Source organism: Oncorhynchus masou, chromosome 15 (genome assembly GCF_036934945.1).
Source record: "Oncorhynchus masou masou isolate Uvic2021 chromosome 15, UVic_Omas_1.1, whole genome shotgun sequence".
NCBI lineage: Eukaryota > Metazoa > Chordata > Actinopteri > Salmoniformes > Salmonidae > Oncorhynchus > Oncorhynchus masou.
Genome location: NC_088226.1, coordinates 27,592,909 through 27,714,804, shown reverse-complemented (window position 1 = coordinate 27,714,804; position 121,896 = coordinate 27,592,909). Strand labels below are relative to the sequence as shown.

The window sequence follows — 121,896 nt, the reverse complement described above, 5'->3', positions numbered from 1 at the left end:
CTGATTAACAGATTAAATTGGTGTGATTGTTCCTCCAAAGAGCAGTTCCTCCATAGAGTATAACAGATCAAACTTAACCAATGTATACATCTGATATTTTGTCTTTGGCATTCAGTCTTCATGCACAATAGACTTTAAAAGCTATAACAATTTTTTAAAGAATATAGCAGATGCTTTTATACAGAGCGGTTTACAGTAGTAATACCATACTGGTCCCCCATGGGAATCAAACCTACAACCTTGGCATTGCAAGGACCATGCTCTACCAACTGAGCCACACAAGGACTACAAACATTTGGTATTTAATGAAGACAATACCTCTTTTCACCATTCAGACTTTGATTTAATCTTAAATTTCAGCAAATAAATAATGCCTTCATGACAAAATATAATGCAAATAATACTTTTACAATGCAAAAGAGTCCCCTGGACCCCCATATTGGCACAATGAATTAACGTAGATTTACTGTTCAGACAATAAACTGGTAAGAAATTCAAAAAACATATCAGTTAAATACTGCATCACAGCAAGCAGCCAAGTTAGCTTATTTTCTTCAACATTGTGCATATACAACAACTTCAAATTTGCACTGATAACAATGATAATCGTTGATAATCATAATAACATGATTCAGCAGAAGCGGTAAAATATACAATCATTGCGTGCTATAAGCGTGACAACATTCAGGTCCTCACCTTTTTCTCAATGTCATTCAACATCAAGTGGAAATACACTTCAAAAATGGCAAAGAACAATATGAAATGCTGGCTTTGTAATTTTACATTTTACTATGGCAACGAGAGTTGAAACATGAAGATACATTATGCAATGTCATATTTTGCCACTGAATTTTCTGTATATATGAGCCTCAATATTCCACCAAATATTTACATTCAATGTGTGTATGCATCTCTCTCGCTCGCTCTCTCTCTCTCTCTTTCTCTCTCTCTCTCTTTCTCTCTCTCTCGGTGTGTCTGTGTGTGTATACTATGTGCAACTGAGCATGAGAGAGAATGTGTCTGCTTTCCTGTCTTTCACTTTTCATTTTTTACCTCATAAATATATCTCGGGATTCCCTCTTTCTCCCTCTCTGGCTCTCCCTCTTTATGTCTCTCCTTCTATATTATCCACCACTTAACCTCTGTAAGGCACCAATCCTAATTTTAGACAAAAAGTTGGACTGTGGAAAACAGCACACCACTGGGAGACAGTCATCGCTGCACACTATGAACAGATGAAGACAAGGGCCTAGATTCAATCTGGGCCATGGAAAATCCACGTTAAAGTGAGGTTGACATTTAAAGGTAATTTCCAATTGAACCGACATATGCAGCATTTAACGTGAATGCCGTCTCCACTAGCGCTGGAACATTGCCTTTAAATGTGCTTAGCGGCTTGAACACGATCGGATTGAATCTGGCCCAAGGAGACGCAAACCTACAATCACTGACAGAAAGAGCGACTAGGAAATTGGAGAGACGCACAAAAGAAAAGTGAGGTGTAAAGACACAAACTCAAAGATAAAGAGAGAGAATGAAAGAGAGAGGCAGTGAAGAGGAAATAGCGAGATGGAAGATGAGGGGGGAAAGTTGTTCCTCTTCCTCCAGATCTCTCTATCTGTGGGTTTTAATTCTTCTGAAGACATTTCTTCTTCAAATGGACACCTCATACTCCCGTGTGTCCTAGGAACCAGGTAGCAATACAACAGACCCGAATAACAATTAATTTGAAGAAGAAAATAGTTGGTTTTAAATGCTACAGCAAAATATCCTCAGCAGTTTAGGACATGCAACCTCCAGGATTCATAAGCAATGGACTAGAGTGTTCACTTTTCGTTAACCTACAGTCAATAGCATTTCAACTTCCAGACAAATAAAAAGTAAAGTTACAGAGAATATTTCCCTAAATACTAGCCAAAAGGTGAAAAGGTGAACAAATAATTGTCAATTTATTAATGTTGATACAATATACCTGTACATGAGCTCTACATTAAACTCTAGTTTAGTGACATAGATAGAACAATTTTACTTGGTGGTTTAGTTATACCAATAACCTGGGTTTGATTCCCATTTGGTTACACAGACAGGGCTATCCATGATAAAAAATAATGACAGGCTCATGCAGGTTTTCAAGTTAATTTGGATGGGGGGATTTTTAGCCTATCAGTTTAATCGAGTTGTAGACAACAGAACATCACACATTAGAGTGTTTGAACGTGTCATGCGGCTGCATGACTTGTCGGGTATAAAGTTGGGTGTGGTTTCGTTGCATCCAATGGCAGTCTGTGATAGGGTAACGCAAGGAACCACTTGTAGATTTGACAGCTCTAACGGAGTTCCACCTCAAGAGACTTCCAAAACAACCGCTATGCTGGCTAGCGTGGATCTGATAGAATCTAGCCCCAAAGTGAGAGCGCTTGAGCAATACTTAAACATTAGGCAAAAATAGAGAAAATACTCACTCCTGCCTCGTATAGAGGGTTGTTGAAGTCAGACTCCACAGTAATTGGGCTGTATGAGTGGGTGTGAGAGAGAGACTTCCAGAAAAGTGGCTTCCACTGCAGTCTACATACACTGAGGGAGAGGGAAATAAATGTATGAGAGAGAGAGAATAAAGCATAGTCAACTTCTGATATCTGATCTATGCAATAGCTCAGTACTCTTGTATGAATGTATGTGTGTGTGTGTTCGGTCAAACCATGCCAATATTTGGTGAAAGTAAGACGAATGCATTTTAATTGTGACTGCTGAACTGCGCAATACGTACTTTGTGTAATACATGTAGATTCCACCAATCAGAAGGATGACCAGGATGATTGGCAGGATGATTGCCAAGGCAATGTTCTCACTTAGCATTTGGTGGGAGGGCTCCAATGACTGGGATACTAGGGAAATAATCAAAAATAATAAATGAAAGAAGAAGTTAAATCAAGACGATTAAAGGGGAATTCCATCAAATTTCAACCTCATTTTCATTATTTCCAGCACTATCCCACTGAGCACACCACATAATTTCAACGTGGGCAATAGGGAAATATTTGGTTGAAACATTGATCAATGAGATTACAACCTATATTCACCCACTCAAAAAGACAGCCAAAAGTTTGTAGAATTCCCAATGTGTTCCCATGATTGAGCCGGAATCTGGAGCATTTATTGTGAAGCTGATCTCCATGAACGCAGGAACATTGACCTTAAAATCCAAATTTTCCACAACCCGTGATCAGATTGAATCCCTGCATTATTCTTCAACGTTGATTTTTGGTTGAGTTGGAGAAGTGAATCCAACATAACAAGTATTAATTTGTTGGTAAACTGGATTTAAAAATATCTCATAGTGGAGATAAAGTGAAGATATGACATTGTTTCAAAAGTACAAATTCATCATACAAGGTTTGTCTATGTTGAAAATTGGTTACCATGACGTTTCAATGTTCTGTAGTTAGAGATAAGAAGAAATGTCATGACATCATCAAGTTGCATTAAAAGCTTAAAAAAAGTAAAAACAAAATACAAATAAAAGGGGGAGGCATTTTCCTTCTCCCAGTGTCACCATGAATCTCATAGTCTTTGTAAGGAACTGGAGAATGAATATGAGGTTGAAAAGTGTCGAAATTCCCCTATAGAAGATGTAGAGGGAGATGAAAAATCACCTTCTAATTTATGATCATCCAACAGCTCCTCGTATGCCACTGATAGAGAAATGCAGATTATTATTATTATAAGATCATCATTCCTCATTCACTCTTTACAATATGTTCAAGTGTTTCAATTCTCATGCAGAATTTTTTGAAACCCCTCTAACCCCTCATCCTCATTTCCAGCAGTCCAATGTAGATTGTCACCTTTGCAGAAGGGTGGTGGACTGTTCCATTGAGATGGGTGGCCCGGGACACAGTTGATAATAACCTCCCCAATGAGTTCATAGCCCTCATAGCAGAAAAAACGTAGCGCCTCTCCTGCCTGGTAGCTATGCTTGTACAATGTCTGGTAACCATTGTCTGGCACACCTGGGTTTGGGCATGGGTCATACTTCACTGTTTTGGGAAAGGAAATAAAGATAGAGAGAGAGAGAGAAAGAGCAATGCCTTCAGAAAGTATTAACAGCCCCTTTTCCACATTTTGTTGTATAATTTAAGATGGATTAAACTGAGATTATTTTTCCCTGGCCTACACACAATACCGGATAATGTGAAAGTAGAATTATATTTTTCGAAATGTTTGCAAATGAATTACAAATGAAAAGCTAAAATGTATTGAGTCTAAGTATTCAACCCCTTTGTAATGGGAAGCCAAAATACATTCAGGAGTAAAAATGTGCTTAACAAGTCACATAAATTGCATGGACTCACTCTGTGTGCAATAAACGTTTTTAACATGATTTTTTTCAATGACTACCTTGTCTCTGTACCCCACACATACAACTATCTGTAAAGTCACTCAAGCGAGCAGTGATTTTCAAACACAGATTGAACCACAAAGATCTATTGGTAGATGGGTAAAAAATGTAAAAGCAGACATTGAATATTACTTTGAGCAAGGTTAAATTATAAATTACACTTTGGATGGTGTATCAATACACCTAGTCACTACAAAGATACAGGCGTCCTTCCTAACTCACTTGTTGGAGAGGAAGGAAACCACTCAGAGATTTCACTATGAGGCCGAAGGTGACTTCAAAACAGACACTGGGAGATTTATTCACATTTCAGCAGGACAATAACTTAAAACACAAGGCCAAATCTACACTGGAGTTGATTATCAAGACAGTGAATGTGGCCGAGTTAAATCTGCATGAAAATCTATGGCAAGACCTGAAAATAGTTGTCTAGTATTGATCAACAACCAATTTGACTGAGCTTGAAGAATTTTGAAAATAATAAATGGGCAAATGTTGCACAGCCAAGGTGTTGAAAGCTTTTAGAGACTCACCCAGAAAGACTCAGCTGTAATCACTGCCAAAATGTGGAAAAAGTCAAGAGGTGTGAATACTTTCTGAAGGCACTGTATAATCCCATAGGATTACAGTTTGACATCCATCTCAACACACACAGACAAACACCCAGGGGAGTGACTCACAGACACATTTGGGGCTGCGATCACTCCACTTGGGGGTGCCTGTATCCCGTCCATGGCAGGAGATCTGGCCAGGGCCCTCCAGCTGGTAACCTTGGTTACAGGAGAAGCGCACCACTGTTCCAACAGCAAATCCAGACTCTGGGCGTACCGAACGTGCTCCGTTCACCACCTCCCCCGGATCAGGACACTGCTGGACTGTGGACGATAAGGGTATACAAGACATGATCTAATATTTGTATATATTGTTTCATCTACCCTGGTACTACAGATGAAACAGAGCTAAATGAGTGAACTCCTGCACACTTATTTTCTGATATGTAGATGATTGTCCATTGTCCCTGAATAAACCCAGACAGAAAACTAATGCATTATAATATACACTGAGTATAAAAAGCATTAGGAACACCTGCTCTTTCCATGACCAGTTATGATCCCTTACTGATGTCACCAGTTAAAACAACTGAGACATGGATTGTGTATGTGTGCCATTCAGAGGGTGAATGTGCAAGACAAAAGATTTAAGTGCCTTTGAACGGGGTATCAACTAGACGCACCGGTTTGAGTGTATCAAGAACTTCGGCGCTGCTTGGAATAATTGTCCTCCACCCAAAGGACATCCAGCCAACTTGACACAACTGTGGGAAGCACAGGAGGTTGGTGGCACCTTAATTGGGGAGGGCGGACTTGTGGTAACGGCTGAAGCGGAATGAGTGGAATGGTATCAAATACATCAAACACATAGTTTTCATGTGTTTGAAGTTATTCCATTTGCTCCATTCCAGATATTATTATGAGCCGTCCTCCCCTCAGCAGCCTCCTGTGGTGGGAAGCATTGGGGTCAACATGGGCCAGCATCCCTGTAGAACGCGTTCGACACCTTGTAGAGTCCATGCCCCGACGAACTGATGCTCTTCTGAGGGCAAAAAGGGGTGCAACTCAATATTAGGAAGGTGTTCCTAATGTCTTGTACACTCAGTGTATGTACATACAGTATATGAGGGGGAAAATATATATATTTACATATACTGTATTTCCAGAATATATTTATGAAATATATAGCTTGAGCAAATCATAACATAAAAAATAATATGTTAATTAGAATATATTTTGGTGACACATGTATCATGCTGAATTGTAATGTTGAGTCTGTTACCTCTGGTACCTTGGCATTACGTGGCATTACGTTCCCAAAGTGGGGTTTGCATGCAAAAGTTGAAAATAAATTCGGCAGCTATTGAGGCAACCTGCCACTTATGAACCATAGTACGATTAGCTTTGCTTATTTTGAAAAGAGACACATGAAACTCCTGTTGTGACTTTACCTCTATTAATCTGATGACTGTTATTTATTTCATCCACTGACTATGTAATTGTTACTCGATTAAATTAATCATGTAACAACTAACTCATTTAGGAATTTGGGGCACCACAGAAGAGGTTGTTTAAAGAGCTACCATTTCCAGAATTAAACGCTATAAGATATATATCTATTACATCGATAAACAGTAATCTTATTAATCATTACCTCTTATCATATCATCATTCTGAACAGTCGTAACCTTGGATCTGCAAAAAACCCAACCTTACTCATGAGCCCTCTCCTGTACTCCCTTTTCACCCATGACTACGTGGCCATGCACGCCTCCAATTCAATCATCAAGTTTGCGGATGACACTACAGTGGTAGGCTTGATTACCAACAACGACGAGACGGCCTACAGGGAGGAAGTGAGGGCCCTGGTGTCAGGAAAATAACCTCACACTCAACGTCAACAAAACAAAGGAGATGATTGTGGACTTCAGGAAACAGCAGAGGGAGCACTCCCCTATCCACATCGACGGGACAGTAGTGGAGAGGGTAGTAAGTTTTAAGTTCCTCGGCGTACACATCACGGACAAACTGAATTGGTCCACCCACACAGACAGCGTTGTGAAGAAGGCGCACCAGCGCCACTTCAACCTCAGGAGGCTGAAGAAATTCGTCTTGTCACCAAAAACACTCACAAACTTCTACAGATGCACAATCGAGAGCATCCTGTCGGGCTGTATCACCGCCTGGTACGGCAACTGCTCCGCCCACAACCGTAAGGCTCTCTAGAGGGTAGTGAGGTCTGCACAACGCATCACCGGGGGCAAACTATCTGCCCTCCAGGACACCTACACCACCCAATGTCACAGGAAGGCCATAAAGATCATCAAGGATAACAACCACCCGAGCCACTGCCTGTTCAGCCAGCTATCATCTAGAAGGTGAGGTCAGTACAGGTGCATCAAAGCAGGGACCGAGAGACTGAAAAACAGCTTCTATCACAAGGCCATCAGACTGTTAAACAGCCACCACTGACATTGAGTGGCTGCTGCCAACATACTGGCTTCATAACAATTATCAAGTGCAGCTGCTCACCAATTTGAAAACGCCAATGCAGTTCCACCTCCAACACCACCAAAACAGCTATTGCGGGTGTCGGCTATCACCAGTAAACGCTAGATCTGATTGAATCTAAGCCTTACTCAACCTCTAAGATGTATGCTCAGTCGGTGATCTGCAACGGAGCAACATTTATGCTCTCAAACACACCCGAAGAGTTGTTGGAAGTTTGGGTTGTGTTCCCCTGCTCAGGTGTTGCGTTGCATCAACCAATTGTTGCATACCACATTGACTGTGCCGTCGGGCACCAGATTGCTATAACATATGATCTGGCATGAGTCAGCAATGTCGTCGGGCAGGAACGCACTTTAGCTCACCCTTGATGCAGGTGGGTGGGCTGTTGCTCCAGGAAAGATCCCATTGGCAAGTGATGATGTCAGAGCCACTGATGTCATACCCCGGCTGGCACTGATAGGTCAACACACTTCCCCTCACAGGAGAGGTGTGGGAGGAGCTAATCCAGCCAAATTCGATTTGAGGGAGGGCAGGGCAGGTGTCATTAGGCTCTACCTCTGGATGTGAAAGAAGTTGATGTCATTAGATGTAGGATAAACCAAGTGCTTGTTCAGAACATTCAGATTGATAAATAATCGCGTAGAACACACAATTGAGGTAGAATACGTAAATCGTCTTGTCTGTTCATATTATATCTACAAAGTTATTAACATATTGCCTCACTGAATACACGCCAGGAAAATGTAAATATTGTATTTGTGTGATGCTATGTATGGGCAATCAATGTTCTGCATATCATGTCCTTTATGTGAATGTAATGTCCTGTATGTAAAAGTCCTGTATGTGTACGTACCACGGTAGTGAATAAGGAACCCCTGGCTGAGAATAAAGGAGGAATCGTCAGGGTCACTCTGGAACTGAATAGTGACCTCAGAACCACCTGACACGACCTGGAAACGCTCTCGTGACCCCAGGTACTGGCCAATCACATGGGACATGAGGTCGTGACCATCGAATATGGTGAGAACGTCATTGTGGCGGATATTCAAACTTTGAGGGAGACAAAATACATGAAGAGAGGAAAACAACTTTCACAATGTCACTTCAAATGGAATCATAAAATATATATTCTCACAATCATTGTCATTTCTAATCCTTACAATAAAAACTTTTTGACATACATTTTTTAAATGTATGTCAGTCACAGTTGAAGCGCGCCCATTTATAATCAATGAGACTCACTACACCAGCCACAGAAGCAGTCATCAGTGAAGCGACGAAATGCAAGGTTCACATTGTTCAACCTTTGTTTTATGCTTTAAGTATATTCCTTTCAAAACATGCACAAACATACTTATTTTGAGTTCTATCTCCATCATATACCTCCGGTGTAGTGGTAAAAAAACAACTATGCAAAGGGAGCGCACATGTTATGCAGTGAGGTTTCAGAGGCAAAAGAGGCATGGGAAAATTCAAGGAGAACAATTCCCTCTCCCAAATGCTTCAACCACAGCTTCAAAGACCAAAATAATGCCTTTTGGGTGTTGGAGAGGCCAAACTCACATCTGGATGTCCAGTTCGATGCGCTTCTCCTCATTACCATGGATCTGCCACACACAGTCCTGCCCCTTGGAGTAGCTCTGTGGCCAATCAGGGGACAGAACAGTGCTGGAGGGATCGGTCAACTCTCCCCCACACAAAGCTGAGAGAGAGAGAGTGGGAGTTAGGGGCAGAAGATAGAAAGCAAGATAGGGAAGAGGGGGTGAAAAAGTTATTGTAACATTAACTGTATTATTATCTTTTTTGTTTGTTTAGTGAATGAAAGGGGCTTTACAAACACATTATCATAATGAAATGGTAGTATTCAATAGTATTACCTTTACACACAGGCTCACTCTCATTCCAGTGTGGATCACTTGGGTCCACACACTCAATGACCCCGGAGCCCTGCTCCATGACAAAGCCTGGGGAGCAGGAGAAGATGACTGTGGTGCCCAACGGAAAGGTAATGTCACTGCTGCTGAAATTCCCATGGGGCAAGTAGGGCTCATAACAATGTTCCCCGTCAAAGGCTGAGAGAAAGCGAGAGAGAACGAGAGAGAGAGATAAAATAGTGTGCACATGTGAATATGAGTAGAGAAAGAGAGAGAAGTAGGATAAAGCATAATATAAGATGAACTACAGTAGGGCTGACCCCATTTAGTCGACTGGTCGATTGTTTGGTCTATCGATTGTCGGTCGACCGAGATTTATTTTTTTATAGTGCACAAGACACCTGTTTGATTCCCGCCTGTATCATTGGACTAATCCATTGCGGAGGCCACGGCAATGGCACAGTCCATCACTCTAAGACATGTGATACTGAAATTGTATTTATGGTTATATTATGTAAAAAAGAATAGCGTAAAAAAGAATAAAGCTAATATTATTAGTGTATTAAAATATGTGCATAATAGCAAAAGGAACAATGCGGCAGAGGCAGCAGCAGCAGAGACGAGGAAACAGCCCTTGCCCTATTCAGAAGGGGGTGGTTGGGTAATGTAATTATGTGCACAAGCACAAAACACCATATCTGTAATTTTTGTCCCGTCCGAATCTGCAATGTCAGTAACTTGTACATGGCAGGAGAGTAATTTCAGCCAGAATAACCAACTGCTTTTTGGCAAACTCTAGGGTCCTCTGATAATACCAGTCCCTGTGTTTTGAGAGAAACATCTGAGTTTGACAGGTGTTGCTCACGGTTTGAGCAAGAAAACAATGACCGATTCAATAAATTGAATGAAGTGCTGCACATAGCCTAGTATTACCATCAAGAAGTATTCAGACCCCTTGACTTTTTCCACATTTTGTTATGTTACAGCTTTATTCTAAAATTAATTAAAACATTTTATCCCCCCTCATCAATCTACACACAATACCCCATAATGACTAAGCAAAAACATTTTTTTTTGTCCAAATGTATATTTAAGAAAAAGGGAAATATTACATTTACATAAGTATTCAGACCCTTTCCTCAGTACTTTGTTGAAGCACCGTTGGCAGCGATTACAGCCTTGAGTCTTCTTGGGTATAATGCTACAAGATTACCTGTATTTGGGGAGTTTCTCCCATTCTTCTCCGTAGTTCCTCTCAAGCTCTGTCAGGTTGGATGGGGAGCGTCGCTACACAGCTATTTTCTCTCCAGAGATGTTCGATTGGGTTCAAGTCCGGGCTCTCTCAAGGACATTCAGAGACTTATCCCAAAGCCACTCCTGCCTTGTCTTGCTGTGGGATTGGGGTTGTTGTCCTCTTGGAAGGTAAACCTTTGCACCAGTCTGAGGCCCTGAGCACTCTGGAGCAGGTTTTCATCAAGGATGTCTCTGTACTTTGCTCTGCTCATCTTTGCCTCAAACCTGCCTAGTCTCCCCGTCCCTGCCGCTGAAAAACAATAAAACAGCATGATGCTGCCACCACCATGATTCACCGCAGGGATGGAGCCAGGTTTCAGGCCAAAAGCTTGTTTCTCATAGTCTGAGAGTCCTTTAGGTGCCATTTGGCAAACACCAAGCAGGCTGTCACGGGCCTTTTACTGAGGAGTGCCTTCTGTCTGATCACTCTACAATAAAGACTTGATTGGTGGAGTGCTGCAGAGATGGAAAGTTCTCTCATCTCCACAGAGGAACTTTGGAGCTCTGTCAGAGTGACCATCGGTTCTTGGTTACTTCCCTGACCAAGGCCCTTCTCCCTGATTGCTCAGTTTGGCTGGGTGGCCAGCTCTAGGAAAAGTCTTGGTGGTTCCAAACTTCTTCCATTTAATAATGTTGGAGGCCACTGTGTTCTTGGGGAACTTCAATGCTGCAGAAATGTTTTGGTACCCTTCCCCAGACATGTGCCTCAACACAATCCTGTCTCGGAGCTCTACGGACAATTCCTTCGGACTCATGGCTTGGTTTTTGCTCTGACATGCACTGTTAACTGTGAGACCTTATATAGACAGGTGTGTGCCTTTCGAAATCATGTCCAATCAATTGAATTTACTTCAGGTCGATTCCAATCAAGCTGTAGAAACATCTCAAGGATGATCAATGGAAACAGGCAGCATGTGATGTCAAATTCAAGTCTCATAGTAAAGGGTCTGAAAACGTATGTAAATAAGGTACTTAGTTTTTTAAAATATAAATCAGCAAAAATGTCTAAAAACCTGTTTTTGCTTTGTCATTATGGGGTATCGTGTGTAGAGTGATGAGGAAATAAATTATTGTATCCATTTTAAAATAAGGAAAAAGAAAAGGAGTCCGAATAGTTTCTGAATGCACTGTGTGAAGGGCCTACATGCATCAACTTTCAATGAATGCTTTTGTCCATATGCTTTGTGCGTATGAATTGAATATTGCCAAATGCGTCTATAAAAAAAATTATGCCTATTTAATATAACCCTTGCTGTTAATAGATCGTAAAGGAGCATACAACTGACCTAAATGTTTGGAAATGGTAAGTTCACTTTTGCATTTCATAGCCTTAAAACGTATCTCAAGAACAAGTGCACTATTTATCTCACATCTGAAGACCGGGGGGCATTTAAGTCTACTGCGGATCGCTAAAATATTCTATGATTATGATCACACTTCCTTAACTCAAATATTATGGCGATACTATACCAAAGATGGATTTGTATGGTTTAGAAAAATGGGAACCAAGCTTCAGTGTAACCCTGTTATCAGTGTAACCCTGTTATTGCCTGGACTTGTTGAAATATCTTCACGCCTACAAAAAAAACCTCCAGGCTTCTGTCATAACTGTCAATTTACTTGAAAAAAAAAGAAAGAACTACAGGGGGAAGTTTGGACGAAAACTATTCCTGTCCGAATCGTCCTCTGGAATAACGGACATTCTGGGCTAACAATTACATAACCAACGTTCTCTAGTAATACTAGTCCAATGTGAATAGGGTTTGTATTTGTATTTATTATGGATCCCCATTATCTGCTCCTGTCACAAATCCTCCCGGTGGTGCTGCTCATTCCGTTCACCAGCTCCGGAGGTCTACGTTACTGAACTGGATTCATTACCACCAACCCCGGACTGTCTTGTTTCATTATCTACACCTGGTTCCCATTCCCCCTGATTAGTATGTGTATATATGTCACGCCCTGACCATAGAGAGCCTGTTATTCTCTATGTTGGTTAGGTTGGGGTGTGACTAGGGTGGGTCATCTAGGTAATTATCTATCTATGTTGGCCTGGTATGATTCCAAATCAGAGGCAGCTGTTTATCGTTGTCTCTGATTGGGGATCATATTGAGGCAGCCATTTCCCCTTTTGTGCTTTATGGGATCTTGTTTATGTTAAGTTGCCTGTTAGCACTGAATTGTCGTCACGTTTCGTTTATTCTTTAGTATTTGCTTTAGTTTCACTTTATTCATTAAAATATGTGGAACTCTATGTACGCTGCGCCTTGGTCCAACCAATATTACGAACAACGTGACAATATACAGTATGTGCCCTCTGTTCCCATAGTCTGTTCTGGACTTGGGGACTGTGAAGAGACCGCTGGTGGCATGTCTTGTGGGGTATGCATGGGTGTCCGAGCTGTGTGCTAGTATTTTAGACAAACAGCTCTGTTTCTTCAGCATGTCAACACCTCTTAAAATGCAATGAGGAAGTCATTCTCTCTTCAACTTTGAGCCATGAGAGATTGACATGCATGTCAGTCATGTTAGCTCTCAGTGTACTTTTAAGGGCCAGCCTTGCTGCCCTGTTCTGAGTCAACTGCAATTTTCCCAAGTCCCTCTTTGTCGTACCTGACCACACGACTGAACAGTAGTCCAGGTGCTTATTTAATAGCCTACTGATTCCGTGAGCACCAAGTCTCATGCAATGGCACAATGTCGGATAAAGCAGATTTGGCTGTTTTTAATCTTTGCTATGCTGTAATAAAGGCTTTACAATTGTTTTTTTCGTTAGAACAGACTGGCATTACTTATTTTTTTGGGGTTGTTTACAATGTTCCAAACAGGCAGAAAAATAATATTATAATCTAACAGCATCTGTTTGTCACACATAATATGCACACAGCTCTTGCTCCTATACACTCCTTTTTCTTGATCTCCTTTTTATGGTTATTATTACCATTATTATTATGATCATCATTATAATAATAAGTCATGTCGTTATCATTAGTAAGCCTTGTATAACCACCATTGAACTGTAGGCATAAGAGGGCGTCCTGTTTAGTCTTAATACCGTAACTTATTTACGCCAACATTTCAATATATAGGCTACTGAATCAATCATTAATTTGTTCATGCCATCACACTATGCGAGACATTTATGCTTTGAAATGCAATCAAGCATTTTAGTTTTATAATGAAATAACAAAGGGAGCTTAGAATAATTTGTCGACACAACAAATAAACTGCAATTCAAGAATGCATGCAACAATTTTTTTGTCTGCTGTAATAAAGGCTTTGTATGATTTATTTTGTGTTTGAACAGACTCTTTGGTACAGTTATTTATTTAGTGTTGTTTACACAGTTCCAAATGGTCAGAAAAAATTATAATATTGTAATTTAACAGCAGCTGTTTGGCACACATAATTCTCATACGCTTGCTCTTATACCCTCCTTTATCTTGATCTCCAGTAGTTTCCACAGCTAAGTCTTCCACAGATCTGACTTCCCCTTTCCCTCCTGAGCAACCAGTAAACATTCGCCCGTTTCGCATTTTTCACGTCTTCCTCATCCATTTTGCTGTCAACCTTACTGTGTTTGGAGTTTGTTATAACAAATGTATTGATGTGATTTTGATAAGCTATAGGTCAGGCCCTATTGGTTATATGCATGCGATGAGAGCGAGACAATGTGCGCCAGTCACACAGGCACTTGCTGTCATGTTTTTAACACAGTCTGACCTTTGTGTCATTTGTGTGTCTTAATTATTTAATCAAACAGTATGCTTAAACCATCAGACAAGCTCGGTGCATATGTAGTTGGTTTTATTCAAACACATATTGAAAAATACGTTTAAAAGTTTCAACCAATCGATTGGTCTTAAGAACAAGACGACTCTCGGTCAACCGAGATTTTATTTTGACGGGGACAGCCCTAAACTAAAGCAAGCAGCAGTGACTGTACTGCACAGTCAAGTAACAATTAAGAGTGAGAAAGAGACAAGAGAAACTGTGTACTGATGCTGGGAGCATTTTAAGGTCTCACCTTCATAGCGCAGCGCTAGCAGTAGCGGGATGAAAGAGGAGTCGGCCGTGAGCTCCAGGTAGAGTATGAAGCCCTCACTCACGATGCCACGCTCTGGAACATCGTCCAGGTCTGAGTCAAAGAGCAACGGAGCCATGGAGTTGTTTCCGCTTCGCACAATCAGCCTGACAAAGACGGAGAATAAAGGATGGAGGGGAAGAAAGAAGAGTAGAGGATGAAATCAAATCAAACTTCATTTGTCACATGCGCAGAATACAACAAGTGTAGACTTCACCGAGAAATGCTTACTTACAAGCCCTTAACCGACAGTGCTGTTCAAGAAGAGTTAAGAAAATATTTACCAAGTAGACTCAAATAAAAAGTAATAATAAAAAAGTAACACAATAAGAATAACAATAATGGGGTTATATACAGGGGGCACCGGTACTGATTCAGTGTGCAGGGGTACAGGTTATTTGAGGTCATTTGAACATGTAGGTGGGGGTGAAGTGACTATGCATAGATAATAAACAGCGAGTAGCAGCAGTGTACAAAAGGGAGGGGGAGGGTCAATGTAAATTGTCCGGTGGTGATTTTACTAATTGTTCAGCAGTCTTATGGCTTGGGTGTAGGAGCTGTTGAGGAGACTCTTGGTACTAGACTTGGCGCTCCGGTCCCGCTTGCCATGCGGTAGCAGAGAAAACAGTCTATAAATGGGGTGACTGGAGTCTCTGACAATTTTATGGGCTTTCCTCTGACACCGCCTATTATATAGGACCTGGATGGCAGAAAGCTTGGCCCCAGTGATGTACTGGGCCATTTGCACTACCCTCTTTAGAGCCTTTACGGTCAGATGCCAAGCAGTTGCCATACTAGGCGGTGATGCAACTGGTCAGGATGCTTTTGATGGTGCAGCTGTAGAACCTTTTGAGGTTCTGGGGACCCATGCCAAATCTTTTCAGTCTCCTGATGGGAAAAGGTGTTGTCTTGCCCTCTTCACAACGGTCTTGGTATGTTTGGACCATGATAGTTCCTTGTTGATGTGGACAGCAAGGAACTTGAATCTCTCGAACCCCCTCCAATACAGCCACGTCAATGGTAATGGGGGCCTGTTCGGCCCACCTTTTCCTGTAGTCCACGATCAGCTCCTTTGTCTTTCTCACATTGAGGGAGAGTTTCTTGTCCTGGCACCACACTGCCAGTTCTCTGACCTCCTCCCTCTAGGCCGTCTCATCGTTGTCGGTGATCAGGCCTACCACTGTTGTGTCATCAGCAAACTTAATGATGGTGTTGGAATCGTGTTTGGCCACGCAGTTGTGGGTGAACAGGGAGTACAGGAGGGGACTAAGCACACACGCCTGAGGTGCACCAGTGTTAAGGATCACCGTGGCAGATATGTTGTTGCCTACTCTTACCACCTTGGGGTGGCATGTCAGGAAGTCCATGATCCAGTTGCAGAGGGAGGTGTTTAGTCCCAGAGTCCTTAGCTTAGTGATGAGCTTCATGGGCATTACGGTGTTGAACGCTGAGCTGTAGTCAATGAACAGTATTCTCACTTCAGTGTTGCTTGCCTTGAAGCGAGCATAAAAGGCACTTAGCTTGTCTGGTAGGCTCACATCACTGGGCAGCTCGCATCTGGGTTTCCCTTTGTAGTCCGTAATAGTTTTCAAGCTCTGTCACATCCGACAAGCATCAGATCCGGTGTGGTAGGATTCAATCTTAATCCTGTAATGACGCTTTGCTTGCTTAATGGTTCGTCTGAGGGCATAGCGGGATTTCTTATAAATGTCTGGATTAGTCTCCTGCTCCTTGAAAGTGGCAGCTCTAGCCTTTAGCTCAATGTGAATGTTGCCTGTCTCCTTGGCTTCTGGTTGGGATTTGTATGTACAGTCACTGTGGGGACGATGACTGAGGTGGTGTACTCCTCAATGCCATTGCATGAATCCCATAACATATTCCAGTCTGTAATAAGAAAACAGTCCTGTAAGTGTAGTATTCCCGCCACTGACCACTTCCGTATTGAGCAAGTCACTGGTGCTTTAGTTTTCGCTTGTAAGCAGGAATCAGGAGGATAGAATTATGGTCAGATTTGCCAAATGGTGGGCGGGGGAGAGCTTGGTATGCAGGTGGGGAGAAAGATGGGTGCAGATGGAGGAAGAATAGTGGAGCGGGTAGGAAGGAAGGATGGTAGAAAGGAAGGAAAGATGAAAGGAAGGAAAGAAGAGTGAAGGGAGAGAGGTTATTCCATCAAGATGTTTAACCATGGTATTTGATTTTATTATGGATTCTCATTAGCTGCTGCCAAGGCCGCTACTCTACTACCACATATCTACAACAGAAAATCCATGTGTACGCGTGTGTGTTGTGCGTATGTTATCATGTGTGTGTGTGAATGCATGTGTCTGTGCTTGCGTGAGTGTCTCTTCACAGTCGCCGCTGTTCCATATATATATCTATCTGTTTTCAAATCAGATTTTACTGCTTGCATGAGTTACTTGATGTGGAATAGAGTTCCATGTGGTCATGGCTCTATGTAGTACTGTGCTCCTCCCATAGTCTCAAATAAAATTGTATTTGTCACATGCTTCGAATTCGAGACTGAAACGCTTATTTATACAAGCCCATCAAAGTAACAAATAATTAATAGCAGCAGTAAAATAACAATAGCGAGGCTATATACTGGTGGTATCGGTACAGAGTCAATGTGAGGGGACACCGGTTAGTCGAGGTAATTGAGGTAATATGTACTTTATAGGTAGGGTTAGCGCATGGTCTATTTTCCTGAATATCCACCTGTCTGACCTGCCCAAAGTAAACAGGCCTGTCAGACTCAGAAGCTTGGATATGCATATAACTGGCAGAATTGGATAAAACACACTCTGAAGGTTCTAAAACTGTTAAAATAATGTCTGTGAGTATAACAGAACTGATATGGCAAGCAAATATCAGAGGAAAATCCATCCAGAATTTTTTGCAGTACCTATGGCTTCCACTAGATGTCAACAGTCTTTATACAAGGTTTCTGGCTTGTTTCTTGAAAAACGAACCGGTAGTTGTAGTGTATCCAAGGTGTCCCTCATTAGGAAAGTATTCTTGTGGCACGCTCTTAGTTATTTATCTTCCCTATTGAACATACTAATCTCTGTATTAAATATTATTGTTAATTTCGATATTAGAGTACCTGAGGATTAATTAGAAACATTGTTTGACTTGTTTGGACAAACATTACCAGTAACTTTTTGGATTCCTTTGTATGCATGTTGAACGAGTGGATTACTGAAATAAATGGTGCCAACTAAACAGACTTTATTGGATATAAAGGACTTTATCAAACAAAACAACCATTCATTGTGTAGCTGGGACCCTTGGGATTGCAAACAGAGGAAGATCTTCAAAGATAAGTGATTTATTTTATCGCCATTTGTGATTTTGTGATGCCTGTGCTGGTTTGAAAAATATGTTGACGTGGGACACTGTTCTCAGATAATCGAATGCTATGCTTTCGACATAAAGCCTTTTTGAAATCTGACAACGCAGTTCGATAACCAAGATTCTAAGCTTTTGAATGATGTAAGACACTTCTATTCCATGAAAGTTTAATATAAAAAAAATTTATTTTGAATTTGGCGCCCTGCAATTTCACCGGATGTGTTGAATTTGTACGGTGGCGTGCGCTAATGTAATCGGTGACTAACTTAATTCTGGCCACATATTCTGAAACCTAGACCGCTGCCCTGGGGAATGCCTGACTAACTGGATTATGTTGGATTGGCTTCCATTAAAGAACACCCTCTGTGTTCTGTTAGACAGGTAACACTCGATCCACAATATAGCAGGGGATGTAAAGCCATAACATATATGTTTTTCCAGCTGCAGATTATGATCGATAATCAAAAGCTACACTGAAGTATAACAAAACAGATCCCACAAACTTTTTATTATCAATTTCTCTCAGCCAATCATCAGTGATTTGTGTAAGTGCCATACATATTGAATGCCCCTCCCCTATAAACATGCTGTTGTTAATTTGTTTACTGTGAAATAGCATTGTATCTGGTCAAACACCATTTGTTCCCCAAAAGTTTACTAAGGGTGATTATTAACAGGCTGATTGGTTGGCTGTTTGAGCCAGTAAAGGATCCTTTGCTATTCTTGGGTAGCGGAATACTAATTCGCATAGTAAAAAAATTGATGTAGCGTCCAAAACTACTTGGCCAACAACCCCGTCTATGGAGAGATGACACTCATGAGACTCTCATGAACATGATATTGTTCTCAGTTTTGCTCTACGACCACCACAAACATCACGGGACTCGTTTGACGTCGGTACAGCCAATCTGCCAATCTGTCTGTAGCGTCCAAACACTAATATGACCTCTCTATGAAAAGGTGAGTCTTTAACACAGACGTACCTGTCGGTTGTTATGCCGAGGGGCGGCAGGGTAGCCTAGTGGTTAGAGCGTTGGACTAGTAACCGGAAGGTTGCAAGCTCAAACCCCCGAGCTGACAAGGTACAAATCTGTCATTCTGCCCCTGAACAGACAGTTAACCCACTGTTCCTAGGCCGTCATTGAAAATAAGAATTTGTTCTTAACTGACTTGCCTGGTTAAATAAAGGTAAAATAAAAATGCTCTAGGATGCCCATAAACCTCACAAGACTAGTCTGAAGGTAGCCGGGACCAGTTTAATGTGGGCTATTTTTAGCACTTTTCTGGAATTCTTGATTGTTTTATTGCTTTACTGGGAGACTTATCAGAGGTAGATATGACGGTGATATGTTTGAGCTGATAATGCACACAGTGGACTTCCTACTAGGGCAAACCTCCTCACTGCTAATAGTATATCTCAGGTTCATAGGCGCATTAATACTGCATAGGATTGACAGAGGGATTGAGGGGAGTTAGAGGGACATAAATCAGGTTACTCTCTTATGACTGCCAACATCCCTGGGACAATGCACATTTGCAGCATCACTACAACAACTAAGCGACACAATGGTAGGGATTATCTGAGCAGGGCTTGGGTCACTGATACGTCATTGTCTCAACGCAGCCTTGAAATGCTTGGACAGGGTCCAGGAGGCAAGATGATTAGGATAGAGTCATTCCTGTAGATCATCTTCTGTTTCCAAAAGGTGTCAAAGTTATCTATAAAAGTTATGGCAACAGATCTACAGTAGTATTTTAGCCAGGTGTGTAAATGCCAGTAGCTTCCTGAATCTTTCACAGCCGTGGCCCAGCGGTGTTACCGGGCTTGGAATAATTGGCCGCTTTTTGGAATCTTTCAGAGCTAGAATCAGTTCTTCAAAATCCATTTTCAGCAGTTCCGAGCTAGCCCTCCTAATGTGTGTCATTTTATCCAACATGGACTACGACAACGTCAGCCACCGACAGCTGTCGGAGAATGGTAGGAAGCAGTCTTGTAATGTCCTGTACTCATGCTCATGCTTGTAATGTCCTGTACTCATGATAGCACAGAGTTTTTGCCCCAGGAACCGAGATGTTTCTCACCATAGAGCTGTCGATGATGACAGCTGGTGAAATATCTGAGGAGGTCTGGACTTTCTTTCACCCAGACACCCTCATGGTCCAACGAAGGGGGGAGCTCTGAAAATCTGAACCTGAGGTAGAAGCCACCAGAGAGGGAGACAGAACACGGGACGAAGACGCAGGTACCTCCAGATCTGATCTCGAAGTGGAAGCCCCCAGGGATGAAGGTGTCGGTATGTATCCGATCCAGGCTTACCACAGCCAAGGGGGCCCTTATTGCCAAAGGCTGCTGCTTTCAACCTCCATGGCGAGTGACATGCCTCCATAGTTGCTTAGTAGGTTGAAGAATAGGAACATCCACTAAGTCATCCAGAAGCATCCTACTAACTCCATTCTCCAGGGAATGTGGAGACCCCTTCAGGGAGGAATCCCTGCAGGGCACCAGCCAGTCGGCTGCGGAGAGACGACAGAGCGGCAACACTCCCACCAACACAGCTCCTGCAGCGTTGAAAACATTTGTTAGCAACCTGCATTTGAAACTACAGGCTAGCTGGGCTTCTGTGTCTCTCTTCTTGAAAATAATTTACTAACAGTTTGCTATGAGCTTCAGTCGGTTCGCAAATACAGCCCTAACCCCGCCTCCCGAAACAAGCACAGCCAGTGAAATGGCAAACACAAAAGCACACACCAGTACGGAAAACAGAGAGAAAGCAGAGGCCTTACTCTCTCTATAGGTCCTGGCTGCACATACACTGTACGAGCGGGATATGACCAACTCGCAAGTTGGTGCTGTAGAAACAAGCAGTAAATTGCAGGCAGTGAGCCAAAACACCAGTCAACAAAGATCACTAAATACACTGTGGCATTCTCATAGTTGCAGTGTTAACTTGAATATAATCTTGGTTATTAACCCAGAACTAAAGTCTTGGTCAGATGCTCGATTAAGTTCTGGTTCCATACATGTTAAGAGAAGAGATAGAGTGAGGTTTGGAACTGGAAAGAAGAGCTCCACCCTCACTCTTTGCAAGTTACAGACATGTCCAAACTACTGTAACTAATGCTGCTCATTATCTCACTCATCTTGTGATATCATGACAGCTCTATGGTACGTAGTTTACGTAGTCTGTCCACGAGACAGCAACTCTAATAGAGCTTATTTACACAGGGTATTTGTACGTATTTTATACATCTTGCACCGATGTATAAAATAACATCCCTGCTGAGAAAAAAACAGCATAGACCAGCACACATTTCAAGCTGGTCCATACTGTTTTTCCATGCTGTTTTATGCTGGTCCATGAAAGTCTATAACTGGTCAGTGCTGTTCAGAGGCTGGTCTAGCTGGTCAAGCTGGTCAAACTCAGCGATGGGCAACTTTGATGTGGGGGCCACAAAACAAAGTGTCGTACCCAGAGCTATACCCACACATGAAGTCAACTGATTTGTGCGATCAATCTATTTGTGCAGATAGACTACTTAACTCTCTTAACTAAATGCATTATAACAGTAGCAAGGGCCGGCCCTAGCTTTTTGGGGGCCCTAAGCAAGAGGGCCCCCATGGCGGATAGAAAATGTACGTTTTAAAGTACATTTCCGGAAGCAGTACACATTTTGCCATGGAGCATAGAGAAATGTTGCCGTTTTAACGCATATTTTCTGCAATTTTACACATTTTGCCACGGGGCAGAGAGAAAATATTTTATAACTAATTTCCTGCAATTCTACAAATTTTTCCATGACTCATGCCATGTTAATATGATATATGATATCTGAATTAGAGTGACTAATACAATCAATGTGGGCCCCCTACAGGTCAGGGCCCATGGGCACGTGTCCTGCTTGCCTGGTCGGTATTCGACATGTTTAGATAGCTGGCTAGACCAACTTACCATTCAAAAAACTGTTATATGACATTGCTAATTGAGTGACTGCAGTGACTGACATAACAAGAGAACAACCAAATTTCAAAATATTTTTCGTTGTGTGGTCTAGCTGGTCAAGCTGGTGACCAGCCTTCACTGTGTTTTGGACACTGGTGACCAACATTCACTGTGTTTTGGACAGTGGTATGGTGGTAACCAAGCTGGTCCATGCTGTTCTATGCAGGTCCAACCTGGTTAAGTTGGTCAAACTGGCCTGACCACACCCATCATTATCATATTTTCCAGCATGCTCTATTGCAGTTGAGTTTTAAAATGGTTTTGTTTCAATATCATTTTAGTTTTGTTTGTTTTCGCATTTGATTAATTCATCTTATTTTACACAAAGATAAATAACATACATTTTTCTAAACTAATCCAATATGTTAGATTGACTTCTTGCACTCTTTACTGAAGTTTAGATGGTTTAGGTAGTCTCATTCAATCTTCTTTTTAATCCTGGCAGTCTTTCTGAATGCAGATTGGGGGTGAAGAAAAGTTCCAATTGTTGGATATCCCCACCCTGGCTGGATTCCACTGTGAATTAAACATCACTTTGCAAGCCAGCATGATATGACTTGATGCTGGTTACCAGTATTGGAGTCTAGCTTGAAATACTTGCTACACTAGAAGTTATTGATAACAGCTGCATCTTCTCATGAAGCGTCGGAGGATCCTTCGGTATCGGCCAACATTTTCATGGGATCGCCGGGGAATAAGGTAGGTTCTGCTTCACTGTAGTGTACTATTCCTATCATTTGTGGGGGGGGCGAGTTAGAGAAGCCCCTGATGGGGCTAGGGTTCTGCCTGAGTGCTCCGGCTCTAAATGGACAACAGCCATCAACTATTATTATGGGAAGCATGAGTGAAATTCTGAAATACCCATACACTTTGTTTTCCTGGAGCTAAGATATTGGATTAATTAGAAATCATGCCACCATCAAGAAAGAGATTCCTGCTCAAACTGTTGTGTTCCATATTGTGTCTAATGATATTATTACTTGTTAAATCTGTAAAGCTAAGAGACAATTTCTTACATCTCTTGGAGAATGCTCAGAAATTAGCAGGACATATAATTGTCTCAGGCCCAATTCCATCTTGCCGTTGTGAGTGTTTTGGCCATCTTTGGTCTCTTCACCAGTGGTTAATATGTCTGACCAAAGACTTGGGCATGTCCTTCTGGAATAGGCCTGGCTACTTTGTGGAAGACGGAATTCACCTGGGTGAAAATGGCTCCCAGGTGTTATCATCAAACATTGGAAAGGTTATTGGCCAACTAAATTGATATGAGGACAATATTAGCATTACATGTTAGTCAGTTTATACCATCTCCACTTTGGTCTCTTTGAGAGTTCCACATGTTGTATCTGAAAGTGGTGACATGCCAAATGGTGCTAACCGGAGAAATGTAATTGCTATTCCTACTTGTTTTTTTCCCCTAATAGGTATATAGGGTGGATATTGATCCAACACCTGCTGCTTATTCAAACCAGCCCACTGGTAGATAGCCGATAGTAATTAGCTGTTTCAGGGGCATGGCAGACGTAAAGGTAATGGCGGACTGAACGAAGTTATGTAGGGCACCTCAAGATAAAACGTAATATTCAATATTGGCAAGTTAGACTAAAATATTAGCACTACATAATCTGGTGGGTGATAACCTTCAACCTGGATAATAATGCATATATGTGAACAACAGCTGATGCACGATATCTAAGAAAGTCTCAAGGATTTTGCTCGTTTAAAGTGTCTCATAATAAGCTGTAGACCACACTATCCACCTAGAGAGTTTTCATCTGTATTTTTCGTAGCTGTCCACATACCACCACAGACCGATGCTGGCACTAAAAACAGCACTCAATGAGCTGTATAACGCCATAAGCAAACAGGAAAATGCTCATTCAGAGGCGGCGCTCCTAGTGGCCAGGGACTTTTATGCAGGGACATTTTAATCAGTTTTACCTCATTTCTATCAGAATGTTAAATGTGCAACCACCTTTACTCCACACACAGAGATGTGTACAAATCTCTCCCTTGCCCTCCATTTGGCAAATCTGACCATAATTCTATCCTCCCGATTCCTGCTTACAAACAACAATTAAAGCAGGAATCACCAGTGACTCAGTCTTTAAAAAAGTGGTCAGATTAAGCAGATGCTAACAAAGCAGTCCTGTAGTTTAGCACAGACTGGAATATGTTCCGGGATTCTTCTGATGGCGTTGAGGAGTACATCACATCAGCCACTGGTTATATCAATAAGTGCATCGAGGACATCATCCCCACAGTGACTGTACTTACATACCCAACCAGAAGCCATAGATTACAGAAAACATTCGCATTGAGCTAAAGGGTAGAGCTGCCACTTTCAAGGAGCGGGTCTTTAATCCGGAAGCATATAAGAAATCCTGCTATGCCCTCCGACGAACCATCAAACAGGCAAAGCGTCAATACAGGATTAAGATTGAATCAAACTACACCGAATCGTACTACACCGGCTCCAACGCTCGTCGAATGTGGAAGGGCTTGCAAACTATTACAGACTGCAAAGGGAAGCACAGCTGAGAGCTGCCCAGTGACACGAGCCTACCAGACGAGCTAAATAACTTCTATGCTCACTTTGAGGCAAGTAACACTGAAACACGCATGAGAGCATCAGCTATTCCGGATGACTGTGTGATCACGCTCTCCGCAGCCGATGTGAGTAAGACCTTCAAACAGGTCAACATTCACACGTCGCAGGGCCAGCGGGATTACCAGGACGTGTGCTCCGAGCTTGCGCTGACCAACTGGCAAGTGTCTTCACTGACATTTTCAACCTCTCCCTGTCTGAGTCTGTAATACCAACATGTTTCAAGCAGACCACCATAGTGCCCAAGAACACTAAGGTAACCTGCCTAAATGACTACAGACCCATAGCACTCACGTCTGTAGCCATGAAGTGCTTTGAAAAGCTTGTCATGGCTCACATCAACACCATTATCCCAGAAACCCTAGACCCACTCCAATTTGCATACCACCCCAACAGATGCACAGATGATGCACTCCACACTGCACTTTCCCACCTGGACAAAAGAAACACCTATGTGAGAATGCTATTCATTGACTACAGCTCAGCATTCAACACCATAGTGCCCTCAAAGCTCATCACTAAGCTTAGGACCCTGGAACACCTCCCTCTGCAACTGAATCCTGGACATCCTGACTGGCCGTCCCAGGTGGTAAGGGTAAGCAACAACACATCTGCTATGCTAATCCTCAACACGGGGACCCCTCAGGGGTGAATGCTTAGACTCCTTCTGTACTCTCTGTTCACCCATGAATGTGTGGCCAAGCCTGACTCCAACACCATCATTAAGTTTGCTGACGACATAACTGTGGTAGGCCTGATCATTGACAACGATGAGACGGCCTATAGGGAGGAAGTGTCAGAGGCCTGTTAGTGTGGTGCCAAGACAACAACCTCTCCCTCCATGTGAGCAAGACAAAGGAGATGATCATGGACTACAGGAAAAGGAGGGCCGAACATGCTCCCATTCACATTGATGGGGCTGTAAGTGAAGCGGTTTGAGAGCTTCAAGTTCCTTGCTGTCCACATCACCAACAAATGTTCATGGTCCAAACACACCAAGAAAGTCATGAAGAGGGCACACCAACGCCTTTTCCCCCTCAGGAGACTGAAAAGATTTGGTATGGGTCCCCAGATCCTAGAAAAGGTTCTACAGCTGCATCATCGAGAGCATCCTGACCGGTTGCATCACTGACTGGTATGGCAACTGCTCGGTATCCGACCGTAAGGCGCTACAGATGGTAGTGCGTATGGCCCAGTACATCACTGCTGCCAAGCTTCCTACCATCCAGGATCTATATACTAGGCGGTGTCAGAGGAACGTCCAAAAAATTGTCAAAGACTCCAGTCACCCCACCCTTGTTTTTACACTGCAGTTTATTATCTATTCATCGTCACTTTATCCCTACCTACATGTCAAGATTACCTTGACTAACCTGTAGCCCCGCACATTGACTCGGTACCGGTACACCCTGTTTATAGCCTCATTATTGGTATTTATTGTGTCACTTTTTTTATATATTTATATATTTTTTTAATTTAGTAAACATGTTCTTAACTCTTTCTTAAAACTGTATTGTTGGTTAATAAGGGCTTGTAGTAAGTAAAAATTTCACAGTAAGGTCTACACCTGTAGAATTTGATTTGCGTAAGATGAGGTGTTAAGAAACCACAATGTAAATATTGTGAATACAAGAATGGGATTCTAAGTCTAAAAGATTTACAGCAGCAAACTAACAAGAAAGAAATGTGGGAGTGGTTAGAACATTGGTGCCAAGTATACACTGAGGGGTTGTGGTATAATACTACCACTGGAAGGCCCATAGCACCAAGCCGGATATGTATTACTGTTTCTGAAAAGTATCATGGACCAACACATCAATCAGCTGTTTTTATTGTATTTAACTAGGCAAGTCAGTTAAAAACAAATTCTTATTTATGTACAATGACAGCCTAGGAACAGTGGGTTAACTGCCTTGTTCAAGAGCAGAATGACAGATTTTTACCTTTTCAGCTTGGGGATTCAATATTAGCAACCTTTTGGTTACAGGCCCAACGCTCTAACCACTAGGCTACCTGACGGCATGGCTGTGAACACGTATTCTCAGTTCAAGACGATGTGGTGGGGAAATGGGGTGTTGGGAACATTTCAGGACTGGGTTAAAAAATGTGAGATTTGTGCCCAAAACAATATTGCACTTACAATGCCAACTCCTGCCCGACAGCAACCCCTGTCGGATGGACAATTTACATCATTACAGACAGACTTTATAGGGCCACTCCATCAAAGCAGGGGAAAGACACATGCATGGTAGTGGTGGACAGATTCTCCAGATGGACAGAAGTATTTGCAACTTCCTAAGCTTCTGCAAACTTTGTAGCACAAACATTGTTAAGGGAAGTGATACCAAGATGGGCCTTATTCCGGACCCTAGACTCCAATCAATGGAGACATTTCACCTCCAAAGTGCTACGAGGGGTGTGTAAGACTTTAGGAATCGAACATGACTTTCATTGTCCATATAGGCCGTAACTGGCGGGGAGTGTGGAGCGTCAGAACCGTTTGATTAAGGACAAATTGGCCAAAATGTTGAGCACCGAAGGGAAAGATTGGGTTTTGAAAGCAGCACATGAGGAGCAGGCGCCTGGAGATAACCGCGAGTACAGGCTGAATCCCGGAGATCGAGTTGTACATCAAGATCCACCAGGCGGGGGTGTTGGGACGACGTTTATCTGGACCACACACGGTACTCCTTACAGTGAAGACCACAGCCTCTCCTCAGTGGGTTCAGACTTCTCACGTGAAACGAGATCCAGTTGCATAATGGGTAAGCTGGAAGACACTATGATAGGGGAAGAGGAACTAAAGAGGAAGAGTTGGAAAAATCCTTAGGATAATAGCGGACAATATTGCCACTCCTATTTGCCATATCTTCAATTTAAGCCTACTAGAAAGTGCGTGCCCTCAGGCTTGGAGGGAAGCAAAAGTAATTTCGCTACCTAAGAATAGTAAAGCGCCCTTTACTGGCTCAAACAGCCAACCAATCAGCCTGTTACTAACCCCTGTGTTTGACCAGATACAAAGCTATTTTACTATAAACAAATTGACAACAGACTTTTAGCATGCTTATAGGGAAGGACATTCAACATGCATAGCATGTACACAAATTATTTATTGGCTGAGATAAATTTATTAAATCATATTTTGGGGGCTGTTTTGTTAGACTTCAATGTGGCATTCAACATTATCAATCATAGTCTGCTGCTGGAAAAACGTATGCGTTATGGCTTTTACACCCCTGCTATATTGTGGATAAAGACTTACCTGTCTAACAGAACAAGCCTCTCAAACATAATCCAGGTAGAATCAGGAATTCCCCAGGGCAGCTGTCTAGGCCCCTTACCTTTTTCAATATCCTCTAATGACATGCCACAGGCTTTGAGTAAAGCCTATGTATGGAAATGACTCAACACTATACACGTCAGCTACTACAGTGACTGAAATAACTGCAATACTTAAAGATTTGCACTAAAGTTTCAGAATGGGTGGCAAGGAATAAGTTAGTCCTAAATATTTCAAAACTAAAAGCATTGTATTTGGGACAAATCATTCACTAAACCTTATACCTCAACTAAATATTGTAATAAATAATGTGGAAATTGAGCGAGTTAAGGTGACTAAAATGCTAGGAGTAACTCTGAACTGTCATGGTCAAAATATATTGATACAACATTAGCGAAAGTAGGGGGTGGCCGGCCATAATAAAGCGATACTATCAACAAGGCAGGTCCTACAGGCTCTTGTTTTGTTTCAACTGGACTGCTTCAGTGGTGTGGTCAGGTGCCACAAAGAGGGACATTGCAATAGGCTCAGAACAGTGCAGCACGGCTGGCCCTTGGATGTACAAAGAGAGCTAACATTATTAATATGCATGTCAATCTCTCCTGGCTCAAAGTTGAGGAGGTTGACTTCATCACTACTTGTATTTGTGAGAGGTTGACATGTTGAAAGCACCATGCTGTCTGTTTAACCTCTTTAGGGTACGTAGGACGGTAGCGTCTCAACTGACCAACATCCAGTGAAACTGCAGAGTGCGAAATTCAAAAATGCTCAATTCAAATATTTAACATTCTTGAAAATATATGTGTTATACATCAAAATGAAGCTTACCTTCTTGTTAATCCAGCCTCTGTGTCAGATTTCAAAAAGGCTTTACGGCGAAAGCAAACCATGTGATTATCTGAGGACTGTGCCCCGCATACAAAAACATGAAAATCGTATTTTAACCAGGCAGGTGCGACACAAAAGTCAGAACTTGAGATATAATAAATGCCTTACCTTTGATGATCTTCTCCTGTTAGCACTCCAAAAGGTCCCAGTTACATCACAAATGGTCCTTTTGTTCGATAATGTCCTTCTTTATATCCATAAAAACTCAGTTTAGCTGGTGCGCTTCAGTCAATAATCCACCCAGTTTCCCTCCATCAACATGCATACAAAATGAATCCCAAATGTTACTGATAAACTTTTCCAACCATGTCAAACAACATTTATAATCAAACCTTAGGTACCCTAATATGTAAATAAATGATAACATTTAAGGCGGAGAATCGTTATTGTCTTTTCCAGAGAAAAATACCAAAGAACGCGCTCTCTTACACATGCTTGGAAACACTACAGCCAAAATGGGAGCCACCCAGAAAAACTACAATTTCTGGCATTTTTTTTCTCACAAACATAATTTTAAAAGTTTTAGAAACTTTAGTGTTTTCTATCCAAATCTACATTACATTCATATCCTAGCTTCTGGGCCTGAGTAACAGGCAGTTTACTTTGGGCACGCTTTTCATCCGGACGTGAAAATACTGCCCCCTACCCAAGAAAGGTTCAAAAGTAACAATATTTTGGAGATTTCGTTTTCATTTAACCTAGAGTGAGCGAGAAAAAGGCATTTGTTGAACATGGGGTGAGACATTTTCACTAACTTGTAAATAAAGCCAGTTTGTCATTTAAAATTATTTATTTCTGGAGAAACCTAACTTGATTATTTAGCAGGCATCACTCACTTGTATTCAGTTAACACATATATCTTAAGAATATCATGGAATATTTGAAAATTTTCGTTTCTCCATGCTTGTCTCAGAGCAGTGCGAAACAGTGCTGAAATAGATGTCCACAGTGGGAAGGCTATATATAACAATATTGGAGATTATTTCATTTTTTTTTTAAATGACAGCGAGTGATTGTAATCTGAATAAAGGCCAAAATAATATTTATAAAGGCCAAAATATAGCCCTGCTAATAGCCATAATGGCGCTGTACAACGTGACCGTCTGTTTGAAAGAGTATTTTCCAAACATTTTGTTTACCTTCATTAGACAACTTTATTCCAATATTTCTGTAATTCAGTGATATTTATTCCCATAGTAATTCATTATGGATCCACAACTAAATAAACATCAGCATTTTGAAAGAGTATTTTTATCATTATTTTATTAACGAAAGCATAAAGATGCTGATGAAGAAATACAGTACTGTGCAGTATATGCTTTAACTTTTTATGGCTGCAGGGGCAGTATTGAGTAGCTTGGATGAAAAGGTGCCCATTGTAAATGGCCAGCTCCTCAGTCTCAGTTGCTAATATATATGCATAGTATTATTTGTATTGGATAGAAAACACTCTGAAGTTTCTAAAACTGTTTGAATTATGTCTGTGAGTATAATAGAACTCATATTGCAGGCAAAAACCTGAGAAATTCCACTTCCTGTTTGTATAATTTCTGGGGGTGGCAGATTTTCAACCAAGCTCTCATTGAAATTACAGCGAGATATGGATTGACCATTCTTTCACCATGCGCGTTCACAGGGGAAGGACCTGCGTTCCACCGGTCATCTGAAATCATTCTAATTCTCCGGTTGGAACGTTATTCAAGATATATGTAAACAACATTCTAAAGATTTATTCAGTACATTGTTTGACATGTTTCTACTGACTGTTACGGTACTTTTGGACATTTCGTCACGTTATAGTGGACGCGCTTTGTGACTTTGGAATTGTTTACCAAACGCACTAACCAAAGTAGCTAATTGGACATAAATAACGGACCTGGGATTCCTAGGACTGCATTCTGATGAAGTTCATCAAAGGTAAGGAAACATTTATCATGTATTTTCTGGTTTCTACTGACTCCAACATGGCGGCTAATTTGGCTTCTGTTCTGAGCGCCGTCTCAGATTATTGCATGTGTTGTTTTTTCCTTAAACTTTTTTTGAAATCTGACACAGCGGTTGCATTGAGGAGAGGTATATCTATAATTCCATGTGGATAACTTGTATTATCATCTACATTTATGATGAGTATTTCTGTTGAAACGATGTGGCTATGCAAAATCACTTGATGTTTTTGGAACTAGTGAATCTAATATCTAAACTCAGATTTGTTTATATAAATATGAACTTTATCAAACAAAACATGCATGTATTGTGTAACATGAAGTCCTATGAGTGTCATCTGATGAAGATAATTCAAGGTTAGTGATTAATTTTATCTCTATTTCTGCTTTTTGTGAATGCTATATTTCGCTGGAAAATGGCTGTGCTTATTGTGGTTTGGTGGAGACCTAACATAATTGCTTGTAGTGCTTCGCTGAAAAGCCTATTTGAAATCGGACACTTTGGTGGGATTAACAACAAGATTAACTTTAAAATGATATAAGACACATGTATGTTTTAGGAATTGTAATTATGAGATTTCTGTGGTTTGAATTTGGCACCCTCTATTTTCACTGGTAGTTGTCATATCGATCCCGTTACCGGGATTGCAGCCATAACAAGTCAAACATTTGGATAATAAATCATTGTGAAGATATAAGACACCAAATAATTTTGCTTATTAGGCACTTTGTGCAGTCTGACTTTCACGTGTGCTCCCTCTCCAGCCAGGCTGCTTTTTTTTACCTTTATTTTACTAGGCAAGTCAGTTAAGAACAAATTCTTATTTTAAATGACAGCCTAGGAACAGTGGGTTAACTGCCTGTTCAGGGGCAGAATGACAGATTTGTACCTTGTCAGCTCGGGGATTTGAACTTGCAACCTTTCGATTACCAGTCCAACGCTCTAACCACTAGGCTATCCTGCCGCCCCAGCTGTTTTGAGTAAGAAATGTAACACTTAAGCATCAAATACATTGCAAGTTGATGGATTTTCACAATAGGAAACATTTGCGTTACGGGCTACACCTCCTACAGTACTACTATATTTGTGAAAAACAAGTGTTTGAAAACCTGTTTTCAAAATGCCTCCAGTTGTCTATCACTACTGTAAATAAACACAGCATCTTGTTTACATTCTTTATTGTAACCACAATGTCCACATAATTTCTACCTACCTTTCCAATTACTTTTAGAGTTTGGGATTTACAAATGTGCACTTTTCATTATTAGTTACATCGTTTTAGTTCGAACGTGCCGACTTTTTTTCTTTAAATTATTGTTTTATGTAGGATGCTACATTTTTTGACCAGTTGCAATTGTAAGTAGGCCTAATTTAAAAAAAATACTACTTCTATAAGGCTGATAAGCCTCATAGCCTACCTCAGCCAGTTAATTTATTTCATATTGGTCTAGGCTCCGAAGAAATAGACTCCAATTAAGCCCTCTTGTTGTTTGTAAAGTCTAATTAAAATGAAGATTATTGTAAAAATTAATTGCTCGACTGGTGAAGGTTTTCTCCATCTGTTGGTGTGCAATACTTGCATAACAAGTTAACTATATTTTCAGCACCAGCCACTGTTTACCTCCTATTGATTGTGCTGCGGTTGCCGCCAGTTGTTTTTTTAAATGTAACCTTTATTTAACTAGACAAGTCGGGTAAAAACTTGGTTTGAGCTTTGACTAGTTGTCTGTTAGGTTATGACAAACAGAGTGAAAACTAACACTAGTTTCCAAAACACAGCGAAGGTAGGTCACCAGCAAAAACACAGTGAAGGCTGGTCACCAGCAAAATCAGCATCTATACTGGATCAGCCTATGATGGTCTATGCTGAACTCACAATACAATGCAGCCAAATTATTGTTGTACTTTTGCAACTTCACTTTTTCAAAGTCCATGAGAAGTAAGTTATTATACAACCAATACACAGTACTGGGTTAGAAAATAGAATTGTACTAAGATCGGTTTTACATTATTCATGTGGAATTGAGCAGCTGAATCTGCAGTTTGAACAATAACACAGCTTTTACCACACCACTGATTTGGTAAATAGCTGAGGGATGGGGCTGGAGACATGTAACCACTCTCAAATTCATAGACTGACCATCCATGTGACTTGAACATGTTTGGAATTTATACAGTGTTTGTTTACAATTAGATAGAAGTAAAAACAAGGTTATATTTTGGGTAATGATGGGGTAAGACAGTTGAACTAAGCTCACGAGGCATTTATAAGTTACATTATTTAAGGATCAAAGGGTATATATATATATAATTTAAAAGTCAAACAATGGATGTAGCAATTGCAGATTGCCCCTTTAACATCTTAACTTACTTATCATTGTCCTCGTCCAGCGCAACCCTCTCAAAGTGGAGGTGAAGCCTGTGTCCCTCCTTGGCCTCCAGTAGCCAATGGCAGCTCAGATTATTGCCGTTGCTATGGTTACTCGTAGATGGAGGAGGCGGTGAGAAGATTCTACCCACGGTCGCGTTTCGGATCCACCCTCCACATGACACAGCTAACAGTTGGGAAGAACAAGTGTCATCAGTTATGTACACTGTGTGTGAACACTAGCGTTGGGGCCAGCCACAGAAACTTCCCTCAACTGTGTGAGATGTGGGGCCTTCCGTGGACAAACAATTTCCAATGAGCTCACAGTACCCATACTTGCAAAAACAAAGCTGCATTGTGTGTTTCAGGAAACACATTTTCTGTGCAGGCCAGACAATTATTGTATCCTATTGACATGGTCAAAGATTCTACAGTCAGAACTTAGCGAACACTAACCCACACACTGAGGTTCAGGAGAGCTCCAATGGGGTTGAGTCATGTTCAAGCAGGTGGCTACCTCGTGGCCCCTGACCTGGAAGCCAGGGTCACAGTGGAAGTGGGCATGGCCTCCGGGGTGGATGTCCGTTACTGTCACACCCCCTCCATCAGGAGAAAGAGGGAACAAGCAGGAGAGGAGGAAGGCTGTTGCATGTAGGACAGATTAAGGGAGTGAGAAAGATAGAAGAAAGAGAGTGCTACAGATCAACTGTACAAAACAAGGCAGGATGACATGTGAACAAACCATCACACTCAAAGCGCTCACTGGGGTGGAATAACTTATTTTATTAAAAAATATATATTTAACCTTTATTTTAACTTGGCAAGTCAGCTAGGAACAAATCCTTATTTACAATAACGGCCCACCCCGGCCAAACCTGGGACTCTAAATCACGGCCGGATGTGATACATCTTGATAATGTATTAATGAGAAATTTGAGTAGTCATTTCACTTTTTTATTTTTATTAAACTAAAATAATCACCTCAAGTTTGGTGTGCTTCCACTCCTTGTTGTGGACAGCACCCTTATAAAACCATTGTATTGACTCAAACATGTTTTCTTGGAAAAAGAAAAGACGCCACTCTGAATTTACCTTGATAGTGTAGGCTGAACACACCATGATCAGTCTGCCGGAGACTGCGGTAGTAAATCTGCACCTGATTGGTTGAGCTTCGAATCACCTGACCCTCACGCATCAGGGTCTCATTGGCTAAGAGTTCTGGTCCCGTCCCGCCATAGCCAAGGATAGTCAGGGACTCGTCCTTGGATAGGTTCACTTTCTTCACCTGGGGAGAGGGGAGATGGTGGACATCTAGTGATTCATTAAGGAATCATTGAGGAGTAAAAATGCCTAACCAACATGTATACATTATTCAAAACTGGTTCTACACAATGTCGAATGGATTTCACATGATGTATACTGCAACTGTTTGCTTGCAGAGGACTACAGGGGTGAAGTAGGTACTCTTAGCAAACAGGTAGCTGGGAAATCCACACCTGCCTACTTTTTCTTTCTCTTCTACCCCAATAGCCGGACACCGCTCTAGCCTGGTGGAAGTGTCTGCTCCCCACAGCTGACTGGCTGGTACTCTGCAGCGATCCCTCTCAGAAGGGGTCTCCCCCTTCCCTGGAGAATGGAGTTGGTGGGATGCTCATGGATGACTTGGTGGATGTTCCTGTTCTCAATCCTACCAACCAGCCATGGAGATATAACACTTGCAGTGGAATTCGAAAGCAGGGTCATCTGGCAACGGGGGCCTCCTTGGAGATGTTAAGCTTGGACCGGACACAGACTAGAAACAGCTTCGCCACCCTGGATCCAGAGGTTTCGGCAACTTCTTCCCTGGGGGCTTCCAATTCGAGATCGGATCCAGAGGTACCTGTGCCTCTGTCTGGTCTCCCTCTCCGGTGGCGTCTACCTCGGGTTCAGATCCACTGTGAGGCTGTCTGAGACTCCAGTCCATTCATCATCCACAATGGATACTACAGCTGGCTGGTCCATCGGGGCCCTTCAGTCCTCGAGGGGTTTGCGAAATCAGTTGTGGCGGAAGAACAGACGTTCCTCCTCAGCTATTGCACCAGCTGTCGTCATTGCCAGTTTTATGGTAAAAAGAAATCATAGTTCCCAGGGCAAAAACTCTGTGCTATCCTGGATTATGAGTACAGGACATTACAAGGCTGCTTTTGACATTTCTACGACAGTTGCCGGGAGCTGCCGCTGTCGTATTCCATGTGGGGTCAAACGACATTAGGAGGGCTAGCTCGGAAATTCTCAAAATGGATTTTAACGAACTGAAAAAGCGCCAAATTATTCAGGTCCGGTACCATCATAAGGTAGCGGGTGTGAAAGATTCAGCAGAATACTGGCATTACACACCTGGCTAAAATAGTGTTGTGCCTCTATAGATAACTTTGAAACCTTCTGGAAACTTTCTACATTTCCTGTAGAAATGATGGAGTCCATCTGAATCATATTTACTCCTGGACTCAATGACCCAAGACCAGCTCAGTTAATCCCTACCATTGTGTCTCTGAGTTATCATAATGCTGCAGCAAATGTACATTATCCCAGGGGCGTTGGCAGACACAATGTAAGTAGCATAATATATGTCCCTCTAACGGCCCTGAATGCCTCTGTTAAGCCTACAGCTATTGTATGCAGTAACGTGAACCAGAGTTAAACTGTTAGCACTGACACGGTGTGCCCTAGTAGGAAGTCCATTGTCCATCAGCTCTAACATAAATAACATGAGCATGTCTATTTCTGCTAAGCCTCCCGGTGAAGCACTGAAAACAATCACGAACCCCAGAAAAATGTGAAAAAATAGCCCATATTAACATATGTAGCCGAAGAAGTTCATGAAATCATGAACTTGCTTGTAACAGACGGCATTCATATTCAGATTCTCTGAAACTCACCTAGATAATAACTTTGATGATACAGTGGCAGCAATACATGGTTATAAAATGAACAGAAAAAACAACTTAAATGTAAATGTAAATGTGGAGGTGTTGCTGTTTATATTCAGAATCACATTCCTGTAAAGCTTAGAGAGGATCTCATGTTAAACACTGTTGCAGTAATATGGCTACAGGTTCATCTGATTCACCTAAAGCCCATTCTTATGGGAAGCTGCTATAGACCACCAAGTGCTAACAGTCAGTATCTGGATAATATGTGTGAAATGCTTGATAATGTATGTGATATCAACAGAGAGTTATATTTTTTGGGTGATTTAAATATGAACTGGCTTTTATCAAGTTGCCCACTCAGGAAAAAGCTTCAAACTGTAACCAGTGCCTGCAACCTGTTTCAGGTTATCAGTCAACATACCAGGGTAGTTACAATCAGCATGGGAATGAAATCATTAACATGTGTTGGTCACATCTTTACTAATGCTGCAGACATTTAAAGCAGTACCCAACAACATTGGATGTAGTGATCACAATATAGTAGGAAAACCAAAGATCCAAAGGCTGGGCCTAAGATAGCTTATAAGAGGTCATACAAGAAGTATGAGTGAGCAACCAGAGGATCAACCAGATGCTGCACTTAACACATTTATGAAATTGCTTATTCCAGTTACTAATAAGCATGCACCCATTAAGAAAATTACTGTATGACTGTTAAATTCCTGTGGATTCATGAGGAATTTAAAAATGTTATGGTTGAGAGGGATGAGGCAAAAGGTATAGAAAATAAGTCTGGATGCACAACCGATTGGCAAACATACTGCAAATTGAGAAATCATGTGACTAAACGGAATAAAAAGGAGAAATTATAGTATGAAACAAAGATAAATTATATAAAGACGTTATGGGAAAAAAGGCAAACTCATCACAACAGCCACTGATATTGCCATTTACTTTAACAATTTTTTTAATTGGCAAGATTAGTAAACTTAGGCATGGCATGATAGCAACAAATGCTGACAAGTATAACTGATCAAATTACAAAAGACAAGCCTTGTAATTTTGAATTCTCTTAAGTTAGTGTGGAAGAGGTGAAAAATTACTGGGTTCTGACAACTTGGATGGCAAATGACCGAGGATAATAGCGGACGATATTGCCACTCATATTTGCCATATCTTCAATCTAAGCCTACTAGAAAGTGGGTTCCCTCAGGCCTGGAGGGAAGCAAAAGTAATTCCGCTACCCAAGAAGAGTAAATCCCCCTTTAATGGCTCAAATAGCTAACCAATCAGCCTGTAACCCATTAGTACAGTTTTGGAGAAAAAAAATATTTGACCAAATACAATGCAATTTTACTGTAAAAAATGTAACAGACTTTCAGCACGCTCATAGGGAAGGACATTCAACAAGCACAGCACTTACACAAATGGCTGATAATAGGCTGAGAGAAATTGATTATAAAAAGATTGTGTGAGCTGTTTTGTTAGACTGCAATGCGGCTTTGACATTATCGATCATAGTCTGTTCATGGAAAAACCTTTGTATAATGGCTTTACACCCACTGCTATCAAATCAAATACAATTGTATTGGTCACATACACATATTTAGCAAATGTTATTGCGGGTGTGGCAAAATTCTTGTCTGGTAGTATCTAACAGTAGAGTAGAATCTAAAAACGAGTCACAACAAAACACACATCTAAAAGTAAAATAATCTAATTAAGAAATATATAAATATTAGATCATGCAATGTTGGAGTGGCATTGACTAAATACAGTAGAATAGAATACAGTATATACATATGACATGAGTCAAGCAGTATGTAAACATTATTAAAGTGACTAGTGTTGCATTATTAAAGTGGCCAGTGATTCCAAGTCTATGTATAAAGTGCAGCAGCCTCTAAGGTGCAGGATTGCTTAACCGGGTGGAAGCTGACAGTCTGATGGCCTTTTAATTTTTTTTTTTACCTTTATTTTACTAGGCAAGTCAGTTAAGAACAAATTCTTATTTTCAATGACGGCCTAGGAACAGGGGTTAACTGCCTGTTCAGGGGCAGAACGACAGACTTGTACCTTGTCAGCTCAGGGATTTGAACTTGCAACCTTTTGGTTACTAGTCCAATGCTCTAACCACTAGGCTACCCTGCCACTTCAAGATAGAAGCTGTTTTTTAATCTTGCTCCCAGCTTTAACCTTTCTTCAACAACATTCCGCTGAAAAGGCAGCGTGCGAAAATCAAAAATATTTTTTTGAAATATGTAACTTTCACACATTAACAAGTCCAATACAGCAAATGAAAGATAAACATCTTGTTAACTTCTTATGGCTGCAGGAGCAGTATTGAGTAGCTTGGATGAAAGGTGCCCATATCAAACGGCCTGCTCCTCAGTCATAGTTGCTAATATTTGCATATTATTATTAGTATTGGGTAGAAAACACTCTGATGTTTCTAAAACTGTTTGAATGATGTCTGTGAGTTTAACAGAACTCATATTGGCAGGCAAAATCCTGAGTTGAATTCAAAACAAGAAGTCAGAAATCTGAGCTTGTATGTATTCACCAGAGTCCCCAATGAAATCCCCTTGAGATATGAATGATGTTGCACTGCCTAGGGTTTCCGCTAGATGTCAACCATCAATAGAAATTATAATGAGGCTTCTATGTTGTTGTGGGAGTGAATGAGAGCAGAATATATCAGATGTCCATCAAGCAGCCATTTTGTGATGCACTTTTTCCTCATGGTAGTCAGTTGCGTTCCATTGCTCACGTAGACAAGAGGGAATACTCCGGTTGGAACTTTATTGAAGCTATATGTTAAAAACATCCTAATGATTGGTTTTGCAATTAGTTTGAAATGTTTCTTCGACCGGTAATATCACTTTTTGAAGTTTTGTCCGATATAACGCTGACCAGAATTAACGTTTGGATATGTAGACCAAACGCCTAACAAAAGAAGGTATTTGGACATAAATAACGTACATTTTCAAACAAAACAAACATTTATTGTGGACCTGGGATTCCTGGAGTGCTTTCTGATGTAGATCATCAAAGGTAAGGGAATATTTATCATGTAATTTCCTGTTTATGTTGATGCAATCTTTGCAGCTGTGGTATTTTTTACTTTTGAGCGCCGTCTCAGATTATTGCATGCTTTTCGTTTTCCGTAAAGTTGAAATCTGACACAGCGGTTGCATTAAGGAGAGGTATATCTATAATTCCATGTGTATAACTTGTATTATCATCTACATTTATGACGAGTATTTCTGTTGAATGATGGGGCTATGCAAAATCACTTGATATTTTTGGAACTAGTGAATCTAACTCGCCAATGTAAATTTTTAAAATATAAATATGAACTTTATCAAACAAAACATGCATGTATTGTGTAACATAACATCCTATGAGTGTCATCTGATGAAGATAATTCAAGGTTAGTGATTCATTTTATCTTTATTTCTGTTTTTTTGTGAAGGCTATATTTTGCTGGAAAATGGCTGTGCTTATTGTGGTTTGGTGGAGACTTAACATAATAGTTTGTAGTGCTTTCGCTGAAAAGCCTATTTGAAATCAGACACTTTGGTGGGATTAACAACGAGAAAAGCTTTAAAATTATGTAAAACACGTATGTTTTAGGAATTGTAATTATGAGATTTCTGTGGTTTGAATTTGGCACCCTCTATTTTTCACTGGTAGGTTAACTAGCACTTCATGATGACAGAAGTGAGTGCTACGGGGCGATAGTCATTTAGCTCAGTGACCTTTGCTTTCTTGGATACAGGAACAATGGTGGACATATTGAAGCAAGTGGGGACAGCAGATTGAGAAAGGGAGAGATCGAATATGTCCATAAATACTCCAGCCAGCTGGTCTGCACGTGCTCTTAAGATGTGGCTAGGGATGCCGTCAGGGCTGGCAGCCTTGCGATGGTTAACACGTTTAAATGTCTTACTCACGTCAGCCACTGAGAAGGAGAGCTACTACAGTCCTTGGTAGCGGCCCACGTCGGTGGCACTGTGTTATCCTCAAAGCTGGCGAAGAAGGTGTTTAGCTTGTTCGGGAGCAAGACATTGGGTCTGCGATGTGGCTGGTTTTCCTTTTGTAGTCCGTGATTGTCTGTAGATCCTGCCACTTACATCTAATGTCTGTGCCGTTGAATTGCGACTCTGCTTTGACTCTGTACTAACGTGTTGCCTGTTTTAATACCTTACGCAGGGAATAACTACACTGTTTGTATTCAGCCATATTGCCAGTCACCTTGCCATGGTTAAATGCGGTGGTTCGCACTTTCCGTTTTGCGTGATTGCTACCATCTATACACAGTTTCTGGTTTGGTTAGGTTTTAATAGTCACAGTGGATAGAACATCTCCTAAACACTTCCTGATGAACTCAGTCACCCTATCCGTGTATTCATCTATGTTATTCTCAGAGGCTACCCATAACATATCCCAGTTCGCGTGATCAAACCATTCTTGAAGCATGGATTCCGATTGGTCAGACCATCTTTGACTAGACCTTATCATGGATACTTCCTGTTTCAGTTACTGCATATAGGAATGTAGTACACGCGCTGGTCAATGTGTTGGTAGAACTTCGGTTGTGTTTTCCTCAAATTTGCTCTGTTAATATCCCCAGCTACAATAAATGTGGCCACAGGATATGCGGTTTCCAGTTTGCATAAAGTCCAGTGTAGTTTCTTGAGGGCAGACGTGCTATCGGCTTGAGGGGGAATATGCACGGCTGTGACTCTAACCGGAGATAATTATCTTGGGAGGTAATAGGGTCGGCATTTGACTGTGAGGTATTCTAGGTCGGGTGAACAAAAGGACTTGAGTTGCTGTATATTATCACAATCACACCATGAGTAGTTAATCATGAAACATACACTTCGCCTTTCTTCTTCCCGGAGAGTTCTTTATTTCTGTCTGCACGATGTACTGAGAAACCAGATGGCTGAACGGACGAGGACAGTATATCCCGAGAGAGCCATGTTTCCAGAAAACAGAGTATGTTACAATCCCTGATGTCTCTCTGGAAGGAGATCCATGCCCTGAGCTCGTCTACTTAATTATCCTGAGACTGAACATTACCGAATAATATACTCAGAAGCGGTGGCTGGTGTCCACGCCTCTTGAGTTGGACTAGAAGTCCACTGCAAATACCTCTTCTGTGATGTTTTGGAGCAGCCTCTGGATAAGTGAAATTGTTGCCCTGGGGGGGGGGGGGGGTACGAACAAAGGATCCAATTCGGGAAAGTTGTATTGTTGGTCGTACGGCCGAAACTGAAACCTGTCAAATGCTGAAACCTGAACTAAAGACCTCGGTTTAAAAGCTGACAGTGTTCTTATATATTTTTTATTTTATTTTGAATCCTGCGGCTCTGTTGGGCTAAATTGCTGTGAGTGCTGCTATCTGTCCCGGGTTCCTGCAAGATTCCATATAGGGGAGAGATGCAAAAGCCTAGCTAGCCTAGCTGGCTCTGTGGACTCAAATGGAGGCCACTATTGAACGTTTCCAACGTGGCAGGAGCTGTGTTTACTTTGCTTTGATCCAGGACAATGTGAACGGTGTTGAATGTCAATGTAGCAACTGCTTGCTTACGGAGGACTACAGGAGCGAAGTAGCTACTTCTAGCAAGCAAGTAGCAAACCTACATAAGCTACTGGGGAACCCACGGCCACCTACTTTTTATTTTTCTTCCATCCCAGTAGCCGGACGCCACTCTGGTCTGGTGGAAGTTTCGCCGCGAGGCAGGGTTCCATCCCCGAAGGGGTCTCCCCCTTCCCTGGAGAACGAAGCTGATCTCAACCCAACCAACCAGCCATGGAGGTACGTCACTGACCTTGGAAGTCGAAGAAGGCATTCTCTGGCAACAAAGGTCTCCATGGAGATGTTGAGCCCGGAACTGACACAGAACTGAATCAGCTTTTATGCCCTGGATCCAGAGGTTCTGGAGACATCGTCCGTGGTGGTTTCCCAATCAAGATCGGATCCGGAGGTACCTGCGTCTTCGTCCTCGGCTCTCTCTCCCTTTCCGGTGGCTTCTACATCAGGTTCAGATCCTCGGAGCTCCCAGTCTCACCAGACTGTGAGGCTGACTGAGAGACCGGCCCATTCAACATCACCGGCTGTCATCATAGGCAGCTCTATGGTGAGAAACATCTCGGTCCCCAAGCCAAAAACCCTCTGCTACCAGAAGCACGAGTAAAGGATATAATAAGACTGCTTCCGACTATTCTACCACAGATGCCGGGAGCTGACACTGTTGTAGTCCATGTGTAGTCAAACAACATCAGGAGGGCTAGCTCGGAACATTTGAAAATTGATTTTAAAGAACTGATTTTAGCATTAAGACTCCAAAAAACAGCCAATAATTTCAGACCCAGTACCATCGTTGGCCGCGGATGTGAAAGATTCAGCAGACTGCTGGCATTTCACATCTTGCTAAAAGACGACTGTAGCTCTGCTGGAGTCACTTTTATTGATAACTTTGACACCTTCTGGAAACAGAAGATACTCTACAGGAATGAGTCCATCCAAATAATCTTGGCTCCTGGACTCAAATGACTGATGATTGGCTGAGAGAAATTGATGACAAAATGATTGTGGGGGCTGTCTTGTTACACTTCAGTGCAGCTTTGGACATTATTGATCACAGCCTGCTGCTGGAAAAACGTATGTGTTATAGCTTTACACCCCCTGCTATTTTTTATTTATTTCACTTTTATTTAACCAAGTAAGCTAGTTGAGAACAAGTTCTCATTTGCAACTGCGACCTGGCCAAGATAAAGCATAGCAGTTCGACACATACAACAACACAGAGTTACACATGGAATGAACAAAACATACAGTCAATAATACAGCGGAAAAAAAGTCTATACACAGTGAGTGCAAATTAAGTCAAATAAGGGAGTTAAGGCAATAAATAGGCCATGGTGGCGAAGTAATTACAATATGGCAATTAAACACTGGAATGGTAGATGTGCAAAAGATGGATGTGCAAGGAGAGATACTGTGGTGCAAAGGGAGCAAAATAAATAAATACAGTATGGGGATGAGGTAGATAGATGGGCTGTATACAGATGGGCTATGAACAGTTGCAGTGATCTGTGAGCTGCTCCGACAGCTGGTTCTTAAAGCTAGTGAGGGAGATGGGAATCTCCAGCTTCAGTGATTTTTGCAGTTCGTTCCAGTCAGTGGCAGCAGAGAACTGGAAGGAAAGGCAACCAAAGAAGGAATTGACTTAGGGGGTGACCAGTGAGATATACCTGCTATAATGTGGATAAAGAGTTACTTGTCTAACAGAACACAGAGGGTGTTCTTTAATGGAAGCCTATAAAATATAATTAATTACCCAGGGTAGCTGTTTAGGCCCCTTGCTTTTTTCAATGTTTACTAACAACATGCCACTGACTTTGAGTAAAGCCAGAGTTTCAACACTATACTCCTCAGCTACTTCAGCGACTGAAATGACTGCGATACAAAGAGCTGCAGTTAGTTTCAGAGTGGGTGGCAAGGAATAAGTTAGCTCTAAATATTTCTATAACTAAAAGCATTGTATTGCATTGCATTTGGAACAAAACACTCACTAAACCCTAAACCTCAACTAAATCTTGTAATAGATCATGTGGAAAATGAGCACGTTGAGATGACTAAACTGCTTGGAGTAACACTAGATTGTAAACTGTCATGGTCAAACCATATTGATGCAGTGGTAGCTAAGATTGGGAGATGTCTGTCTATAATAAAGCGATGCTCTGCCTTCTTAACAACACTATCAAAAAGGCAGGTCCTACAGGCCCTAGTTTTGTTGCACCTTGACGACTGTTTTGTTGTGTGGTCAGGTGCCACAAAAAAGGACTTAGGACAATTGCAATTGGCTCAGAACAGGGCAGAACAGCTGGCCCTTGGATGTACACAGAGAGCTAATATAAATAACATGCATGTTAATCTCTCCTGGCTGAAAGTGGAGGAGAGATTGACTTCATCGCTACTTTTATTTATGAGAGGTATTGACATGTTGAAAGGACCGAGCTGTCTGTCTAAACTACTGGCACACAGCTCGGACACCCATGCATACCCCACAAGACATGCCACAAGAGTCTCTTCAAAGTTCCCCAAGTCCAGAACAGACTATGGGAGAAACACAGTACTACATAGAGCCATGACTACATGGAACTCTATTCCACATCAAGTAACTGACACAAGCAGTACAATTAGATTAAAAAACAGATTAAAAAAACACATTATGGAACAGCAGGACTGTGAAGCAACACAAACATTGGCACACACACACACACACGATAACATAGGCACTATACATACACATGTATTTAGTACTGTAGATATGTGGTAGTGGTGGAGTAAGGGCCTGAGGGCACACACTGTGTTGTGAAATCTGTGAATGTATTGTAATGTTTTAAAATGGTATGAACTGTCTTAATTTTGCTGGGCCCCAGGAAGAGTAGCTGCTGCTTTGGCATGTTATACCCCTTGATATTCAAGAATAGGACTTGGAAATATGTTAAACACCACCTGGATTCGGTCTTATGAAACAACATTTTTTATTTTTTTATTATTATTTACCCCTTTTTCTCCCCAATTTCGAGGTATCCAATTGTTAGTAATTACTATCTTGTCTCATCGCTACAACTCCCGTACGGGCTCAGGAGAGACGAAGGTTGAAAGCCATGCGTCCTCCGAAACACAACCCAACCAAACCGCACTACTTCTTAACACAGCGCACATCCAACCCAGAAGCCAGCTGCACCAATGTGTCGGAGGAAACACCGTGCACCTGGCGACCTGGTTAGCGTGCACTGCGCCCTGCCCGCCACAGGAGTCGCTATTGCGCGATGAGACAAGGATTCCCTACCGGCCAAACCCTCCCTAACCCGGACGACGCTAGGCCAATTGTGTGTCGCCCCACGGACCTCCCGGTCTCTGCCGGCTGCGACAGAGCCTCGGCGCGAACCCAGAGTTTCTGGTGGCACAGCTAGCACTGTGATGCAGTGCCCTAGACCACTGCGCCACCCAGGAGGCCGAAATTATGATTTTTACATTAGATAAAAGTAGAGACTCAGAGCTACAAAATGGTATATCATACACTGCATTTGAGGAACAATAGGAAAGTAATTCTGCTTTGATAGTTGATCAACTTGTAAACTCACTTTTGAGAAAATTGCCTTTGAATGTTTTACTAGCTAGTGAAGAGCTCTTTGTCTACACCCATTCAGCATTGTTCACACCCTCACCCTAAGCTTTAGCCCCACCCATCTCATTTCGCTCTCGAAGCGCATGCTCTGGACAATGATTTGTTTACCTCTGGATAGAATGAAAACACCCTAACCAGCTCTGTGAATTAAGTAGTACACAGTCTTGTACCAGATCTTCAGTTTCTTGGCAATTTCTCGCATGAAATAGCCTTCATTTCTCAGAACAAGAATAGACTGATGAGTTTCAGAAGAAAGTACTTTGTTTCTAGCCTTTTTGAGCCTATAATCGAACACACAAATTAACAATGTCTACACTGTATTCCTGATTCATTTGATGTTACTTTAATGGACAAACAATTTGCTTGTCTTTCAAAAACAAGGACATTTTTAAGTGACTCCAAATTTTGAAAGGTAGTGTGTATATACGGTATATATAATTTATAAATCGAAAAATGGATGTTGCAACTACAGATTGCCCCTTTAAGTCTATCAAAAGTGTGCAAGTTCGAGCATGTGTCCATTATGCCTATGGATTTTTTATTTATTAGCATGAATTAGATTGAGCAATAAAAGCCCCACTTTTATTCGATAGGCTTGGATCCACACTATGCAGCTGTTGCAAGAGCACATTTTTTACTGGCTGCCCACTGGATTCAAAAACAATGATTGATAGGCAGCTTAAACTTCTTGAATTCAACCATTATTGGGTTCAAATACACATTTATATTTGTGAACAGCCATTCACAACAATCACAATCTGTAAGGCGAAAATAGCTAAATGAGAGAGCAGAAGTGTGATTCACATCAATTAACTATGTACAGTAGATATCAATAATAAGTGATATCTGTATCGCCATAGAGTACATCACTGCTGTCATCCTTACCTCCAAGCATTTATTCAAATTGGATAATCTTTGGATAACAGTCACACCATTGGAAGACATAGCTAGGACTTTAGCCTAAAAAAACCTATTCCTGCTCTTTTCCCACAATCCATCAAACACATTGGTGTGTCATCATAGTGGTCTCTGACTTGTGGTCAGACTCGCTCAGGTGGAACAAACTTAAACTTCTTCCTTTTTAAAACGCTGATTTGAATGTACTTGTACTTGAGAAAGCAGAGAAGTGACAAGATTTTTTTCGCAAACATCCGTCTAAATTTATAGGTAATCCTAGGAGTAATCATTTAATTTTTCAACAGTATCTGTAATCAGATTACAATATTTTTGTTGGTAACATAACGGATTACAATTACATTTTTTTTGTAATCCCTTAGTTTCTCCCATTTTTCTCTGCTGATCCTCTCAAGCTCTGTCAGGTTGGATAGGGAGCGTCGTCGCACAGCTTTTTTCAGCTCTCTCCAGAGATGTTTGATTGGGTTCAAGTCCGGGCTCTGGCTGGGCCACTGAAGGACATTCAGAGACTTTTCCCATAGCCACTCCTGTGTTGTTTTAGCTGTGTGTTTAGGGTAAATTTCCTGTAGGAAGGTGAACATTCACCCCAGTCTGAGGCCCGGAGAGCTCTGGAGCAGGTTTTAATCAAGGATCTCTCTGTACTTTGCTCTGTTCATCTGTCCCTCGGTCCTGACTAGAAAGTGGCAGTAATAAAGCCTCTCTTGAAAAAGCCAAACATTGACCCAGAAAATATAAAAAACTATTGGCCTACAGTGCCTTGCGAAAGTATTCGGCCCCCTTGAACTTTGCAACCTTTTGCCACATTTCAGGCTTCAAACATAAAGATATAAAACTGTATTTTTTTGTGAAGAATCAACAACAAGTGGGACACAATCATGAAGTGGAACGACATTTATTGGATATTTCAAACTTTTTAACAAAGCAAAAACTGAAAAATTGGGTGTGCAAAATTATTCAGCCACCTTAAGTTAATACTTTGTAGCGCCACCTTTTGCTGCGATTACAGCTGTAAGTCGCTTGGGGTATGTCTCTATCAGTTTTGCACATCGAGAGACTGAATTTTTTTCCCATTCCTCCTTGCAAAACAGCTCGAGCTCAGTGAGGTTGGATGGAGAGCATTTGTGAACAGCAGTTTTCAGTTCTTTCCACAGATTCTCGATTGGATTCAGGTCTGGACTTTGACTTGGCCATTCTAACACCTGGATATGTTTATTTTTGAACCATTCCATTGTAGATTTTGCTTTATGTTTTGGATCATTGTCTTGTTGGAAGACAAATCTCCGTCCCAGTCTCACGTCTTTTGCAGACTCCATCAGGTTTTCTTCCAGAATGGTCCTGTATTTGGCTCCATCCATCTTCCCATCAATTTTAACCATCTTCCCTGTCCCTGCTGAAGAAAAGCAGGCCCAAACCATGATGCTGCCACCACCATGTTTGACAGTGGTGATGGTGTGTTCAAGGTGATGAGCTGTGTTGCTTTTAAGCCAAACATAACGTTTTGCATTGTTGCCAAAAAGTTCAATTTTGGTTTCATCTGACCAGAGCACATTCTTCCACATGTTTGGTGTGTCTCCCAGGTGGCTTGTGGCAAACTTTAAACAACACTTTTTATGGATATCTTTAAGAAATGGCTTTCTTCTTGCCACTCTTCCATAAAGGCCAGATGTGTGCAATATCCGACTGATTGTTGTCCTATGGACAGAGTCTCCCACCTCAGCTGTAGATCTCTGCAGTTCATCCAGAGTGATCATTGCCTTTGCGTTCCTACGAAACTATGCAGTTTTTTGTTTTTTTACGTGTTATTTCTTACATTGGTACCCCAGGTCATCTTAGGTTTCATTACATACAGTCGAGAAGAACTACTGAATATAAGAGCAGCGTCAACTCACCATCAGTACGACCAAGAATATGACTTTCCCGGAGCGGATCCTGTGTTCTGCCTTCCACCCAGGACAACGGAATGGATCCCAGCCTGCGACCCAAAACAACGACGTCGTAAAAGAGGTAAATGAAGCGGTCTTCTGGTCAGGCTCCAGAGACGGGCACATCGCGCGCCACTCCCTAGCATTCTACTCGCCAATATCCAGTCTCTTGACAACAAGGTTGATGAAATCCGAGCAAGGGTAGCATTCCAGAGGGACATCAGGGACTGTAACGTTCTTTGCTTCACGGAAACATGGCTCACTGGAGAGACGCTAACGGAGTCGGTGCAGCCAGCTGGTTTCTCCACGCATCGCGCGGACAGAAACAAACATCTTTCTGGTAAGAAGAGGGGCAGTGGCGTATGCTTTATGGTTAACGAGACGTGGTGTGGTCACAACAACATACAGGAACTCAAGTCCTTCTGTTTACCTGATTTAGAATTCCTCACAATCAAATGTCGACCGCATTATCTACCAAGGGAAATCTCTTCGATTATAATCACAGCCGTATATATTCCCCCCCAAGCAGACACATCGATGGCTCTGAACGAACTTTATTTGACTCTTTGCAAACTGGAATGCACATATGCTGAGTCTGCATTCATTGTAGCTGGGGATTTTAACAAGGCTAATCTGAAAACAAGACTCCCTAAATTGTATCAGCATATCGATTGCGCAACCAGGGCTGGGCAAAACCTTGGATCATTGCTATTCTAACTTCCGCGATGCATATAAGGCCCTGCCCCGCCCTCCTTTCGGAAAAGCTGACCACGACTCCAGTTTGTTGCTCCCTGCCTACAGACGAAAGCTAAAACAAGAAGCTCCCACGCGGAGGTCTGTTCAACGCTGGTCCGATCAATCTGATTCCACGCTCCAAGACTGCTTCCATCACGTGGACTGGGATATGTTTCGTATTGCGTCAAACAACAACATTGACGAATACGCTGATTCGGTGAGCGAGTTCATTAGAATGTGCGTTGAAGATGTCGTTCCCATAGCAACGATTAAAACATTCCCAAATCAGAAACCGTGGATTGATGGCAGCATTTGCGTGAAACTGAAAGCGCGAACCACTGCTTCTAATCAGGGCAAGTTGACCGAAAACATGACCGAATACAAACAGTGTAGCTATTCCCTCCGCAAGGCAATCAAACAAGCTAAGCGTCAGTATAGAGACAAAGTAGAATCGCAATTCAACGGCTCAGACACGAGGTATGTGGCAGGGTTTACAGTCAATCACGGATTACAAAAATAAAACCAGACTAAATAACTTTTTTGCCCGCTTTGAGGACAATACAGTGCCACTGACACGGCCCGCAACCAAAACATGTGGCCTCTCCTTCACTGCAGCCGAGGTGAGTAAAACATTTAAACGTGTTAACCCTCGCAAGGCTGCAGGTCCAGACGGCATCCCCAGCCGCGCCCTCAGAGCATGCGCAGACCAGCTGGCTGGTGTGTTTACGGACATATTCAATCAATCCCTATCCCAGTCTGCTGTTCCCACATGCTTCAAGAGGGCCACCATTGTTCCTGTTCCCAAGAAAGCTAAGGTAACTGAGCTAAATGACTACCGCGCCGTAGCACTCACTTCCGTCATCATGAAGTGCAAACGTTCTACTTTCAAACTCGGACAAAACAGAGATGCTTGTTCTTGGTCCCAAGAAACAAAGAGATCTTCTGTTGAATCTGACAATTAATCTTAATGATTGTACAGTCATCTCAAATAAAGACATAAAGGACCTCGGCGTTACTCTGGACCCTGATCTCTCTTTTGACGAACATATCAAGACTGTTTCAAGGATAGCTTTTTTCCATCTACGTAACATTGCAAAAATCAGAAACTTTCTGTCCAAAAAATTATGCAGAAAAATTAATCCATGCTTTTGTTATTTCTAGGTTAGACTAGTGCAATGCTCTACTTTCCGGCTACCTGGATAAATCACTAAATAAACTTCAGTTAGTGCTAAATACGGCTGCTAGAATCCTGGGCTTCTTTTTTAGAAATAGATCTTGCCTCTCCTTAAATGGCAGGATCAGATTGTACAGTCAATTTTCCTGCCAGTTCTTGACGAGGGTGACACAATTTACAATAGCGCCCTTCGCTTTATCACAGGTTGCAGTTTTAATACTCATCCTGCATCTTGTACTAAAAGGTTGGCTGGTTCTCATTAAAGTCCCGTAGATCACTTCACTATTCCCTTTTTGTTTACAAAGCTCCACTACACAAGCTTCTGACTTCGTTGTTTAAGAATAAAAACATGCGTTTACCAAACACGTTCACAGGGTTGTTTAACTTGAGGTTCCTCGCTTTTAGTTTTAATGCGCATCACTGCTGGAACAATTTGGAGAACTCATTACAATTAGATGTTCTGGTGTCACTCTGCGGCTTAGGGTGTTAATTGTAGCGGAGTACTGTGACTGTTTTTCATAAATGTTGAGTTTTGTATTGATTGCTGTTATATTGTTGTTATCAGAGCCCTCTTGTGAATGAGACGGTCTCAATGGGTTTTCCCTGAATAAATAAAGAATAGTGGCCAACAATGTCCGAACTTCCGAAGGTTTGTGTAAGCTAGCTACTGTGTGTGTTTGCTTATCCTGGAAGCGGAAGGGCTAAAGCAGTCCTATGTAAAACAATAGATCATGATTCAATTAAAAATCGGGATATCCAACCAGTGTAGGATGCCGCTTTGAAGTCTGAGGGCACAGCCCCTTCATTATGGTCGCTTCTTGCCGACACATCAAAGCAGCTGTTCCAGACTCACGTCAAGGACGTAGAGAGGCTGGTGTTAGCAAGACTAGCTAAATACTATCAAAACTATAGAAACCCTCAGTATCAAAACTCCCCAAAGGCAGCCTGAAAAGTAGCTGAATTTGTTGCTTGAATCTTTTACCAATAAAAGTTGCTGGAGGGGTCTCCAACTTTTTTTTTAGCAACTTAACAAAGTTGTTGTATTTGGCGCATGTGAAACATTTTATTTTATTTGATGACTAACAGTGCCTTACCTGAATTTCCACTCCATAACCCGGATACACTGTGATGCTGTAGATGCACTCCAGAGGAGAGTAAGGGGATGAGGAGAGAGGATTTGGAGACTCCACAATGCCCTCCATCCCAGAGAGACTGGCATTGCACTGCACTAGAGAGAGAAAGTCAGGATACTTGACTGAAAATGCACAAATATCTCAACCCTATGGAAGTAATGCCTATGAAACACTACATTCATCCTAACATTACATAATGTTGGTCATGTAATCCCACCATTCATTTACCCGGCATATGCACTGTGGTGATGGTTGTGGTGGTTATCAAAGTGGTTGTCGTCTCCTCCTCTGTGGGTGATGTTACAGTTTTTCCTGCTCCTGATTGGCTGGCTGGGGGCGATGAGGTCAGGGCTGTGGTTAGCACCCCTGGTAGCATTACAGCGGCTGCAGGCTCAGTCTGCCCGAGCTGTGGTACAGCCTGAATAGGTTTGGTTGTTGTGCCTGCAATCAAGGCAGAGTGTTTAAACCAGGGATGGGCAACTGGCAGCCCATGGGCCCCCTCTTTTGCAGTCGGATCAATTTCCAAAACGTTTTCACACCCCTTGACTTTTTCCATATTATGCTGCGCTACAGTATGAATTTAAAAAGGAATAAATTGAGATTTTCACTGGCCTATACACAATACTCCATAATATCAATGTGGAGGGGGGAAGCTAACATATGGAATTGTTTTAAGATGGTCACACAAAAATCTAAATATTTGTTTTAGTATTTGATAAAATATTGAATTTTGCCATTACTAATATAGCCCATAAGAACACATTGAATAACACATTCATAAATGGCAAAACAGAGAGTCAAAAAATACTTCATAAGGAATAAGGTTTTGAAATGTCTGTCCTATATATAGGACATAAAGTTCAGGGAATATTTTAGTTTTTTGGACTCATATTTAACCCCCGTTTTTTGTTGTCACAAAACTACCTCCATACATCCATAAAATGTTTTAACCGGTAACGGGTTAACTTCAGATTCCTACAGAGTCCTGTGACACTTGTGGGGGCTGTAGAGCAAAACGGAGAACACCATTGTGTTTTTTAAATTGTTGCAACTCGTATTACAATCGGATTCCACGCTTCAAGATTGCTTCGATCACATGGACTGGGATATGTCCGCATAGTTTCGGACAATAACATTGATGAATACGCTGATTCGGTGAGCGAGTTTATTAGCAAGTGCATCGGTGATGTTGTACCCACAGCGTCTATTAAAACCCTCCCCAACCAGAAACCGTGGATTGATGGCAGCATTCATGCAAAACTGAAAGCGTGAACCACTGCTTTTAATCAGGGCAAGGTGACCGGAAACATGACCGACTACAAACCGTGTAGCTATTCCATCTGCAAGTTGATCAAACAAGCTAAGCGTCAGTATACTGTACAGACAAAGTGGAGTCGCAATTCAACGGCACAGACCAGCAAGGTGGTGTGTTTACGGACATATTCAATCAATCCTTATCCCAGTCTGCTGTTCCCACATGCTTCAAGAGGGCAACCATTGTTCCTGTTCCCAAGAAAGCTAAGGTAACTGAGCTAAATGACTATTGCCTCGTAGCACTCACATTCGTCATCATGAAGTGCTTTGAGAGACTAGTCAAGGACCATATCACCTCCACCCTACCTGACACCCTAGACCCACTCCAGTTTGCTTACCGCCCCAATAGGTCCACAGTCGACGCAATCGCTATCACACTGCACACTGCCCTATCCCATCTGGGCAAGAGGAATACCTATGTAAGAATGCTGTTCATCAACGACAGCTCAGCATTTAACACCATAGTACCCTCCAAACTCATCATTAAGATCGAGACCCTGGGTCTTGACCCTTCCCTGTGCAACTGGGTCCTGGACTTCCTGACGGGCCGCACCCAGGTGGTGAGAGTAGGAAACAACATCTCCACCCCTCTGATCCTCAACACTTGTGCCCCACAAGGGTGCGTTCTCAGCCCTCTCCTGTACTCCCTGTTCACCCATGACTGCGTGGCCATGCACGCCTCCAACTCAATCGTCAAAGTTTGCAGACAACACTACAGTGGTAGGCTTGAATACCAACAACAACGAGACCGCCTACGGCGAGGAGGTGAGGGTCCTCATAGAGTGTGGTTTCAGGAAAATAACCTCACACTCAATGTCAACAAAACAAAGGAGATGATCGTGGACTTCAGGAAACAGCAGAGGGAGCAGCCCCCTATCCACATCAACAGGACATTAGTGGAGGAGGTGGAAAGTTTTTAAGTTCCTCGGCGTACACATCATGGACAAACTGAAATGGTCCACCCACATAGACAGCGTGGTGAAGAAGGCACAGCAGCTCCTCTTCAACCTCAGGAGGCTGAAGAAATTTGGCTTGTCACCAAAAACACTCACAAACCTTTACAGATGCACAATCGAGAGCATCATGTCGGGCTGTATCACCGCCTGGTATGGCAACTGGTCCGCCCACAACCGCAAGGCTCTCCAGAGGGAGTAGTGTGGTCTGCACAAATGCATCACAGTTAGCAAACTACCTGCCCTCCAGGACACCTACACCACCCGATGTCACAGGAAGGCCAAAAAGATCATCAAGGACAACAACCACCTGAGCCACTGCCTGTTCATCCCGCTATCATCCAGAAGGCGAGGTCAGTACAGGTGCATCAAAGCGGGGACTGAGAGACTGAAAAACAGAATTTATCTCAAGGCCATCAGACTGTTAAACAGCCATCACTAACATTGAGTGGCTGCTGCCAACATACATACTCATCTCTAGCCACTTTAATAATAAAAAATTGATGTAATAAATGTATCACTATCCACTTTAAACAATACTACTTTATACAATGTTTACATACCCTACATTACTCATCTCATATGAAAATGCTGTACTCTAATACCATCTACTGCATCTTGCCTTTGCCATTTGGCCATCGCTCATTCTTATATCTGTATGTACATATTCTTATTAATTCCTTTACACTTGTGTGTATAAGGTAGTTGTTGTGAAATTGTTAGATTACTTGTTAGATATTACTGCATGGTCGGAACTAGAAGCACAAGCATTTTGCTACACTCACATTAACATCTGCTAACTATGTGTATGTGACAAATAAATCAAATTTGATCTGATTTTACAGATGCAGAACAGTTACTATTGCATTCACGTGGTACCTACTATGAACATGGAGACAGAGCAAGTCATCTGCTGACATTCTGGAGAACTTTGGCTTCTTCTCCGGTTATAAGATAAATCTCCAGAAAAGTGAGTGCTTCCCAATCAGCTCCAGCAGCGCAATCACGGACTATAAGAAGAAATCCAGCTCAGTCACGGACCAGGATGTCTTGCTCTCAGGCAGACTAAATAACTTTTTGCCCACTTTGAGGACAATACAGTGCCACTGACACGGCCTGCAGCGGAAACATGCGGTCTCTCCTTCACTGCAGCCGAGGTGAGTAAAACATTTAAACGTGTTAACCCTCGCAAGGCTGCAGGCCCAGACGGCATCCCCAGCCGCGCCCTCAAAGCATGCGCAGACCAGCTGGCTGGTGTGTTTACGGACATATTCAATCAATCCCTATACCAGTCTGCTGTTCCCACATGCCTCAAGAGCATGTGGGAACACCAAAAGCACTCACAAACTTCTGCAGATGCACAATCGAGAGCATCCTGGCGGGCTGTATCACCGCCTGGTACGGCAACTGCTCCGCCCACAACCGTAAGGCTCTCCAGAGGGTAGTGAGGTCTGCACAACGTATCACCGGGGGCAAACTACCTGCCCTCCAGGACACCTACACCACCCGATGTTACAGGAAGGCCATAAAGATCATCAAGGACAACACCCACCCGAGCCACTGCCTGTTCACCCTGCTATCATCCAGAAGGCGAGGTCAGTACAGGTGCATCAAAGCTGGGACCAAGAGACTGAAAAACAGCTTCTATCTCAAGGCCATCAGACTGTTAAACAGCAACCACTAACATTGAGTGGCTGCTGCCAACACACTGACTCAACTCATTCATCTCATATGTATACGTATATACTGTACTCTATCATCTACTGCATCCTTATGTAGTACATGTATCACTAGCCACTTTAACTATGCCACTTTGTTTACATACTCATCTCATGTGTATATACTGTACTCGATACCATCTACTGTATCTTGCCTATGCTGCTCTGCACCATCACTCATTCATATCTTTATGTACATATTCTTTACCCCCTTACACTGTGTATTAGAAATTAGTTTTGGAATTGTTAGTTAGATTACTTGTTGGTTGTTACTGCATTGTCGGAACTGGAAGCACAAGCATTTCGCTACACTCGCATTAACATCTGCTCTGGTTTCAAATATCTTGGAGTGAACGTAACTCGTTAATTACATTCTCTTTTTTCTGCAAACATTGCTCCCCTCCTTACGCAAATTAAATCAGATTTTCAGAGATGGGGTAACTTACCAATATCACTTATAGGAAGGATTAATGCTGTAAAAATGAACAGTTTACCCAAATTCCATTATCTATTTCAATCTCTCCCATTGTTTTTACCAAGTCAATCATTTGGGCTGTTATCACATTTATCTGGGGAGGAAAGGTACCCGGAGTCAGTAGATCTTTACTTCAGAGATGCACGTTTAGTGGAGGGCTTGCACTACCCAACTTTTTATACTATTACTGGGCAGACAACTTTCAGAAATTGCCATTCTGGTTACATGCTCCAGATACCCCATGGTGCCACCTAGAGGCACATTCTTGTATTTCTGCTTCTCTTCCAACTTTACTCTGCTCTTTTCTCCCAGCATCCCCCACTCGCTATACTGGAAATCCTGTAGTGCTTTCCACACTTAAGATTTGGTATCAGTTTCGACTGCATTTTAATTTCTCCTCTGCATATACTATGGATCCTATTGATAAGAATCACTTATTCTCCGCTTCCCTAATAGATAATGATTTCTCTTACTAGACAAGTAAATGTATTAAGTCCTTCCAAGACTTATATGTAGATGGAATGTTTTCTAGTTTTCTCAACTGGGTCCCTTTGCCTCCTTCTCACATTTTCAGTTACCATCAAATTAGGCATTGTGTCTCCTCACAATGTTCTGGCCTCCCTGCACCACCCCCTTGCTAACCCTGGAATGGCATATTGACTCTATCACTTCGACAGAAAGCAGGAATTTCTCAGATCTGTGTATTATATCATTGGACAAACATTCCACTAACAAAACTAAATCTGCATGGGAACAGGAAATGGGTGTTGAATTTACACAGGAGTGGTGGGATAAGGCGATTTATAGAGTATGCTCCACTACATCTTGTGCTCGTCTTGGTCACATACAATTTAAGGTTTTTATATAGAGAGCATTTTTCCAAATCAAGATTGTCTGAAATATCTGCAAATGTAAATGATGAGTGTGATAGATGTCATGTCTCAACATGTGATCTTAGTTCATTCAATGTTCAAAACTACAAAATGACTGGGATTCTATTATTTTTTTAATTATCTCAGATGCTTGAAATTAACCTGCAGCCATGACCTTTGGTAGCTGTTTTTGGTATTCTGGAAGACTTGTTCTCCTTGGACCCCAAACATGCCAATACTGTTCCTTTTACATCCTTATTGGCTCGACATATGATTATATTCTCTGTTAGAAAATGGCAACCATTTATATCATACTTTAATGGCTTGCAGAGGTTCCCGTATGATGAGATGCTTTAAGGTTTCCAAGTAGTCATTACATTATAGGTGCAGTCATCAATATAATGCTATCCAGTACAAGCAAGTTTGTCTGTTTACTGATCATTTATTTATTTATTTTGGTTGCTCCACTTTTTGTATTTTGAATCTGTATTGAGTTGTTTGTATGTGAGACAATTTAATTTTTCCTGTATTCTTGTTTATTTGTTGTGATATCTCTGTGGAATGTTTTTCTAGGACGGAACTGTGGGGTGGGTTTGGTATATGGTGTGGGTGGTTGGGAGAGGGTTGGGGTGAGTGGTTGTGAGGGAATTGAGGTGGGTAAACTGAGGAAGGGTGTAGAAGTAAGGAAGGGACGGGGGTGGAAGTGTTTTGTGGAGGGAGGAAGGGTGGTTGGGATATGGTAAAATCATTCTACTTACATTGGTGTACATTTTGTAAAACTTGAATAAAATATATACAAACACTTTTTTCCACTCAGCAATCTATACACAATAACCCATAATGACAAAGCAAAAACAGGTTTTTAGAAATACCATATTTACATAAGTATGCCATGAGACTCGAAATTGAGCTCAGGTGCATCCTGTTTCCATTGATCATCCTTGAGAAGTTTCTACAACTTGATTGGAGTCCACCTGTGGTCAATTCAAATGATTGGACATAATTTGGAAAGGCACACACCTGTCTATATAAGGTCCCACAGTTGACAGTGCATATCAGAGCAAAAACCAAGCCATGGGCTCAAAGAAATTGTCCGTAGAGTGCGGGGACAGAATTGTATTGAACCACAGATCTGGGGAAGGGTACTGGGGATGCTGTGGGGATGTTTTTCTGCGTCAGGGACTGGAAGACTAGTCAGGATAGAGGCAAAGATGAACAGAGCAAAGTACAGAGAGATCCTTGATGAAAACTTGCTCCAGAGATTTAAACGTGTTAACCCTCGCAAGGCTGCAGGCCCAGACGGCATCCCCAGCCGCGCCCTCAAAGCATGCGCAGACCAGCTGGCTGGTGTGTTTACGGACATATTCAATCAATCCCTATACCAGTCTGCTGTTCCCACATGCCTCAAGAGCATGTGGGAACACCAAAAGCACTCACAAACTTCTGCAGATGCACAATCGAGAGCATCCTGGCGGGCTGTATCACCGCCTGGTACGGCAACTGCTCCGCCCACAACCGTAAGGCTCTCCAGAGGGTAGTGAGGTCTGCACAACGTATCACCGGGGGCAAACTACCTGCCCTCCAGGACACCTACACCACCCGATGTTACAGGAAGGCCATAAAGATCATCAAGGACAACACCCACCCGAGCCACTGCCTGTTCACCCTGCTATCATCCAGAAGGCGAGGTCAGTACAGGTGCATCAAAGCTGGGACCAAGAGACTGAAAAACAGCTTCTATCTCAAGGCCATCAGACTGTTAAACAGCAACCACTAACATTGAGTGGCTGCTGCCAACCACTGACTCAACTCATTCATCTCATATGTATACGTATATACTGTACTCTATCATCTACTGCATCCTTATGTAGTACATGTATCACTAGCCACTTTAACTATGCCACTTTGTTTACATACTCATCTCATGTGTATATACTGTACTCGATACCATCTACTGTATCTTGCCTATGCTGCTCTGCACCATCACTCATTCATATCTTTATGTACATATTCTTTACCCCCTTACACTGTGTATTAGAAATTAGTTTTGGAATTGTTAGTTAGATTACTTGTTGGTTGTTACTGCATTGTCGGAACTGGAAGCACAAGCATTTCGCTACACTCGCATTAACATCTGCTCTGGTTTCAAATATCTTGGAGTGAACGTAACTCGTTAATTACATTCTCTTTTTTCTGCAAACATTGCTCCCCTCCTTACGCAAATTAAATCAGATTTTCAGAGATGGGGTAACTTACCAATATCACTTATAGGAAGGATTAATGCTGTAAAAATGAACAGTTTACCCAAATTCCATTATCTATTTCAATCTCTCCCATTGTTTTTACCAAGTCAATCATTTGGGCTGTTATCACATTTATCTGGGGAGGAAAGGTACCCGGAGTCAGTAGATCTTTACTTCAGAGATGCACGTTTAGTGGAGGGCTTGCACTACCCAACTTTTTATACTATTACTGGGCAGACAACTTTCAGAAATTGCCATTCTGGTTACATGCTCCAGATACCCCATGGTGCCACCTAGAGGCACATTCTTGTATTTCTGCTTCTCTTCCAACTTTACTCTGCTCTTTTCTCCCAGCATCCCCCACTCGCTATACTGGAAATCCTGTAGTGCTTTCCACACTTAAGATTTGGTATCAGTTTCGACTGCATTTTAATTTCTCCTCTGCATATACTATGGATCCTATTGATAAGAATCACTTATTCTCCGCTTCCCTAATAGATAATGATTTCTCTTACTAGACAAGTAAATGTATTAAGTCCTTCCAAGACTTATATGTAGATGGAATGTTTTCTAGTTTTCTCAACTGGGTCCCTTTGCCTCCTTCTCACATTTTCAGTTACCATCAAATTAGGCATTGTGTCTCCTCACAATGTTCTGGCCTCCCTGCACCACCCCTTGCTAACCCTGGAATGGCATATTGACTCTATCACTTCGACAGAAAGCAGGAATTTCTCAGATCTGTGTATTATATCATTGGACAAACATTCCACTAACAAAACTAAATCTGCATGGGAACAGGAAATGGGTGTTGAATTTACACAGGAGTGGTGGGATAAGGCGATTTATAGAGTATGCTCCACTACATCTTGTGCTCGTCTTGGTCACATACAATTTAAGGTTTTTATATAGAGAGCATTTTTCCAAATCAAGATTGTCTGAAATATCTGCAAATGTAAATGATGAGTGTGATAGATGTCATGTCTCAACATGTGATCTTAGTTCATTCAATGTTCAAAACTACAAAATGACTGGGATTCTATTATTTTTTTAATTATCTCAGATGCTTGAAATTAACCTGCAGCCATGACCTTTGGTAGCTGTTTTTGGTATTCTGGAAGACTTGTTCTCCTTGGACCCCAAACATGCCAATACTGTTCCTTTTACATCCTTATTGGCTCGACATATGATTATATTCTCTGTTAGAAAATGGCAACCATTTATATCATACTTTAATGGCTTGCAGAGGTTCCCGTATGATGAGATGCTTTAAGGTTTCCAAGTAGTCATTACATTATAGGTGCAGTCATCAATATAATGCTATCCAGTACAAGCAAGTTTGTCTGTTTACTGATCATTTATTTATTTATTTTGGTTGCTCCACTTTTTGTATTTTGAATCTGTATTGAGTTGTTTGTATGTGAGACAATTTAATTTTTCCTGTATTCTTGTTTATTTGTTGTGATATCTCTGTGGAATGTTTTTCTAGGACAGAACTGTGGGGTGGGTTTGGTATATGGTGTGGGTGGTTGGGAGAGGGTTGGGGTGAGTGGTTGTGAGGGAATTGAGGTGGGTAAACTGAGGAAGGGTGTAGAAGTAAGGAAGGGACGGGGTGGAAGTGTTTTGTGGAGGGAGGAAGGGTGGTTGGGATATGGTAAAATCATTCTACTTACATTGGTGTACATTTTGTAAAACTTGAATAAAATATATACAAACACTTTTTTCCACTCAGCAATCTATACACAATAACCCATAATGACAAAGCAAAAACAGGTTTTTAGAAATACCATATTTACATAAGTATGCCATGAGACTCGAAATTGAGCTCAGGTGCATCCTGTTTCCATTGATCATCCTTGAGAAGTTTCTACAACTTGATTGGAGTCCACCTGTGGTCAATTCAAATGATTGGACATAATTTGGAAAGGCACACACCTGTCTATATAAGGTCCCACAGTTGACAGTGCATATCAGAGCAAAAACCAAGCCATGGGCTCAAAGAAATTGTCCGTAGAGTGCGGGGACAGAATTGTATTGAACCACAGATCTGGGGAAGGGTACTGGGGATGCTGTGGGGATGTTTTTCTGCGTCAGGGACTGGAAGACTAGTCAGGATAGAGGCAAAGATGAACAGAGCAAAGTACAGAGAGATCCTTGATGAAAACTTGCTCCAGAGAGCTCAGACTAGGGCGAAGGTTCACCTTCCAATAGGACAACAACCCTAAGCGTACAGCCAAGACAACGCAGGAGTGGCTTCGGGACAAGTCTCTGAATGTCCTTGAGTGGCCCATCCAGACCCCAGACTTGAACCCAACCTAAAAATAGCTGTGCAGCAATACTCCACATCCAACCTGACAGAGCTTGAGAGGATCTGCAGAGAAGAATGGGAGAAACTCCCCAAATACAGGTGCGCCAAGCTTGTAGCGTCATACACAAGAATCAAACCTGTTTTTGCTTTGTCATTATGGGGTATTGTGTGTAGCTTGATGAGGAAAAGGTAGGGAGGTAGGGGAGTAGATCAGAAAACCAGTTAGTATTTGATGTGACCACCATTTGCCTCGTGCAGTGTGACACATCTCCTTCGCATAGTTGATCAGGCCTGTAGAATGTTGTCCCACTCATCTTCAATGGCTGTGCGAAGTTGTTGGATATTGGCGGGAACTGGAACACTGTCGTACACATCGACCCATAGTATCCCAAACATGCGCAATGGGTGACATATCTAGTGAGTATGCAGGCCATGGAAGAACTGGAAAATGTTTAGCTTGCAGGTATTATGTACAGATCCTTGCGAAATGGGGCCATGCATTATCATGCTGAAACATGAGATGATGGTGGCGGATGAATGGCACAACAATAGGCCTCAGAATCTCGTTACAGTATTTCTATGCATTTAAATTGCCAATCGATAAAACGCAATTGTGTTCGTTGTCCATAGCTTATGCCTGCCCATACCAAAACCCCGCCATGGGGCACTCTGTTCACAATGTTGACATCAGCAAAACGCTCGCCCACACGACGCCATGCACGTGGTCTGCGGTTCTGAGTCCGCAGACCACATGTATGTAAATTCTCTAAAACAAATGAGAGAAATTGACATTCTCTGGCAACAGCTCTGGTGGACATTCCTGCAGCAGCATGCCAATTGCACGCTCCCTCAAAACTTGAGACATCTGTGGCATTGTGTTGTGTGATAAACTCCTTTAATCAGCTTCTTGATATACCACACCTGTCACGTGAATGGATTATCCTGGCAAAGGAGAAATGCTCACTAACAGGGAAGTAAACACAGTTGTGCAGAAAATTTGAGAGAAATACGCTTGGAACATTTCTGGGAATTTTTCATTTCAGCTTAACTTACTATTGAGAGTTAGAATATCAAATCAAAAATCAAATCTTATCGGTCACATACACATGGCTAGCAGATGTTATCGCGAGTGTAGCGAAATGCTTATGCTTCTAGATCCGACAGTGCAGCAGTATCTAAATGGTAATATCTAACAAACTCCACAACAAAACCTAATACAGACAATCTAGTAAAGGAATGGGATGAGAATACATAAGTATAAAATATATGGATGAGCAGTGACAGAGCGACTAAGATGCAATAGATAGTAAAGAATAGATAGTGAAGGAAACAGTATACAGTATATACATATGAGATGAGTAATGTGAGATATGTAAACATTATTAAAGTGATTAGTGTTCCATTTATTAAAGTCACCAATGATATCAAGTCTGTAGGTAGGCAGCCGCCTCTCTTGTGCTAGTGGGGGCTGTTTAATAATCTGATGGCCTTGAGATAGAAAGATTGTAAAATAGCTTCTATCCCAGCTTTGATGCACCTGTATTGGACTTAACTTCTGGTTGTAAGTGGGGTGAACAGGTCGTGGCTTGGGTGGTTATTGTCCATGATGATCTTTTTGGCCTTCCAGTGACTTTGGGTGTTGTAGGTGTCCTGGAGGGCAGGTAGTTTTCCGCCGATGATGTATTATGCAGATGGCACCACCCTCTGGAGAGCCCTGCGGTTGTGGGGGGTGCAGTTGCCGTACCAAGCGGTGATATAGCCTGACAAGATGCTCTCAATTGTGCACCTGTAAAGGTTAGTGGGGGTTTTTGGTGACAAGCCAAATTGTTTCAACCTCCTGAGGTTGAAGAGCCACTATTGCGCCTTCTTCACCACACTACTGTGTGCGTGGACCATTTCAGTTTGTCGGTGATACATACACCGAGGAACTTAAAACCTTCCATCTTCTCCACTGCTGTCCCATCAATGTGGATAGGGGGGGGGGGGGGGGTGGGTACTCCCTCTGCTGTTTCCTGAAGTCCATAATCATCTCTTGTTTTGCTGATGTTGAGTGAGAGGTTATTTTCCTGACACCACACTCCGAGGGCCCTCACCATCTCCCTGTAGGCTGTCTCGTCATTGTCGGTAATCAAGCCTACCACTGTAGTGACCACGCAGTCATGGGTGAACAGGGAGTACAGGAGAGGGCTGAGAACGCACCCTTGTGGGGCCCCAGTGTTGAGGATAAGCGGAGTGGAGATGTTGTTTCCTATCTTCACCACCTGGGTGCAGCCCGTCAGGAAGTCCAGGACCCAGTTGCACATGCTGGGGTCGAGACCCAGGGTCCCAAGCTTAATGATGAGTTTGAAGGGTACTAATGGTGTTGAATGCTGAGCTGTAGTCAATGAACAGGTATTCCTCTTGTCCAGATGGGATAGGGCAGTGTGATGGCGATTGCATTGTCTGTGGACCTATTGGGGCAGTAAGCATATTGGAGTGGGTCTAGGGAACCAGGTAGAATGGAGGTGATATGATCCTTGACTAGTCTCTCAAAGCACTTCATGATGATAGAAGTGAGTGCTATGGGGGGATAGTCATTTAGTTCAGTTACCTTAGCTTTCTTGGGAACAGGAACAATGGTGGCCGTCTTGAAACATGTGGGGAAGGCAGACTGGGATAAAGATTGATTGAATATGTCCGTAAACACACCAGCCAGCTGGTTTGCGCATGATCTGAGGATGTGGCTAGGGATGCCGTCTGGGCCGGCAGTCTTGCTAGGGTTAACACGTTTAAATGTTTTACTCACGTCGGCCACGGAGAAGGAGAGCCCACAATAGTAGAATACACAAGGTGCAATTTTGAAATATGGTTTTGCATTAGCAGTTTTCTCTTGTGATGTCAGTCACTGAATTAGCTGAAGTCAGCTAACATTTTTTAGATTGTAAATTAGCCTTGCAGCCAGCTATCTAAACTTGCAGTAATAATGGTTGAAATACCGAATGGGGGGCCCACGTTGATAACAAGTCACTCTGTCAGATATTATATAAAAAAATGCAAACATTTCTCTACACCCTATGGCAAAATGAGTATAATTGCATGAAATGATGTGTAAAACTTAATTTCGCTTAGGGCCCCAAAAGGAGTGAATGTGTGGATATGGATTTGGGTACGCAGACCCACAAGCCACTACAGTCACAAGCCACTACAGTCCCCTTGTGGCCCCCAACCCCATCAAAGTTGCCCATCCCTGTTTTAAACACGCCAAGTTTTGTCATGAGTGTGTTGATTGGTCCGCATCTTGGCCCCAGCCTACCCTTCTATATATGCAGTTGGTTTTGGTTCATTTGAAAAGGGCTTTACAAATAAAAGTATTTCTGTTGTTATTATTAATTAGTAGTATCATATTGTCCACATCCACATTACCAACAAACTAACATGGTCCAAGCACACCAAGACAGTCGTGAAGAGGGCACAACAAAACCTACTCCCCCTCAGGATGCATCACTGCCTGGTATGGCAACTGCTCTGCCTCCGACTGCAAGGCACTACAGAGGGTAGTACGAACGGCCCAGTGCATCACTGGGGCCAAGCTTCCTGCCATCCAGGACAGCTATACCAGGCGGTGTCAGACGAAGGCCCTAACAGTTGTCAAAGACTCCAGCCACCCTAGTCATAGACTGTTCTCTCTGCTACCGCACGGCAAGCGGTACCGGAGCGCCATGTCTAGGTCCAAGTGGCTTCTAAACAGCTTCTACCCCCAAGCCATAAGACTCCTGAACATCTAATGAAATGCCCCCCCCCCCCCCCACACACCTCTTTAACACCGCTCCTCCTCTCTGTTGTTATCATTTATGCATAGTCACTTTAATAACTCTACCTACATGTACTTATTACCTCAACTAACCGGTGTCCCCACACATTGACTCTGTACCGATACCCCCCCTGTATATAGGCTCGCTATTGTTATTTTAAAGCTGTTCTTTAATTACTTGTTACTTTTATTTATTATTCTCATCCGTATGTTTTAAAACTGCATTGTTGGTTTGGGGCTCGTAAGTAAGCATTTCACTGTAGGTTGTGTTTGGCGCATGTGACTAATAAAATTGAACTGATATTAATTAATATCAGTATTGATAGAATAATGTAAAACTGCTATTGGTGAGCTATACTACCTGTATTGATTGGGGCATGGCCCAGGTACTCCTTACTCAGAAGGGCTGCATGGATCAGCTCACCCAATGGATGGGGACCAGGACTTGCTGTGGGAGTAGCCTCATGGTTCGGTGTCACAAAGTTCACACCTAAGTGGAAAGAGATATTATATATATATATATAATAATAATAATAATAATGACTTGTGAAAACAAACTTCAAAGGGAGGAATTTAAACTATGATTGGCAAATTCGTTATTTTTTTAATTAATCAAGAAACACCTGTCTTTCTCCATCACTTCCACACACACGCTAGTGCTGAGCGATTAGAGCTATTTGAGGTCGGTTCGATTATAAAAAAAAATATAAAATGTTCAATTTCAATAATTTTTTAAAACATTAAATGTTTTAAATATGTGGGTTGGATTTTGTAACACAGATAAATCCATTAATAAAAGTCCCATGATAGTAGTGACTGCCCATGACTGTTTATCATATATTAACCATCAGTTATTCACATGACTTTACTTTAATAAAATATTTCAGTTGTTGTGTATATTACGTTTGTTTTATTTGACAACTTATGTAATTCCAAGTCATCATCTCATCTCTATAGAGCTGCTGGCTATGCTGTCTGACAAATACACTATTTTAGTAGTTTCTCAAAGTAAATAAGCCATACTTTTATGACTGCTGAATGCCAACTATCAATCACTTAGATCATGTATGGTATTTTCAGGTAGAGATACCTCGCAAATAAACTGCCCTCTTGATTGCGCATTCTTCTCTCAAGTAGCAGACGTAAAAGAAACAAAGACCGGACAAGTTTAGCCACACAATGGATTATGATCATTGTAGTTAATTATCAAATTTTCTGTGGATAACTACAGTATAAAGAAATTTGGACTGTTGTAATAAACTACAATTCCTGACGACTAAGCACAGTTCGGGCATATGATCGGACTTATCTCTAGAGAAACTACAGCGCACATTGCATTGAGCTCACAGAAAAAAATCTGAATGACATGAAATTCAAATAATGTAACTGATTTCAGTCAATTTGTTATTTAAATAACAAAAAATAACCAACATTTCAGTTAATCGCTCAGCACTAACCAACACACACACACACACACACACACACGCACACACACACGCACACACGCACGCACACATGCACGCACACATGCACGCACACACACACACACACACACACACACACACACACACACACACACACACACACACACACACACACACACACACACACAGTGTTACCTGTAGTTAGGTGGAGGATGGTGACAGATAGTGTCACAGCAAGAACTGTAGACACCATGGCTTAGTATCAGAACAGCCTGACAGAGAGTGGAGGAAAACAAAAGTGGGGAGAGAAAGATATTTTGAGGAAGGAAGGGAGAACAGATACAGCCTAAATGATGGTAAGAAAGTAAAGCAAGAGAGCAAAAGGAAAATGCTTCGAATTCTGAGTACATTTCTCAATGCATGCCTTACTGCAGTATTGTACTTTAATCAGAACAACAGCACCAGCAACTACACTGATCATTAATAACCTACAGTAAATCTGTAGTTTGCTTAAGCTTTAGAGCAGGGGTGTCAAACATACGGAGGGGGTACAATCTGGCTCGCAGTGGTGGTGGACAAAAAAAATGTACAATTTTATATTTTAAATTTACCTTTATTTTCAACAGGCAAGAAATATAACCAATTTCAGTGCAGCCCTCCGGACCTCATTGAAGACCGGATGAGGTCCCCAGGGCAAAATGCGTTTGACACCCCTGCTTTAGAGAGACAGATATTAAAAGGTGCAGTCTGTGACCTGGGAATCTGTTCAATGGTCATTTACATTTTTGATTCCTAAAGAATATAACATACACATGGGCTTAGCCCAAATGTCTTACTCTATCATAAGCCAAGGTTGTACTGCTCCATTCTTTACAAACAATAAACAAACAAGGTATAGCTTCAAAATGTTTAAAACTGTTGTTTGTTGTTTATTTAATTTAACCAGGCAAGTAAATTAAGAACAAATTCTAATTTACAAAATGTGTATGAGGGAGGGTTCATTTCCCCAACACATCCATTCCTAATGTATAAACAAACCCCTCTCAAATTCATAGACAAATTAGTGTAATCCACATGATAGTTTAAAACATGTATTTACATTTGTTCACACTATTGTTATTTGTAAACAATTGGGTAATTAAACATTATTTTAGGTTATGATAGGGTAGGGTAAGCTCATGCTATGACAGTTGTGCTAAACTCAAGAGATGTATATACATGGGTATATCAAGCATGTCAATGTCATTGAACATATCCCTATATACCATTTCGTATATTTAAATCTACAATAAAAGTGCCTAGGTGAAATTGCTCATAACGTGATATTATCAGCAGTGCAGTATTGTTTATCATTTGTGTTTTTAGTGTTGCCTTCCATCAATATCTGACCATGTAAATCTATCTCACAACATAAAATAAGAGGAAAAGGCTATCACATCCCTCTTCGTTTTCAAAATATCCACAAAATCATTATGTTTTCCTGACAACCACTATTCAAACATGAATAGGCCTACTTTGTATTTGCGTCAGAGAAAACCAGAGTATATTTGTTTGGTTAAGATCTCATTGCAGGGAGCGTTTGTTGTGCAAGGTGATGGAGAAGAAAAATAGCTTATTATTAGGCCTATGCGTAATAGTTAACAGCGAGGGAAACATACATACCTGGAAAATCACGTCCTGAACTACTCCACTATTATTATCCGTTTCTCTTGCACACTGGTATTCGCGTTTCAGTCAAATCTGGCTATTGTTGGTTGAGCTATGTTCTTTTTTAACTGCGTTCTTTCGAGTCCCTTATATAAAATACCAGCGCTGACGCTGCGCGTTAATTTGTTTAAATTATAATTTACTTCCACCCGGCCCTGCTTCTTTGTGTGAGTATGCAGGGGGTTTTGTGACGACACCAATCTAATATCGTAATCACTACCATTGATTTTCCAAAATATGTGGAAAGGTATCCCGCTGTCTATTGAATCCGCTCCCCCTTTGTCCTTGATGGCATGTCTATCCCGCCTCTCTCTTATTTCTTGGCCCCGAAGCAGGCGAGCGGGTGGGTAGAATGCTGGTAGCTGTTTCTACGCGTATGGTTGAAGCGTTGGTGTGTGTGAGGGCATTTAAATCGGGAGTAATAGCTCACAGATGCGCCCTGGTGGATGTTCGCAGATTTGCATGAACTTGGTTCTTTTGGCGAAGAGCTGTACACCAACACAGTGCTGGAACAGCAACACACATCTAATTAGAAGACAACAAATCTATTTCACTTCAATTGACCACACCCTTCGGTATTTTCCGTAGAGGCCGATATTATACTCTGGCGCTTGGCAGACACGTCGAATGCGGAACAAATAATATCATCAAGACAGACAGACCGCGAAGCACAGAAAAAAAGAGGGACAGTGGTGAGTCATTAGGCTACAATTAAAATGTATTAGGAACCATGCATGCACGCATACCAGATACCTTTTAAATGTTTGTCTAGAACTGAATACCCTACACAATATAGCCTATTTGTATAGCGTATATATTTAAATGTCGACTATCTTCAGATAGGTTGGGCTTTTTTGTGTAAACCAAAAAAGACCTTTGCTCATACAGTAAATCTAATAGGCCTATGTATTTGGATGTGTGCAAGATGGTAAGCTCAATCAGACAAGTTAAAATATGATTCCTCAACTGTTATTTTTTTCTCCTTTATTTTATCAGGGAGATCAAGGTCTCTTTTACAGATGAGCCCGGAATTGCAGAGATCCAAGAAAATAAACACATCAAAATATAAATACAAAATGCAAGCAGAAAGAAAAAAACGGTCAAAAAAACAAACACATTCATAAGTAACAAGGTCCTCAATCAGCTTTCTGAATTTCCCTAGAGGCACCAGAATATCAAATTTAAGAACATTTTGAAGATAAGGTGCAATAAAACTTCAAGCTGATTTAGCTAACTCCGTCTTGACCAAAGGAACTTCCAGAGTACCCTGAGACCAGGTACGGCCAGCCCACTTATGGTGGCAGATTGATGATGGCGACATTTTCTGAGCTAAACTAACCAAGACGCACCTCATAAACACATACAAACACATACAAACTCACATAATTCTGCCTCAAAACAATGACAATGTCTCTCAACCAGTGGCATATGGACTTTTTATGTGAGTGCTAATGCCACTGTTGAAAATAGGCTCACACACACATTGAAAATAGGCTCACAATAATTCCTGATAAGTTTGGGTTGCTGATATTCAGAGTTTAAATAGCCAAATTGATTAGTCACAGGAATCAGGACTAATAAAGCCAATGCAACTGCCCATTTTGCAAATGGTGGGCCTACCACATGGATGGGCATTCATAAAATTCCATTGCGGCCGACATGATGGGCTACATCCCAGTGAGCATAAGGGAGGGGGGACAATTTTTGGTCTTGACTAGGGAGCCAGAACGGCAAGGACCAGCCCTGTGATAACTCATGTCTAAAGTTTAGTAATTATGTTAGGTACAGTGGGACTTATGGTAAAATGGCTTTATGAATGAAAAACTAGCAATGTATCAACCTACGTGACATCAAAGATTGCCAACCAGCTTTCTGGTAGAGAATGCAGTGATGAGTACTAAAATTGTCACCCCTAATAAAGCACAGTGCGCTATGATAACCTGCATCTAACAGCTTCAATGAAGTGGCAGCTGTGTTCATATAGATGACGTCGCCATAGTTGAGGACCGACACACATTGACTGAAAAATATGCTTTCTACTATTTAGCAAGAGGCAGGACCTATTTCTATTGAAGAAACCCATTTTTATTCTCAGCATCTTAACTCATCAATATTCTTTTCAAATGACAGATTTTCATCTATTCAGATGCCCAGATATTTGTAAGCACGGACACAATCAATTTGGACACCAGTACATATGCTTAAATCAGACTTATTTTTATGCACTCTAGAGAACATATACTTTGTTTTACCTGCATTCAGTACTAATTCCAGGTCAATAAAGTTTCTGTAGTACAATAAAGGCAGACTATAGTTCAGATAGAGTCTGGTCAACAGTGGGGGCAATAGCATACACATCAGTATAACCGGCATACAAGTGCAGGTTACAAGTGCAGATCAACATTGCTCATGTAAACAGTACAGGACCCAGAATCGACCCCTTGGGGGAAACCTTTCGTAATATCCAGGAAACCTGATTTTACACCACCAGTACATTGAGTTCTGTCAAGTAATTTTCAAACCAGTTACATGCAGCCTGGCCTAGGCCAGTTGAGGAAAACCTCTGAATTAGCAGTGAGTGATCAAACGTTTTGAAAGCCTTTGACAGGTCAATGAAGAGGGCAGCACAATGTGGCTTTTCATCCATACAGTTAATCACCTAATTTATAACTAGGGATGCATCAGAGATAGTGTTATGACCTGGTCTCAAACCAGACTGATGTACATTTAGAATACATTTCAAAGATAAGAAATATCTTAGCTGAGAATCTAATGATTTTAATAGTTTAGCCAGGCAAGAAGGTTCAGAAATATGCTGATAATTATTTAGGTCATGTACTTCCCCTTCCAAAACTTGGGGAGAGAATAATCGTCAGGTAAAAAATATGGGTTAATGATTCAGCAAATCAGGGGGGCAGAGAGCTGCAGCAAAAATGTATTTTTTTTACAGTATCAGTTAAAAGTTTGGACACCTACTCATTCCAGGGTTTTTCTTTATTTGACTATTTTCTACATGGTAGAATAATAGTAAAGACATCAAAACTATGAAATGACACATTGTGTAGTAACCAAAAAGTGTGAAACAAAACACAATTATTCAAAGTAGCTACCCTTTGCCTTGATTACAGCTCAAATCAAATTGTATTGGTCACATACACATGGTTAGCAGATGTTATTGCAAGTGTATCGAAATGCTTGTGCTTCTAGTTCCCGACAGTGCAGCAATATCTAACATGTAATCTAACAATTCCACAACAACTACCTAATACACACATCTAAGTAAAGGAATGAAATAAAAAATATATACATATAAGGATGAGCAATGACAGAGCGGCATAGGCAAGATGCTAAAGTCTATTTTTCCCTGTTTATGAAAAGAGTTAGAAAAACTTGTCAATAGTCAACTGACTGGCTTTCTTGACGTCTATAGTATTCAATCTGGTATGCAATCTGGTTTCCGCTCATGTTATGGATGTGTCACTGCAACCTTAAAGGTCCTAAATGATGTCACCATTGCCGTTGATTCTAAGCAAAGTTGTGCTGCTATTTTTATTGACTTGGCCAAAGCTTTTGATACGGTAGACCACTCCCTTCTTGTGGGCCGGCTAAGGAGTATTCGTGTCTCTGAGGGGTCTTTGGCCTGGTTTGCTAACTACCTCTCTTAAAGTGTCAAGTCAGAAAATCTGCTGTCTCAGCCACAGCCTATCTCCAAGAGTGTACCCCAAGGCTCGATGCTAGGACCCATGCTCTTCTCATTTTACATCAACAACACAGCTCAGGCAGTAGGAAGCTCTCTCATCCATGTATATGCAGATGATACAGTCTTATACTCAACTGGCCCCTCCCCGGGTTTTGTGTTAAATGCTCTGCTTTCTTAGTGTCCAACAAGCTTTCACTGCCCTTAACCTTGTCCTGAAGACCTTCAAAACAAAGGTCACATGGTTTGGTAAGAAAAATGCCCCTCTGGGATTACTACCTCTGAATGTTTAGAGCTTGAGGTACTTACCTCATACAAGTACTTGGGAGTATGGCTAGACTGTACACTGTCCATCTCTCAGCACATATCAAAGCTGCAGGCTAAAGTTAAATCTAGACTTGGTTTCCTCTATTTTAGTCACTCCTCTTTCACCCCAGCTGCCAAACTAACCCTGATTCAGATGACCATCCTACCCATGCTAGATTAAGGAGTCATAATTTACAGATCAGCAGGTATGGGTGGTCTGGAGCGGCTAGATGTTCTTTACCATTCGGCCATCAGATTTGCCACCAATGCTCCTTATAGGACACATCACTGCACTCTATACTCCTCTGTAAACTGGTCATCTCTGTATACCCATCGCAATACCCACTGGTTGATGCTTATTTATAAAACCCTCTTAGGCCTCACTCCCGCAGAGTTTGTTTTGCTGACACCACACTCCGAGTGCACTCACCTCCTCCCTGTAGGCTGTCTCATCGTTGTTGGTAATCACGCCTACTACTGTTTTGTCGTCTGCAAACTTGGTGATTGTGTTGGAGGCGTGCATGTCCACACAGTCATGGGTGAACAGGGAGTACAGGAGGGGGCTGAGCATGCACCCTGTGGGGCCCCAGTGTTGAGGATCAGCGAAGTGGAGATGTTGTTTCCTACCTTCACCACTTGGTGGGCGGCCAGTCAGGAAGTCCAGAACCCAATTGCACAGGGTGGGGTTGAGACCCAGGGGCTCTAGCTCAGGGCTGCCCAACCCTCTTCCTGGAGATCTGCTGTCCTGTAGGTTTTCAGTCCAACCCTAATTTAGCATATCTGATTCAGCTAGTTAAGGTCTTGTTGAGCAGCTAATTAGTAGAATCAGGTGTGTTAAATTAGGGATGGACTGAAAACCCACAGGCAGCCCTGCTCTAGCTTAACCTTTCTGGCGCAGGCGTTCCGCTAGCGACCCACCTCGACAACATCCGTCTGGGCCGGCAGCCTTGCGAGGGTTTACACGTTAAATGTCTTACTCACATCGGCCACGGAGAAGGAGAGCCCACAGTCCTTGGTAGCGTGCCGCATCGGTGGCACTCTATTATCCTAATGCAGGCAAATAAGTTGTTTAGTTTGTCTGGAAGCAAGACGGAGGTGTCCGTGACATGGCTAGTTTTCTTTTTGTAGTCCGTGATTGTTTGTAGACCATGCCACATACGTCTCGTGTCTGAGCCATTGAATTGTGAGTTTTGTGTGAATGCCACCTATCCACGGTTTCTGGTTAGGGTAGGTTTTAATAGTCACAGTGGGCACAACATCTCTTATGCACTTCCTTATAAACTCACTCACCGAATCAGCATATACGTCAATAATTTTCTCTGAGGATACCCGGAACATGTCCCAGTCCGCGTGATCAGAACAATCTTCAAGCGTGTATTCCGATTGGTCAGAACAGCGTTGAATAGATCTTAACACTGATACATCCTGTGTCACGTTCTGACCTTTATTTCCTTTGTTTTGTCTTTATTTAGTATGGTCAGGGCGTGAGTTGGGGTGTGCAGTCTATGTTTGTTTTTCTATGTTTGGTTTCTGTTTCGGCCTAGTATGGTTCTCAATCAGAGGCAGGTGTCGTTAGTTGTCTCTGATTGAGAATCAGACTTAGGTAGCCTGGGTTTCACTGCTGGTTTGTGGGTGTTTGTTTCCTTGTGTGTATTTGTCGCCACACTGTACTGTTTCGGTTTTTGTAGATTTCACGTTATCGTTTATTGTTTTTGTTCGAGTGTTCATTTTGTCTTTATTCAAATATCGTCATGAACACTTACCACGCTGCATCTTGGTCCGATCCTTACTCTTCTTCAGACGAAGAGGAGATCTGCCGTTACAGAAACACCTACCAACCAAGGAGCGTAGTAACAGGCAGCAGCAGCGGCAGCAGGAGAGGCAGCGATACCTGGAGAACTGGACTTGGGAGGAGATTCTGGAATATCGCCGCCCCAAAGCAGAGCTGGAGGCAGCGAAAGCAGAGAGGCGGCATTAGGAGCTAGCACGGCAGAGTGGCTGGAAGCCCGAGAGGCAGCCCCAAAAATGTATTGGGAGGAGGCACACGGGGAATGTGTGCGAAGCCAGGTAGGAGACCTGCGCCAGCTTCCCATGCTTACCGGAGAGCGAGAGGGACCGGGCAGGCACCGTGTTATGCGGTGGAGCGCACAGTTTTCCCAGTGCGTGTGCATAGCCCAGTGCGGTACATTCCAGCTCCTCGTATCGGCCGGGCTAGAGTGGGCATCGAGCCAGGTGCCGTGAAGCCGACTCTACGCATCTGGTCTCCAGTACATCTCCTTGCGCCGGCGAACATGGCACCAGCCTTATGCATGGTGTTCCCGGTTCGCCAGCACAGCCCAGCGCGGGCTATTCCACCTCGCCACACTGGCCTGGCTACGGGGAGCATTCAACCAGGTAAGGTTGGGCAGGCTCGGTGCTCAAGCGCTGTAGTGCACCTGCACGGTCTGGTTTACCCAGTGCCACCCACACGCACCAGCCCTCCGGTGGCAGCCACCCGCCCCAGGCTGTCTCTCCGTCTTATCCCTACAGGTGCTCCCGCCTGTCCAGCGCTGCCAGAGCCTTCCTCCTGCCCAGCGCTACCAGAGCCTCCCGTCTGTCCTGAGCCGCCAGAGCCTCCCGTCTGTCCTGAGCCGCCAGAGCCTCCCGTCTGTCCTGAGCCGCCAGAGCCTCCCGTCTGTCCTGAGCCGCCAGAGCCTCCCGTCTGTCCTGAGCCGCCAGAGCCTCCCGTCTGTCCTGAGCCGCCAGAGCCTCCCGTCTGTCCTGAGCCGCCAGAGCCACCAGTCTGTCCTGAGCCGTCAGTCAGCCAGGAACTTCCAGAGCCGCCTTTCACGCTGGCGATGCCGGAATCGCCCTTCACTCTGGAGCTGCCGGAGTCTCCCGCCTGTACGGTGCTCCCGGAATCTCCTGTCCATTCGGAACCCGTGGCATGGGTCCTCAGTCTGAGGTCGGCGGCAAGGGTTGCCACGTTAGAGGCCACGGAGGCGGGTAGGTAGAGAGGCGGAGAAGGACTATGGTGGAGTGGGGTCCACGTTCCGCGCCCCAGCCGCCACCGCGGACAGACACCCACCCAGACCCTCCCCTATAGCTTTAGGTTTTGCGGCCGGAGTCCGCACATTTGGGGGCGTACTCAGTTTTCAGTTTTGATTATTATTAAATAAGATATAAGTAAGATATAAGACTAACCATGCTGCGCTTTGGTCCTCTCCTTCTTCCACCCAAGACAACCATTACATAAAAGGCCTAATGCTGCTGTTTTTATCTCAATATCAAATCATTTCTATGTAACAATTAAGTAACTTATGTGTGCCATTAAAATATTCGAAAAGAAACAAAAATGGACTTTTAGCAAAAACAACAACAGGTTTGGAACTCTGTTTCATATTGGTCTATTAATTTATATCACCAGGCAGGCCAAAACTCAACCCATGCAAAACCTTCTGATGAAACAAAAATAGAACTGTTTGGTCATAATGACCATTGTTATGTTTGGAGGAAAAAGGGGGCTGCTTGCAAGCCGAAGAACACCATCCCAACCATGAAGCACGAGGGTGGCAGCATCATGTTGTGGGGGTACTTTGCTGCAGGAGGGACTGGTGCACTTCACAAAATAGATGGCATCATCAGGGGGGAAATTATGTGGATATATTGAAGCAACATCTCAAGCCATCAAGTTAAAGCTTGGTCGTAAATGGGTCTTCCAAATGGACAATGACCCCAAGCATACTTCCAAAGTTGTGGCAAAATGGCTCAAAGGACAAAAAAGTCAAGGTATTGGAGTGGCCATCACAAAGCCCTGACCTCAATTCCATAGAAAATTTGTGGGCAGAACTGAAAAAGCATGTGTGAGCAAGGAAGCCTACAAACCTGACTCGGTTACACCAGCTCTGTCAGGAGGAATGGGCCAAAATTCACCCAACTTATTGTTGGAAGCTTGTGGAAGGCTACCCGAAACGATTGACCCAAGTTAAACAATTTAAATGCAATGCTACCAAATACTAATTGAGGTCATGTAAACTTCTGACCCACTGGGAATGTGATGAAAGAAATAAAAGCTGAAATAAATAATTCTTTCTACTATTACGCTGACATTTCACATTCTTTAAATAAATTGGTGATCCTAACTTACGTAAAACAGGGCATTTGTACTAGGATTAAATGTCAGGAATTGTGAAAAACTGAGTTTAAATGTGTTTGGCTAAGGTGTACGTAAACTTCCGACTTCAACTGTAGTACCAGAAAAGGGTTCTTTATTCAGTAACAATATCGGAACTTTAATGATGCTATATTGAAACCCTTTTTAAAGGTTGGCGCAGCGGTCTAAGGCTAGAGATTACAGACCTTGGTTCAATTCCAGGCTATATCACAACCGGCCGGGATTGGGAGTCCCATAGGGCAATTGGACCAGCGTCGTTCGGGTAAGGGTTTGGCAGGGGTATGTCGTCATTGTAAATAAGAATTTGTTCTTCATTGACTTGCCTAGTTAAATAAAACAAATAAAAAAACATGCTCAAAAGTTTCTATATCGAACTTTTATGGTGCTATGAAAAGCCCTTTCTTAAAGATAGGCTCAGCGAAATGACTTTACCACGAGCAACACCAAAGATTTTAACATGGTGATATTTGCAACACTTTGCTCTCACACAGTCACACACACTTTCTGTGCATGTGCACCAAAAAAGAGGAGAAGTTTAGCCTCGCACTTCAACACTCTTATTTGTTGTGGAAATTGACACACTGCTGTTTTATTTCTGCATCTACATAATATTGGTGAGTCTACCTTTAACGTTAGAACTGCTAAAGCAGTCATTCTGCATATTTATTTTTTACTCTGTAATTTTTCAGTCATGCCACCCTCCGTCCTTGACTTTTCCTAAATAAGTCTATATAACATACTGTCCGCGTTAGAATCTTAATATCACAAACAGAACTGGAGTTTTAGGAGGGCATGTTCTTTTTTGACTGGTTTTCCCTATTGCATCTCCTCCTGACAGTAGGGCCTGCTCCGCTCCTTCTTCCAGTTGAAAGTGTAGTGCCCAGCAGATAAACAACCCAATAATTTCCTCGAATCTGAACCTAAACTAATTTCACACATTTAACAACAGATGAAAAATATTAAGTAAAGTACCATGGGGAGAAATGGGTAGAATGGGTGAGTTGATAAGCAAGGGTAAGCCACGATGCATAATCACCCCTTGTGAATGAAGAACAGGGTGGGCCATTCCATTGTATTAACTGACTTGCCTTGTTAAATAAAGGTAAAATATATATTTTTAAAATGATGCAATTGATGTCTTGCAAGAAAAATCCTACCACACCACAGTGCAAATTCAGTACGGCTCGCTTGGTGTGGTGGAACTGAAGCCATACTCAAAAAAACGGATCTGTTTTACAAACAGAATCACACAATATATACACCATGAGTACCTTTTCATATAACCATTAATATCGTGCTTAGCTGTAATCTCTTACAGAAATAAGAAAATAAAACTTAGAAAAAAATGCTTTACACTTTAACTACAGCACGAGGCTCACGTGGACTGAATAATAGACTAGCCTGGGCAAATGAAAAGTACTAGTGCTTACACTTACACACAATTTCTTATAAAGTAATCTAAACCGTAAGTGTACCAAATGGATTATGATAGTAGTTCATCACATTTGATACTAGTATGAAAACAAATAGTTCGCCATGCATGATTAGCATGATCACGAAAGTTTGCTATTTTAATTGATTGATAACTGAGCTAGCCTAACTGTTAACGGCTTGTGCATATGCTTGGTTAAAATGCTAGCAACAGCTTAGCTAGCCTAATCGCTAGCAGCTCGTTTTCCTTATGAAAACTCACCAAATCCTGGCGTCAATCTTTCCCTCAATCCATTCACAGCACGTTTGTATAGATAATTGAGTGTTAATATCCAGTTCTCACTTTTTTAGTTCAGTTTTATACAACTTCTCAACGATTTGAAACTTAATTTTCCTTCCATGGAATGGTGGTAGCTCTTCGCGTTCCGTTTTAGCTCTTTTTTTTGCATGTTGGCGCCAACTGGTGTACAACGTGAGGTTAGGAGAGGGACTAAGCGAATATTCAGTTTCGATTGGCTCAAAATAAACTGCTCTTCATGCAGTTTCTGACAGCTGATTTGTAATAACTGTCAACATAAACATATCAATAGCAATAGCAATATGGTATAATATGATTGGTTACTGGAATTTCACTAGTAACGATTAGTATTCAACATTAGTTGACCTGCGTTGCAATGTGACATACCAATTATTTTTAGCCTACGTTTCGTTTCAGGGCTTGGCTTTTATTTGAATGTTACCACCCACCAGCATGGCGTTGTTTATTAATTAGAAACAACTGTATATTTATTCCTCTTCGTGACAGAGATGAGCCAAACAGCATTGAGTCCATTTAGCCATGGGCCATGGAGCAAAATAAAAATAGGGAGTGCAAACTTGTGTTTTTGCACCTTCACTTGTTTTTTTCTGCAGAAGATTATCATAAACGATTGGATAATTTATAAATGTTCACTTATTTTTTAACTAGTCTTTATAAAAGAAAAAATACCATTTAATGAACGGTATAATTGTGTGATGTGTGATGTGTGATTGTCACGTCTAATCAAGGTGGGTGGAATCAGGCGCAGAGAGCAGATAGCGATATAAAGTTTATTCTCCGGTGAACAAAAACAAACAACGGTCAACCCAAATACAGACAGGGTGAATATATCCAACACAGGATAAAGACTAACCGGAGAATAACAAACAGCAAACACCGACAGACAAAACGAAATTACAAAATAAACAATCCCGCACAAAACAAGGGCGGGACAACCTACATTAAATACAGACACTAATTAACTAAACAACACACAGGTGAAACCAATTAGACAAAACCAACAGATACACGAAAAAGGGATCGGTAGTGGCTAATAGGACGGTGACGACGACCGCCGAGCACCGCCCGAATGGGCAGGAGAGCCAACTTCTGCGGAAGTCGTGACAGTGATAACATTTTGCAAACCCGCTCCCCTTGTCGCCTCAAGATTAATGGTTTTGACTAGTGATGCACGATATGACATTTTTCTTCTATGCGATAACCAATATTTAAACACATTAACACACACATATGGACGCAGCGGTCTAAGGCACTGTATCTCAGTGCAAGAGGCGTCAATACAGTCCCTGGTTCGAATCCAGGCTGTATCACATCCGGCCGTGATTGGGACCATAGGGTGGCGCACAATTCATTCGTCATCCGGGCCGTCATTGTAAATAAGAATTTGTTCTTAACTGACTTGCCTAGTTAAATAAAGGTTAAACACACACACACACACACCACACTGACCAAAAAGTTATTTTGTTGGCATTTACGCATGTCCCCGCTACCAGTAAAACATCATCAAAACCTATTTCTTTCTTACTTGCTGTGCTGTTTCATTGTTCATTTGTTCAGTCATTTAATTCTCAATGCTTTCTGGGTCTTTGCATGTCAAAAAAATATATACGTCAAATAACACTATCTGACATGTCAAATAACACTATTCAACGTGTCAAATAACACTATTGATGTGTCAAATAAGCTTGTTGACCAATCGGGACCTAAACATAATAATTTAACTCATTCATAAATATTTTATGTAGTTATACCACATTGATTACACTATGACTCGCATTTCATGTCACAACAATTTATCGATATGTATGCTATGATGCTGGTAAAGTTGTCTTGCGCACCTACAGCAAAGATGTTCTACTATCTATCTATCTAGCTCATGGATGCAAATGTTCTTCCCCAAAAACATAGCAAAACGGCATAATCTGTTTCAGTAGCCATAGTTAGCTACCTAACTATATAGCTAGGTGTCATCTAAAAAAAACTAATTTATTAAACAATTCTTAATTGATTAATGATGGTCGGACCCATCTATGTGAAGCTAGCCACAATAAGAATTAGCCACAATAGGGGACTTTGCAGTTAGCCTTCGAAATAAAAGTATGTCATTCACAGTGATGCAAATTAATGCAAATAGTAGAATTATGCAATATTTGAATAGATCATGCTAAACAAGGTTGGAATGATATATAAAATCAACAAAAGGCAATCATTTGTTAATTTGACAAAAATCTGAAATCACACTGGATGTATTATACTTTAGAATGGGTGCATACTTATTTCACTTACACCATGAACCACAATCCATAGGTAAGGCTGTATCAGTCTACTCATTGACACCCAGAGAACATTAGCGTTCTAGCTCTTTTTGAGGGACTCTGAAACAACTATGCCACATTTATTGTCAACCTATGTATATTGACCACTATTCCACAGGAAAAACAAAACTGTGTGGATGTTTTGGAGTCTGATAACTCTGAGGCGGACGTTGGGAAAAAATATATTTGGTATTGAGTAGACTGATACCCCATTTCAATTGATCCCTGTACAGTGTAATATGAATGTCAATACGCACAATAGGCTGACTGGGGAGGTGATTTCACAGAGTAACGGTCCCGCGATAAGAGCTACAACACTAACATTTGCTTCAACTCTTAAACACAGTTGTGTTCTGTGGGTGTCACTGAGTAGACTGATACCCCATTTCATTGCCTAACATTGCTTCACAACCTTGTTTAACATTATCTAGTCTAAATATGCCATGATTCCACCAATCGTAACCTTCTGCATCACTTTCAAATGTGTACTTTTGTTTTGAAGGGAAACCATAAATTCCACTATTGTGCCTAATCCTTATTGTGGCTAGCTTCACAACACATAAACCGGTATGGTCGAGCCTCGCGAGCCGGATGAAGCTAGCTGGCTGCTTATAACGTTAGCCTTGGACAACAGGATTCAGTAGCTGGCTAGCTATTTATTTTCATGAACTGAAGTTCAATTTCAATAGGCAAACAACTTACTCACAAGAATTCCTAAATCATTGCTAAGAATAGTGAAAATGACTGTAGTTTCTACTGCTTATTGTTTTCAGGCTGATTTTATTGATGCTAGCTAGGTACCAAGCTAACGCTACCCAGAAGTTGCGGTCAAACAAATAATGCTTTATTACCAAAGGGGTATTGCAAACACATGGTTCTTGGCCAGTGTTTGCTTGTTTGCAGACTTTTTTGTACAGCTTTGACAGTGCTACTGCTAGTAGTGGTGGCGCTTGGCTTGCACGTGCAAATTCAGAACACACAACATTCTATAATGGAACTGTGTTATTTGACGTGTCAAATTAAAAGCTTATTTAATGTGTCAAATAATGTTATTGTCAAATAGTGTTATTTGACGTGTATCTTTTTTGACATGGAAAGACCCAAACTGCGTTCCATAGCATGTTGTGAAGCTAATATTACTGTGTAACTCCGGTAACTCCGGTGTTGCACGTGTAGCGCACCATTTTACGTGGCTACATTACGTCATGTACCTACGTTATATAGGTATGCACGTCGGTTTTGCACATCGGTTTTGTACATCTGCATTAAACTAGACATCGGGCCGACACCGATGTTGGCATTTTTAGCTGCACAATGTCGGTTATAATGTAAAGAAATGCATGTCAACTATCTTTCAATAGTTATCGGTTTTACTCAAGATTTATCTTATTCTTTATAAACTATTTATATGGCGGATTCGTAGCTGCAATTTATGGAAGATGCCAAAACTTTGGAGATAACAATAGATGGAGAAGTTAAAAATAGAAAACAGAAAAGAAAACTGCACACTGCTGCTCATGCTCCCGGGGATTTTATTGTAACTACATTTCAACCCTTAGGTCTTCATCAGGCATCCTTTATCCCAGGTGGGGGGGTGAAAGTTCTTACCTATATAGTACTCAGTGACATAACTTCCTGAAACAGGAGGTAAAATGTATATCATAGGTCCACAGTATTAACATTCAATTTATCAAAATATAAGATCATACACAAACTGTGATAAATATTCACAGTTTTATATATATATATTCTCGTTCATGTCACGACTTCCGCCGAAGTTGGTCCCTCTCCTTGTTTGGGCGGCAGTCGACGTCACCAGCCTTCTAGCCATCACCAATCCACTTTTCATTTTCCATTTGTTTTGTCTTTGTCTTACACACCTGGTTTCTATTCCCCAATTACTTGTTCATTATTTAACTCTCTGTTCCCCCATGTTTGTTTGTGAGTAATTGTTTATTGTATTACTGTCCGTATTTGTGGCCTTGTATTTATAAGATGTGTATTGTTATATTGTTGAGTAAAATTGCTTTCATTACTCATATCTGCTGTCCTGCGCCTGACTCATCTCACCAGCTACACACAGACGCATTACAGTTCAAAGGTTTGTGGTCACATTGAAATGTCCTTGTTTCTGAAAGAAAAGCACATTTCTTGTCCATTAAAATAACATCAAATTGATCAGAAATACAGTGTAGACATTGTTAATGTAAATGACTATTGTAGCTGGAAACGTCTGATTTTTAATGGAATATCTACATAGGCATACAGAGGCCCAATATCAGCAACCATCACTCCTGTGTTCCGATTGCACGTTATGTTAGCTAATTCAAGTTGATCATTTTAAAAGGCTAATTGATCATTAGAAACCCCTTTTGCCATTATGTTAGCACAGCTGAAAACTGTTGTCCTTATTAAAGAAGAAATAAAACTGGCCTTCTTTAGACTAGTTGAGTATCTGGAACATCAGCATTTGTGGATTCGATTACAGGCTCAAAATGGCCAGAAATAAATACCTTTCTTGTGATACTCGTCAATCTATTCTTGTTCTTAGAAATGAAGGCTATTCCATGTGAGAAATTGCCAAGAAACTGAAGATTTCTGAGGGTAACCTTAATCACCCATGACTGCCAGGGTAGGGAAGATTGAATACTAATACTACCTCAATCATCTAAACTGGAACAACCATCTCAGTAATGTGTGAAATAGATCCAAATCCATAAACAAATTGGATACGTTTAAAAAAAAATGTGTTCATTATCTTTGTGTAGCATAACATTAATCAACCAATCAATTGACATGCAAAACCAGATATTACAGTAAAACAAATAATTCTGAAAATCTCCAATAGCTCATGCTGGAAAATATTATACAGTTGAAGTCGGAAGTTTACATACACCTTAGCCAAATACATTTAAACTCAGTTTTTCACAATTCCTGACATTTTATCCTAGTAACAATTCTCTGTCTTTGGTCAGTGAGGATCGCCACTTTATTTAAAGAATGTGAAATCTCAGAATAATAATAGGGAGAATGATTTATTACAGCTTTAATTTCTTTCATCACATTCCCAGTGGGTCAGAAGTTTACATGACCTCAATTAGTATTTGGTAGTATTGCTTTTAAAATGTTTAACTTGGGTCAATAATTTCGGATAGCCTTCCACAAGTTTCCCACAATAAGTTGGGTGAATTTTGGCCAATTCCTCCTGGCAGAGCTGGTGTAACTGAGTCAGGTTTGTAGACCATGCTTGCACACACTTTTTTAGTTCCGTCCACAAATTTTCTATAGGACTGAGGTAAGGGCTTTGTGATGGCCACTCCAATACCTTGACTTTGTTGTCCTTAAGCCATTTTGCCACAACTTTGAAAGTATGCTTGGGGTCATTGTCCATTTGGACGACTTATTTGCGACCAAGTCTTCAGACCATAGTCTGGCTTTATTATGGCGGTTTTGGAGCAGTGACTTCTTCCTTGCTGAGCAGCCTTTCAGGTTATGTCGATATAGGACTCGTTTTACTGTGGATATAGATACTTTTGCTTCTTCCAGCATCTTTACAAGGTCCTTTAATGTTGTCCTGCGACTGATTTGTAATTTTCACACCAAAGTACCAAAGAACACGTCTCCTTCCTGAACGGTACAACGTCTGCGTGGTCCCATGGTGTTTATACTTGCGCACTATTGTTTGTACAGATGAACGTGGTACCTTCAGGCGTTTGGAAATTGCTCCCAAGGATGAACCAGACTTGTGGAGGTCTACAATTTCCCCATGATGTCAAGCAAAGATACACTGAGTTTGAAGGTAGGTCTTGAAATACATCCATATGTACACCTCCAATTGACTCAAATGATGTCAATTAGCCTTTCAGAAGATTCTAAAGCCATGACATAATTTTCTGGAATTTTCCAAGCTGTTTAAAGGCACAGTCAACTTAGTGTATGTAAACTTCTGACCCCTGGAATTGTGATACAGTGAATTATAAGTGAAATAATCTGTCTGTAAACAATTGTTGGAAAAATTACGTGTGTCATGCACAAAGTAGATGTCCTAACCGATTTGCCAAAACTATAGTTTGTTAACAAGAAATGTGTGGAGTGGTTGAAAAACGAGTTTTAATGACTCCAACCTAATTGTATGTAAACTTCCAACTTCAACTTTGTATTATTCTATGTAGAACACTTATTGCCTTCCAAAGTCTTCAAAGAACCCTTTCTTCCAAAAATGATTCTTAGGATATTTATAGTTTCTAGGTAAAACCCTTTGACTTACAAAGAACCCTTGTCTTCCAAAAATTGTTCTTCTGAACAAAACAGTTTTTGGTAAAACCTTATCCCTCTGCAAAGAACCCTTTTGGAACTATTTTTTTCTAAGAGTATACTTGATCTGTTTTCTTACTTATCTGAACTATTTGAGAATTTTTCTTCTATGAACATGACCTCATTATTAACGGCGGCACTGAATGGCGAACGGTGTATAGTATTCACTGTACACGACTTCACTGTATTTGTGAAAGGAGTGACTGAAACAAAGTCGCTCTAGAGAGGAAGGTCTGCTAGCTGACTAAAATGTAACATGTTCATTTGTAATGTTCATTGTAATCTCTCATTGGGCAGACTATGTAACAAATATGGTATCTGACGCCAGTACCCAAGATTTTATGTTCATTAAAATCATACTGTATTCACCACCACTTGAGTATGACCAAAGAGCTGTAGAGGATTTGTTTGGCATATATTTAAGCAAACAAACTCAACACAGACACAATTCATATTTTATTGAGAAAAAGTTCCAAATCATAGTCAACATTGATTGTACAGAGTTTGAATCACAGGTCTAGGGGGTGCTCGTCACCTCTCTAACAAATTGAATCCTGAATAATTATGAGAAAATTTGAAGACATGCAGTGTGTATACACTCTATAGCATGTGGAATATTGATTTTGGATTACAGTGCCACTAGATCAAGGACACATCTCTTAGTTCATATCGTTGTTCTCAGTCTACCATGCACCTCCAATTGGTCCTACTCAAAGCAGTAATGCCAGACTCAGCAGTAGTGGAGGAGGATGTTTAGGAGGTAGGGCACACCGGATCTCCCTCAGCAATGTACCACACCTCATTGTGCCTGTTCAGAATCTTCTTTGGGCTGAAGGACACACACAAAATATTAAAGTATACTTGAAAAAAGTATTGTGGTGGAATTTGGTTTGATGTTGGATATGAGTATATTGAAGAATTTGTATCTGTGCTCCCACCTGTCATATCCCACAGCATAGTGGTAGTCTTTGTTGTAGGTGGCCTGGACTTTGTCTAGCTGCCTTTTCAGCAGCATGGAGTTTACACTGGATGTCAAAGACATCATCCATCCCCCGTAGCCCCTCACGTACACTTTCATGTCTGGCATCTCAGTAAAGTACACCTGTACGGGGAAATCACAATGACATCTACATTGTTAACCAGCGGTCTTTAAAAAAAACATGACATACTTGACATGGGTTCAAATGGTATTTGTTATTTTTCAAATACTTAAGCTGCGCTCGATTGAGCTTGCTTGGCTCAATGGCACCATGGAACAGTCCCAAAAGTGCAAACCCTGCCCACCTGACACTATAAAAGCTGTATCTAACTATTTGAAAGATACTTTTGAACCCAGGTCTGATAGACAATCATATTATGTTCAACTTAGATTCAGTTTTACTAAAGTGCCAGGTGAGTGAGGTTTTTACTTTTGGGACTATTCCAAAAGCATTTTGGGACTATTCTCAAGCATAATTGAGCTCAGCTTAAGTATTTGAAAAAAAAACACTCAATAAAGCACACAACTACTACAGACCCCTGGCTACCGATGTGGATGTAATTGTGTCAGGTTTACAGGTTTTTGACAGGTGTCAGCAATATGGTAATAGATCCACTTTGCCCTCTGATAGGCTAAGTGGAAGATTCACCATATTGCTTATACCAATCAAATCCTCTCAGATCATGTGCATAATGGCGTAGGGTCTATTTAGGATTTGGCTTTACCTTGTCATCAGTGGGTTGGGGAGGAGTCATCTGATGGGTAGACGGCAGGAGGAAGCTGAGCGTGAAGACCGACGACCCCCACTTCTTCTCTTCAATTTTGACAGTCACCGGAGCTGTCATGTCAATGTTGACGCCTATAGAAAAGATCTGTGTAAGCACTTGTTACCAGGTATACACACACATGGAAACAGATTCATGCACGTGCATCCACACACAAATAGATTGACACACACACACACTCACACACACACACCAGCCTTGTTGGATCCGGTGATATAGTTGAAGAGTCTCCTGAAGGCAGTGTAGGTGGCCTTGTCCATGAAGTATGCTTCCTCATCTGTTGACACCCATTTCACTGAGTCATAGTGGCGCACCTGTAACACAGGCACAACCCTTCACTCAAGAGTCCTCTGCTATAGAGTGTATGTGAGTTGCAGATGTTGGGGACGGGATTAGGATGAGACTGCGCAAAAAGGGCATAACTGATCAACAACCCTGCAGAACTGATCTACAACATTTTTCAGAATACCGAAACCCAATACGATAACCAAAATGGGGATGATAATGATGATCATGTTGTTGATTTTATATATTTTAATGCAAATGCTATTGTTTTGTATCTGCTACCCTGACCAACAACTAAACATAAAAAAATTGGTCACAAAAGAGGTGGTGAAACAAACTCCTAAATTGTAGCCCCAATGTGCCATTAATTTGTGCTGCACAAGACTGACCTCATAATTGTCATTCTTGCACACCAGATCATAGAGCAGACATTCCTTTGACTCTGTGCAGAAGCGAGACTCAGAAGAGTTTCTTAAAGGAAACAGTGGAAAACAAATCAATAAAGAACAATAGCATATGATTTAGCCCGGATACTGTTCATTCATTATACAAACAGTATTATTCTGAAACACGTGGTTAGGATGTGTGGAAAGTAATAACAGAAGTGTATTAGAACTTCCTTACCCAACTCTGGCTTCAGCAGTCAAGATGAGAACCAAGCCAACCAACCCTGCCAAATAAACCCTGAAGTACACACAAACAGTCAGTGTCATCACATTAAAAACCTAAAGTACACACAAACAGTCAGTGTCATCACATAGACACACTTTCATACTCTTTCACACTCTTCACATATGGTGCTGCTACTCTGTTGATTATCTATCCTGATTGCCTAGTCACTTTTACCCCTACCTACATATACATATTACCTCAACAACATTCTACCCCTGCACAATGACTCTGTACTAGTACTCCTTGTATTTAGCCTCGCTATAGTTATTTTAGTGTGTTACTATTTCCATTTTTATTTTGCAAATTATTCTTAGATTTTGACTCTGCATTGTTGGGAAAGGCTCGGAAGTAAGCATTTCACTGTAAAGTCTACTACATATGTTGTATTCAGCGCATGTGACAAATACATTTGATTTGAAAACCTAAAGTACACAAAACCCACTGTTTTGTGTACTTTAGGTTTTCAAATTTAATGTATTTGTCACGTGCTGTCGTCACATGAAAAACCTAAAGTACACACAAACAGGCAGTGACATCATCATATGAAAAATATATCATACAGACATAACTCATTAAGATTGCAATATTGTAATACCTTAAAAGACAAACTATGTTATTACACATTTCTATTTCTACACAAATCCCTCTTCCTTTAATTACTTAACACCATAACAAATCAAACAAACCTAATCAATGCAATGATGACCTATCATTTCTACTTACATTGTGCTGAGTGTGTCTTTACGATCAGCTTAGTTCAGATGTATTCACTGGCCTGAGGGAAATGCTTGCAGAGAAACTATTTATACCAACTGAGTGTTATTTGCATCAGTCCCCAAAACACGCCCATTTCACCACAGAATGTGCAATGGACTTCAAGCGCTTAAGAGAAGAAAAGGTGTTTTATAAATAAATGTGTGCCAAGTTAGATAACGTGAGACGATTGATCTTGATGCGTCTTTGAAAAGCAAGAAGTATAGGATTATTGAAAAAGAGGCTGTGACTAGATCCGTCACGTGTAGTAGACTATTATATATTTCTGTTTCGTAATTAAAGCCTTTGCTGTTTCGCAATAACAGCCTGGCTGTCACGTTTAGACGAAATAAATAGCACTTGCATGTAATTTGTTCACTGAGCACTGCTGGGTCGACATTACCAATCCCTAGTGGGCAATGGAGTAGCCCTGTTTATAATTGGTGCTAACATGGACTCTTTGTCCTGATCTTGTCCACATTCTGATTGTGCCCACATTTTTAGACAGGTGTAGATGATTTAAAGACACATTGTGATCAGATCTTTCTTACTACCTCTGGAGGTAATCCACATTTATTATGATATTAAGTTTATAATGTAGAGTGAAATTAAAATAAAAAAAATTGGATGCACATTGGGCAAACATTTTCCAATTCCTATAAAAGCAGATAGGACAGCACTTTTGCACAACCCAAAGAGCTCAGCTTTGACCCCCAAGAAGAGGAGAGTAGTCTAGAAAACAGAACTCTGGGGTGTATCTCAATAGTCGAAAACAGCTTATTTTCTAAACATTTTAGCAGACAATCTTTTCCAGAAGGACGTACAGGAGCAATTAGGGTTAAGTGCCTTGATCAAGGGCACATCTACAGATATTTTTGCCTAGTCGGCCCAGGCAGTTAAACCAGCAACCTTTCAGTTACTCACCCAACACTATCTCACCTCGTCTCCTCCTCACATGGGCTGACCTGAAGAGACAAAGGATAGGTGGTGAATACAAAATGTCGCTTCTCACTTTGAATCTGATTTCGACTGTCCCTGTTCTTTCACATCAGTGTAGGAAAGGAGACAAGAAAACAAGAAAAGGAAGCCACTGAATATCAAGATGGATGCAGTCATGGAATTAACCCCCTGCCCTAGAATTAGAAAGTCAAAGTCAGTTCAGTTTAAACTACCTTTAACAAACCTCTGACGTCCCTTGTGATGTCAGCTGGTCAACACCTCGGGCGCTCAATGGGCGACATCCTTCACAGAACAACTCTAAATAACGATGATCTCCTCTCATGTCCTTTCTATGTAGAGTAAGTACGAGTAAGTACGAGCTTTAGATCAAATTCTTAGGCAACATGTGACTTTAGCCTGACTTGAACAGGACCATGAAACAGTATGTTGTGGCCATTTCCATGGCATTAATGGAACGAATGTTGTCACACTGGCTGCAGAGCTGATTGTTGTTGTAGTTGTATTTGTTGTTGTTGTTCAAAAACTTTACATCTGTAGATTATAATGAGTTTGTGAGAGTGATTGAACAAAACATAAGAGGTGTGTTTGTTTCTCTCTGAGCATGAGACACCCTGTTCCAATACAAAGCACTAGAGTACATTTCAGTTTACACTCTTAGAAAAGAGGGTTCCGAAAGGGTTCTTTGCGGATGGATAGGGTTCTGCCAATAACTTTTTATCTGATGAACCCTTTTTGGAAGACAAACGTTCTTTGTAAGGCAAAGAGTTCTACCAAGAACCGTTTTCATCCTAAAAAAAACATTTTCGGAAGAAAGGGTTCTTTGATGATTGTTCCAAAGGCAAGAAGGATACTTTGGAAGGCAAGAAGGGTTTGTCAAAGAACCCTTCTTAATATGAATAAACTTTTGTATAGATTTTCTTCCCTTTCTTTGAAATAGTGCCTGAGTGTTTACCTCAGCGTTTAAATGTTAACATCAATCTACGCAAAATACTCCATAATGACACAGTAAAAAGAGGGTTTATAAATCTTTGCAAACTTGTAAAAAAACAAACAGAAATATCACATTTACATAAGTATTCAGACCCTTTACTCAGTACTTTGTTGAAGCACCTTTGGCAACAATTACAGCCTCAAGTCTTTGTGGGTATAATGCTACAAGCTTGGCACACCTGTATTCTCTGCAGATCATCTCAAGCTCAGTCAGGTTAGATGGGGAGCGTCGCTGCACAGCTATTTTCAGGTCTCTCCAGAGATGTTAGAGCAGGTTCAAGTCCGGGCTCTGGCTGGGCCACTCAAGGACATTCAGAGACTTGTCCTGAAGCCACTTATGCGTTGTCTTGCTGTGTGCTTAGGGTCATTGTCCTTTTGGAAGGTGAACTTCATCCCAGTCTGAGGTCCTGAGCGCTCTGGAGCAGGTTTTCATTAAGCATCTCTCTGTACTTTGCTCCGTTCATCTTTTCCTCGACCCTGAATAGTCTCCCAGTCCCTGCTGCTGAAAAACATCCACACAGCATGATGCTGCCACCACCATGCTTCACTGTAGGGATGGTGCCAGGTTTCCTCCAGACATGACGCTTGTCATTCAGGCCAAAGTTTTCAATCTTGTTTCTCATAGTCTAGAGTCCTTAAAGTGCCTTTTGGAAAACTGCAAGTGGGCTGTCATGTGCCTTTTTCTGAGGAGTGGCTTCTGTCTGGCCATTCTACCATAAATGCCTGATTGATGGAGTGCTGCAGAGATGGTTGTCCTTCTGAAAGGTTCTCCCATCTCCACAGAGGAGGTACACTGGAGCTCTGTCAGAGTGACCATCAAGTTCTTGGTCACCTCCCTGACCAAGGCCCTTCTCCCCCGATTGCTCAGTTGAGCTAGGCGGCCAGCTCCATGAAGAGTTGCAAAGGATGCCCCTGAGCTCAATTTCGAGTCTCATAGCAAAGGGTCTGAATACTTATTTAAAAAAGGTATTTTTAATTTTTAATACATTTGCAAAAATGTCTAAATGGGTTGTTCTGTGTAGATTGATTAGGGGGAAAAAGTTATTTAATCCGTTTTAGAATAAAGCTGTAACGTAACAAAAAGTGGAAAAAGTCAAGTGGTCTGAATACTTTCCGAATGTACTGTTGCTCTACAGTAAATCAAGTATATATGACCTGCTTCAAGTGATCACTTTCACTTTCAACATAGCCACTTCATTTGCGCACTCACTCCAGAATGGGAAAAATATTCTTTATTTTATTCAGCTAACTTTAATTATATTCTTCTTACTATAAAATCATATAATATAAAGTAATGGCATGGGACTTACAGTGCCTTGCAAAAGTATTCATCCCCATTGGTGTTTTTCCTATTGTGTTGTGTTTCAACCTGTAATTTCAATGGATTTTTATTTGGATTTCATGTAATGGACATGCAGAAAATAGTCCAAATTGGTGAAATGTAAAAAATTACTTGTTTCAAAAAAAATAAAAAACATTACCTTCTGAAGTCACATAATTAGTGTAATGAAGTCCACCTGTGTGCAATCTAAGTGTCACATGATCTCAGTATATATACACCTGTTCTGAAAGGCCCCAGAGTCTGCAACACCACTTAGCAAGGGACACAACCAAGCAAGCGACACCATGAAGACCAAGGAACACTCAAAAACAGCTCGGGGCCGAAGCTGTGGAGAAGTACAGATCAGGGTTGGGCAATAAAAAATATCAGAAAATTTGAACATCCCACGGAGCACCATTAAATCCATTATTAAAAAATGGAAAGAATATGGCACCACAACAAACCTACCAAGAGAGGGCTGCTCACCAAAACTCAAGGAGCAAGGAGGGAATTAATCAGAGAGGCAACAAAGAGACCAAAGATAACCCTGAAGGAATTGCGGGGATGCAACCGGTCAGGATGCTCATGATGGTGAAGCTGTAGAACATTTTTCTGGGGACCCATGCCAAATCTTTTCAGTCTCCTGAGGGGAAAAGGTGTTGTTGTGCCCTCTTCACGACCTTCTTGGTGTGTTTGGACCGCAATAGTTTGTTGGTGATGTGGACACCAAGGAACTTGAAACTCTCGTCCAGCTCCACTACAACCACATCGATGTGAATGGGGGCGTGTTCGGCCCTCCTTTTCCTGTAGTCCATGATCATCTCCTTTGTCTTGCTCACATTGAGAGAGAGGTTGTTGTCCTGACACCACACTACCAGGTCTCTGACCTCCTCCCTATAGGCTGTCTCATTGTTGTCGGTGATCAGGCATTCCACCGCTGTCTAGCAATTAGTTGCTGGTTTACTAGTTAAAACTTAAAGAACTTAATCTTCTTATGTTACGTATAGAGAATATATAATATAATATATTTATTTCAACTCTTTCTCTCGGGGGGGAATGGGGGTTCTATGGAGGACCAAATGTATACCCCTTGACTTATTCCACATTTTGTTGTGTTACAGCCTCACTTCAAAATGGATTAAATATGTATTTTTTCAATTACTTATTGACAAAGTGAAAACATGTTTGTAAAAATTTTTGCTAATTATGTGAATACAGCAATATCTAATTTACATAAGTATTCACTCCCCTGAGGTGATTCATGTTAAAATCACTGTTGGCAGCGGTTACAGCTATGAGTCTTTCTGGGTAAATTCCTAAGAGCTTTGCTCACCTGGATTGTACAACATTTGCCCATTATCTTGTCAGAATTCTTCAAGCTCTATCAAGTTGTTTTTTAGGTCTTGCCATATATTTTCAAGCCGATTTAACTAAAAACTGTAACTTGTCCTGCTGAAAGGTGAATTAATCTTCCAGTGTCTGGTGGAAAAAAGACTGAACAAGGGTTTACTCTAGGATTTAGCCTGTGCTTTTTTATCCTAAAAAACTCCCCAGTCCTTAACAATTACAATCATACCCAGCCCCCACTCTGCTTGAAAATATGAAGAGTAGTACACAGTAATGTGTTGTATCGGATTTGCCCCAAACATAAGACTTTGTAATCAGGACAAAAAGTAAATTGCTTTGCCACATTTTTAGCAGTATTACCTTAATGCCTGGTTGCAAAAAGGGATTCAAGTGTTGAAATATTTGTATTCTGTACAGGTTTTCTTATTTTCACTCTGTCAATTAGGTTAGTATTGTGGAGTAACTACAATGTTGTTGATCCATCCTCAGTTTTCTTCTATCACAGCCATTAAACTTTGTTACTGTTTTAACCAGTGGTGGCTCCTCTGAGGAGGAAGGGGAGAACCATCCTCCTCAGTGAATTTCATGAAAATAAAAACAGTGTGTAACGATGTGCGCTGAGAGTCGGAAGCAATTTCAGGGAGTGAGTGTTTTAATAAATAAACACAACATAATACAAAATAAGAAACAAGAACAACGCACAGACATGACACAGGAACAGAAATAATTACGCCTGGGGAAGGACCCTAAGGGAGTGACAAACATAATATATTCACTTGACCAAACGTAGTAATCAGTGATGAAGTCCAGGTGAGTCTGATGACACGCAGGTGTGCGTAACGCTGGTGACAGGTGTGCGCCATAACAAGCAGCCTGGTGACCTAGAGGCCGAAGAGGGAGCACACGTGACAGTACCCCCTCCCCGAGGTACGGCTCCAGCCGCAGGACGCCGACCAAAATGACGATCCTGGGGATCAGGAGCCAGTCACCTCTACTGAGGCGCAGGAAACCTGTCAGTCCGGCTGAGATGCGGGAGCATGGCAACTTAGAGTGCTGGAGAGGGAGCATACGTGACGGTACCCACTCCCCGGCTTAATCAGCTTCAGCCGCAGGACGCCAACCAAAGGGACGATCCCGGGGATCAGGAGCGGACCGGTAACCCCTGCTGATGCGCAGGAACCTGTCGCCAGCTGGGGCGCGGGAATCTGACAGACCGGCTGAGGCAGTGGAGCCTGGTGATCCGGCTGAGTCATGAGAGCCTGACGAGCTGGTGGAAGCAGTGGAGCCTGACAAGCCGGCTGAGGCAGGGGATTCTGTAGCGGCTCCATGACATTCCCACCGAAAAAAGAAGAAAAAAACAGTCGCTGATGCTTCCCTTAGGTGAGGCATTATTCTGTAATAATGTGTGCTTGGAGGGAAGTAAGTTCAGTGAGTGAGTGTTTTAATAAAAAAACACAACATAATACAAAATAAGAAACAAGAACAACACACAGACATGACACAGGAACAGACATAATAACGTCTGGGGAAGGACCCAAAGGGAGTGACATATATAGGGAAGGTAATCAGGGAAGTGATGGAGTGCAGGTGAGTCTGATGACGCGCCATAAATATATTCACTTGACCAAATAATTTATTAAAACACACTGTTTTGCAATGGTCTACAATACAACAGCACTTTGTAGGGTAGCACCATGGTGTAGCCGGAGTACAGCTAGCTTCTGTCCTCTTCTGGGTACATTGAGTTCAATACAAAACCTAGGAGGCTTATGGTTCCATCGATTTGCACAGTAATTATGACAACTTTCGGAGGACATCCTCCAACCTATCAGAGCCCTTGCAGCATGAACTGACATGCAGTCCACCCAATCAAAGGATCAAATAATGAATCTAGTACCAAAAGCATAAGCTACAGCTAGCATTGCAGTGCATCAAATGTGGTGAGGAGTTGACTCAGAGTCAGAAAGACGATAGTTGAAAAGGTTTTTCAACAAATCAATTTCTTCCAACATTAAGGAGAAGCAAGAGGGAAAGCTAACTGTATTTCGTAGTATATATTTTTTCACTTTTACTTAGTTAGCTAGTGTCAAATGCAGCTAGCTAGTTAAGCCTTCTCAAACACCCGGCACAAACAGACAGTGATGCTATGTTAGCTAGCTGGACATGGCTATTCAACACTGAAACTTTTCCAAGTCAATGTAAGCTTTTAGTTTTACACATTTATTGCCACTGGTGTCTGCCGGTGTAACTGCTAAACTGCTTTCTGTTACACTATACTGCATGATTGTAGTGAGTTCACTACCTTGTTAGTTCTAGTAGCTATGTTGACTATGACATTAGCTAATATGGTGACAACAATGTAGGCTGTCTGTAGCGGTTAGCGGCCATGATATGAAGATTTGACTTGGAAAGGTTTATTCACCTGATCACAGACAGCTGATGTGTTGTGCACTGAAGTTCACAAGCGAAGGTAAAAGGTGAGAGGAGGGGAGCATGTAGATAGAGGCGAGAAGGAATTACAGTACCAGTCAAAAGTTTGGACACATACTCATTCAAGTGTTTTTGTAACGCTCATCTGTGATGGAAGAAGAGGAGGACTAATGCGCAGAGTGGCAAGTGTCCATATGGATAATTTATTATCATGAACACAAAACCAAAATAACGAGCACGAACGAAAAGAAACAGTCCTGTACGGTGAATACAGAAAACAATCACCCACACCACACAGGTGGGAAAAGTCTACCTAAGTATGATTCTCAATCAGAGACAACTAACGACACCTGCTCTGATTGAGAACCATACCAGGCCAAAAACAAAAACACAACATAGAAAAAGGAACATACACAACCCACCCAACTCACGCCCTGACCATACTAAAACAAAGACATAACAAAAAAACCAAGATCAGAATGTGACAGTTTTTCTTTATAATTTGACTTACCCGTTTTTCAACAGGCTGTTCACTACAGCGCCGCTTGTGTTCAATTGTATTACATCGTATAATAATAATGAAGACATTAAAACTACTAGATAACACATATGGAATCATGTAGTAACCATAAAAGTGATAAACAAATCAAAACAGATTTTTTTATTTGAGATTCTTCAAAGTAGCCACCCTTTGCATTGATGATATTCACAAAGAATAAGGAGTATTGAGTGCCGCAGGTACTTCAGGATTTTGTTCCAACTAGGCTCTGAACCAGGGGTGCCCTCAGTTTGCATGAACGACTACGTTGTGGAACAGTTTGTACTGAACGACACGTTTTCCTAAAACATTCTTGTATGTTCTTGAACAGACTTTGAGATAAGTTTGCTCCATTCAGTGGGTTGTGGCTTAAAGCAACGAGTGACGTATTTTAAGGGCAGCAATGCATTTTGAACTGACAACACAGCCCTTCCCCGTTTTTCAACTGGTCGTTCACTACAGCGCCGCTTGTATTCCATTTTTATACATTGTAGAATAATAGTGAAGACATTAAAACTACTTGATGACACATGGAATCACGTAGTAACCATAAAAGTGATAAACAAATAAAAAACATATTTTTTATTTGAGATTCTTCGAAGGAGCCGCCCTTTGCATTGATGACAGCTTTGCTTTGTATTCTCTCAACCATCTTCATGAGTAATGCTTTTCCAACAGTCTTGAAGGAGGTCCCACATATGCTGAGCACTTGTTGGGTGTTTTTGCTTCACTCTGCGGTCCAACTCATCCCTAACCATCTCAATTGACTTGAGGTCGGGTGATTGTGGAGGCCAGGTCATCTGATGCAGCAGTCCATCACTCTCCTTTTTGGTCAAATAGCCCTTACACAGTCTGGAGGTGTGTTGGGTTATTGTCCATTGTCCTGTTGAAAAAAAAATTTAAGTCCCACTAGGGCTGGGCAGTATACCGTATTTTACTATATACCGGTATTGATGCATGGAATGGTTTGGGTTTTTACTTTACTTTCTATAATGGTATTTGTTAAATATGACACGCCGTTTGTAACGTCCATTTTTATAGTTTATTCTGCTACTTGAGTCTTCCCTCTCCTCTCTCTCTCTCTCCACACAGAACTAGTCCCATCCCCTGTCACTCAAGGAGCGCATTTTTTGTTGCTTGACCACAAGACACGTTCGTTCAGTCTTCATGGTCAATGCAGCACATGCAAAAATGTTGATGACAACAATGTTGTTTCCAATTTGATCTTAATATAAATCCACAAGCGTTATATAATTACAATATTAGTTTGTGTTTCCTACATCTGTAAACAGCTAGTTTGTAATTTCTTAGCAAGTTCAGCTAAATCGTGTTAGCCACTAATGCTAATCGCTAGTTAGCTGGATATTAAAAGTACTGAGTCAAAGCAAACGTAGCTAGCTAATACAGCCTGATACCAGTGATGGCGCAGGCCTAAATCCGCATGTTGTTTGTGCAACAGTATCTTCTAAATCAAAGACGACGAGGCGAAGCATGAATTTGTTGGCTATATGAATAAAGATTTCATGTAGTCAAAGATTATAGGGTTCCCTAGGAAACACGGAACATCACTTTGGTTCCTACCCTGTCACAATAATTTGTTCATGGCATTTTCATTCGTTGTCAAACAACACTGTATTCATAATGCCCACTATTATTTATATACTAACTATAGAATTATAATAAACATTCTATTTCCATTGATTCCAAAAGTTCCAAAAGATCTAAATCGCAATTGCAACATTTGGTTAAAAATAAGGCCCAGAATTTTTGCCCATATCGTGGCAGTTGAGAAATGATCTCAAATGAGTGCAGGAAATGCAGAAATTGATGGAAATGCAGGAAATTATTTTAGGTTGAAGTTGAATTGAACAATATAAAACAATCCGAATGGAGAAAGACCTATGGAAATCATTTAGAATATATGTGTTGCCACCCTAAGGTCATGCTCTACTAGAACTTTTATTAATCAAAAACATGAAATATCGTCAAAAATGAGAAAAATACCATGATATTTTGGCCATATTGCCTAGTCCTAAGTCCCACTAAGCACAAACCAGATGGGATGGTGTATCGCTGCAGTTTTCTGTGGTAGACATGCTGGTTAAGTGTGCCTTGAATTCTATATAAATCACAGACAGTGTCACCAGTAAATCAACCCCACACCATCACACCTCCTCATCCATGCTTCATGGTAGGAACCACACATGTGGAGATCATCCATCCACCTACTCTGCGTCTCACAAAGACACTGTGGTTGGAACCAAAAATCGCAAATATGGACTCAGATTACCACCCGTCTAAAGTCCATTGCTTGTGTTTCTTGGACCAAGCAAGTCTCTTCTTATTATTGGTGTCCTTTAGTAGTGGTTTCTTTGCAGGAATTTGACCACGAAGGCCTGATTCACACAGTTGATATTGAGATGTGTCTGTTCCTTGAACTCTGTGAAGCATTTATTTGGGCTTCAATTTGAGGTGCTGTTAACTCTACTGAACTCATCCTCTGCAGCAGAGTTAACTCTGGGTCATCCTTTCCTCTGGCGGTCCTCATGAGAGCCAGTTTCATCATAGCGCTTGATGGTTTTTGTGACTGCACTTGAAGAAACCTTCAAAGTTTTTTACATTTTCCGGATTGACTGACCTTCATGTTTTAAAGTAATGATGGACTGTTATTTCTCTTTGCTTATTTGAGCTGTTCTTGCCATAATATGGACTTTGTCTTTTACCAAATGGGCTTACAGTGGGGCAAAAAAGTATTTATATCATCCACCAATTGTGCAAGTTCTCCCACTTAAAAAGATGAGAGAGGCCTGTATTTTCCACCAAAATATGCAAATAAATTCATTAAAAATCCTACAATGTGATTTTCTGGATTTTTTTTTCATTTTGTCTGACATAGTTGAAGTGTACCTATGATGAAAATTACAGGCCTCTCTCATCTTTTTAAGTGGGAGAACTTGCCCAATTGGTGGATGACTAAGTACTTTTTTGCCCCACTGTATATGCAACGAGCTGTTTGTATGTGTCTAGTATGAAAGTGATATTCTTGTTTGCAACTGTTGGACTAATGATAACACCCTAGATTAGCTAGATGCAGGCAATAGTGTGCAAGGCTGTATTGAATGTGTCACTGTCTGTCACCTTGATTACATTACAGACATCCTTATTCATGTTTTTGTTGCTTTTCAGGTGGAGTGGCATTGCTGACAGGCCAGGGCCCAGGTACTTCAGGTTTTTGTTCCAACTATGCTCTGAACTGGGGGTGCCTTCAGTTTGCTTGAACGGCTACGTTGTGGAAGAGTTTGTACTGAACAAAACATTATTGTATGTTCTTGAACAGACTTTGAGATACGTTTGCTCAATTCAGTGGGTGTGCTGGGGTGTGGCTTGAAGCAACGAGTGATGTATTTAAAGGGCAGCAGTGCATTTTGAACTCACAACCCAACCCTTCCCCGTTTTTCAACTGGTCGTTCGCTACTGCGCCACTTCTGTTCAATTTAAAATTTTATTAAGTTTTTATGTACTGAATGCAGGCCTAACCAACTACTAATTGCGGCACTCCAGGACCAGGGTTCACTACCCTTGTCCTAGAGACATTAGTCAATTCTTATGAACTGAATATTGTATGTGAATTGACACTATCAAAAGGGTTGAATAGTTCAGCAGTACAGCTTAACATGGCTTTGGTGATGAAAGGTACATAATGCATTTGTCATCTCCCTATCAGGCCACTTGTTAGAGGAATTTATTTCCTATATGTTATTAACCGATTCAATTAGAACACTCTGTCCGTTTCTAAGAATTTGTAAGATACTTATTTGCATAAAATGGACAGAGACCAGTCTCAAAATTAATCAGTAGGGTTTATTTTCAAGATCTCTGGTCATAGTACCATGTACAACAGTTTATATATCACATATGACGTCATAGGTTTTAAAATGTCCCTCCTCCTCTCCGACCAGGACAAAGCAGCTTCAAATGTTCCTTCCAACTCACTAGCGCAGATACATGGATTAACTCCTGAAGGCTCACCACAGTTTATTACCACTTAGCAGACAGTTCCAGTCCCCCACCTCCCAGATTTCTTGTCAACAAACTATAGTTTTGGCAAGTCGGTTAGGACATCTACTTTGTGCATGACACAAGTACATTTTATAACAATTGTTTACAGAAAGATTATTTAACTTGTCACTGTATCACAATTCCAGTGGATCAGAAGTTTACGTTCACTAAGTTGACTGTGCCTTTAAGCTGTACACTCCACAGAGCTGGGTTTTATGGAAGAGTTGCCATAAAAAAAGTCATTGCTTAAAGAAGAAAATAAGCAAACATGTTTGGTGTTCGAATCTGTGGTATGACTTAAAGATTGCTGTACACCAGCGGAACCCATCCAACTTGAAGGAGCTGGAGCAGTTTTGCATTGAAGAATGGGCAAAAATCCCAGTACCTAGATGTGCCAAGCTTATAGAGACATACCCCAAGAGACTTGCAGCTGTAATTGCTGCAAAAGGTGGCTTTACAAAGTATTGACTTTGGGGGGTGAATAGTTATGCACGCTCAAGTTCTGTCTTATTTCTTGTTTGTTTTACAAAAAACATTTAGCATTTTCAAAGTGGTAGGCATGTTGTGTAAATCAAATTATACAACCCCCCCCAAAATATCTATTTTAATTCTAGGTTGTAAGACAACAAAATAGTAAAAATGCCAAGGGGAGTGAATCATTTCACAAGCCCTGTATAAGCATATCTTCTCAGCTAAGGTTTCTTTAAACCTGACTAAAATAAATAATGGATTTATTGTGATTGTGTATATTAAATTGATTTAGACTTTTTTTAAATGTAGATGTTACAATGGAACGCACCAGCCGCTTGTATGTGGCTTGTATGCAGCTTGTATGCATGGAGGCCTGGAGATGCTAAACATGTTTATGGTCATTAACAGTAAATTACCGTGAGACCAGCGGTCTTTTGCATGACAATAACCGTCTGACAAAATCTAATGACCGCCATAGCCCTATTGCAGAGTTATGTGGCATCCTGTTGTACTCGTAGAGTCCCATATGGGTCGTGAATGCAGTGAACTTCTTGTCATTTTCACACATGAGAATGTTGTAAAACCCACAAGGGAGGTCCATGGTTTTGAGGAATGCATTTCCCTCTAGAGTTGGTGGACAGTTGGCCTGATGAGGTAGCGGGTGGGCGTCATTACAGTTTCACTGCATTCAGTCATCTGAAATCCATGCTTACCTGCAGGCCTCCATCCTTCTTCCACACCATGACCAGTGGTGAAAAATTAAAGCAGGAAGTAACAGTGACTCGGTCTATTAAAAAGTGATCAGATGAAGCAGATGCTAAACTACAGGACTGCTTTGCTATCATAGACTGGAACATGTTCCGGGATTCTCCCGATAGTCATGTTGATCAGAGGAGGCTGCTGCGGACTGGCATCTGCATTCGAAAAGTTGGCATGAAGGACATCGAAGTCTTCTACAGCAGGACATGTCTGCTTATTTGCTGTTCCGTTTCCGGATGATTGGCTTTGACAGGGGGTTAGTAGTCTTCATGCGGATCCACCTGTCTCCCCACATCTGTTACGTGGGGTGGAGCAGATGAACCCAAGTACAGACTCAGACGAGGAGACAGGGATAAGGTAACCAAGGTATTTATTGAAAAGCGGGGGGAGATGGGGTGCAGGCCAGGGGGAGCTCAGACGGGTAGCGGGGAACCAGAAACTGAGGCTTCGGCCAGGGAAAGGGGAGTACGGGCAGGGTAAGCTGGTCCGGAGCGGAATCCAATGAAACAGTAGAGCGGGGGTCCAGGGCTGGGAAGCAGGACTGACAAGATGAGGGACTGGAGACAGGGACCAGAGTCAGAGCGGACGGAACTGTAGCGGAGAGAAAACGCCAGGCTAGGAAAAACAGACAACACAGGATAACAAGATCTATAAAGGAACAAATGGCTTGAACTGCAGACTGACTGACCAGAGTCTACGATCTGGCAGCATGGAAGTGGCAGATCTGAGTATTTGCAGAGATCTTGATTATGGAACAGGTTACAGCTGGTGGGGATCTGGTCTGACTCCAGCACACTTGTCTCCACTCACACAATCAGATACACCCACACAGAGAGAGAGAGGGAGAGCGCACTGGGGGAGTGGTGGCAGGTTAGGGAGACACGTGATGAGAAGTAGAGGGAGTGGCAGGGGCAGATGTAACAACATCGGTGAGATGATCCTCCCCATGAGGATGTCTCTTGGCGTAGCTTGAAATGAACATGGTTTGACAATGACTGTGCTGCCTAGAGAGATGGGAACATTGCTAGCTAGCCTTCCCCACAGCAGGTGTTCGTGTTTCGGGAGTAGGATGTCTGCCTGTGTCAGCTTGACTGTGACCACCTTGCTTGGCATTTTGCTCCCCCTCCATCGGGTCGTGCAAGTCATCATGTCGAGAAACTGCTCATGTTTAGGGGATGGATGATGTTCCTCCTTGGAAATGCGTCTCCAGAAGTGGTTGTTTTCCTTAATTTGGTGCATTCTATTTTTTAGGACATTGGAACCTATAGTATGATGAGTTGGTTAAGCTGACCTGGTACTACTAGAGTAGGGACAACCCACCTAACTCCATATAGCTGTAGCTTCAGCTTGTACATGCATTTTGGATGGGTCTGTTTCTCCCCACAGCCAACTACAACTATATCTGGTCTGCTTTTCTTCTGGTAGGACAACTGCTTCTCAACTTATGTTCTGCTTTTTCACTAAGAGTGCAAGACAAGCCTAAATCGAGCATGCCCTTCAGTTCAACTTGGTCACTAACTAAAACTTGTGCATAAAGCAACTCACTAAAAGCTTGCAACTCTGCTGACCCCTGAACAAATACACAACAGTCTGCTGGCATTACTGAATATGTGTTTTATCTATAGAATCTCCAAGTCTGTAAGGGATTTCCTCCTCTTCTTCCGAAGAGGAGAGGCGAAAAGGATCAGAGGACCAATATGCGGTGCGGTAAGTGTCCATAGTTCTTTTTAATACGTAAATGTACACATGAACAACTACAGTGGGGACAGAGTCTCCAGAGTCTCCTATGGACAGAGTCTCCCACCTCAGCTGTAGATCTCTGCAGTTCATCCAGAGTGATCATGGGCCTCTTGGCTGCATCTCTGATCAGTCTTCTCCCTGTATGAGCTGATAGTTTAGAGGGACGGCCAGGTATTGGTAGATTTGCAGTGGACTGATTGTAACGACGTTCTTCTTTTGTTGAAAGAGAGTCGGACCGAAATGCAGCGTGTAGGTTACTCATGTTTATTTAGTGAAACAAACAAAACGAACTATACATGAATAACAAAAACGAGAATCACCTGACTCTGATTGAGAACCGCCTCAGGCAGCCAAACCTATTAAACACACACACCCCTAATCAGCTACAATCCCAACTACTACAAACCCCAATACGAAACTACAATACATAATAAACCCATGTCACACCCTGGTCTGACTACTAATAAACTAAAACACAAAATACTAAGACCAAGGCGTGACACTGATACTCCTTCCATTTCAATATTATTGCTTTCCCACTCCTTGGGATGTTTAAAGCTTGGGAAATCTTTTTGTATCCAAATCCGGCTTTAAACTTCTTCACAACAGTATCTCGGACCTGCCTGGTGTGTTCCTTGTTCTTCATGATGCTCTCTGCGCTTTTAACGGACCTCTGAGACTATCACAGTGCAGGTACATTAATACGGAGACTTGATTACACACAGGTGGATTGTATTTATCATCATTAGTCATTTAGGTCAACATTGGATCATTCAGAGATCCTCACTGAACTTCTGGAGAGAGTTTGCTGCACTGAAAGTAAAGGGGCTGAATAATTTTGCACGCCCAATTTTTCAGTTTTTGATTTATTAAAAAAGTTTGAAATATCCAGTAAATGTCGTTCCACTTCATGATTGTGTCCCACTTGTTGTTGATTCTTCACAAAAAAATACAGTTTTATATCTTTATGTTTGAAGCCTGAAATGTGGCAAAAGGTCGCAAAGTTCAAGGGGGCAGAATACTTTCGCAAGGCACTGTATGTGTTAATTGTTACTTCTATTGTAAATTATGTTGTTAATTTGTTAATGTTGTTACCAATTTGAATAAATGTATTTTATGTACATATATATTGTTTTTCTTACATTTAGATTTCAGTGGGAATTTCACTGTACATTTACAGCATTATCCTGGCACCAGAGTTGCCAGCTTAATTCTGTAATATTCCTTTACAGCAGAGATGCTGTAATATTTCACAGTTCTGTTTTTCTTACTGTAAAACATTACAGCTTCACTGTAAATTTACAGTGGTGATATTTTGAAAATGGAGCCCACTTATTTGGCAAATGTATGTGTTTTAGAAACCGTAGAACCTGCTCTTAACAATGGGTTATGAAATCAAAACATCTTACTTATATGAAGGATCATTTGAAAAAGTTGCTCTTTGATAAAGCTCTGTTCCCTTTTTTGTCATTTACCCACGCTACGCTGCGCTGCAGTATCTTCATTCAGGAAATGGACAATATTGTCACCCATCAGACTATTGTCAATTGAATCTTGTCTTTAGACTACAACTAAAATTGGAAGTGTTAAAATAACTTGTTGTAGTGTTAATTGTAACACTTTTGCAGTGTGTATATGCATAAATAGAGCACATTTCACAAATGTTAAAATTTCAGTGTTTCTGTAACCCATACAGAGTAGGGGAAAAAACACTGCCTGTGTGAAATTCACAATACACTGGAGTGAACTAATGGGCATTTCAGAAAATATAAAATACACTCACTCTACTGTGGTGAAAATCACACAATTTCACTCTACAGTGGAGTAAAAATCAAAATGCACTCGCACAGCTGAGCAATCTTTGTTGCAGGTGCATGTTAACAGTTGAGTAACATGAGGAAAAATAAGAAATCCACACATTGATCAAAAGCTCTGACGAAGGCCTTGAGGCCGATACATAGAGCTTAATAAAGAGCAGTGATACCAGAAAGAGCAGTTTAGCCACTCTATGGGAGTGAAATGTAATGAAATGGTGTATGGTGTAAAGTCTAATTTTCATGTTTCCCAGGGTAGCTTTTCTTTTTGAGTGAATTGTAGAGTTACCACCCACTACTGTATTTGTTAGACACAGACATGCTTGTTGAATTATTTCCTTTAAAAGGCCTGTGGCTTTCACCAAGGCTAATATTATCATTAAAACGATCTGACAAAATACATTACATATATCATAAGATCTTATATTGCTGGCCTAGTTTTACCCTAACTCAGTGGTGTTAGGAAACTCCTGGTTTACAGGCCATATCAGGCCCGCAAGTCACATTATTATGGTTTGCAATGTTATGTGTAATTCCTATTGGAATCCAGACAGAGTTAGGATATCCAACAGTTGGAATTTTTATTCATGCGCAACCCGCATTCAGAACAGAAATTGATGAAGGAGAATACTTAAACTATACTGAACCAAAATGTAAACGCAACATGTAAAGTATTGGTCCCATGTTTCATGAGCTGAATTAATAGATCCCAGACATTTTCTATATACACAAAAACGTTATTTCTCTCAGATTTTGTGCACAAATTAGTTTAATCCCTGTTAGTGAGAAGTTCTCCTTTGCCAAGATAATCCATCCACCTGATAGATGGCATATCAAGAAGCTGATTAAACAGCATTATCATTACACAGGTGCACCTTGTACTGGGGACAACAAAAGGCCTCTCTAAAATGTGCAGTTTTGTCACACAACACAATTGGGAAACTTAAAGCGAGCTCTGCCTCCTCTCCAATTAATAGCCTATAGGCTAAATATTTGTCATACATTTTTTTTATGTATTACCTTTTACGTGTGGCATAAACACAACCAGTCACAATGTTTTAATCTGATTAGGTTACTTCAAAAGTATTTTGTAGGCTACCTGCTCACGTTCGTCCAAAACATAATTCCAGCAACCAAATTGTGCAGATAACGTGGATGCACCTGAAGTCAGTATGCTTTGCTTATTTGTCGTGGTGCATTGGCACAGAAACCTGTGGGTAGAAAATTTGTTGCATATATTTTATATAATTATAAATATAGCATCAAATATGGGGACAAACCGAAGAACCCTACTGTATATGGTTTTACTTAACACCTTTTTTATGTAAAATTGTACTAGTGTACTGGCCTAACTGGTCTTGAATAACTACCTTGGGCTTAAAGACTCTCCAATGTCTAGCAGGGACAAAGGCATCGCACCAAAGGAAACGTTAAAACGTTCTAGTACACTACAGAAGGAGTGTATGGAGGTGGTTCACAGATCCTCCTCCTATTGCTGCTTTGTTTCAATGTCTTACCACAGGTCACAAGATACCTGCTCTAACCATTCTGGGAGGGAATGTTGGGTGCCATTGTCCCTTTGTTGTTGTTGTTCCAGAATTCCATTTTAAAGAGGAACAATAGTCTACACGCCCAACCAGTACTATTTGAGAATTTGAGATAGGTAAATTCTGAAAATATGTATGACATAATGTGCTGTGTAGGTGACACAAAGTGAAGTATTTGGTTTATGCTGACACACAAAGCCTGCACAACAACTCCACAAACTGGTTATGTTGTCATGTAATTTAATGTGGATTAGGAGCATCCAGCCTGAAGTTACAAAATGTTTTCAAATCAATCTGTATCGCTGAAGTTAAGCAATATAGCGCGATTGAAATGTAAAGATGATTTCCGATTGACTGACATATGCAACGTTTACCGTGAATGCAGTCTATATGCAGGAATGCAGGGATAATGCCTTTAAAATTTCTACTGCGCTATGGCGCAGCTCTTCAGTGCTACGGATTAAATCAAGCCCTTAATTCTTAACGATTAAAAGAAAATAACTTTGATTAAAATGTCTTAATTCTAATGTTGGATCACATAAAGGCACAAAGTACAGGTAATTATATGTAATCAAAACAAAGTAAAAGCTAGTGCATTTTGTGGAAAAAAAAGTAAATTCAAGTGTATTTATCTTGCACGAACGAACTTTGGAGACAGTAATTTGAGCAGAGTTGGTGAGTAGTTTAAAGGATTTTATTTTTCTTTATTTCTTACAGGACAATAGAAAGGTAATTGCCACCAGACTCTCACAGTCACACACCTTAATGTGCTGTAACATCCTCCTCTCACCAAGTTATAAAACACTTACCAGGTCTTGTATTTGTGATAATTTTTTCTTATTAATATTCTGGTGATACTTCATTATTTACTTAAGATACACATATTAGCCACTAATTTCTAGTAAGTCAATGTATATAATCTGTGTGGCCATTTGATTAATTGTTCAGCAGTCTTATGGTTTGGGGGTAGAAGCTGTTAAGGAGCCTTTTGGACCTAGACTTGGCACTCCGGTACCGCTTGCCTTGCCGTAGCAGAGAGAATAGTCTATGGACTGGAGTCTTTGACAATTTTTGGGCCTTCCAAGAACAAAGCCTAGTATATAGGTCCTGGATGGCAGGAAGCTTGGTACCAGTGATGTACTGGGCTGTACGCACTACCCTCTGTAGCGCCTTACGTTCAGATGCCGAGCAGTTGCCATACCAGGCGGGGATGCAACCGGTCAGGATGCTCTCGATGGTGCAGCTGTAGAACTTTTTTCTGGGGACCCTTGCCAAATCTTTTCAGTCTCCTGAGGGGAAAAGGTGTTGTTGTGCCCTCTTCACAACCTTCTTGGTGTTTGGACCGCAATAGTTTGTTGGTGATGTGGACACCAAGGAACTTGAAACTCTCGTCCAGCTCCACTACAACCACGTCGTTGTGAATGGGGGCGTGTTCGGCCCTCCTTTTCCTGTAGTCCATGATCATCTCCTTTGTCTTGCTCACATTGAGAGAGAGGTTGTTGTCCTGACACCACACTACCAGGTCTCTAACCTCCTCCCTATAGGCTGTCTCATTGTTGTCGGTGATCAGGCATTCCACCGCTGTCTAGCAATTAGTTGCTGGTTTACTAGTTAAAACTTAAAGAACCTAATCTTCTTATGTTACGTATAGAGAATATATAATATAATATATTTATTTCAACTCTTTCTCTCGGGGGGGGAATGGGGGTTCTATGGAGGACCAAATGTATACCCCTTGACTTATTCCACATTTTGTTGTGTTACAGCCTCAATTCAAAATGGATTAAATATGTATTTTTTCAATTACTCTATGACAAAGTGAAAACATGTTTGTAAAAATTTTTGCTAATTATGTGAATACAGCAATATCTAATTTACATAAGTATTCACTCCCCTGAGGTGATTCATGTTAAAATCACTGTTGGCAGCGGTTACAGCTATGAGTCTTTCTGGGTAAATTCCTAAGAGCTTTGCTCACCTGGATTGTACAACATTTGCCCATTATCTTGTCAGAATTCTTCAAGCTCTATCTAATTGGTTTTCAGGTCTTGCCATATATTTTCAAGCTGATTTAACTAAAAACGGTAACTTGGAACATAAGACTTTGTAATCAGGACAAAAAGTAAATTGCTTTGCCACATTTTTAGCAGTATTACCTTAGTGCCTGGTTGCAAAAAGGATTTCAGTTTTGAAATATTTGTATTCTGTACAGGTTTTCTTATTTTCACTCTTGTCAATTATTTTAGTATTGTGGAGTAACTACAATGTTGTTCATCCCTCCTCAGTTTTCTTCTATCACAGCCATTAAACTTTGCTACTGTTTTAACCAGTGGTGGCTCCTCTGAGGAGGAAGGGGAGAACCATCCTCCTCAGTGAATTTCATGAAAATAAAAACAGTGTGTAACGATGTGCGCTGAGAGTCGGAAGCAAAACCTGGTATGGTTTCTTACATCTGTAAACAGCTAGTTTGTATTTTCTTAACAAGTTAAGCTATATCGTGTTAGCCACTAATGCTAACCGCTAGTTAGCTGGATATTAAAAGTACTGAGTCAAAGCAAATGTAGCTAGCTAATACAGCCTGATGCCAGTGATGGTGCAGGCCTAAATCCGCATGTTGTTTGTGCAACAGTATCTTCTAAATCAAAGACGACGAGGCGAAGCATGAATTTGTTGGCTATATGAATAAAGATTTCATGTAGTCAAAGATTATAGGGTTCCCTAGGAAACACGGAACATCACTTTGGTTCCTACCCTGTCACAATAATTTGTTCATGGCATTTTCATTCGTTGTCAAACAACACTGTATTCAAAGTGCTCACTATTATTTATATACTAACTATAGAATTATAATAAACATTCTATTTCCATGATTCCAAAAGTTCCAAAAGATCTAAATCGCAATTGCAAAATTTGGTTAAAAATAAGGCCCAGAATTTTTGCCCATATCGTGGCAGTTGAGAAATGATCTCAAATGAGTGCAGGAAATGCAGAAATTGATGGAAATGCAGGAAATTATTTTAGGTTGAAGTTGAATTGAACAATATAAAACAATCCGAATGGAGAAAGACCTATGGAAATCATTTAGAATATATGTGTTGCCACCCTAAGGTCATGCTCTACTAGAACTTTTATTAATCAAAAACATGAAATATCGTCAAAAATGAGAAAAATACCATGATATTTTGGCCATATCGCCTAGTCCTAAGTCCCACTAAGCACAAACCAGATGGGATGGTGTATCGCTGCAGATTTCTGTGGTAGACATGCTGGTTAAGTGTGCCTTGAATTCTATATAAATCACAGACAGTGTCACCAGTAAATCAACCCCACACCATCACACCTCCTCATCCATGCTTCATGGTAGGAACCACACATGTGGAGATCATCCATCCACCTACTCTGCGTCTCACAAAGACACTGTGGTTGGAACCAAAAATCGCAAATTTGGACTCAGATTACCCCCCTTCTAAAGTCCATTGCTTGTGTTTCTTGGACCAAGCAAGTCTCTTCTTATTATTGGTGTCCTTTAGTAGTGGTTTCTTTGCAGGAATTTGACTATGAAGGCCTGATTCACACAGTTGATAATGAGATGTGTCTGTTCCTTGAACTCTGTGAAGCATTTATTTGGGCTGCAATTTGAGGTGCTGTTAACTCTACTGAACTCATCTTCTGCAGCAGAGGTAACTCTGGGTCATCCTTTCCTCTGGCGGTCCTCATGAGAGCCAGTTTCATCTTAGCGCTTGATGGTTTTTGTGACTGCACTTGAAGAAACCTTCAAAGTTTTTTACATTTTCCGGATTGACTGACCTTCATGTTTTAAAGTAATGATGGACTGTTATTTCTCTTTGCTTATTTGAGCTGTTCTTGCCATAATATGGACTTGGTATTTTACCAACTATGGCTTCTGTAGATCTTCTGTATACCACCCCAATCTTGTCACACCACAACTGATTGGCTCAAACGCATTATGATGTAAATAAATTCCACAAATTAACGTTAAAGAAGGCACACCTGTTAATTGAAATGCATTCCAGGTGCCTACCTCATGAAGCTGGTTGAGAGAATACCAAGAGTGTGCAAAGCTATCATCAAGGCAAAGGATGGCTACTTTGAAGAATCTCAAATGTGTAATAGATTTTTATTTGTTTAACACTTTTTTGGTTACAACATTATTCCATATGTGTTCATAGTTTTGATGTGTTCACTATTATTCTACAATGTAGAAAATAGTAAAAATAAAGAAAAACCCTTGAATGAGTAGGTGTGTGCAAACTTTTGACTGGTACAGAATACAGTGGGGCAAAAAAGTATTTAGTCAGCCACCAATTGTGCAAGTTCTCCCACTTAAAAAGATGAGCTGACAAGGTACAAATCTGTCGTTCTGCCCCTGAACAGGCAGTTAACCCACTGTTCCTAGGCCGTCATTGAAAATAAGAATTTGTTCTTAACTGACTTGCCTAGTAAAATAAAGGTAAAATAAATAAAAAATGAGAGAGGCCTGTAATTTTCATCATAGGTACACTTCAACTATGACAGAGAAAATTAGAAAAAAAATCCAGAAAAAAACATTGTAGGATTTTTAATGAATTTATTTGCAAATTATGGTGGAAAATAAGTATTTGGTAAATAACAAAAGTTTATCTGAATACTTTGTTATATACCCTTTGTTGGCAATGACAGAGGTCAAACGTTTTCTGTAAGTCTTCACAAGGTTTTCACACACTGTTGCTGGTATTTTGGCCCATTCCTCCATGCAGATCTCCTCTAGAGCAGTGATGTTTTGGGGCTGTTGCTGGGCAACACGGACTTTGAACTCCCTCCAAAGATTTTCTATGGGGTTGAGATCTGGAGACTGGCTAGGGTACTCCAGGACCTTGAAATGCTTCTTACGAAGCCACTCCTTCGTTGCCTGGGCGGTGTGTTTGGGATCGTTGTCATGCTGAAAGACCCAGCCACGTTTAATCTTCAATGCCCTTGCTGACGGAAGGAGGTTTTTACTAAAAATCTTATTATACATGGCCCCATTCATTCTTTCCTTTACACAGATCAGTCGTCCTGGTCCCTTTGCAGAAAAAAAACCCCAAAGCATGATGTTTCCACCCCCATGCTTCACAGTAGGTATGGTGTTCTTTGGATGCAACTCAGCATTCTTTGTCCTCCAAAAACGACGAGTTGAGTTTTTACCAAAAAGTTATATTTTGGTTTCATCTGACCATATGACAATCTCCCAATCTTCTTCTGGATCATCCAAATGCTCTCTAGCAAACTTCAGATGGGCCTGGACATGTACTGGCTTAAAAAGGGGGACACGTCTGGCACTGCATGATTTGAGTCCCTGGCGGCGTAGTGTGTTACTGATGGTAGGTTGATGGTAGGCTTTGTCCCAGCTCTCTGCAGGTCATTCACTAGGTCCCCCCCGTGTGGTTTTGGGATTTTCGCTCACCGTTCTTGTGATCATCATTTTGACCCCACGGGGTGAGATCTTGTGAGGAGCCCCAGATCGAGGGAGATTATCAGTGGTCTTGTATGTCTTCCATTTCCTAATAATTGCTCCCACAGTTGATTTCTTCAAACCAAGCTGCTTACCTATTGCAGATTCAGTCTTCCCAGCCTGGTGCAGGTCTACAATTTTGTTTCTGGTGTCCTTTGACAGCTCTTTGGTCTTGGCCATAGTGGAGTTTGGAGTGTGACTGTTTGAGGTTGTGGACAGGTGACTTTTATATTGATAACAAGTTCAAACAGGTGCCATTAATACAGGTAACGAGTGGAGGACAGAGGACCCTCTTAAAGAAGAAGTTACAGGTCTGTGAGAGCCAGCAATCTTGCTTGTTTTTAGGTGACCAGGTACTTATTTTCCACCATAATATGCAAATAAATTCATAAAAAATCCTACAATGTGATTTTCTGGATTTTTTTTCTCATTTTGTCTGTCATATTTGAAGTGTACCTATGATGAAAATTACAGGCCTCTCTCATCTTTTTAAGTGGGAGAACTTGCACAATTGGTGGATGACTAAATACTTTTTTGCCCCACTATATACAACAAGCTGTTTGTATGTGTCTAGTATGAAAGTGAACTGTGTTTGCGTGTGATCAGGGGTGTATTCATTGTGCAGATTCTGTGGAAAAACGAAATGGGGACAAACATATCTGAATTTTTCCAATAGATACTCTTGTTTGCAACTGTTGGACTAATGATTACACCCTAGATTAGCTCGAAGCAGGCAATAGTGTTCAAAGCTGTGTTGAATGTGTCACTGTCTGTCACCTTGATTACATTACAGACAAAGGTCATGTTTATTCATGTTTTTGTTGCTGACACAGCTTGTGGAACAGTTTGTACTAAACAAAACATTATTGTATGTTCTTGAACAAACTTTGAGATACGTTTGCTCCATTCAGTGGGTGTGCTGGAGTGTGGCTTAAAGCAACGAGTGACATATTTAAAGGGCAGCAATGCATTTTGAACTCACAACCCAACCCTTCCCCGTTTTTCAACTGGTCGTTCACTCCAGCGCCGCTTGTGTTCAATTTAGCATTTTATTATGTTTTTATGTACTGAATGCAGGCCTAACCAACTACTAATTGCGGCACTCCAGGACCAGGGTTCACTACCCTTGTCCGAGAGACATTAGTCAATGCTTATGAACTGAATATTGTATGTGAATTGACACTAACAAAAGGGTTGAATAGTTCAGCAGTACAGCTTAACATGGCTTTGGTGATGAAAGGTACATAATGCATTTGTCATCTCCCTATCAGGCCACTTGATAGAGGAATTTATTTCCTATATGTTATTAACCCATTCAATTAGAACACTCTGTCCATTTCTAAGAATTTGTAAGATACTTATTTGCATAAAATGGAAAGAGACCAGTCTCAAAATTAATCAGTAGGGTTTATTTTCGAGAGCTCTGGTCATAGTACCATGTACAACACATTTTGTCTCCTAGAGAGTACTTTGCTGCGAAAAGTGCAAATCAATCCCAGAACAACAGCAGAGGACCTTGTGAAGATGCTGGAGGAAACATGTACAAAAGTATCTTTATCCACAGTAAAATGAGTCCTATATCAACATAACCTGAAAGGCCGCTCAGCAAGGAAGAAGCCACTGCTCCAAAACCACCATAAAAAGGCCAGACTACGGTTTGCAACTGCACATCTTACTTTTTGGAGAAATGTCCTCTGGTCTGATGAAACAAAAATAGAACTGTTTGGCCATAATGACCATCGTTATGTTTGCAGGAAAAATGGGGAGGCTTGCAAGCCAACCATGAAGCATGGGGGTGGCAGCATCATGTTGTGGGGGTGCTTTGCTGCAGGAGGGACTGGTGCACTTCACAAAATAGATGGCATCATGAGGCAGGAAAATTATGTGGATATATTGAAGAAACATCTCAAGACATCAGTCAGAAAGTTAAATCTTGGTCGCAAATGGGTCTTCCAAATGGACAATGTTGTTGCAAATGGCTTAAGGATAAATGGCAACAAAGTCAATGTATTGGAGTGGCCATCACAAAGCCATGACCTCAATCCTATAGAAAATGTCTTGGCAGAACTGAAAAGCATGTGCGAGCACGGAGGCCTACAAACCTGACTCAGTTACACCAGCTCTGTGTCACGCCCTTACCTTGGTTATCTTTGTGTCCTTTATTATTTTGGTTAGGTCAGGGTGTGACGAGGCTGGTATGTGTTTTTGTCTTGTCTAGGTTTTTTTGTATTCTATGGGGTTTTGGTATGTCTAGGTATATGTAGGTTTATGGTGGCCTGAATTGGTTCCCAATCAGAGACAGCTGTTTATCGTTTATTTTCCATTTTGGTTTTGTGGGTTATTATCTATGCGTAGTTGCATGTCAGCACGAGTTGTTTATAGTGACACGGTCGTTTTGTTAGTTTTTTTAAGTGTTCTTCGTTAAATAAAAGAAGAATGTATTCTAATCAAACTGCACCTTGGTCTTCCTCGTTGTGACGAACGTGATACTCTGTCAGCAAGAATGGGCCAACACTCACCCAACTTATTGTGGGAGGCTTGTGGAAGGCTACCTGAAACGTTTGACCCAAGTTAAACAATTTAAAGGCAATGCTACCAAATACTAATTGAGTGGATGTGAACTTCTGACCTACTAGGAATTTGATGACTGAAATAAAAACTGAAATAAATAATTCACTCGACTATTATTCTGACATTTCACATTCTTTACATAAAGTGGTGATCCTAACTGACCTAAGACAGGGAATTTTTACTAGGATTAAATGTCAGGAATTTAAAAAAAACTGAGTTGAAAATGTATTTGGCTAAGGTGAATGTAAACTTCAGACTTCAAATGTATATAAGGAGAAAAGAGTTTGCCCGAGAATTGAACCCTGTGGCACCCCCATGGAGACTGCCAGAGGTCTGGACAACAGGCCCTCTGATTTGACACACTGAACTCTATCAGAGATGTCGTTGGTGAACCAGTCGAGGCAGTCATTTGAGAAACCAAGGCCGTTGAGTCTGCCGATAAGAATGTGATGATTGACAGAGTCAAAAGCCTTGGCCAGGTCAATGAAAATGACTGCACAGTAATGTATTTTATCTATGGCGGTTATGATATTGTTTATAATATTTTTTAAAGTAGAAGTTCAAATTGTTTTGGCACAGACCTGGATAGTAAGACATAACTCTGCAGGCTGTTTCTGCAGTAAATTGCAACTCCACCCCGTTTGGCAGTTCTATCTTGTTGGAAAATGTTATAGTTAGGGATGGAAATTTCAGCGTTTTTGCTGGTCTTCCTTGGCCAGGATTCAGACACGTCTAGGACATCCCTAGGCTTCTAATGTTAACATGCATGAAACCAAGGCTTTTACGATTACAGACGTCAACAATTTAGAGCGCCTTAGGAATTGGACTGGATCTAGGAACTGCAGGGCCCGGATTAACCTCTACATCACCAGAGGAAGTGTAGGATAAGGGTACAGCTAAAGGCTCTAAGAACTGGTTGTCTAGTATGTTCGGAACAGAGAGTAAAAGGAGCAGGTTTCTGGGTACGGTAGAATAGATTCAAGGCATAATGTATGGTAGGATGTGAATACAGTGGAGGTAAACCTAGGCATTGAATGACGATGAGAGAGATATTGTCTCTAGAAACATAATTTAAACCAGGTGAGGTCATTGCATGTGTGGGAGGTGGACCTAAAGGGTTAGCTAAGGCATATTTAGCAGGGCTAGAGGCGCTTCAGTGAAATAAGACAATAATCACTAACCAAAACAGCAATGGACAAGGCATATTGATGGTTAACTGGCTACCCCGGCTAAAGGTTATATGATGGCCGCTAGCAGTGGTTAGCTAGTTAGTAGCTGGCTAGCTTCTGTTAGAGGGTCTGGTTCTAAAGTAATGAAAAGCTTTGACAGTGCTACTGTATCTTTTTTGACACGCAAAGACCCAAACGGTGTTCCATAGTATTTATGTCGTGAAGCTAATAGCAGTGATGCTATTACTGTCTAAAACTGGTGTGCAAAATCAGAAAAATAGTGCACTTGGTAGTGTGTACCGGTGCTCGACCAGTCGGCGAAAGCCAACATCACCCACGACAAAGAACGGTTGATTGTCAAGGGCAATGAATTCCATTATCTTGGCTTTAATGGATTTCGCTTTTGAGTTGTCTCGCTGAAATTTTTTTACTCTTTCAAATGACTGCTCGACTTGTTGACTGCTCGATCCACACAGCCGGCATTGTGTGGGCTGGGTAAGGATTGCTGTGTTGTACGTGTAGCACAACATTTTACGTGGCGTTATTACTTCATGTTTCTACGTTATATACCTATGCATGGTAGCTTTGACATCGGTTTGTAAACATCGGCGTTAAACTAGACATCGGGCCGATACCGATGTTGGCGCCTTTAGCTAATATTGACCAATTCCGATATGTTCATCGATATATTGTGCATCCTTAGCAATAATGCATGGAGGAGGTGGTTCACACATCCTGTGAGCATTGCTGTTTTGTTTACATGTATTATCAAAGGTCACATGATACCCGCTTTAACCATTCTTGGAGGGAATATTGGGTGGACATTGCTGTTGTTCCAGAATCACACGAAAGTCAGATCCCTGTGATGGACTAAATTCTACAGAGAGACAAGGGAGCACTGTCTATACGCTCACCCAGTATACCCAGGTATGTTGATAGCATAAACAATCCTGCTGATTACGTTACTCGCGGTAAAACCCTTAAGGAACTGGCTCAAACACATCGCTGGAGCTTGGGACCACCATTCATGTCCCAACCAGAGAACGAGTGGCAGACAGCCCCCAGGCGTGCAGCCCCTTCGCAACCAACTAAAGCTCATGAGTTCATGAAGTCCGCCCAATGCTACAGCATCTCTAAGGAACCAAAAACAGCACCAATAAGCCTGCATAGAATGTCAGAGATGGCGGGCCGGAGCCACGTTGCCCAGAATGGCAGATTTACCCCCTGCTTGCGCCTCCTTAAACCACCCTTCTGGTCAACAGGAGTAGATTACTTTGGCCCCTTGATGATCAAGCTAGGTCGTCATGTGGAAAAGCTCTGGGGCATTCTATTCAAGTGTTGACAACTAGATGTGTTCACCTGGACCTACTGGAGAGTTTGGATACTGAAGCCTTTCTCATGGCCCTACGGCGGGTTATCTCCCGGGGGGGGGGGAAACCCTACGAGATCCTGGCTGACAAAGGTACGAACTTCAAGGCAGGAGAAGCCAGGTTGGAGGAAGCCTTCCAAGCCATGGAACCCAGCTTCCAGGATCAGCTGATGGACCAACAAATCTCATTCAAATTTAACCCTCCAGGAGCTCCTCATTTTGGAGGAAAGTGGGGAGCGAGAGATCAAATCTGTAAAGACAGCCTTACGAGTCGTACTGGGGGACCAAACTGTCAATGAAACTGTCTTGAGGACCGTCTTGATAGAGATGGAAGGGATACTGAACTCCAAACCCTTGGGATATCTCTCTGCAGACATCGCTGACCCTGATCCGGTTACACCGAATATGCTCTTGATGGGACGCCGACATGTGTCACTTCCTGAAGCCATGTATACTGATACCAACCTCGTTGGCAGACACCGGTGGCGACACAGCCAGATCTTAGCCGACCATTTTTGGGCCCGATTCATTCGGGATTACCTACCAAGTCTACAGCACAGAGGGAAATGGCAGAGAGAAATGGCCAGCCTGGAAACTGGCCATGTAGTAATGATGGTGGACCCTCAGCTGCCTCTAGCCTCCTGGCCGGTGGACCGTATCACTAAGACCCTGCCTGAGACCGATGGTCGTGTTAGATCAGTGGAGATCCAGGTGAAGAACTGGACATATATCCGGTCAGTTGCCCGACTAATTCCTCTCCCTGAGATGACAGAGGACGGGGAGCAATGAGCCTTTTTTGAGGAGTGTGGAATTTAACACATTTCCGGGGTGGCTGTAGAAAAGGCCCATGGAGTTGGTGGAATAATCCTTTAATTCATTGCTATTTACTCAGCTGGACCAGGGGCGCTTTAATTAGGCCAGGTGGAAATGTCAGACAGATCTCAAGTCCATATAAGGACAAAATTTCCATCGCCTGATCTCGCTGCTTTCTCTTCCTTTACTGGAACTACCCATCCCGGATCCGGGAAAATTGTCATCAACTGACACGAATTAGCATAACGCAATGGACAAAAAATATTACTAGAAAATATTCATATTCATGAAATCACAAGTGAAATATATTGAAACACAGCTTAGCCTTTTCACCCTGTCATCTCAGATTTTGAAATTATGCTTTACAGCCAAAGCAAGACAAGCATTTGTGTAAGTTTATCGATAGCCTAGCATAGTATTATGCCTAGCTAGCAGCAGGCAACCTCAGAAAAGCAATAAAATTAAATTGTTTACCTTTGATGAGCTTCAGATATTTTCATTCACGAGACTCCCAGTTAGATAGCAAATGTTCCTTTTTTCCAAAAATATTATTTTTGTAGCCGAAATAACTCCGTTAGTTCTTCACGTTTGGCTGAGAATTCGACAGTAAATTGTGGTCACGATAACGTCGAAAAAATATTCCAAATTAGCTCCATAATATCGACAGACAAATGGCAAACGTTGTTTATAATCAATCCTCAAGGTGTTTTTCAAATATCTATTCGATAATATATGAACCGGGACAGGTGGCTTCTTAGTAGGAAAGAGAGAAATAATGGCCGCCTTTGTCTTTTATGCACAAAACATTCTGAGAGCCTCCAGCTGACCACTGACGCAATGTTTACGTTCAGGCTCATTTTTCAAAATAAAAGCCTGGAACTATGTACTGTGACACTAGACACATTAGGGAAGCCATAGAAAAAGGAATATGGTTGATATCTCACTCACTGCTCAATAGGGACGCATAGGAATGCAGAGCTTTCTAAATAAGAGCCCCTTCCTGATTGGATTTTTCTCAGGCTTTCGCCTGCAATATAAGTTCTGTTACAGACACAGACAGACAATATTACAGTTACAGACACAGACACAGACACAGACACAGACAATATTTTTGCAGTTTTGGAAACGTTAGAGTGTTTTCTATCCTACGCTGTCAGTTATATGCATATTCTAGCATCTTGTCCTGACAAAATAGCCCGTTTACTTTGGGAACGTTATTTTTCCAAAAATGCAAACAGTGCCCCCTAGATTCAACAGGTTAACTCTGTCTGATCCAGAAGTTCTGTGCGTCCATGAATCCACGTAAATCCACCGACTCTGTTACCTTTCATCTGAATTATCTCTGGCGATCGGGAGAGTGGGCCATTCAGTTACTGTTTATAGTGATTAGCGCAGAGCGCGGCTTGGAGCGCAAGCTTCAAACATATTGCGTAATGTGAATTGTCAATGATCATGGCCCTACAGATTCTCATAGGCCAATTATGCAATTGATATGGTTAATATGTAATGAAATTCATTATATGTACACATGAAGACAATTGAAAGGGTGAAATGAGAAATGTCATTGTTTGCTAACTGATCGACTTTGATACCAAACTAATGGGGATTATACATTGAATAACCATTCACTGTTTGTATTCTTTCATGATTTATGGTAAATGGTTACGATCCTAAATGACTCACGGATGATTACTATTGTCACGTTCTGACCATAGTTCTTGTGTATTTTCCTTGTTTTAGTGTTGGTCAGGACGTGAGCTGAGTGGGCATTCTATGTTGTGTGTCTAGCTTGTCTGTTTCTGTGTTTGGACTGATATGGTTCTCAATCAGAGGCAGGTGCTAGTCATTGTCTCTGATTGGGAACCATATTTAGGTAGCTTGTTTTGTGTTGGGGTTTGTTGGTGATTGTTGCCTGTCTTTTGTCTATGCACCAGATAGGACTGTTTTCGGTTTTCACATTTGTTGTTTTGTAATTTGAAGTGTTCAGTTGGAATTTATTATTAAAGAAGATGAACACTCACTTTGGTCCTCTCTTTCCCAGGAAGAAAGCCGTTACAACTATTGACTTCTTAATGAACTGGGTGGTTGACTTCCGTAATTATGTTAATCATGAATGATTGTTATGATATGATCTTTGGGATGAGGAATTTGATCGGATACATGTTATTTGTTTCCTTAGTGATGCAGCACAGACTACTCAGTAAATATACCACTTTATGGTTAAAGGAATTCCTGCCTCATTCACTTCCATTCCTATGTCACCTGACACGTGACCACCTGTTCACCTTCACTGTCAGTCATCCTACCTGTCCAGCTACCCACACAGATTCCACTAATATTTTACTTACATAGGTATTCCTCTTGTCCAGATGGGATAGGGCAGTGTGCAGTGTGATGGTGGTTGCATCATCTGTGAACCTATTGGGAAAGTAAGCAAATGAAAGTGGGTCTAGGGTGACAGGTAAGGTGGAGGTGATATGATCTCTCAAAGCACTAGTCTCTCAAAGCACTTCATGATGACAGAAGTGCTACGAGGCGAAGGTCATTCTGTTCAGTTACCTTTGCCTTCTTGGGTACAGGAAGAATGGTGGTCATCTTGAAGCATGTGGGGACAGCAGACTGGGATAGGGAAAGATTGAATATGTCCGTAAACACACCAGCCATCCTGAAACAGAGCCTGATCCCATGGAAATAGGGGACACACACCTCCCCGCGGCAGAGCAGTGTCCCCGAAGACAGCTGGGGCTCTGTTCCTATTGTGGTCAGGAGGGGCACTAGCTTCAGCGGTGTCGGTCCAAGCACTGGATACTTGACCATTGGTATCCGGCACAATAACACACATCACAGCACCACTCACCCTCACAGTTGAACCCATGCATCAAGAAAGCCTTCTCTTCCTCATCATCAATGCACCCTTACACAAAGACATCCTCAGCCTACTGTGGCTCCAACATCATGACCCTATCATCTCATGGTCGAGAATGACAATCACCGACTGGGTACCCTAATGCCGGAGGAACTGCTTTCCTTTACCCTGTGCCTCCACGTTGGTTGAGAGTCCTGTGGTTGCCTTCCAGCCCAGCATCGCAGAGGTTTACCAGGATCTCTGGGAGGTTTTCTCCAAGACCCGCACCACCCGTCTCCCTCCTCATCGCTCCTGGGACTGTGCCATCAACCTGCTTGCAGGCTTTCCGCCACCGTGCAGCTGCATCTACCCTTTGTCGGTGGCTGAAACCAAGTCTATGGAGGAGTACATCCAGGAGCCTCTCCAACTGGGTTTTATCAGCAAGTCCATCTCCCCTGTGTTGGCGGTCTTCTTCTTCGTGGCCAAGAAGGACAGATCTACGCCTGTGCATCATTTACAGCGGACTGAATTCCATCACCACCAAGTACCGCTACCCTCTCCCGTTGGTGCCGGCCGCAATCGAACAGCTTCGTGGGGCCCGTTTTTTTAACCAAATTGGACCTGAGGAGTGCCTACAATCTGATCCGCATCCCGGAGGGGGATGAATTGAAAATGGCATTCAGCACGATGTCTGGACACTACAAGTATTTGGTAATGCCTTATGGATTAGCCAATGCTCCGTCGGTGTTCCAGACATTCGTTAACGAGGTGTTCCGGGACATGCTCGGCCGCCAGGTGGTCGTGGATATCAACGACATCCTGGTCTACTCGGCCACCTTGGAGGATCACATTGCCCATGTTAGAGTAGCCCTGGAACTTCTCCTGGAGAATCACCTGTATGTGAAAGTGGAGAAGTGTCAGTCCCATCAGGTCGCTGTCTCCTTAGGATACCAGATCAGTCCACAGGGAGTGATGATGGAGGAGAAGAAGGTTGATGCAGTCAGATCATAGCCAGTCCCAACCACCATAAAGGGGCTTTTAGGGTTTGCCAACTTTTTCCGCCTCTTCATTAGGAACTTCAGCCCCATCAACTCACACCTCAACGGTGGTCCCCACAAGTTGGTGTGGAGTCCTGCAGCCAATAATGCCTTCCGTATACATTTCACCTCCGCCCAGTTGCCGAAACACCCAGATCCTATGCTGCCCTTCGTGTTGGAGGTGGATGCTTCAGAAGTGGGCGTGGGGGCTGTCCTGTCCCAATGTTAAGCCTGCTACCTGTCCTCCAGAGCGCACCTATGTTCCCATGGGGATAAGGGATCGGCTGTTGACCTGGTCACACATCTCTTGTCGCTGGACACCCTGGTATCACCAGTAGTATTCAATCTCTGGAAAGTACCTTGGCGCAGGATGTTGCTCGTTATGTCACCTCCTGTTTCGTTTGTGCCCAAACTAAATCTCCCCAGCACGCTCCAGTAGGGAAACTCCATCTTCCCGTGCCTCAGCGGCATTGGTCTCATCTGTCCATTAATTTTCTTCATCACTGATCTCCCCTCTTCTAATGGTTTCACTACTATTATGGTGTTGTCGACAGATTCTATAAATCCTGCCGTTTTATCCCTCTCTCTGGTCTCCCCACTGCTCTCCAGGTTGCTGAGTCACTGTTCCAGCAGGTCCGGCACCATGGCCTTCTGGAG

General features: G+C 41.6%; 2 protein-coding genes across 2 annotated transcripts; both read right to left on the bottom strand.

The window, feature by feature from the left end:
- Window positions 1–321: 321 nt before the first annotated feature.
- On the bottom strand, window positions 322–68,322 carry LOC135556069 (seizure protein 6 homolog). Its single transcript, XM_064988961.1, has 19 exons — window positions 67,915–68,322; window positions 66,448–66,524; window positions 65,190–65,318; window positions 51,387–51,599; window positions 51,120–51,253; window positions 34,245–34,437; window positions 33,609–33,794; window positions 33,156–33,339; window positions 14,656–14,819; window positions 9,339–9,533; window positions 9,025–9,163; window positions 8,315–8,511; window positions 7,824–8,018; window positions 5,080–5,274; window positions 3,846–4,037; window positions 3,654–3,692; window positions 2,768–2,885; window positions 2,463–2,574; window positions 322–1,683 (listed from the first exon to the last, which is right to left on the bottom strand). Exons 2-19 carry the CDS (start codon window positions 66,503–66,505, stop codon window positions 1,654–1,656), a joined length of 2,673 nt encoding a protein of 890 aa, XP_064845033.1. The 5' UTR covers window positions 66,506–66,524; window positions 67,915–68,322; the 3' UTR covers window positions 322–1,653.
- A 16,621-nt stretch (window positions 68,323–84,943) lies between these two features.
- LOC135555070 (heme-binding protein 2-like) lies at window positions 84,944–88,009 on the bottom strand. The gene is made up of 7 exons (XM_064987441.1): window positions 87,939–88,009; window positions 87,168–87,227; window positions 86,933–87,014; window positions 86,452–86,572; window positions 86,199–86,332; window positions 85,433–85,596; window positions 84,944–85,323 (listed from the first exon to the last, which is right to left on the bottom strand). Coding segments are annotated over exons 1-7 (639 nt in total). The 5' UTR covers window positions 87,941–88,009; the 3' UTR covers window positions 84,944–85,247.
- Window positions 88,010–121,896: the final 33,887 nt, after the last annotated feature.

Excerpts from the sequence above, each read along its gene's own strand:
- LOC135556069 (XM_064988961.1), bottom strand. The coding sequence starts at position 66,505 with ATGGTGTCTACAGTTCTTGCTGTGACACTATCTGTCACCATCCTCCAC. Across the intron at positions 4,038-5,079 it reads TCGCAGCCCCAAATGTGTCT|TGAAGTATGACCCATGCCCA; the intron begins GTGAGTCACTCC and ends TTCCCAAAACAG. Across the intron at positions 2,886-3,653 it reads GGATGATCATAAATTAGAAG|TATCCCAGTCATTGGAGCCC; the intron begins GTGATTTTTCAT and ends TTATTTCCCTAG.
- LOC135555070 (XM_064987441.1), bottom strand. Across the intron at positions 86,333-86,451 it reads CACCGGATCCAACAAGGCTG|GCGTCAACATTGACATGACA; the intron begins GTGTGTGTGTGT and ends TCTTTTCTATAG. Across the intron at positions 85,597-86,198 it reads CCCAACCCACTGATGACAAG|GTGTACTTTACTGAGATGCC; the intron begins GTAAAGCCAAAT and ends TTCCCCGTACAG.